The sequence below is a fragment of the Eulemur rufifrons genome, chromosome 14 (assembly GCF_041146395.1).
Source record: "Eulemur rufifrons isolate Redbay chromosome 14, OSU_ERuf_1, whole genome shotgun sequence".
In the NCBI taxonomy this organism is placed as follows: Eukaryota; Metazoa; Chordata; class Mammalia; order Primates; family Lemuridae; genus Eulemur; species Eulemur rufifrons.
In genome coordinates, this window is record NC_090996.1 from 2,519,446 (window position 1) to 2,658,924 (window position 139,479).

Consider the following 139,479-nt stretch of genomic DNA (forward strand, 5'->3'; position numbering starts at 1 on the left):
ACTCGAACACTTGTAAAACCCTAAGATCTAAGATCTAGTTTCTCAAGGGGCCTCCTTCCCCACGCCGCCGGCCCAGTGACTCCTCTCTCCCGCAGGCTTTTCGGCCTCCGCCGCCCAGTCGCCCAGCAGCCCGAGGCCTGGGCGGCACCGAAGGGCAGTGTCGCCCTTGGGCTACTGCTAGTCTGAACCCGGAAGCCGGCATTGAGGAAAAGATCGGGAAACGCCGGCTTCTCCGCGGCTCCAGCGCGCCCCAGCATCAGCCCAGAGGCCGCCCTCCTCACTTGGCCCTCCGGCGCTAAGGCCGCGCCCACCCAGCTCGGCCTCTTTGAACCCGCCGGCACCCTCCCTCACGTGCCGAAGGCCCCGGAAGTGACGCACGCGCGTGCGTGACGTACGTGCGCCGGCGGCGCCGGGGGCGGGGCGTGAGAGGGAGGGCGGGCGTGAGGGCGGGCGTGAGGGCGGGAGTGGACTGGCCAAGCCCAGACCTACTCGAGCGACGCGGGGAGGTCGGCGGTCCCGACGCCGGGGGAGCGGCAGGCGAGGTACGGAGCAGACGGACGGGGGCCGAGGGCGGCGCGGTTCTCAGCTCCGAGGGCGGGGCGGCGTCGGCGTCTGGGCGGGGGGCTGCGGGGTAGCAGTCCGTGCCGTCCAGCCGGCCGGGGCCGTTTCGCGTCGGTGCCTCCTGCGCTCCCCTGTCCCACTCCCCGGCCCCGGCAGCGCGGCCCTGCCGGCCCTAGGCCGTCGCCGGCTCCCTTAATCCTCTTAGTGCTCAGCCTCCCCGTTTTAGACACTCGTTGCCAAGTTCTCCACGGCCCGGCCGAACTCCGACGGGCTGACGCTTGTCATTTCCTGGCCGCCTCCTGCCACCCGTCCACCCTCCCGGGATGGTTCCCCTCTGCCCGCTCCCACCTCGCCGTCCAGTGCACGGAGTCCGAAGGGACACCTGTGGTTGCGGCCGGTCAGGTCGTGCCCAGGGCCCCTCCGAGGACCCCACCAGAACGCGTCTGGACTGGAGGCTCCGACCCAATCCAGCTGTCCGTGGCGGGGGCGCCGGGACTTCACAATCTCGCGTCTTCGGTCTTGGGGGACAGAAACGTCCTGGAGTTGGGAGGTGCTGTCTTTCGTGGCGCGGGGATTAGTAGACTGTGGTCCTAACTTCTACCCCGTGGTTGAGGACGAAGTTGTGGGCTGGGGTTAGGGACAGAAGTCCCTGCTTCCAAGCCGTCTTGGAGGAGAGCCGAGGTGATGCCCATCACGGAAGTTTGGGAGAGAGCGAGGAAAGGACCCAGCCTCTTTGGAGGCTAGGTCATAGACAGCTGGTGGTGTCTCAGCGCTGGTGACCAATCTCTGTGGTTGGGAAATGTGTTAGTGGGCGCCAGTGGGCTCGTTTTGCCTTTTAGATTAGATGTGAAATTTTGCCAGGACAAGTTTACAGCATCACCTGGGGAGTAGGCTTTTTGGCGGAAGAGATTTTTTTTTTTTTTTTGAGGTTAAAAATATAGTGCTGTTTTTCCCCGTGTAAGCCTAACCCCGCTTAAGAAAAAGCTGGTTCATTAAAATTGTACCATGAAAGCTTGCCAGTGATGCAAGAAGATTTGATTATATTGTTAATCCATTTAATGATAAATGACATCTAACTTTTAAGAGTTACCGGTTCTTGTGCCGAGGATTAAGAAGTGCAGGATTTGAATTTTTATTGACCTTCGAAGCAGCCTTTTCCCCCCCTGGCTTCTAGAAGTTAGCTAATTCAGGAGAGGGCGACAGCAAGGTACTTTCAAAACAGTGTGGTAAGTGGTGTGAGCTAAGATAGAGCACTGAGGAGCTGGCCATTTAGGCCATCCTGATGGATGTGGAGGGTGGAGGAAGGGATCAGGGAACACTTTCTGGAAGTGTTTTGAAGAATGAGTTAGCATTCAGACTAACAAGGTTGGGTGGGAATCCAACTAACAAGGTTGGGTGAGAGAGGGAGGAACTGAAGGAGAGCAGGCCAACTACAAGGAGGTGTGTATCCTATTTCCTTTACTTGTGTCAGTCTTTGGTTAGAGACACAGAATTGCAAACTTGACTGTGAGTTTAATTTCTGGTGCACGTTTTTATTGGCTGGAAAGCAAACATCTCTAACAGAGATGACCCATCCCTAAAATGTAGGAGATACCTGTGTAACCTAACACCTGTGATTTCAGAATGCTACCAAGTGGTTTCTTAGCCCATCAATAAAGTTACCACACTAGAAAGAAGAATTTCACAGTAGAGGCCAAACATTTTGATAGTCTTAATAAATGCTCACTTCTATCATAAAGCACTGTAGAAACATTGTTATTTCATATGACTGAAATGCCTTTAAATAATCTAGACTATTGTTAAACTTGGGAAACAACAGTTGACTTCTCATTATTCCACTTAATATTAACTTGTATTTTATATGTTTGGTGTTTGAATAAAGTGCTTTAAGAACAGGTTGTACTTTTATGGTGCTGTTCGGAAGTTCCCTGTGAAATTCTTGTTTTTGATGAAGTTATTGTCAGTGAGGGAGTATAATATTCATTGTATAGTAGAACATTTTCACTTTGTTTCTGGTAACATAGCTCACTTGTTTATGGTCACCATGAGGGCCAAGAACTGTGATTATGATCAATTAATTAGATGTTAAAAGTCAAAAGTTATGAACAGAATAAATATGTGTTCATGAATGGGTAAAATATTACACACTAAAGAAGTCTTTTTTTTTTTTTTTTCTTGAAGGAGTTGTAAGCTTTTTATTTTCCCCAAGTCACGGCAAGGAGATTGCTGAAATCCCAGCAGGAATTTAGCAAGAATTTTGGGGGCCCTAAATTCTATGCTGTCTCACCTTAAGGAATGGTTGGCAGCATCCTCTATTCTAGACACAGAACATCTCGGGAAGGAGTTGTACAAAAATCTTATGAACCACTTTTGAAGCTTGTATATTCAGTTCCCATTTAAAATAAGTATTCAACTGTAACTGCATTTAAGGTGATTTGGTCTATATTTTAAAATTAAAAATGGCTTTTGGGGGATTTTTGCATAGGGATATATTTATAATTTTCTGTGTTCCACAGTTAAAAATATATAATGAAAGTGTTTTATTTTTGTAGTTCCTCTGTTAGAATTTTCTAATTTTAGGCATAGTATTTGCTAAAGCACTTTCAATTTTCCTTTAGAAGGCAATTTCGACCACATAAAAGAAAATGCCTTTAGAAATTGAGCTCATAAAATGTTTATTAATGGAAGAAAAATATCTTCTTATTGTGCTATAATTTTTTAAGTGGAATATATCATTTTCTTATGCCACATCTTGTTCCAGAAAGGATTCATAATGACTTACACAGATACATGCAACATACTGTTGGTAACATACAGAGATAAGTGGGTGATGAATTCAGAACTGAAGATGAAAAATTAAGATGGAAACGGGAATGCGCTCTGTACACAAAATACTTGGACTGAAGTCTTAAGTATTTGCTAGAGAGCCACAAATTTGGCTTTGCTTTTTTGGTAGCCAATTCAGAGAGAAATAGTATCAGTTACATGGTTCAGTGACCATATGATAAAAGATATCAATTTCTTCTTTGGATTCCTAAAGACTGCTTGTAGTGAGAGACTCCTCAGCTATTTCCTTGGGTAAATACAGCATGCATTTCAAAGGGCTATGTGTTGAGTTTTACTTTATGTTTTAGTTAAACTCCTCCTTGCCTCATTGTGTAGGTTGGTGACATAACGTCAAAACATAATTCAGTAAAAGCAGTTCTGGTGCCTGCAAAATAATGTGATCCAAGTACTCAGATCTCTAGACTGATTTAATTTAAGGATCTGTTTTAGATTATCTAGATAAGTAGGTAGATTGCACATTCTTCAGGCTACCTTCCATAAATATTTTCTCAGTAGACCTTTTGTAATGAATTTATCAGCAGTGGGGTTTGAGTTTGTGCTTCTCCTCAGGTTCCTCAAGTACATCTATTTTGTGTTGTTGATTAATCACGAAGCCATGTTTTAACAGGCATGCTTTATCATGAGGGGGGAGATATAAAAATGGAAGGATCTGACAAGGGCACATATTTGAATGAAAGCCACCTCACCGCCACACAGAAATGGGCTGAGGGAATACCAAACAACAGACCTAAGATTCATGTCCAGAAGTAGGTTTTGCGAAGTGAACTCCAGCACAGAGAGCATTGGCTTGAAAAGCCCAGGCATATAACTTTGTTTTGTTTTTTGGTGGGGAGACAGGGTAGGGTCTTGCTCTGTTGCCTGGCCTAGAGTGCAATGGCATCATCATAGCTCACTGCAACCTCAAACTCCTGGCCTGAAGCCATCCTCCTGCCTCAGCCTCCCAAGTAGCTGAGATTACAGGCACACGCCACCACACCTGGCTAATTTTTCTGGTTTTTGCAGAGATAAGATCTCTCTGTTTTGCTGAGGATCATCTCCAACTCCTGGCCTCAAGCAATCTTCCCACCTTGGCCTCCCAAAGTACAGAAATTATAGGTGTGAGCCACCACACCCAGCCATATAACTTATTTTTAAGATAGGAACAAATCCACTCATCTTAGGTGAAATGTCCAGCAAGTTTTATCTGTATTTTGCTCAAACTAAAGTTTTCCTTTCAAAAAATAATAGTTCAAATTTATCAAATAGTAGCACAGGCCAGGCACTATGCTTACAGAGGGAGAATATCCTTATTCATCCTTACTCAGTAAACAGTGGGTGGAACTGTCCTTGCCTAAATATAGTTATGTAATGTTGTGGTTCCTTAATTGCATTTCCATAAAGCTTTTGACATTGTTTTTTTTAAATGTGTTCCTGAAAAATGAGTTGGGCTAGTGACCAAAGTTTTGAATAGGATATTATAAGAAGAACACAAATAAGAAGTGTAAAAACACAAAACAGAGCCAGATGCCTGTAGTCCCAGCTACTCTGGAGGCTGAGGTGGAAGTATTGCTTGAGGGCAGGAGTTCAAGGCTGCACTGAGCTGTGATTGCACCACTGCATTCCAGCCTGGGCTACATAGCAGGACCCCATCTTTAAAAAATTTGTGAAATACAAAACTGTAGCCTAATGAAATAAAATGTCTAAAATTCATCATAATTGGTGTCTCAGGAATTAATATGCCTGGCTCCTGTTTAGCAAATTGGATTACATTTTATTTGAGTAAATTTATTAACCATTGCAATTGGGGTTGTAGTGTGATAAGCATGTAGATTTTGTTTGTCTGGAGTTTTAAATGTATGGTCATGAATGAGCACATTTTAATTCCATTTATGAGAAATAATCAGTTGGCAAAGTGCTTTCATACCCATATGTTAACTGCTGATGCTTTTACAAAACTTCATTGTGATGTTACCAGCCGCAGGATGTAGAATGTCTTGTGACAGAGACAATATTGAAGTTCAATGTTTAAGTCCTTCAAATATCAGCTATATTAAGTAGACTCTAACCGCTTTCTCCCAAGAGCCTGCTTTTGATTTTAGACATTTTTGGAAGAAATTAGGGACACAGCTTTTTTGTCACCTATAAGAGCACTTTTAGGTTGTAGGCTATTTTCTTAAGAATTTTTGCCTTTTCAGTACTTCAGTCTAGTAACTGAACAAGTTAAAAAATAGATACACATATGTTTTTCAAGCACTATTATGTATATAAATATATTGGTATATTTGTATAAATACACGTAAAATGGTGCTTGAGAAATAAGTTGAGAGTCTTTTGAATTTAGGGTTCGTAGATTCTCACAGAATCACTGATCAGCTGGTTGGATTCCAGGTCCAACCAGTTCCAGTCCCAAACATAGCCAATAATGGTTATGATAGTGATTCTGCCATTTAGGTCAGTGGAGTGCAAAGATTTCAGTTTCATTCTTCAGTGAATGCTTTACCTGTGTTTGAAGAAGGAGAATATGAGTACTAGAATATACTTTTAAAAGAGACTGAGACAGGAGGATGGCTTGAGTTTAGGAGTTACTAATTCTTAGGTTTACTAAATAGAATTGGTTACAGCCAGTGTTTTGCATTGAACTTCAAGGCTATTTAGCAAAAGTATTCTTAGCTCCCAGTGATGGCTAATTTCTAACCACTTGGTTCACTTGGAGTTTTTATATCCTTCTGGTGGATTAACGCTACTACCCTCTTTACTCTCTAGTAATACTTTCTGCCTTAAAGTCTGCTTTGTGTATTAGTATATCTTTGCTAGCTTTCTTTTGGTAAATGTTGTATGTTGTATATCTTTTTCCTTCCTTAAACTTTCAAACTTTATTTGTCCTAGAAAGCATCATGAAATTGTATTTAGCTTCCAGGAAAATAAGTTTTCTTTTTGATTTACCTGGGGTTTTTTTGGATTTTTTTTTTTTTTTTTTGCCTTTTTTTGAATGAATAATTATTATTATTCAGTATTTTCTCTCTAGTAACTTTTTAGTTATACATTCTTTTATTATTATTTCAATGGTTATAATAGAGATTATAACATACATCTTTGATGTATTACAGTCTGATACAAATTATAATTTTTACCACTTCCCCAATAATGCTAGAACTTTAGAAAGTAATCCATTTGTGTTCTGCTTTCTTATTAGTTTCACCCATATATATTTTAAGCTCTCTAAGAAATTATTGTTTTGTATAATCACTACTTATATTTACTTACATTTTTATTCTTTCCATTGCTCTTCTTCCCTTTCTGCATTTCTTTTCTTGTTTTTAAGAGATGAAGTCTCACTATGTTGCCCAGGCTGGAGTGTGGTGGCTGTTTGCAGGCAAGATAGTAACGCACTGTAGCCTTTAACTCAAGCAGTCCTCCCATGACAGCCTCCCACGTTGCTGGGACTCCAGGCACACACTGCTGCCCTTGGCTCGGCTCCCCCTTCTGCATTTCTGTGTTTCAGTTTGGGGTAGGATAATTTTCCTTTCAGTTTGAAGAGCTAGCTCCCCCTGCTATTTCTTCCAGTGCAAGTCCGCCCATAGTGAATTCTTTAATTGTTTTTGTTCATCTGAAAATGCCTTTATTTTTCCTTCATTTTTTAAAGGAAATACTCACTGAGCAGTGCTTTCTAGGTGGGCAGTTATTTCTTTCAGTACTTTCAAGTTATCTTCTGGTTTTATTATTTCTGTTGAGAATTTAGCTGTTAGTGTTGTTTCTCCTTAGAAAGGTGTCTTTTTTTTCCTTTGGTTGCTTTTGACAGTTTCCCTTTGTTTGTTTGTTTGGTTTTTGTACCATTCCTTCAAATTTCTTTTTGCAGGAATGGTACAAATGAAAGAACTTAAGTGGATGTTTTGGTAGAACTTACAGAAAAGGTAAAGGAAACCCCCACAGGTATGCACTGCCTGGGTGACCATGGAAGTCACCCCGGGGCTATGGGGAAGTTAGCCTAAGGCTTAGCTCTTATTGTCACTGTCTCCCAGGGTGTGCTTATCAAAGAGATACTCCGCCATGCCAGATTTGGGGGCCCTCATCTTTCGCAGGTTGGTTACATGGTCACCCAATTCTTTGATGGATTTCACCTGCTCGTTCAGGTAATATGTTTCAATGAAGTCTCACAAGTAGGGGTCATTTTTGTTAGTGGCCAGTTTGTGCAGTTCCAGTAGTGAGTGATTCGCACTTTTTTCCAAGTGTAATGCATACTCCGTCACATACAGCCTGCTCTCCCAGTAATCATGGTATAGTTTCTGGATATCCTGAAGGAAGAGTCACTCTTTGTTTCTGGCAATCAATATTTAATTATAATATATCTTTGTGTAGTTTTCTTATGTTTATTTTGCTTGGTGTTCATAGAGCTTCTTGAATTTGTGGGTTAATGTCTTTTCCTCAGTTTAAAAAATTCATTTTTCCCTCTCAGTATTGCTTCTGCCCCCATTCACTCTCTTCGCTCCTTTTGAGACTCCGGTTGCGTACTTGTTAGACCCTTTCACAGTGTTTAACATTCTCTTTGTACTTTTTCCCCTGTATTTTCTATTATTTTTTTCTCTGTGTGCTTCTGTTTGGGTACATTTTACTGACTCAAGTTTCAGCTACCAGTTCTCTCTTCAGTGTTTGTTCTGCTGCTGTTAAATCAACTCTTCAAATTCTTAATTTTAGTTATTATACTTTTAAGATCTAGACTTTCAATTTGATTCTTATAGATTTCATTTCTCACATGTAATCTTTATATATTTTCCCCTATTTAAACATTTTTATTTTTACAGTACTTTGAGTTGCTGTTTTGTTTCCCTATTTGTGAAGACATACTTGTCATCAAATAGATCTTTCTGTTAACATCAATGCGTAGATCATCTGAGCATCTATTTCTATTGTCTGCTTTTCCTTTTGGTTTTTGGTTATATGAATGCTGGGTATCGTGAATGAAGTAAGGCTCTGGATAATGCTATTCTTTCTCAGAGAGGAAATCACCCTTCCTTTTGCTAGGCAGGTAGAGTGGGGGCTGACCGCCTAATACTGGCGGGGACTGAGCTGAGGGTCGAGGTTGTATTGCAGGTTGGATGAGACTTTGTTTCCCTCCGCTTTGCCCTTATTCCTAGCAAGTACCCATCCAAGGCTTCCAACTGATGGTCTTGTGCGTTCACAGGGGTTCTTCCCCAGCAGTGGGTTTTATACTGTAATATTTGTCTCTTGAGAACAGTGAGATTGCTGAAAATTTCACTCTTGATTTTCAGAGGCTTTCAATTTTGATTTGAAGCTCTCACTGTGTAGAATTTGGTAAGTGGCTTCAGGGGAAAACCAGCCTTGTGTTAGGCCCAGGTCTTCAACTCTTCTTTCACTGGGATCTTTTTTTTTTTTTTTTTTTTTTTTTTTTTGAGACAGAGTCTCACTTTGTTGCCCAGGTTAGAGTGAGTGCTGTGGCATCAGCCTAGCTCACAGCAACCTCAAACTCCTGAGCTCAAGGGATCCTGCTGTCTCAGCCTCCCGAGTAGTTGGGACTACAGGCATGCACCACCATGCCCGGCTAATTTTTTCTATATATATATTTAGCTGTCCATATAATTTCTTTTCTATTTTTAGTAGAGATGGGGTCTCGCTCTTGCTCAGGCTGGTCTCGAACTCCTGAGCTCAAACGATCCGCCCACCTCGGTCTCCCAGAGTGCTAGGATTACAGGCGTGAGCCACCGCGCCCGGCCTCACTGGGATCTTATTTAGACTCCTAAAGTCTTGACTTTTATCTCTTCCCAAAGCGCTCTTGTGGTTCCTCTGCCTCAGCGAAGTCTGGCTGCTTCTCCTTTTACCTGAGAATCAGCAAATGTACTTGGGGAAAAAGTGGCTGCAGAATGTCATCTCATTTCTCTACTGTTCTTCTTTTCCAGAATCTAGACCCTTCTAGTGTTGGTTGCTTCAGCAGCTCTCTAACACCTTTAAACAATGATTTTTAAAATGTATCTAGTTTTCCTAGTTCTCAGCAGGAGTGTTGGTCTGCCACAAGCTACTGTATCATATTCAGAAAAGGGAGTCTCCCACTAGGAATGAAGTCATGAGAAGAAATGAATCTTTCCGTAATTGTGGTGCTTTATTTATAGCAGTGGTCCTCAAAGGTGGTTCCCAGCAGTATCACCTGGGAACTTGTTAAATTCAGATTCTTAGCCCTTTCCCCAGACTTACTGAATCAGTAACTCTGGGGAGAAACCCAGTACTCTTGTGTTTTAATAAGTCCCCTGAGTGGTATTGATACATGCTAAAGTTTGAGAACCATTGCTTTATCAATTAGTTGTTTGCTATTTAATTTTTCACTCTTACCTTCACTGGGCTCTGGGGAGTGGTACAAGGGACAAAAGTGAAGAAACTTTGTCTCTGCAGGTACTTTGTCAGTCTTCTGAATGATCATTTGATATGTTTAGAAGACATTAAGTATTCACTCTTCCTGGCACTGTGATTAGTGCCTATGAACATGGAGTGGACATGTAAGCAAGTAATTGTAATAGAACATGAGATTTATAATAGCTGTGTTTATAAAATGCTGTAGGGGCCGGGCGTGGTGGCTCACGCCTATAATCCTAGCTCTCTGGGAGGCTGAGGCGGGAGGATCGTTTGAGCTCAGCAGTTTGAGACCAGCCTGAGCAAGAGCGAGACTCTGTCTCTATTAAAAACAATAGAAAGAAATTAGCTGGACAACTAAAAATATATATATATAAAAAAAATTACCCAAGCCAGGCCTGTAGTCACATGCCTGTAGTCCCAGCTGCTCTGGAGGCTGAGGCAGGAGGATTGCTTGAGCCCAGGAGTTTGAGGTTGCTGTGAGATAGGCTGACACCTCGGCACTCTAGCTCGGGCAACAGAGTGAGACTCTGTCTCAAAAAAATAAAGTAAAATAAAATGCTATAGGAGCTAGAGAGAATTATTCTGTCAATGGGGAAGATGGAGTCAGATATTAATTGATGTTATTTGAACAGAGTAGGATTTGAAAGTAAACAAACAGAAGGGTATTCTAGGTGTGTTCATAAATACAGTGACCATGCAATTCATTATACAAAGGAGATCACTTTTAAGAATCAGAGCGGGGATACTTTTATGCCAGGATGACAGGCATAAGCCAGGACTGTTACTTGCTAACTGGGGTATATAATTGCTCTATTTGTAAAGAACAAATGATGCTTTGAGCCCAGAGTTCTGTGTCAATTTGTGGAAAGCTCATCTCTTTTAATTATTTGTACAGCTTACAACATTCTAACTGGACAGTGTGTTTGTTTCTTAGGGTTGCTGTTACAAATCACAGGCACACCTCAGAGATATTGCAGGCTCAGCTCCAGACCACTTCGATAAAGCAAATCACCTGAATTTTTTGGTTTTCCAGTGGATATAAAAGTTACAGCATTATTTCTAAAAAACAATGTACATACCTTAATTTTAAAATACTTTATTGCTTAAAAAAAATGCTAACAGTGATCTGAACCTTCAGCGAGTTGTAGTCTTTTTGCTGGTGGAGGGTCTTGCCTCAGTTTGATGGCTACAGACTGGATGGTGATTGCTGAAGGCGGGGGTGGCTGTGGCAGTGTCTTAAAAAGCAATGACGTTTGCTGCATCAGTTAACTCTTCCTTTCACAGAAGGTTTCGCAACATGTGATGCTGTTCGATAGCATTTTAGCCTAAGTGGAACTTCTGTCAAAATTGGAGACAGTCCTCTGAAACCTTGCTGCTGCTTTATCAACTAAGTTTATGCTTCAGCAGTGTTCACAGCTTCTTCACCAGGAGTGGATTCCATCTTAAGAAACCACTTTCTTTGCTCATCCATAAGAAGCAATTCCTTATCTGTTCAAGTTGGGTCATGACATTGCAGCAATTTAGTCTCATCTTCAGGCTCCTCTTCTAGTTTTTTGTTTGTCTTTTTGTGTTTTGTTTTTGCTATTTCCACTACATCTGAGGATCCTCCCTCCACTGAAGTCTTGAACCTCTCAAAGTCATCCATGAGGCTTGGAATCATCTTTTTCCAAACTTGTATTAATGTTTATATTTTGGCCGCCTCATGAATTATGAATGTTCTTAATGGCATTTAGAATGGTGAATCCTTTCCAGAAAGGTTTCAATTCACTTTGCCCAGATCTGTCAGAGGAATCACTATCTGTCTCCCTCAGAGCTCTTGGGTGACTAGGCGCATGGTTTATGAGCAGTAACATTTTGAAAGGAAATCTTTTTTCTGGGCAGTAGTTCTCAGCAGTGGGCTTAAAATACTCAGTCAGCCATGCTGTAAGCAGATATGCTGTCATTCAGGTTTTGTTGCTCCATTTCTAGACCATGGGGAGAGTAGATTTAGCATAATTCTGAAGGGCCCTGGATTTTCAGCATGACAAATGAGCATTGGCTTCAACTTAGAGACACCAGTTTTTATAGCCCCTAATGAGAGTCAGCCTGTCCTTTGAAGCTTTGAAACCAGGCAGTAACTTATCTATATGAAAGTCCTAGATGGCACCTGCTTCCAATATTGAAGGCTGTTTTGTCTGCATTGAAAATCTGTTGTTTAGCGTAGCCATCTTCAATAATTTTAGCTAGATCTTCTGAATAATCTGCTATAGCTTTTAGCACTTGCTGCTTCAGTTTGCACTTCTATGTTGCAGAGATTGCCTTTCCTTTTTATTTTTTTATTTTTTGAGACAGTGTCTCTGTTGCCTGGGCTAGAGTGCCATGGCATCAGCCTCGCTCACAGCAACCTCAAACTCCTGGACTCAAGCGATCCTCCTGCCTCAGCCTCCCGAGTAGCTGGGACTACAGGCATGTGCCACCATGCCCGGCTAATTTTTTCTGTATATATTTTTAGTTGTCCAGCTAATTTCTTTCTATTTTTAGTAGAGATGGGGTCTCGCTCTTGCTCAGGCTGGTCTTGAACTCCTGACCTCGAGCGATCCACCTGCCTCGGCCTCCCAGAGTGCTAGGATTACAGGCGGGAGCCACCGCGCCCGGCCTTTTGTTTTTTTTTTGACAGAGTCTTGCTCGGTTGCCCGGGCTAGGGTACTGTGGTATCCAGCAATTTTTTTTTTTTCCTATTTTTTTAGTAGAGACGTGGTCTCACTCTTGCTCAGGCTGGTGCTTCTTTCCTTAAACCCAATAAACCAACGTCTGCTAGCTTCAAACATTTCTTCTGCAGCTTCCTCACCTCTCTCAGTCTTCATGGAATTGAAGAGCGTTAGGGCCTTGCCCTGGATTAGGCTTTGGCTTGAGGGAATGTGGTGGCTGTTGGATCTATCCAGACTATTCACATTTTCTCTACATCAGCTATGTAGCTGTTTCCCTTTCTTAACATTCATCTTTCAGCCTATCTTGGCTTTCAGCCTACCTTCCTCACTAAATCATTTCTAGCTTTTGATTTCAAGTGAGACAGGTGACTCTTCTATTCACTTGAACACTTAGAGGCCATTGTAGGGTTAGTAATTGGCCTAATTTGAGCATTGTGTCTCAGGGATAGGGAGGCCTGATGAGAGGGAGTGAAACCGGGAAAGGCTGGTTGGTGGAACAGGCGGAACACACACCACATCCATGGATTAAGTTCACCCTATTACATAGGTGCTATTTCTGGTGCCCCAAAACAATTACAATAGTTAACGTCAAAGATCACTTATCACAGGTCATCATAACAGATTTAATAATTATAATGGAAAAGTTTGAAATATTGCGAGAATTACCAAAGTGTGACACAGGCACATGTGAGCACATCCTGTTGGAAAATGGCGCTCATAGAACTTGCTTGACACAGTGTTGCCACAAACCTTTGGTTTGTAAAAAATGCAGTATCTGTGAAGTTCAGTGAAGAGGTATGCCTGTACCACAAACTGAATGGCTTAAAACAACAGAAATTAATTTTTTCAAAGATCTAGAGGCCAGAAGTCTAAAATGCAGGTATCATTAGGGCCGAGTTCGCTCTGGAGAAGCTGGTTGCTGGCAGTCCCTGTCATTTCTTGGCTTGCGGCTGCCTCACTTCAGTCTCTGTCTCTCTGGCCACGTGGGCTTCTTCCCTCTGTGTCTGTGTCTGTGTCTGCCTCTCATGGCCTTCTGATACAGACACCTGCCATTAGGTTTAGGGCCTACCCTAATCCAGTATGGACTCAACTAATTTCATCTGCAGAGAGCTTATTTCTAATTAAAATCCCATTCACAGGTAGTGGGGTTAGCACTTCAGCCTATCTTGGGGTGACACAAGGCAAACCACAGCAGATGGGATGGTTTTAGTAGCTGTTGAAAGTTTCTGGAGTTTAATTGGCTTAAATTTTCATTACTTCATACCATTTAAGGAATGTTCGTTTTTATTGAAAGCTGGAGTTCATACAGTGATTTATCTCATCTTATGAATATATTTAATATTCAGAAAAATATGTTTCTCTACCAGTAACCACAGTTTCAGTGTGCCGTACAGATTACTTTTTAATTTTTGCTATTTTTTATTGTTTCATTTTGTTTTGACATTTTCAGATTTCAGTTTTTCTGTTCATTTTTTCTTTTATTTCTTTCTCTTTCTTTCTTTCGTCTCACTGTGTCACCCAGGCTGGAGTGCAGTGGCGCAGTCAAAGCTCACTGCAACCTTGAACTCCTGGGCTCAAGCTATCCTCCTGCCTTAGCCTCCCAAAGCGCTGGCACTACAGGTACAAGCCACCACACCCAGTTAATATTTTTCCTAATTTTTGTAGCAGCAAGATCTCCATATGTTGCCCAGGCTGTTCTCAAACTCCTGCCTTGGCCTCCCAAAGCGCTGGGATTACAGGCCTAAGCCTCCACACCCGGCCAGTTTTTAAAATAGCATATGAGCCTTAGTTTTGTTTTGTTTGTTTGTTTGTTTTTTGAGACAGTGTCTCACTTTGTTGCCTGGGCTAGAGTGCCGTGGCGTGAGCCTAGCTCACAGCAACCTCGAACTCCTGGGTTTAAGCAATCCTCCTGCCTCAGCCTCCCAGGTAGCTGAGACTACAGGCATGCAGTACCATGCCCAGCTAATTTTTTCTATTTTTAGTAGAAACGGGGTCTTGCTCTTGCTCAGGCTGGTCTCGAACTCCGGAGCTCAAGTGATCCACCCACCTTGGCTTCCCAGAGTGCTAGGATTACAGGTGTGAGCCACCGCGCCTGGCCTGAGCCTTAGTTTTTTACGTCTAGCAATTAGTCAAATGTTCATAAGTGATGTGGTTGATGTGGATTTTAATTTTGTTTTAGTTTTGTGGTAGCCCTTTTTCAGTATAATTGCCAGTCCAGCTCAGCTAAATATCATTTAATCTTATGTTTTAGATACAAGGCACTTCTCAAAAGCTTAAAACATAATACAAATATTTATTTGATTGTTCCATCTAACAAATCTGAATAAATACATTTTTATCCAGGCAATTGCCTTTTGTAGTTCTGTCTTTATGTATGTGTGCGTGCATGTAACGGCAAATGGTTAAGGGTAAAACGGCTGCAGCAAAGCTAAAACTAAAATGTAACTTTGGGGAAAAAACCTTTAATGGTAGAGACCACTTTATGCATTGCAATTTGCTGTTATTTTCGATGGAGTTAGAGAAATGATTTTTGATCAGTTACTTATCAAATAAATTAACTATTTGGGGAACTGGCTGCTTCCCTGGAAGAAGGTTAGAGAATGGGACAAAATAGACTAGACTAGCCAGATTATCTTGTCTGTAATTTTGAGCTATTGGCCTGGGGAATGGCATGCTAGTATTTGAGTCATAATTTTGCTCAACTGAAGAGGGTGTGAGTTAGTACAATAGAAGATTGTTGTCTAGACCTCATTCCTTAAGAATGTTGCTCTGCTAGCTCTGTTCATTCCAGCAGCTAGAAACTCTACATTATATTCCACTGGGTTGATTGTCATTTGGAATTATTTGGGCAGGCTAGTGTTTGGATACTTTGTTTTGTTATATTTAATATTGAAACTCTGACATTGATTCTCTCTATGACATTCACATTCATTTTGGAAGCAGTATATTTAATCATACGAAAGTTGGTAAAACTTTAATTACAGATTGCAAGTGCTGAGTCTTTAACTATGTTGTTTTCATCACATAAAGTTGAGGACTAAGATAATATAAAAAGTATATCTATGAATCAAAAGAAAAATATTAATGATGTAGAAAAATGAAGAAATAACATGAACAGGTAATTTCTTCAAAGGAACTATACTAGTGCCAATAAATATATATAAAGATGATTGACCTTATTAGGAGAATGCGCATTAAAACAAAAAATGGTTTCTTTTTACCTGTCAGATTGGCAAAAATTAAAGGTTTATAATGCTGTGTTTTTGAGGATGTGGGAAAGTAGCTTCTCTCATGCATGTTAGGTGGGCACATAAATAGGTACAACCTTTATGTCAGGTCAGTTTGGTAATATATGCCAGAATTTTAAATGCACATACTCTTTGGCATCCCATTTCTGTTTCTTGGAAACGAGTCACCTTTTGTGAATGCTCTGCTCATGTTCTTGTCCTGCATAGCTATCAAAGATTTACACATTCTTTTTGTTAGTATTATTTCTAGATATAATAAAATACTTCATTGTTCTGTTTACTTTAAATTTTTTTTTCTAGTCTTTTATTTGCCCTGTTATTTTGGCTACAGCTGGGCCTTTAAAAAATTAGTTATTTCAATTTATAGATTCAAATTTGGATTTTCTTGATTTTCCCTGTAGCTTGTAAGCTTAGATAACCCTCACCTCGTTAGAAGTTTTATAAATATTTAATTTTAATTCTTTCCACTTTTCTGTTTATCTTTAAAAACTTAACTTGTTTAGGATACTTATAATTAATTTTGGTGCTATCAGATTAGTGACCAGTTATTCCAATACTGTTTATCAAAAATTTCCCCTTCTCCTTCTAATATTAAATTATTTTTATGTATTATATTAGAGTTCTTTTTTGAAGTCTGGCTATCCTGTAGTGATTTACCAGGTTTGTTCCTAAATTCACACTTTTTTTTTTTTTTTTGAGACAGGCTTTCACTTTGTAGCCTGTGCTGGAGTGCAGTGGTGTCATCATAGCTCACTGGAACCTCAGACTCCTGGGTTCAAGTGATTCTTCCTCATTGGCCTCCCAAAGTGTTAGGATTACAGGCGTGAGCTATGTACCTGGTCCACACTCTTTTAACTAGTTTGCAAATAAAAATTCAGAAAATTAAATTAATTTAGGAAATTAAAAAAAAAACTAGGCTGTTTATTATTGCTGATGAAATATGGAATCATTTTGTTGAGTTCCAGAAAGTCTTGTGGGATTCTTATTGTCATTTGTAGTAAACTTATAAATTTTGGAATGTTTGCCATTTTTATAATATTTTATTTTCTCATACTGTGTTACGGTATGTCCTACCATTTTTTCAAGCCTTCTTTCTCTCTCTCAATATTTTTATGTAGATCATATAATTTTCTCATTAAAATATTTCCTAGGTGGTTTTATATATTGATACCATTACTCTTTTTATATTTTCTAAGTTGTTATTCTTTGGCTATTGTAAGGGTTCCAGTGGCTGGGCTCAGTGGCTCACACCTATAATCCTGCACTTTGGGAGGCCAAGGCAGGAGGATTGCTTGAGGCCAGGAGTTTGAGACCAGCCTGGGCAACATAGCAAGACCCTGTCTCTAAAAAAATAAAAATTAGCCAAGTGTAGTAGAGCACTCCTATAGTCCCAGCTACTCAGGAGGCTGAGGCAGGAGGCTGACTTGAGCCAAGGAGTTTGAGGCTACAATGAGCTGTGATCACAGCACTGCATTCTAGCCTGGGTGACAGTGAGACCATGTCTCTTAAAAAAAAAAAAAAAAGAAAGAAACAATGATCTGAGTAGTATGTTTAACTGTCTGTTGGTATACATCTGTCCAATTATAGATGTTTATGAAAAATTTTAGGTGGGATTTTTTAAAAAAAACTTGGGATAATTACAGATTCATAGGAAGTAACAAAGATAGTACAAAGAGGTCCTGTGTATTCTTCACCTAGCTTGCCTGAGTGGTTACATCTTACGTAACTACAATACAACATCAAAACCAAGAAGTTAATATTTGTGCAATGTATACATATAGTTTTATTCATATTTTATCACATATGTCGATTCCTGTAAGCATCACCATAGTCAAGATACTGAACTATTCCATTACCACAAAGACCTCCCTCATGTCAATCTTTTATGGTCACACCCTGTGTTGGTAGTCCCCAGGATTCCCCAGGTTTGGAGATTGAAGGTCTCACAGGATTTATATACTCCTGGCTGTGGCTTATTACAGTGACAGGATGCAAAGCAGGATCAATAAAAGATACTTGTGCATTGAGCAGAGTCTGGAAGGCACCAGCATGAGATTTGAAGAGTCATCTCCCAATGGAGCTGCGCAGGATGCACTTAATCCCCCCACAGTAAACTGCAACAAGACTTGAAGTGTTTTTGGTTAGGGGAGCTCACTGAACCCTAAGAATCTAGGATTTTTTTTACTGGAGGATGATCACATAGTGCCTTCATGAATGACTGACCACCATTAATACAACTTCAGACCTCCAGAAGGAAAGCAGGTGTTCACCATAAGTCACCCTGTTTGCACAAAATATCTAAACAGGCTGGAACAGTGTGGTTCGATACTCCAACTGTACAAACACTTATATCAGCATGTGGGGGTATTACAAGATGTTAGTTCCTAGAAGCCGGCCAAGGGCCAGTGACACAAGTAGGCCCTCCTGAAAATGTGCATGGTTTGAGCAACTCAGGCCTGCTGGGTTAACTCTTTCCCTGCACCCCTGTTTTTCCCCACTACTTCCGTACCTCCTACCATTGTTAACACCTTAAAAGTACTAATTTGTTCTTCATATTTACAGTTTTGTCATTCAAGAATGTTGTACAAATCAGTATATGACCTTTTGAGATTGGCTTTTTTTTTCATTCAGCATAATGCTCTTGATCATCCAAGTTGTTTATGTGTTAATAATTTTTGTTCTTTTTTACTGCCAAGTATTCTATTGTATGGTTGTACCACAATTTATTTAACCACCCAGTAGATACTTATTTTTCCTTGTAAAGTTATTCACATATATAATTTTAAAATAGTGGTTGATCAATCATGGAAGGGAAGAGATTTTTTGTATTTATTAAGCCTTTAGTATGTATCCTTGCTTTATAGTCATTTTTTTTTTTTTTTTTGGGGGGGGGGCGGACAGAGTCTCACTCTGTTGCCCAGGCTAGAATGCCGTGGCATCAGCCTAGCTCACAGCAACCTCAAACTCCTGGACTCAAGCAATCCTCCTGCCTCAGCCTCCAGAGTAGCTGGGACTACAGACATGTGCCACCATGCCCAGCTAATTTTTCCTATATATTTTTAGTTGTCCAGCTAATTTCTTTCTATTTTTAGTAGAGACGGGTTCTCGCTCTTGCTCAGGCTGGTCTCGAACTCCTGAGTTCAAGCAATCCTCCAGCCTCGGCCTCCCAGAGTGCTAGGATTATAGGCGTGAACCACCACGCCCGGCTGCTTTATAGTCATTTTAATATTTGATCTCTACAACAACCTTATTCATTCAGTTATTCATTTTTCTTTCAGTGACTATTTGAGCACCTATGACATGCAGGTACTATTTGAATCACTAGCAAGATAGCAGTAAAGGAAAACAAGGTCTCTGTCCTCATCAAATAGCATTCTAGCAGTGAAGGAGACAGACCAACAGATAAGTAAATATTTATTAGAAGTAGGACATGGAGAAACAATGCTGGACCCAGGGCAGAGGTGAGGGTTGGGTAGATTGGGGTAGGTGGGACTTCAGATAGCGAGGCTAGGGAAGCCCTTTTCTTTTTTTTTTCCTCTTTTTCTTTTTTCATTTACAATCAGTCTTTTCCTGAAAAGGGAAGTCCTTTTTGAAAGTATGACATGAAAGCTGAGACCTAAATGATGAGAAAGAAACCACCATATGCACAGCAAGGGGCACAGCATTCTACGCTTTGGGCCAGCATGTGCAAAGGCCCCCAAAAAAGAGAGGAATGGAAAGGAAGCCTGTATTAGTTTTCTATTGCTACTATAACAAATCACCACAAAATTAAGCAGCTTAAAACAACACTTATTTATTATCTCAAAGTTCTGCAGATTAGAAGTCCAGGCAGGCTCAGCTGGATATTCTGCTTAGGACCCCACGAGGTCAAAATTTAAGTGTCAGCCAGCCTGGGTTCTTATTTGTATTAATAGGTGATAGAGAGAATCTGCTTCCAGACATATTCATGTTGGCAGAATTCAATTCCATGAGGTGTAGGACTGAGGTCCTCATTTCTTTGCTGGCCTTCATCTTCTAGAAACCGCTCACATTTCTTGGCTTATAGTCCCCTCCAGCTTCAAACCCAACAATGTGCTTTGACTCTCTCTGACTTTACATTCTGTCCTCCTCTTCTGCTTTTATTTATTTATTTATTTATTTATTTATTTATTTTGAGACAGAGTCTCACTCTGTTGCCCGGGCTAGAGTGAGTGCCGTGGCGTCAGTCTAGCTCACAGCAACCTCAAACTCCTGGGCTCAAGCGATCCTTCTGCCTCAGCCTCCCGAGTAGCTGGGACTACAGGCATGTGCCACCATGCCTGGCTAATTTTTTCCATATGTATTTTTAGTTGGCCAGATCATTTCTTTCTATTTTTAGTAGAGACGGGGTCTTGCTCTTACTCAGTCTGGTCTCGAACTCCTGACCTCCAGCGATCCACCCGCCTCGGCCTCCCAGAGTGCTAGGATTACAGGCGTGAGCCACCTCACCCAGCCTCTCTTCTGCTTTTTAAAAAGACAACTTTTGAGGTTTAATTCACCTACCATACAATTCACCCTTTTAAAGTGCACAATTCAGTGGCAACCATTACCACAGCCAACTTTGGAACATTTTTATCACCTCAAAAAGAAACCCCATGCCCTTTGCTATCCCCTTCTCATTCTCTCCCCTCTGCACAGAGTAACCACTAATCTATTTTCTGTCCTTATAGATGTTCCTGTTGTGGATGTTTGTATGAATGGATTTATATAATATGTAGTCTTTTATGACTGGCTTCTTTCACTTAGCATAATGTTTTCAAGGTTCATCACGTATAATTACTTTTTTCCTTTATATGACCAAGTAACAGTCCATTTTATGGATTTCTCCCATTGTGTTTATCTGTTTGTCAGTTGATGGACATTTGGGTTGTTTCCACTCTTTGATTCTTATGGATAATGCTGCTGTAAACATCCACGTTGAAGGTTCTGTGTGGGCATATATATATATACATATATATATATTTCTCTTGGGTATATGTCTGGGAATAGAATTGCTGGGTTAAAAGCTCACTCTGTTTAATCACTTGAGGAACTGCCAGACTTTTCCACAATGGCCCTACCATTCTACATTCCTATCAGCAGTGTATGAGGCTTCCGGTTTCTCCAGCTTCTTGCCAACACTTGTTAGTTTCTGACTTCTTTTTCTTTTTAGAAACAGGGTCTCACTCTGTCACCAGCAGTGGTATCATGATAGCTCACTGCAACCTCGAACTCCTGGGCTCCTGCCTCAGCCTCCTAAGTAGCTAGGACTGCAGGTGTGTACCGCCACACCTGGGCTCTTTTTTTTTTTTTTTTTATTATTAGTGGAGATGGTGTTGGGGTTTCACTGTGTTGTCAAGGATGGTCTTGAACTCCTCCCCTCAAGCAATCCTCCCACCTCGGCCTCTTAAAGTGCTGGGATTTTAGGGATGAGCCACTGCTCTTGGTTATTTTCTGACTTTTTGATCCTAGTTACCCCAGTGAATGTGAAGTAGCATCTTAGTGAGCGTGTGTTTGTTTTGCATTTCCCTGGTGACTAATGATGTTTAACCATCTTTTCATGTACTTTTTGACCATTTGTATATCTTTCTTAGAGATATGTCTACTCAGATCTTTTGCCCATTTAAAAAATTTGTATCTGTCATTTTATTATTGAGTTGTAACAGTTCTTTAAAATCTGGTCACAAGTTCCTTATTACATAAATGACTTGAAAATACTTTCTCTCTTCCATGGCTTGTCTTTTCATTTTGTGTATGTGTGTGTGTGTGAGTGAGTGAAAGGGAGAGGGGGGAAGAGAGAGAGACAGACAGCCAGCCAGCCAGACAGGGACAGGGTCTTGCTCTCTCGCCCAGACTGGAATGCAGTGGTGTGATCATAGCTCACTGCAACTTCCAACTCCCAGGCTCAAGTAATCCTCTTGCTTCAGCCTCCAGAGTAGGTGGGACTACAGGTGTGCACCACTGTGCCTGGCTAATTTTTATTTTTTGTAGAGGGGGGTTGTTGTGTTGCCCAGGCTGGTCTCAAACACTTAGCCTCAAGTAATCCTCCTGCCTTGGCCTCCCAAAGTACTGGGATTGCAGGCCTGAGCCACTGCACCAGGCCTTTTTTCACTTTCTTCATGAGGTCCTTTGAAGCATAAACATTTAAAATCTTTTTTTTTTTTTTTTTTTTTTTTTTTTTTTTTGGAGAGACAGAGTTTGCTCTGTTGCCCAGGCTGGAGTGCAGTAACATGGTCATACCTCACTGTAACCTTGAACTCCTGGGCTGATGTGATCCTCTAGCCTCAGCTTCCTTCAGTAGCTGGTTCTATAAGCATGTGCCACCATACCTGGCCTAAATTTTCATAGAGCACAATTTATGTCCCTTATTTTGTTGCTCATATTGGTGCCATATCTAAGAATCTTTTGCCAAGTCAAAGATTATGAAAATTTACCTCTTTGCTTTCTTCTGAGAGTTTTAGTCTTACGTTTAGGTCTTTGATCCATTTTGAGTTAATTTTTATATATGGTGAGAGGTAAGCATCGAGTTTCATTCTTTGCATGTGGCTATCCAATTGTCCCAGCACGATTTGTTGAAAAGATTCTCCTTCTCTCTCTCTTTTTTTTTTTTTAATTTTATTTTTTTGTGTGTGTGGGGGGGTCTTCCAGCAAGGACCGGAAAACCTGCTAGACAAATTCTAAAAGAGCTGTAACACTATTTTTTTCCCCTATGTCTCCCACCCCCACCCTCCTTTCTCCATTGAAGGGTTTTGGCACCTTGTGGGAAATCATTAGACCATAGATGTGTCGGTTTATTTCTGGACTCTCAGTTTTATTCCATTGATCCATATGACTGTCCTTGTGCCAGTACCACACTGTCTTAATTACCATTGCTTTGTAGTACATTTTGAAATCAGGAAATATCTTACATTCCTTTTTAAAATTGTTTTGGCTATTCTGGGTCCTTGGCCTCTTCTGCATCTGAGGGCTCATGTGCTTATATTGGGCACACCCAGATAATCTAGGATAACTTCCTTATTTTTGTGTCAAATAATCAGTAACCTTAATTATGTCTGTCAAGTTGTTTTTGCTATGTAAGGTAACATAACCAGGGAGTGAAAGTTATGGGGGCACAAGGTCCATGAGGCTTTGGTTTGGTGAAAAGGCAGAAGATAGGAGCAGAAGTTTGAGAGAGGGAGGGATGAGTGGAAGTGTCAGAAGTATGAAATAATTTGCCTAAAGTCACATTTCAAGTAAGTGGCAGAGCAGGGGTTTGATTGATCTCCGTGATCTCATGGTCCATGCCAAGTCAGTCTTTTTCAACTTGTAGCTATTATTATTGTTTTTATTCTAACATATTGAGCTTTTAGTATATGCCAGTAATCCTCAAAGCACTCCCGTTGTGTTTTTCTAACTCTTGAAGATCACCTGTACAAGTATTTGGGTCCAGATAATAGGCTCTGGAATTAGCCTAAGAATAAAAGAAAAGAGTGGTAGGAGATTGATTGAGAGTTGTGTCTCAGAATCTGAGGGTAAGCATGCTGCTAACTCTTATCCAGGGATTGTAACTGGGACACTGAAACCTCTCAGGATCTACAGAGTATTTTTCTTCTGCCATTTTTCTCTGCTTTCTTGATGTGTATCTATTTCACTTGGCAGACTGGCTGTCCTGATACTCAGACCACTTGATGAAAGATGGTCATGCCACACACCTCATCTGTCATTCAAGAGAACAGCCCAGACTTAGTCCCATTTTTAATACTCCAAATAAGAGACTCTGAGCTACTTAGGGTCAGGTGTCCACCTCTGGTTCAATCAGCTGTGGCCCCGAAGTGGGGTCCATTCATATACAAACATGGCTGCTGGCAGCTTATCTTTGTGGATTAAGGGAACAGATTCCCGATACAAGGGAAGTATTGGCATGTGTGCCAGGCAGTCTCCCCCAAAGACGTCCATTTTAGTTGCATAGACCTGTGCTATAATATTTATAGTATAAAATTTTTAAAACTTAATTGATCTAAGGAAAAAAATTGATATTTCCTTTTGCCCATTCCTCTTGGAAGGAAAGAAAGGGACCATAGGATGATATGGTGAGATGAGCTCAGATTCTCAAAATTTTTTTTTTGAGACAGTCTCACTCTTTTGCCTGTGCTAGAATGTCGTGGCGTCAGCTTAGCTCGTAGCAATGTCAAACTCCTGGCTCAAGTGATCCTCCTGCTCCAGGCTTTCAAGTAGCTGGGCCTATGGGCACAAGCCACCACACCTGGCTAATTCTTTTTTCTATTTTTAGTTGTCCGGCTAATTTTTTTCTATATTTAGTAGAGACAGCGCTTTGCTCTTGCTCAGGCTGGTCTTGAACTCCTGACCTCAAGCTGTCCTCCCGCCTCAGCCTCCCAAAGTGCTCGGACTACAGGCATGAGCCACCCACGCCTGGCCTCTCAAAATATATTGATGGAACCCAGGACTTAGTATATTAAGTGTAGGATTTAGTGATGTCTCTGCCACTTACACCTTTTTGATTGAATAAGCGATAACTTCTATGTCTCAGCGTCTTTCTCTGTAGGATAAAGTAGATGGTCTTTAAAGTTTCTTCAGCTTCAACATTCTAGGGCTGTATTACTCTTTTCTTCTCTTTTCTTCCTTTCTACCTATTATTCTTTTCTTCCCTTCTGTCTCAACTTTATCTACTATTTATAAATGGCTAGTGCCTTAGATCTAAATCCTGTCCTTGCAGGGCTTTAACCTTGTAGAGGACGTAAAGAGTATTTGTAAACTTGAAAGTTTTTTCTAATTAGATTTCCCTCTCCCTGCCATGTCTCATTAACTCTTACAGATCCTACTTGTAAAATGGATTCCCATCCCTCCTCTTTCCATTCCCTCTATATTATTTCTATTACTTTAATAACCTTTTATTGTAGTTGTTTTTTTGGTCAGTGTCCCTGTCTTCTGTTCTGCACTTCCTCCCAATCCAACATAGAAATTACCTCTCAAGTTTTCTTTTTTTAATAATCAGAGTGAATTTGATTTGGAAGGAGTATACAGTCCTGTGAATTTTGAAATTTTAGTAGATTTATGTAAATGTGTCCACAATCAGAATACAGATTAGCTCTATCACCCCTAACCTCCAAGGTAATGATATTAGGGGGTGGCACCTTTGAGAGGTGATTAGGTCATAAGGGTGGAGCCCTTATGATTAGGTTTAGTGCCCTTACAAAAGAGACCCCAGAGAGTTGGTCTCCCCCTTCCACCATGTAAGGACACAGTAAGAAGGCACTTTCAGTGAACCAGAGAAAGGAGGTCCTCACCAGACACCAAATCTGTCGACATCTTGGTCTTGGACTTCCCAGCCTCCAAAACTGTGATAAATAAATTTCTGTTGTTTATAACCTACCCAATTTATGGCATTTTGTTACAGCAGCCTGAAGGGACTAAGATACTGGCTTCTTTCACTCAGCGTAAAGCCTTTCAGATTCATCCAAGTTGTTCAGTGTATTAATACTTTGTTCCTTTTTTTTTTTTTTTTGGTAGCATTCTATTGTATGGATGTACTGTAGTTTATCTGTTTACCCATTGAAGGATGTTTTGGTTGTTTCCATTTTTTGATGATCGTGAATAAACATTTATGTACAGAATTTTGAGTAAGCATCAGTTTTTATTTCTCTAGAGGAAATACCCAGGAGTGGGATTGCTGGATCATATGATATTGTATCTTTAACTTTTTAAAAAACTGTCAAACTGTTTCCACAGTGGCTGTACTATTTTGCATTCCACTAGGAATGTATGAGAAGTATAGTTGTTCTGCATCTTTGCTACCACTTGGTATCATCAGTGTTTTTTATTTTAGCCATTCTAATAGGTGTGAGTGATATCTCATGGTGGTTTTAATTTGCATTTCTCTAGTGACTCATGGTGTTAAATACTTTTCATGTGCTTATTTACCACTGTGTCGTCAAGAACTGAGAAGGACCTGAGTTTTTATCCTACTTAGAAGTAGCGATTAGTCTACCGTAGTTTCATAGATACTGGCCAAAGACATGAGACTCGACTGGAGACAAAAGACTTTATTATTCAGAGGACATCAGCAGAACAAGCTTCATGTTCACATGGACTACCTTTGCCCCACAAATCCCACGCGGGCAATGTCGATCCAAGGAATCCAAGTTCACAGAACTCAAATATAATGGGTGGCAAACAACCCTGCCAGGCCTTTGATGTGGACGGAAACATACTTATTGTACTAGACAGTAAACAAACTTGTTCTCTGCTCTGGAAGGAGATAACATCTTTGTCTTGTAAGGATGTTCAATATACAAATATACTTGAGGAGACAGTCTGTAGCAAAGGCCTCTCTTACAGAAGTATGAACTACCAATGTGTATATCTTCTTTGGTAAAGTATCTGTTCAAGTTGTTTGCCCATTTTTTAATTGGGTGGTTTGTTTTCTTAAAGTTGAGTTTTGAGAGTTCTTTACATTCTGGATATGTAAGTTCTTTGACAAAGATGTGATTTGCAAGTATTTTCTCCTCGTCTGTACCTTGTCCATTCATTTTCTTAATGGTGTCATAACAGGAACAGTTTTTTGTTTTGTTGTCAAGTTCAGGATGCAAGTTCTATGGGCTGTGATTCCAACGTCAGTTCATTTTTCAAAGCTTTTGCAGTGCTGTTCCCGCCTGTTTCATGCTTGTGCATGCGCTGGTCTGAGAGCTGCACAGTGGTCTCTCAGTTTCAGTTTAAAAATCTTTAGTACCGTATAGCATCAGATCCATGCATGCACAGCTTAGGGTTGAGCCCAGAAATTGCTTTCTTGAGTTCTTAGAAATTTCTCTTTTCTTTCCCTAGAGGCTCATCTTTTCTTTCCTGTGTCCGGAAAACTGTGGATTTAGTTACCTCACTCTGCGCTGTATTAATATTTCCATCACTGTACAATTGAGGCCGAGCGGTGGGAGGATAGCGAGTGGGGAAAATCAATAGTTCTCCTTTCTCAGAGTTTGGCACCTGCGATCTCTCACTCAGCCTTTGGTGTAGACACACCACATGCTTGCTTGGGCACTGCGTCTCAAGAGAAGGGGGAAGGACAGTAAAATGGAAGAATCTCCATATTCTCTCCGACTGTTAGGAATTCCTTTTCTCATGCCTTGAGCCCAAACTAGAGGAACTCTCTCTGTTCCCTGGTGCCCATTTCTGGGTTGATCTGGTGATACTGGAGGGAAAAAAATAATCTCAGTGAGGGTTCAGTGATGCTTTGAATTCTGGTCTTCTTCCCCAGTTCTCCTTGTTGCTTTTCAGGATCCTCAAAAGTGGTGCTCAATGCATACTGTCCAGGTTTTATATTAGCTGGACGAAATCTGTAAAGTTTCTCTCCCTGGCAACTGCAGCCACTGATATCTCTGCTCAATTTTTCTTCCTTTTTATGCCTAACTTCCTTCTAGGGGTCACCGCTGTGTCTGCATGCCTTAATGTTCAGCCAGAGATTATTGCTTACTCAAAGATCCAGATTGTCCTCAAACACCTCTAGCCAGTTAGGCTTCCACTCTGACCAGGAGAGCCTATTCTAGACACAGAGGAGACATGAGAGACCCCTGCAAAAAATGGAGGTGGGTGGGGACGCTGAAGTTTGAGTGGGTTCATTGGCAGGAACGTAAATCCATCAGAAGAAAGTAGAAGTTTTGTCCATCATTATAGTTGCTTTTGGAGGAAAGGATTTATTGTCCTCCTCCCTTTGTCATGCTAGAAGACAGAACTCCATCTGTCAAGTTTTATGGCTTAAAATAGAGATCTTATCATGCTTTCCTCCTTTCAGGAGCATTCAATGGGGCTTCAATCCAGTTTACCTCCTATTTATACCACATCATTCATGTTCTACATTTGATTTCCTGTCTCATAGTTTTTTGTGAAAGATGTGCTTCTTGTCCAGAATGTCCTCCCTCTCCATGTTGTCTTTCTGAGACCTGGGTTCAACTCAAGGCTCTTTAATGTCTACCATCACCACCCCCGGCTGGTTTCTCCATACTCCCTGAGTCAGCTGACCATGCCTTCTCTCCTCCCCAGCCTCTTAAGCACTTTCCCTTTTTCTTCATTTTTCAGTCTGCCTGTATTTTTGGTTATGAGCTTCATGAGGGCAAGAACATTTTCTATCAGTTGTATCACCAGTGGCATTAGCTCAATTCTGTGCACACAGTTGGCACTTAGTAAATGTTCAGGTTGAATTAATGTTAGGATCCCCGAGATGTAGGGCTTAATTCTGTCTGCACATTGGAGTTTTTTGAATGATCACTGTAGAGTGCCACTTGTTTCTGTGCTTGTTTGGCAGTTTATGTGGAAAAGAATGAGGATCATGTGGTTTCAGTTTGAATGGAAATTGTTGCATAGCAATTTACTGTACCATTGTGATGCTATGAACAAATAGGTTTAAATATGATACAGTAGAAAATAAAACTGATTTTGGAACTTGTTAAGATATGAATTCAAATTTTAACTCCAACATATGTAATCTTAGACACAAACCTGACCTCTTCGTGTTTTTTTCCCCTCAACTTTGAAATGGGGATACTAATTCACTAGTTTTTTTTTTTTTTTTTTTTTTTTAAAGAGGCAGAGTCTTGCTCTGTCACCCAGGCTGGAGTGCAGTGGTTCAATCATAGCTCACTGCAGCCTCAAACTCCTGGGCTCAAGCCATCCTCCTGCCTCAGCCTCTCAAGTGGCTGGGATTATAGGTGCAAACCACTGGGCCCAGCTCATTGAGTATCTTTTCATATGTTTGTTGGCCATTTGTAGGTCTTTGGAGAATTATTTATTCAAGTCCTTTGCCCATCTTTAAATTGGTTTATTTGGGTTTTGTAGTTTTTTATAGTTTTTGGTGTTACATTTAGGTCTTCAATATTGGCCCTTTAAAAAAGTGTTTTTTGTATTTTAAGCAGGGAATAAATTTTTTTCTTTAATATGACTATGTCAGGAATTTGCTATATTTGTCTTTTCTTTTTTCTTCTTTCTTCCTTCTCTCTCCTTCCTTCTTTTCCTCCTTCCCTCTCCTTCATTCTTCTCTCCCTTATTAGCTTGAAGATAATGGGCTCACTCATTTTTTAGTTCATAATTATTATGCTTTTAGAGAATGATAGTGAATTCATTTTCAAGAACACTTTCTTGTTTGTTTCTTGGTTAGCAGGAAGAAGATGAGCCTTAAGTCTGAACGCCGAGGAATTCATGTGGACCAATCGGAGCTCCTGTGCAAGAAAGGATGTGGTTACTATGGCAACCCTGCGTGGCAGGGTTTCTGCTCCAAGTGCTGGAGGGAGGAGTACCACAAAGCCAGGCAGAAGCAGATTCAAGAGGATTGGGAACTGGCAGAGCGGTAAAAGGACTTAACTAGGGGTGGTTTAACAGTGGCATAATTGAATAAATAGTCCTGTCGTTGTCCAGATACATTTTTCTTTTCTGTTTTGAGCTGTCAGCAAATCAGTTTAATATTAAGGATTTTTTTTCTCTTCTTCTCAGTCAACATTTAATGAATACTTTTCAGTGATTTTCTCATTTTGTGTTTATCTTACTTCTGATTATTTATGTTTGGGTTATGTTAGTCTTAGTTCTCAAATTTAGATAATAAGCTCCTTGGAGTAGAAGAATGGAGGAGGTAAGCATACTTCATGGTGAAGATTAAATGAGGTAGTATATATGATATAGCTAGTTCAGGCCTTGCATATGCCTCTAATCAAGCATTATTTCCCTCATTCTTTTTCGTTTTTGACAGTTATAGTTGGAGACTATATCATTAATTAATTAATTAATTAAATGAGGTTTCACTCTGTTGCCCAGTGCAGTGGCTGCTCACAGGTGCAGCTATAGTGCACCCCAGCCTCAAACTCTTGGCTTCAAGCCATCCTCCTATCCCAGAATCTTTTTTTTTTTTTTTTTTTTTTTGAGACAGAGTCTTACTCTGTTGCCCCAGCTAGAGTGCTGTAGCATCAGCCTAGCTCACAGCAACCTCAAACTCCTGGGCTCAAGCGATCCTCCTGCCTCAGCCTCCCGAGTAGTTGGGACTACAGGCACACGCCACCATGCCCGGCTAATTTTTTCTGTATGTTTTTAGTTGTCCAGCTAATTTCTTTCTATTTTTAGTAGAGATGGGGGTCTCGCTCTTGCTCAGGCTGGTCTCGAACTCCTGAGCTCAAACGATCTACCCTCCTGGCCTCCCAGAGTGCTAGGATTACAGGCGTGAGCCACCAGGCCCGGCCCTATCCCAGAATCTTAAGTAGCTGGGACTATAGGCACATGCCACTGTGACCAGCTTAACACCTCCACCTGTGATTTTTGTTTCTATTTCTTACTGCTTCCAATTGTGAGCTCACTTAAGATTTCCTACATCAGTATTTCCCACGTTTGAACAGGCATCAGAATCACCTGGAAAGCTCAAAAAAACAGTGATTGCTGGACCTCACCCTCAGAGTCTCTGATTTTAGTAGCTTGAGAGTGGGACCAGAAATTTGCATTTCTACCAAGTTCCCAGGTGATGCTGATGCTGCTGTCTGGGAAATCACACTTTAAGAGCCATTATTTTATAGGCAGTGCTTAAGATTTATTATAGATACTTCAAATGCAGTTGATCTGAAGCCAAATTTATTGCTTTTATTTATTCTTTCCACTCCCAACATTGTCCTCCTAACCCTCCTCCTATATCAATTAGTGACATCACTGTTTATCGAGTTAGCTAAAAAACCTTGGACTCACTCCTAATTTCACCTCTACCTCTCTTGTCACCTAAACTATTTGACCAAGTTCTACTTACTCTAGCTTAGAAATGTCTTTTGAATTTCATCCTTTCTACTTCTATTTTCCAGGTACTTACTTTCTTTCACTTAAACCTTTATAGTATACTCTTAATTATGTTCTGTGTCTCTCGTCTCTCTGTCCCTCAAGTTGTTCACACAGCTACCTGCATTACCTTTCTGAAGCACAGAACCCATAAGGGTAACTGCTTGTATCCAGAGTCTTTCTTGTTTCCCCACCACGTGATGAAATTCAGAATAGCGGGCTTAGTGGTCAGGGTCCTTCCGGTGCCTCCTTGTATATCCAGTTCGTCACACCGTCAGTGCTCTGGCTGCACTGAACTTGTTCTAGGACAAACCACATGCTTTCACATTTGTAGTTCCCTCTTCCTGGAATATCCTTTCACTTAGTCGAATCCTAGTCATCTTCTAAAACCCGATCCAAACGTCACCATTGCAAAGCCTTCTCAGACTCCTGCAGCAGATTTAGTTGTTCTTTCCTGTGTTCTCATAGCACTTGATTTTTACTCTCTGCTATAGGAACTGTCCCATTATGTGTTACCTACTTGTCTCCCTCTCCGTTCCAACCTTGAGCTTATTAGGGAAAAGGGCTAGACTTTATTTCTTTCATGTAGCCCTAATGTGATTGCTGAGTGAGCGTGATCTATGGAGAGGGTCCTCTTTGGAGTCTGTCGTAGCACATAGAACAGTTTGATGCTGTAGTTACCCATCAGAAACCTCGGTCCTACTTGATATATTTAACCTCTAGTTCTAAAATTTTAGATCCTCCTCAATTAATTAATAACCTTTACGTACAATGAAACCTTGGATCATCCTTATTCTTTCTTAAATTATAGGCTTCAGCGGGAGGAGGAGGAAGCCTTTGCCAGCAGTCAGAGCAACCAAGGGGCCCAATCCCTCACATTTTCCAAGTTTGAAGAAAAGAAAACCAATGAGAAGACCCGCAAGGTTACCACAGTGAAGAAGTTCTTCAGTGCTTCCTCCAGGGTTGGATCAAAGAAGGGTAATTTTCTGATACTCTTTTTTTCTTCTGTGTCTGAGTGAGATACAGAGTAGATCCATAGTGGATGTGGGCTCAGCTGTCTAGTTTCTGTAAGCTTTTAGAGAATACCAACCCAGATTTGAGACTAAAATTAGATTTGAAGGTCAGACGGTATACGAAACCAGTACTCTCTCTGGTTGAAGGACGTTGTGTTTTAGAGACATTCGTTTACTCTATAGGAGGAATGAAGAGAGTTGAAATACGTAGTTTTATTTATAAAATTCATTCCCATCCAAATGATCGTCTCTTTGGGAGTTTTTTGTGCCTTTATTTTTTTGGATCCTGGTTTGTTCTCCTTTGTATAATACCTTCCCTGTCCACAGCTTATCAGAAATGGCTGTTTCCAGACTTGAAAGTCATCTGAAAGAGAGTTTCTCTCTGAGCTTATTTCAGAGACAGCTCGTGTCTTGAGGAAATATATAGAGAACATATAGATCTATGTAGTAAATTTGAAATGGCAAGAGATACTTGGAACCAACGCCGATGCTTTCAGAAGTCCTGTTCTCTTGGAGCCATCTCTCTTACCCACCCTGGGGTAATTGTGATGAGGTTTTAGGTCTGCCTAAAGACAGGGGAATGAATAATAATACAGTATTACCCCTTAAGATCCTTGCTGGTCTTCTAGATTTAGTGACTTTTGCTGTTTTCTTTTGTTTTATTGAAAGGAAAGGTTGCTTATTACCCAACACACAACACTTCTCTTTAAGAAATGCATTCTTTTAAAGAAAAAAACACAAGATTTGTCTTTAAGAAATGCACACCTTTAAATCTTTTTGTTCACTGCATATTTTAAAATTGTTTCTTGGTTGGCTTTCAGTTGTAGCAGTTTGTCTCTACTAAATAAGAAGGGGAATAATCAGTACCTGCCAGAGATAAAATAAGAATGTATTTGGTGCCTGATTTATGTATTTATTAGGAGGTAGTGTGGCAGGGTGTTTAGTAGGGTATCTTTGGAGTCACTCCTGGTTTGAGTCCCAGCTTTGTCATTTCCAGTTGTGTGACCTTGGGCAAGCTAATTTCTCTGAGCCCTATCTACGCAGAGGGACAAGTAATATCTATCAAAGGCATGTAATGAGGATTACATGAGTTGATGTGTGTGAAGAGCTCAGCACAGTGCCTGACACACATAAAGTGCTAGCTATTTTAAAATGTGCGTTATGGCTGGGTGCAGCGGCTATACCTGTAATCCTAGCACTCTGGGAGGCTGAGGCAGGAGGATCGCTTGAGCTCAGGAGGTCAAGACCAGCCTGAGCAAGAGTGAGACCCCATCTCTACTAAAAATAGAAAAATTATCCGGATGTCTTGGCAGGCACCTGTAGTCCCAGGTACTTGGGAGGCTGAGGCAGGAGGATCACTTGAGCCCAGGAGTTTGAGGTTGCTGTGAGCTATGATGATGCCACTGCACTCTACCCAGGGCAACAGAGCAAGACTCTGTCTCAAAAAGAAAAAAATAATTAAAACAAAATAAAATGCAGGTTATTCTTCCAATAGAATAATCTCTGCTGGCAAAAGAGCTCAAGGGCATTGGTCAAGGCCATTCATTCCTATTTAGCTTAAATTCTGTTTCCTGCTTTGGGAAAGTCACCATTAACCTTATGAATTTATGATGTATAATGAAATGTTACATGGTTATGCCAACAGATGAAATAATAAAGAAATTATAAAATTAGCTGCTCTAAATGCCTCATTTTGTGGATGACAATATGAAAGTCTGTAAAGGTTGACTGATTTACCCAAGGTCATATAATGAGTTGGTATATTAGAACTCAGGTCTCTTAACTCCTGGTTCAGTTTTTTTCCATTATATCCCTTTACCTTAAATATGTATATACCTCACAAACCCAGTTTATTTATGTATAAGTGTATATATAATAAATATTAAATATATGTATACTAAATGAGGTTTCTATTACTTAAGTACTTAATAGTCATGTACATTCTCTGATTCTCTTTAGTGGTTTTTAAAAGCCATGTCCTAAAAGCTTCTGTACAATGTGGATTATATATATTATGGAAAAGATTTATAATCCAGTGCAGATTTATTAATACAAATAGGGAAATGGTAACTATCAAATGGCAGGGAGAGGATGGACATCATGTGCCCCCAGATATGATGCTTTGAGAACACAGCATCATTTATGAAATATTGAAGCTGAAAATTTATCACCTGAAGCTAGTCATGAGGAAACAGCAGGGAAATCCAGATTGAGGGGTATTTAATAAAATAACCAGCCTGAATTCAAAATGTCATGTCATTGAAAAAAATGAAAGGCTGGGGGACATTTCCAAGTTACAGGAGACCAAACATTTATAACACTAAAGGCAACGTGTGACCCTGACTTGGATCCTATACCAGAAAAACAACCCCAACCGTTTTTGAACAATTAACGAAATTGGAATATGGACTTTAAATTAAGTAAAAGTATTGTGTCAATGTAAAGTTCCTGAATTTGATAACTATGCAGTAGTTATATAAAAGAGTATCCTTGTTATTAGGAAATATTGATATTAAGGGATAAAGAGCATGCTATATGCAATCTACTCTGAAAAGGTATAGCAAAAATAATACAGATGTGTAAAAAAATGTTAAAATTTTGTGAATCTGGATTAAGGGTATAAAGGAACTCTGTAATAATCTTGCAGCTTTTCTATAAGTTTGAAGTTACTTCAAAATAAAATTTAAAAATCAAAACTATAATCTTTAACATTCAGTGCTATCCTCAAGAGCTAAATTTCAGATATTAATTAAATAGAAGCATGGTGTTAGTTATGTCCTTTGAAAAATTGATAATGAATTACTACTTTAATCGTTAGAGCCTCTGGCACTTACATAAACTGAGGTAATTTACAATTTCCCAAGCTGATTTTGGAACTGATTTCATACCCATCCCTGTTTTTGCAATTGTTTCTTCAGTCAGCTCTGCTTGGTTGTCATTTTTGTTTTTACTCTGAACCTTATCTCATAAAATCACCTTTTATGATGTCTCCAATACAGTGTACTTGGAACAAGATCTGTTTCTGACCCTCATTGCCTCAGACTATGAGAGACTTTTTCCCTGACACCAAATACGTGGGGTCTTTTCCAACACCAACTGGATGTCCACCAATTCAATCCTGTCCTGACACTGTCAGGACCTACAGGTTAAGGGCTCAGTGTCACAAGACTGCCCCCACCGGTGGCACCCCATGGGGGGAGCACCTGCACTTGTTACTCACTGGCTGGAGACTGGGGGTTCCCGCACCCCCTTTCCTCACATTTGGTAATTTGCTACAATGACTCACAGAACTCAGGAAAACACTTTACTTACCGTTGCTGGTTTACTAGAAAGGATACACTCAGGAACAGCCAAATGAAGGGATGCATAGGACAAGCAAAGTAGGAGGGGGGCCCTGGAGCTTCCACACCCTCTCTAGGCAGGCCATCCTCACACCTCAGTGTGTTCACCACCCTGGAAGCTCCCTGAGCCTTGTCATTGTGGGTTTTTATGGATGTTTCATGGTGCATGATTGATAGTTCATTAGCTATTGGTGGTTGACAGTCTCTCAGCCTCACCCCTTCCTTAGGATCGAGGGGGCAGAGCTGAAAGTTCCAACCCTCTGATTCCATGGTTGGTTCCTCTGGCAGCCGATCCATATCCTCAAGGGTCCACCAGAGCCACCTCGTTAGCATTAGGTCAGGTATGACTTGAAGGGGCTCATTATGAATAACAAAAGGCACTCCTATCACTCAGGAAATTCCAAGGGTTTTAGGAGCTCTGTGCCAGGAACCTAGGGGCAAAGACCAAATATGTCTTTCTGAATTGAGAAAGTCAGAACTATAATATTCTATCACGCTGCCCCCTTTTTTGTTTGGATGGTCTGAGAAATGTGTGGAGTTTTTGGTAAACTTTTTAAAATTGAGATAAGTGGTTTTACTAGACTAGAAATGGTGTTAATCATCTTTACTGTTCTTTTTTAATATTGATATTTGATCCTGTTCTTTTTTTAATACTGACCTTTCAGGTTATCTTGACTCTTTCTCAAGCTATTTTTCAAATAAACTTGTGAAGCTTTTGCTTTCTCAGACTTAATTTGAATATGAAAGATTTAACGTGATTTAATATGTGATCAGCCTTTCAGACAGCCTTACATAGTAGGTGCTCAATTGATACTCATTGGTTGATTTAAATAGGAATAATTAGATGCCGTAATAGTAAGTGGACATTATGATGTGGTTGTGAAGAACTTTTTGGCTTGGGAATCAAACAGATCTAGATTCAAATCCCAGCTCTTCCTCTTACTAGCATGTGATTTTGGGCATATAAGTGACTTAACCTCTCCAACCTGTTTATTAATGTGTACGATGATACCACCTACTTAACCAAATAGTTAAGGATTGATGAGAATGTATAGTAAAGCACAGGGTCTGGCATGTAGAAAATTCTCATTGAATGATAGCTGTAAATATTATTATAATTCAAGAGCATATTTTGTTCTGCTGACACTACTTTTTAAATTGAGTGTTTAGATTGAGGAATGGAAAACTTGATGGTCATGGTTGACTGGCTATACTTGAAATACAAGCTTTGTTTCTGTAAACACAAAGTGATTTTAAATTGAAGAGCAAGCAGTTGCTATTTGGGCCCTAGCCAAAACTGTAACTAATGTGGGTGAAGTTGTTCTTTTCCATCTTTCTTCTTTACTTTTTCATCTTACACATTGAATACTCGTTTCAAAACTAACTCACCCTTCCTGAGTACCAAACACCTGAACTGTGTTTCACTTTCCACTCTCTAAGCCGAACTTCTGTTCTCTTAGTGGGGGTTGATTTTTAGGAAGTTTGGAGAAAACCGACCAAGCCTTGATCTTAGTAACTTGTGGTAATTCATAACTAGCTAATAGAATTCATCTTTATTTACATTTATTACATCTTTATTTACATCTTTATTTACATTTTAAAAGGTTTGTATTTTAAAATCAAAAGTATCTCTTTCAAAAAATATCTGTGAGAGGGGAGTGTACACAAGCAAAGCAATAAAGGGAATGGTTAGGGTTTTCCTTCCACTTATGTTCAAGTGGAAAGTGAAACACAGTTCAGGTGTTTGGTACTCAGGAAGGGTGAGTTAGTTTTGAAACGAGTATTCAATGTGTAAGATGAAAAAGTAAAGAAGAAAGATGGAAAAGAACAACTTCACCCACATTAGTTACAGTTTTGGCTGGGGCCCAAATAGCAACTGCTTGCTCTTCAATTTAATGCTTGCAAACCTCCAAAGTCTGGGGGATTAGTGTTCCTTTTGAAAAGTTTTCAGGCCTATCCTTGATGTGTGGAGGCAGGTGTAGCATAGTTAAGAGCTCAATCTTTGGAGTTAATGCATGCAGACCCGGGTTCAGATTCCAGCTTTGCTACTTAAATAACTGCAACATTATTCAAGTTACTTAATGTCTTCAAACCTCAGCTTCCTTATTTGTAAAAATCACCAGTACTACTTGAAGACTTGTGAGGATTATACAAAATTGCATTGTAAAGGTGCTTGGCACATAATAGGCATTCACTACATGTAAGTTATTACCATTATTATTTTGTCAGATGGAATGTATATTCTGTTTTTATTGGGTAGAGTGTTCTGGAAATGTCACATAGGTCGAGCTGGTTGATAGCATTGTTCAAGTGTTCTTTCTTTACTGACTTTCTTTATCACTTGTTCTATCAGCTACTGAGAGAGGAATATTGGAATCTACCAACTGTGGATTTGTTTATCCTTTCGGTTCTATCAAATTTTGCTGTGCATATTTTGAAGCTATGTTAATAGGTACATACACATTTAGGATTGCCGTGTTTTCCTGAAGAATTAATCCCTTTTTCATTATGATGAAATGTCCCTCTTTATCGTTGGTAATATGGTCCATTTCCTGAAATTTACTTTGTCTGATGTTGATGTAACCACTTAAGCTCTTTTTGATTGTTTGAGTGATACGTCCTTTTCCTTTCATTAGTTTCTAACATATCTCTATGTTTATATTTAAAGTGGATTTCTTACAGATAGCATATAGTGTGGTCTTTCTTTTCATCGAATCTGATGATCTCTTTTAATTGGACTATTTAGACCACTTATGTTTAATGTGATTTTTTTTTTTTTTTTTTATAAGGCAGGGTTTAAACCCACCACCTTGCTCTTTGTTTTCTTTTATCCTGTCTGGTTTTCGTTCCTTCTCTTGGTTTTTCTTGCCTTCTTTATGACTATATCTTCATCTCCACGATTGGCTTATTAGCTATACCTCTTTGTTTTGTTTTTGTTAGTGGTTGTTCTGGGGTTTACAGACTACATCTTTAACTTAACCTACCTTCAAATGGCATTATATACCACTTTACATATAAGAATCTTACAACAGGATTCTTAACATTTCTTCCTCCCACCCTTTGTGCTATTGTTCTGTATTTTACTTGGGTAGTTCTTTCTCTAATCTGGGGTAATTTCCTCACATGCATGAGTGATACTCAAAGACTCAAGGGAACCCCTCTGGGGATACCTGGAGCTTTTCTGCGCAGCCTCCTCCTCCCAATAGAATGCATGGTAAATTTACCATGGTGTTTTACCAAAATTACCGTGGAATTTTACCATGCAAATTATAGCTACATTGACCTCCCTGAACTCTCAATGCTGTTTGCACAATTCAGCAAGTGTGCTGGGCTGGAGTGGTCTCTCCCCACGTCATGGCCTAAAAACTTTCCCAGCAGTGAGCTATGAATCTCCTGGACTTACCATGTTTGTTTCCCTTCTTGCAGGGGTTAATCTGCCATCTGCCTGTTGTCCAATGTCTGAAAACCATTATTTCATATATTTGTCTGACCTTCTAGTTGTTAAGGTAGTGGGGTCAACCTGCTCCCTGGTATTTCATCATGACTAGAATTGAAATTGTAAGATTGAGTGAAGGACTAAATTCCAAGTATTAAAGAATTTTTTCCTAGTCATACAGATGTCAACATATTTCAGAAAAGGTACTGCCACTTTTGTTTTGAGTTAGATTGTGCCTGATTTATTTAGTCATGTGCTTAAAAAATAGGTAGTACCTCCAAATATTAATAGCTTGAAAATAAAAAGTGTACAGACAAAAGTTTCCTTTCCTCTTTTTGTCCCTCACCCATCTAGTTCCTAAGCGCTTACCACCATCCTTCCTCCATGTTCAGACAAGCTTTGTTACTAGTTTTTTGTGTATCCTTTTGTGCTTTTTGTGCTATTTATAGATACATGTATTCTTATTTCAGCCCCCGCCATTTTACATAAATGATAGTACAAAATACACACCCTACTTTTTTAGCAATACATTTATGAGCTATTTCCATATCAGTACACAAAACACTTTTATATATTTTATAACTATATGGTATTTCATTTTATGGATTAAACCATAATTTAGTCCATCAGTGGTGGCCAGTTATTTCCAGTCTTTTGCTATTACAAGTAATGCTAAAGTGAGTAGCTTTGTACTTATGTCCTTTAATATATGTGCAATTATATCAGTATAAAATTCCTGAAAAATAGAAATGTTGGGCCGTAGAAATAATGTTTTTAATTTTGATGATTATTGCCAAATTGCCCTCCATTGAAGTTATATTATTTTATGTTCCACCCGAATAGTATGAGAGTGCCTGTTTTCCCATATCCTTATCAAAATCAAACTTCAGATTTTTGTGCATAAAATTTTTAAAATGGCATCTTATAGTAGTTTTAATTTGCATATTTGTTATGAATGAGATCGAACATCTTTTTTATGTAAAGATCATCTACGTTTCCTTTCTGTGTGCTGTTGGTGTTCTTTACACGTTTTTCCATTGGACTATTGGATTTTTTCCCCCTTCTCTATCAGAACCCTTAGGGAGAGTTGCCCTTTATGATTCACTTGCAAACTTTTTTTCCATTGTATTGTCAACTTTTGACTTAGAGTGTGTGCCATACATACAGTGAGTTTTTGCGTGCTTTTTTCTTTTTGTTTGTTTGTTTGTTTCTTTTATTCCCTTTTTTTTTTTTTTTTGGAGACAGAGTCTCACTTTGTTGCTTGGGGCTAGAGTGCAGTGGCATGATCATAGCTCACTACAACCTTAACTCCTTAGCTCAAGTGATCTTCCTGGCTTAGCCTCTTGGGTAGCTGGGACTACAGGTGTGTGCCACCATACCTGGCTAATTTTTAAAATTTTTGTAGAGACTGGCTCCCACCATGTTGCCCAGGCTGGTCTCAAACTCCTGGCCTAAAGCGATCCTCTCATCTTGGCCTCTCAAAGTGCTAGGATTACAGGCGTGAGCCACCGAACCCAGCCTGCTTTTTTCTTTTTTCTTATGATGTGATTGAATTCTTTTCTTTTAGGATTTCTAGATTTTGAATCATATTTAGGAAGTCCTGATGATTTAAAAGATAGGCAAATGCTTGATTTGGAGAGATAACTATAAAATGTAACTTTGTTATGCTAACTAGTATTTTTAGTACAGTTTAGGAGAAAAATTGTGCTTTCGCTTTTATTTGAACGTTTAAGTCAAATATAAATATCACATTAGTTTAATAACCAGTTATGTAATAATAAGTGAGAAATGAACTCTTTAGTTTGGCATAGTTAATATCATAGTATATTCTTTTAGGTAATTTACATGTTTTTGTCCCACTTGAATGAACCAGTCACTCTAATAGAAATATTACTTTTATCTTAGAACTTTACTACAACCTCATCATTACAATATGTTATATCTCTGGAATAAAATCGAGTTCAAGTCCTCAAGTTCAAAAAATAAGATTAATAAGGTTATAGGAAATTACTCTGAAAAAGCATGGAATAGGTTGACGTTTAATATCTTTAAAAGATACTTTTAAAATTATCTTTATTTTTATATATAAAAGGAAATCATGGGAGTGTGAGGTACTTTAATTCCTTATAAATAGTCAGAGAGCATGGTTCAAAATCAGGAGGCTTAGAATGTGATCAGAGACCCAGTGATAGTTCATACTTCCAGAAAGTACTTACTGTCTTACGACACCCATTTTCCTTTCGGTGTATTTATTTGAAGAGGGGAAAGAGCTGTACGTCCAACTGATTGGATGGTGTATTATTTGCTTCCATCGTCTCCCTGATGTATACTCTGTCATGTCCCTTGCTACTTTGGATGCATTCTTTTACTTTGACCAGTGTGACTTACAGACTGAATGGTGGGTAAATAACTGTGAGTCTCCACACAAACAAATTAGCCTTTGCCTTTTTGGCAAGTAAAATGGAATTTGGAAAGGTGGTCTAAAATTTTTTTTTAAGTCATCTAACGTTTTGTGCTTTTACTGATTGTTATTTTATTTGTGGCTATTTTTATAAACTCAGGCAATCTTTGAGAAAGTTGTTCAAGATAGCAGTGCCATTTCAGTACTAATGATTAAATACATAGATCAAAGCATGGTATATTTTGGCTAAGAAAATAGTAATAGAGCAACTTCTGTTTGAATAGGAGTATCCTTTAGGGCAATGTAGTTTTTGTCTACTTGTAAAATACATTTAGCTTACTTTTAGGAAAGTTGTCCAAACATTTAAACATAAAATGATTTAAATTTAAGTTTAACTTTGATTAAACATAATTTAAATAATCTTAAGTTAGATACTTAAAGTAATTCCATGCATGAATCTTTTATATGATGAAACTTATTATGTTTAATTTTCTCAGCAGAAATTCAGGAAGCAAAAGCTCCCAGTCCTTCCATAAACCGGCAAACCAGCATTGAAACGGATAGAGTGTCTAAGGAGTTCATAGAATTTCTCAAGACCTTCCACAAGACAGGCCAAGAAATCTATAAACAGACCAAGCTGTTTTTGGAAGCAATGCATTACAAAAGGGTAGGTTGAGAATAATCACTTAGACACAGAGTTTTGGTTTTAGGAAAGGTTATACATGTAATATGGTGCAACTGTGTCATTTTACACCTAAGAAAATTGAGACCAAGAGATGTGAATGAAGTTCACTAAGAAAAGCCTCTGAACCAAGTTTAAACCTGACTCCCAAGCTAGTACTTTTCCACTGCAACTCAGTGGTGTTTGGATCATCTTTACGTGGAAATTCTGACACCAAAGCCACTTGAATTATGTACTTTAGTAATGAGCCTTATTTTTTTTTTTCAAGTTTTGCATTAAGCTTGAAGTAATGAGCCTTTCTAACTTGTGACCTTGTAAATAGTACAAACTGCCATAGTAGACCTTTAACTCTATATAACAGTTGTTAGACCAGCAGCAATAATTTTAGGGTTTTGTTGTTGTTGTTGTTGTTTTCTGTCTTGTTTTTTATATTTTGATTTTAAAATTTCCTCTTGTTCAGTCAGAGAAGGGACAGATAGAATTAAGACATTGAAAGGGACCTTAGTTAGCAACCACCATGTTTGTCTCTTTATTTTGTAGAAGAGGAAGTTCAGAACGAAAGAGGGTAAGTGACTTGTCCAAGGTTACACAGCTAGATTTTTGCCAGTGTCAGAACTAGAAATTGTGACTTCCACCTGTGTCTTTAATCCATAATTTCTGTGGTGATAATTTACAAGACTGCCTATAAAGGAATTCATTTTGTAAATCAGGCTTCTTTTGTTCAATTTCGTTTTTTTGAAGACAGAGTCTCAGAATCTGTACTCTCAGGTACAGTGCAGTGGTATTATTGTAGCACACTGCAACCTCAAACTCCTGGGCTTAAGCAATCCTCCTGCCTCAGCCTCCCGAAGTAGCTGGGCCTACAGGTGTGTGCCACCACACCCGGCTAATTTTTTCTATTTCTAGTAAAGATGGGGTCTCGGTCTTGCTCAGGCTAGTTTGGAACTCCTGAGCTCAAGCCATCCTCCCGCCCCAGCTTCCCGGAGTGCTAGGATTACAGGTGTGAGCTACCATACCTGGCCTCTTTTCATAACAAGAAATATTTCCATTCCAAGTGAGACAGGCAGCTTTGTCATTAACGTAAAATCCATTTATGTTGAACATACAGTTGTCATCAGCTATTTTTGTCTTAAAAATCAACATGGCAAGAATTTAAATTTTTTATTAATTTTTGTTTCAAAATATTAATTAAGGGGGTAGTGTTTTTGTTACAAGAATATCTTGCACAATGCTTGAGTCAGGGCTTTTGGTGTGCCCTCCACCAGAATAGTGTTCATCATACCCAGTAGGTAAGTTTTTATCTTCCACACACCCTCTTGCACTCCTCTTTTTTGGTTTCTCATGTCCTTTATGTTGCTTTGGGCCCATGTGTGTCCATCAATTAGCTCCTACTTATTAGTGAGAACATACGGTGTTTGGTTTTCCACTCCTGGGTTAGGATAATGGTCTCCAGTTCCTTCCACGTTGTTGCAGATGACATCATTTCATTCATTTTTATGGCTGAATAGTACTCCATGGTGTGTATGTGTGTATATATATTGTGTGTGTATGTATATATACACATACCACATTTTCTTAATGTACTCATCAATTGAAGGGTACTTTGGTTAATTCTACATCTTTGTAATTGTGAATTGTGCTGTGATAGACATTTGAGTACAAGTGTCTTTTTGATAAAATGACTTCATTTCGTTTGGGTAGATATTCAGCAGTGGGCTTGCTGGAACAAATGCCTAGGCAAAGAATTTATGACTGAGACCCCAAAGGAAAATATAGCAACAACAAAAATAAATAAGTGGGACTTAACTAAATTAAAAAGCTTCTGCACAGCAAAGGAAATAATCAACAGAGTGAATAAACACCCTACAGAATGAGAGAAAATGTTCTCAAACTATACATCTGACAAAGGACTAATATCCAGAATCTACAAAGAACTTAAACAAATCCCCCAAAAAGCTAGACAACCCCATCAAAAAGTGGACAAAAGAAATAAACAGAAGTTTTTTGAAAGAAGATAGACAAATGGCCAAAAAACATGAAAAAATACTGAACATCGCGAATTGTCAGGGAAATGTAAATTAAAAGAATTTAAATTTTATTGAGAAAATGGGAGAGGGGTTGTTGCAAGAGAAGCTAAGCAGAATTCACAAGTTTAGTCGCCCCCCCCCCAGCCCCCAACCCTGAAGGCATGGGATTATACCCAGCAATACAAGTTAAGTTTTTAAAACTTTTTATCTTTACAAATTAACTTGAATTTAAGAATCCCACTATAGGAACCAAGCTTCAGGCCGGGCGCAGTGGCTCACGCCTGTAATCCTAGCACTCTGGGAGGCCAAGGCGGGTGGATCGCTCAAGGTCAGGAGTTCGAGACCAGCCTGAGCAAGAGCGAGACCCCGTCTCTACTAAAAATAGAAAGAAATTATCTGGCCAACTAAAATATATATAGAAAAAATTAGCCGGGCATGGTGGCGCATGCCTGTAGTCCCAGCTACTCGGGAGGCTGAGGCAGTAGGATTGCTTAAGCCCAGGCGTTTGAGGTTGCTGTGAGCTAGGCTGACGCCACGGCACTCACTGTAGCCAGGGCAACAAAGCGACACTCTGTCTCAAAAAAAAAAAAAAAAAAAAAAAGAAGCAAGCTTCAGATAGATCTGAGAGTGACCATGGATTCAGGAACGTATGTGTGTGGTCACTCATGAATGAAGGATGTATAAATTTCCTTTGTCATCTGCACAAAGCCTTATGTGCCCAGGGTAATTTTGAAGCATATAGACCCAATTGGGTGTTAAATGTTCCCATTATAACTAGAAAACCCTATTTTCTAACTTGATGAGGTCTCTGGCTTGGTGAAGAACTTTTTTTCTGGGTATTTATTTATATGAAAACATTTTCAAAACACATAATTAGACTGCAGTTAAATAAGACTTCTGGGGAAGTTCTTTTGCTGCCCAAACTATTTAAATTACTCAAAATACAGGCCCTTTATCTGTTGGCTTTTGCATTAAAGCTTTTTAATAAACTAATTTTCTGGGTTTCTTCGTTACATTTTTAAAACAAGATTTCTTTACTAGCGGTCATTCTGATAAGCTCCTTTTACTTAGAAAGCTGTCGAGCACAACATAGGAACTTTTGCTCATTTCATTGTTTTTTTCCTGGACAGTCATTCTCTAAAAATCTGGTATTGTATTATACAGACTTAAAACTTTTTCTGGTATTAACACTTGTGAAAAAACTTTTTCCATACCTGAATGAGGAGAAAAAAATATCATAGATTAAGATATGGCTCTATCTTAATTCACCGTCTGTTCCCCAGAATGAATAGAAAGTTAAATGCCCTTCTTTACTTTGAAATGACTCCCTTATTCTAAACTATATGTTTATGCAAGGAGTAGTTTGCCTTGCTGTGTAATTACTATTAGAAGAACAGAGGTATGTATCCAAAACAGAGAAACTTTAATTAGCACAATAGGCTTTAATTAAGGTGAGAAAAATCGGGGGAGAAAGTAACCCAGGACCCAATTTTAAAATTAGAAGCAGCAAGGATGAGAAGTGAGACAGCGAGAACAGTGGGAAACCCTCTGAGCTGGCGGAGTGTGTAACTCACAGGAAACAAAAGTAGATGAAAGACTGGTTTGATAACTATGTTGAGTGTGATGAGTGAATAAAAATAATAAAAAGCGTGTCATAGAAGAATGTACTAATATGAAAGAAAACTTAAAACACTCCTGAGGGGCAGCCCTGACGGCTCAGTGTGTGAGGCTGGTGCGATGCGGCCTCCTGGCTCTGATGTTATCTCTCAGGCCCTCTCCTTGGTTGTTTTGTGCTTGACAACAAAACAAAAGAACAATTGCCAGAACTTGGAACAGGACATGGATCAAAATGAAACAGAAGACAGATACTCCCCGTACAGACAAGATACTCATGGAAGTAGCCAGGTTAGAAAAGCAGCCAAAAAGGCAATGGGAAAATATGAGTGCACTTTGGCAGATCCTGAGAGCTTGCAGTAGAGCAGCCAAAAGTTGGTGGAGAAGGAAAATTTATGTGGCATTCAGGGCTTCTGCAGGGACTCTTAGAGGGTGCAGACATTTTGGAGAAGGCAGCACAGTGTGTTCCCAAAGAAGAAGTTAAAGGCAATAACCCTCACCCAAAGAACCTCTATAAGAGTCTTATAATGAGTGAAGTCCAGAAGATATTCAGAAAGCACAGCCAAGCTGAACCCTATCAAAGCCAAGTTCGACCCTTCTGAGCACGAAATCTTGTTGCACATGCTGGTTTAGGGGGAAGAGCTGGCACAATGATTCCAGCCAACAAGGTGAGGTACTAGCTGCATGGGTGCCCTCTGAAACCCACCTGGTGAGGATGGTAAAGGAAGCTTAGCTGCCTCTTAACAAGATTTTTATTTTTTTCTTAAATCACTTGCTTATCTTTTCTCATTTATGAATACTTTGGACCTTTCCCCAAATCTTGTTGGAAAGCTTAAGTAACCAACCAGTGGCTAAATAGAAAATTAAGTCCGTTACATAGTTGCATTAATGAACTCTTAAACTCAGGAGTCTGTTCCCTGATTTTTGGTACCACATGTTTAACAGTTCCATATACTTAGGCAAGAGGGCCAACTGGGCACTGTGGGACCTCTAGAGTATCATGAATAATGCTCCATCTGCTTAAAGTCTAGTGACATCAAAATATTTTAAATGAATTAAAGAACTTCAGAGGCCAGGCACGGTGTCTCACGCCTATAATCCTAGCACTCTGGGAGGCCAAGGCGGGAGGATCATTTGAGCTCAGAAGTTCAAGACCAGCCTGAGCAAGGGCGAGACCCCGTCTCTGCTAAAAATAGAAAGAAATTAGCCAAACAACTAAAAATATATAGAAAAAAGTAGCCGGGCATGGTGGCGCATGCCTGTAGTCCAAGGTACTCGGGAGGCTGAGGCAGGAGGATTGCTTGAGCCCAGGAGTTTGAGGTTGCTGTGAGCTAGGCTGACACCAGGGCACTCTAGCCTGGGCCAACAGAGTGAGACTCTGTCTCAAAAAACAAAAACAAACAAGAAAACTTCAGAAATTCTGCTGCATGGCTACCTGGTTGCTCCAGCCTGCACTGTGTGTCTCTTGTGCTGCACACTGTAGCATGCAAATCATTGGAATACCTAGTCCACCACACATTTTATTCAATAAAGGAAAGGCAAGAGCTGAAACATTTTTCTTGCTAAAACATTTTTATGATTTTTATGATGAGCTTTGTGAAGAACATGGGAGTTCATTAGTCACAAAAATGCTAAAAATGATTGACGTCTGGCTTTTCTTTGGAGATATAAAATGAATCTGTGTACCTTAACAATTCTCAACACCTTTATTTTGCCAGTGATTGAATTTAATAGGAATCAATTATCTTTGCCCTGTTTAAATCTATATTTAACTAGTTGCTAGTGACCTCAAGGTATATTCCATGGTGAGATGGACTTTCTCAAATATGAGGACTGCATGCTTGGTGTACTTCAAATGTTAATGTTTAAATTTTAGTTAAGAGGATTAAAGCCCTAACACATTTGTTTTCCTAAAAAAATTATTGAAGGCAGCAGAAATTAGGAATACAAAAAAAAATGGACATCAAAGCTAAAACCTAAATAGATTAAACAGTTAAGAGCAGTACAAACAAAACTTAATGACAGCCCTAACCCTAGCACCCTAAAAACAACTACAAAAAACTTAATGAACCCAGAAAATAGATCATGAAGATCTAAATGCTAATGATGAGAGGCCAGGTGAAATACACAGAAAACATAGTTAAAGAAATAGTCAAAAGTTTTTTTAAATTGGAGGTGGGAAAAAAGACTTCGGCCAGTCAAGAAAGTGTACAGGGTACCTCTCAGCATCAATATTCATTCAAAGAAAGACACTTACCAGTGTTTTAAACTACAAAGAAAAATTTTTTAGAAAGAGTAAAATGGACATTATAGAAAAGAAGATCCCAGACAATTATTAGAGAATACTTGAGGAAAAAGGTTCATTTACACTGCTGGACTATGTTTTTTTCTTGGAAAACTTTGAAAAACCTTTTGGAATTTTGTAGAACCTAAAAGAACTTACCAACACGAACCTGCTATCACTTAGCTCCTTTGGGAAGAACTGGGAAGGGCCTGAGAGTTACCTTACGTGCAAGCTAACAAGTTAACCTGTCAAGTTTCATGAATATCGGCAGAAGACATTAGTGTCCTGGATCAGAGACAAAGGGCAGTTTATGACAGCATTAGCAAGAGCCAGAGGATCAGCATTTGCACTCGTTCCCTGAGTATCAGCTTCCACGGAGCAGTGCAGAGAATAGCATGTAATGCCTGTGCAAGCAGTGAGTTTTGTTAGGGGAGAGAAACTGAGCTTAGGACCCCTTATTATACTGGACAGTAAACAGTCTACCCTTTCCTTTTGAGGAAGGCACTGTCTTCTAAGGCTGTTTGCTATACAAATATCCTTGAAAAGATGGTACAAAACAAAGATGGTCGTTGCCTCTGCTCACAAGATGTGTAGAAGAAATTTAAGAGATCTATAGAGAATTGTCTCCCAACAAATTTATAATATCACACAGGGAGAAACAATAATAAATGACCACATTTATTCATTTGACTAATACTGGGCACTAACCATATGCCTGGCTCTGTTACAGGCATGAGGCAGTGAACAGTGCCATCGTGGAGCTAACGTTTTAGTGGGGGAAATGGACAATAAGCAGGTCTGTAACATAGTGGTAAAGTCCTACGAGAATTTAAAGCAGGATATGAGGACAAAGTGGCGGGGAAGTTATTTTACATTATAAAATAAACTCTGCACTGGAGTGTAAACTGTCCAATAGAAATAAAAAAAGGGAGGCCAGGAGTGGTGGCTCACACCCGTGGTCCCAGTGCTTTGGGAGGTTGAGGGGGGAGGATCGCTTGAGGCCAGGAGTTTAAGACCAGCCTGGGCAACGTGGACAATAAATACAAAAATTTGCCAGGCATGGTGGCACATGCCTGTAGTCCCAGCTACTTGGGCAGCGGAGGCAGCAGAATCACTTGAGCCCAGGAGTTCAAGCCTGCAGTGAGCTATGATCACACCACTACACTCCAGCCTGGGCGACAGAGTGAGACCCTGTCTCCTAAAAAACGAAAAAAAGAAACAGAAAAAGGAGTTTCCTGAATTGTAACATGAAGTTTCAGTGATTATGCTGAGCTGGGGGAGAAGATGATCCAGTGCTACTAGTAAAATAGACCTTTTAGGCCTATTTTACTAGTAGCCGAGTGTTTAAATGGAGGCCAAGTGTTCTTATTTAGAAGGGAATACTACAAGTTGAATATCCCTTATCCAAAAAGCTTGTGACCAAAAGTGTTTTTGAATTTTGGATTTTTTTAGATTTTGGAATATTTGCACGTAGACAATAAGATATTTTGGGAGTGAGACCCAAGTCTAAACACAAAAATTCATTTGTTTCATATATACCTTATACACACAGCCTGAAGATAATTTTATACAATATTTTTAATAATTTTACATATGAAACAAAGTTTTGACTACAACCCATCACATGAGGTTAGGTGTGGAATTTTCCACTTGTGGTGTTGTGTCAGCACTCAAAAAATTTCGAATTTTGGATTTTCAGATTAGGGATGCTCGAACCTGTACTTATTAATAATCATAAGAATGAATACAGCTTGTTCTAAGTTAAGTGTTAAAATTTGGTGCAGATGAAAGGTGACCATGTTTAAACTACTTAAGCAGATAAAATGAATAGATAATGTATTGTAGAAAGTACTAAAAGAATGGGGCCAGGCACCATAGCGCACTCCTGTAGTCCCAGCCAGTCGGGAGGGTAAGGCAGGAGGATCACTTACATCAAGGAGTTCAAGGCTATAGTGCACTCTGATTGCATAAAACAGCCATTGCACTTCAGCCTGGGCAACACAGTGAGACCTGTCTCTAAACACATAAAATGAAATAAAAAGAAAGGGAAGTAAGTTAAATGATAGCAAAATTCAAGTAGTTAAAATGTTAAGTCAAGTCCCCTATATTAAAAATAAAATTAGACTTGTGAGTTTAATAGTAAAAAATCTCGAGTTCTCCACAACTTCTTCCCATGGAGTCTCCTGTAGTTTCAGACACCCATCCTTCCGGGCCTCATCTGATCTATGTTTGTCTGCCTGTTTATTTTTTTCCACTTTCTTCTAAAATCTATCCTTGTAGAGATACTCTGGCTGGCAGTTTTTCTCGATCACCATGTTTATAGCAGCACAATTCACAATTGCAAAGATGTGAAAACAACCCAAGTGCCCACCAATACATGAGTAGATTAATAAAATGTGGTATATGTATACCATGGAGTTCTACTCAGCCACAAAAAACAATGGTGATCTAGCACCTCTTGTATTATCCTGGGTAGAGCTGGAGCCCATTCTACTAAGTGAAGTATCACAAGAATGGAAAAACAAGCACCACATGTACTCACCATCAAATTGGTATTAACTGATCAACACTTAAGTGCACATATAGTAGCAACATTCATTGAGTAGTATCAGGCAGATGGGAGCGGGGAGGAGGGGATGGGTATATTCACACCTAATGGGTGCAGTGCACACCGTCTGAGGGATGAACACGCTTGAAGCTCTGACTCGGGTGGGGCAAAGACAATATACGTAACCTAAACATTTATACCCCTGTAATGTGCTGAAATACAAAAATATCTCAACATACCAAAGATGGTAGTCCATCTTTTGTTTATTTAAGCCCATTCTGCTTATCATAAGGATTTTAAATCATTACAAAATAATTTAAAATAAGAGCAGGGTATTAATTTGATGATATTTAGAGTTTATAAACATGTTCCTATGGACATGTTCTTCATGTAGCTGCTGCTGTGATTACCTGCATAAAAGTCCAGGCATAATATTGCAACTAATTCTCTGAAGAAATATTTCCAGCAGACCTAAAGTTCAGTCCATGGCTCTATTTGTCCGGTGATCTACTTTAGTGCAGAGAGGAGGCTTAGAGAATTTACAGTATAACTTTCCCTTGTCAATTCATAGGTACGTGGTAGATAGGAAACAAAAGATTGAAGTCCCATTGGAGAATTGGAAATACGGGTGTTGGGTGGTGGTAGTTGAAAGCCCTGTACGTCCTGGGATCGAGGCCCATCCTGCCTCCACACAGAAGCGGCCAAGCAGGGTGAGTCGGATCAGGACTTCTCTTACAGAGTGGCTACAGGTCTCCTTGGGTTCACACCACAGAGCAGGAAGGAGACGACCTTTCTCACGAGCATCACTAGAAACATCTCATCACCACCGTTTCATGTTAGCATTAGTATGAAAAAAAGCACACTTAACTGCTGCTGCAGCGATACCTGTTTGGAGATGACTGATGGAGACAGCGGGAAGAAGTGAGAGATTTATGATATGCCCGTCGCACTTTGTTCTTCTTGCTCATAATTGTAGATGATTGTAGTTATTTGCATTCAGTCTTCCCATTTAAACCAAAAGTCCTCTGAGCATTTTATTAGCCTGTTTATATCATTGGTACAGTGGCTGGCAGTTCTAGTCATGTAATGAGTGTTTTTAGAATGGATAGAAACATAATTTTTAGAAATCCAAGAAAAAAATGTTATCAGGAAAATCCAAGGGAAAATAGAACAGTAATAGAGGTATAAATGCAGCAGCATGGCAAGATAAATCCACAATATTCAGTTATAGTGCATATGCTAGTGATTTTAAAAATTTTTTGTTGAGACAGGGTCTTGCTAGGTTGCCCAGGCTGGTCTCAAACTCCTGGCCTCAAGTGATCCTTCCACCTCAGCCTCCCAAAGTGCTGGGGTTACACGCATGACCTAGCACACCTGGCTGAGGGATCAATTTTAATTTAACTAAATGGCACAAATATTAATGGATAGGCAATTAAGACAGTTGTGAGAGCTTCAGTCAAGGTGATCACAAAGTACCGTAAGTGCTTAGAGACCTACAAGGTGTTTTGACTAAGACAATGAATGACAGCTTCTCAGAGGTTGTACAGTGTGAACTGAGCTTTAAAGGAGATGCTGTGGAGACTTCATGGATGGCTGTTGGAGGATTGGAAAGCAGTAAAGGTAATCTGGACAGAGAAAATAATTTAACAGGGTTAGAGAGGTGGGAACACGAAAAGCAGATTCTCAGAAGAGTAGGAAAACCAGCAGGTCAGTGGGAAGGGAGGGGACTGTTTGCACTGAGTGTACCTTCAGCAGACAGTTGACAGAAAACCATTGCAGGTTTGAGGCACAGTGTGACCAGATCATCGTCTAAGACGACCAGTTTGACCGTGGTATGTGAAATGGATTTAAAAGGGAGAAAGATCAAAGGTTGGGCGAGTAGCGAACTCCAGGTGAGAGGTGAAAGGGTAAGTGGGCAAGACACTGTGGAGGCCGAGAGGTGTGGCTTGGGGATGCCACGAGTCCCGCCTGTGCCGCCACACTTTCAGAATTAAGCCGGAGTGTCAGACCGCTGCACGCTTCAACAGGGCTTTCTGACCCTTGGTGGGGGGTGTCATTGCCTGTGTTGACAAAGTCTGTAAGAAACAGTCCTGTGGAATCTGTCTTGGGCCATGTTCATACCCTTCTACCATGACATCTTTATGAGAACCCTTGGGAGAAATGTCTGATTTTGGTGTCAAAATTTCACTTGAAAAATTAGTTTCCTTTTATCTTTGAACACTGAATTATGTAGCTATTTTTGTTTTTTGGTTTTTTGGTTTTTGGTTTTGTCTGTTTGTTTGTTTGTTTTTGAGACAGAGTCTCACTCTGTTGCCCAGGCTAGAGTGCTGTGGCGTCAGCCTAGCTCACAGCAACCTCAAACTCCTGGGCTCAAACAATCCTCCTGCCTCAGCCTCCCGATAGCTGGGACTACAGGCATGCACCACCATGCCCGGCTAATTTTGTCTATTTTTAGGAGAGACAGGATCTCATTCTTGCTCAGGCTGGTCTCGAACTCCTGACCTCAAGCAATTCTGCCTCAGCCTCCCAGAGTGATGGGATTACAGGCGTGAGCCACCGCAGCTGGCCCTCTCACCATGTTTTGTTTTTCTTTTTGCTTATTTGTTCTTTTTATTTTCTAGTCTGTTCTGCTGAACTGTATTTATCTTTTATAGAGACTTTAAATATTCTTTGGAAGAAAGTGGGGAATAAATATATATATTATACCTAATAAAATCTGTAAAACCAAATAAAAATTATAAAGCCCAATGTGGTAGGAGCCATGGAGAAATAAATAAGCATACACATGGCTAATGCCAGTGTCCACTGGAGTTTCTGAGGATTGTGTCTAGCAATAGATACTTAGAACTATAAAGTTGTTCATAATTATTAAACTGTCAATGACACTTTTGGAAATGTAACAAAAAGAAATAACCCAAAAGAAAACAGTCTTCACAAAATTGTTATAGCTGCAGTACATAATAGTGAAAAAAAGGAACCAATCCAAATGCACAGTGGTAGAGGGTAGTTAAATAAATTGGTTAATATTATATAATGGAATATTATAAAACCACCAAAAATGATTAAGATGATTAGATAAATGGAAATGTATGTAAGCTATGTAAATTATCACAAATGCATCATATCTCTGTAAGACTATATATATAGTGAATGAATTACAAGGTCATGAGATGTTGTAAATAATATTAGTGGATAGGTTTTTCTCTCCTGCAGGATTAATATAATTTATAAGTGTTTTTAGCCTTACCACCAAGGGAAAGAGTGGATTTTGGAAACTTCTCAAAATTTAGACTATACTTATGAACTTTCTTCAGCTACCAAGTGGCCTTTTTGTCTGTTTCAGGATTTAAGCATTGAGGAACAGTCAGAGTGTACTCAGGATTTTTACCAGAATGTGGCTGAAAAAATGCAGACTCGTGGAAAAGGTAACACCTTGTTAGCCAGCTGTTGAGAGATGGCAGGTAGTTGCACAGGGACTGCCTGGTCTGTCTCCTAGCAGTTTCTCTCTTTCTCCGACGGCCTGGCCGGTCTGTCTACTCCGACCTATAAACTACTCACTGACATTCCCATACCTGGTCTTACACTCAGCAGTGCCTTTGTATACGACCATGTGTACCTTTCCAAGAGCAGTTGGATAATTTATTGAGTAATATTCAGTAACTCCACTAGGGGTAGGGGTCAAGCAGATTAAAACGTTTTGGGAGACTTTTCTAAATGAATTCCCCCTCTTGGAATCACTATCTTGGTGAGTCATTGCAGTAAAAATATTGACATCGAGCTTTAGGTTTTTAGGGATTCGTCTTGAGTTCGACCCCCGGTGGTGTTGGACTTTAGGATGTACTTAGCTCCTGTGTACATCTTAGAACTCTGCCCCAGGTGTGTACCTCAGAGCGCTCTCTAGGGTTTTACGGCAAACCTCAGAAAAATGAAAGGGTTAGTCTTGCCCGCATTTGTCAGTCTTGGGAATTTCTGGCGCGTTTCTAGTGTAGCGTCAGGGAGTGACACGTGCTGAGGTCTCCCGCCTGGCAGGGGTGGCCTGTGCGGTGCTGCCCCAGCAGCTCGAGGTAGAAGTGGGGTCCTGAAAAGGGCCAAAAGTGGAGGTAATTTTTTAAATTGTATTTTTTAATGTGACATTTTATGCTTTTGTTTCTGTGTGTGTTTGATGTATTTCTAGTAAATTTAGGTTTTTTGCTGTGTAGAAAGTACTATGAAAACATACTCTTAATTTAAAATGTCCATCCTTCTCTTGAGCTTCTATGCCCATTTGGTATTTCAGTGCCTCCAGAACGAGTTGAGAAGATAATGGATCAGATCGAAAAGTACATCATGACTCGTCTCTATAAATATGTGTTCTGTCCAGAAACCACTGACGATGAGAAGAAAGATCTTGCCATTCAAAAGAGAATCAGGTAGTTGTTTTGCTTTGTCTTACATTTATTACCTACTAATGGAAGAACACGTTTCGGAAAAATAAGGCACTTGAGTTTCAAACCTTAGGAGAAAGTAACAGCTAACGTACCTGCCTTCCCTGGCATATAAGCGTCTCTGTGGTGTCAGAAAGAAAAGGAATGTGGTAATCTTGCTTATCCATCTGCCAACTCAGGCAGCTTTAGATAAGAGTTATGTTTGGTGTTTGAGATTGTTTCAAATCTCCAAAATGTCCAAGGAACAGGAGGACTAGTTTTTTGGTTCATTGCACAGTGGTGTCAGGCAGGAAGCTGTGGGTATCCATGCCAAGGCGGCGGGTGTCATCCTTCCTCATCCCTGCCAGGGGTGCGCGTCATTCGGCCGTTCCTCCCGTCAGGGCTCTCCCTGGCACAGGGTTCACGGCACTGCCCACGGCGCCCAGGCTCCCCGGACTAGCGGAGTGAGCCCGGTACCGTGTGCCTCAGTGGCCGCGGGATGCTGGGGAAGAGGCCTCCGTGTGGGGCCAGGTCCGTGGCTGAACATGAGGAGGCATCGGGCCTGCGAATCCCAGTGGACTCCCAGGAAAGGGGCTGGCAGTTAGGGGGTCAGTACTTGGAGGTGTCACACCAGAAGGGAGGAGTTGATACCCGGAAGATGGAAGACTGAGCCTGAGGTCAGAAGCCAGAAGTAGCTAGATGGGCCCTGGACCAAGAGGCAGAGTAGGCAGAGTCTTTGGAGTGAAGTTAGAGTGTGACCAGGAAACACACTGAGAGTCAGACTGAGGGGACACATGCTTGGTGGCCTCTTACACGGGGTCCAGTGTGCCTCAGAAGGACAACAATGGCAATAGACGGTGAGGACAGAGAATAGCAAATTTCTTCTCAAATCTTCACTCTCAAATATCTGGTTTTTAGTCTTAGTTGTGCTATAATCTCATTGCAACCAGTAAAATTGTCCTCTCTTTTTTTTTTTTTTTTTTTTGAGACAGAGTCTCTGTTGTCCAGGCTAGAGTCAGCCTAGCTCACAGCAACCTCAAACTCCTGGCCTCAAGCATTCCCTCTGCCTCAGCCTCAGCTGGGACTACAGGTGTGGGCCCCCACGCCTGGCTAATTTTTCTATTTTTAGTACAGACGGGGACTCACTATTGCTCAGGCTGGTCTCGAACTCCTGAGCTGAAATGATCCACCTGCTTCAGCCTCCCGGAGTGCTAGGATTACAGGCGTGAACCACCGCGCCCAGCCCTGTCCTCTGTTCTTCTGATAAGTGCAGAACAAAGGTCTCATTTTAGAATTCTAGTTACTTTGTCACACCAGTCGAGCTCCTAACGTGGGCGGGGTGATGTGCTTGGGCCCAGGATTGCCTGGTTAGTCAGTGGCACCCCACGTTTTCCCTTAACTAAAGGAAATGGCAAGATGAAGGACCACAGTCCATTCTCAGAACTCTTTATTTCTCTCTCTCTTTGTAGAGCCCTGCACTGGGTTACACCTCAGATGCTCTGTGTCCCTGTTAATGAAGAAATTCCAGAAGTATCTGATATGGTGGTGAAAGCAATTACAGGTCAGTGAAACTGAGAGCTTTTCAATGTGGATGATTTTCCTTGAGGTTAACGTTTTGCTATAATATTACTCCATACTTTTTTCAGTGAGCAAAAAGTCATTAAAATATCTCTAAAATGCAGACTGCCAAAGATACATTGGAATCTAGTAAGAATGATTTTGCAAGAGTGTTAGTTTTAGGAAGTTGATGTATTCAGAATAGCATGTTAACTCCTTTCCCCCTTCATTTTCAATGATCAAGGTCTCATTTCTTAGACATTGAACTAGACTAAGATCAAATACAGCTAGAGTAAATTTCTTAAGACTCAATTGCATTTATATATTCCAAATAATTTTGGATGGAGGAAGGGAATTGGTGAGGCAAGGTAATCCTCAGGCTAGACTAACATATTACAATGTTACCTCTGATTGGTTACTTAGATGCTTTGAATTATGTTTCTGGTTTGATCACAAAGTAAATGAAGTACCCAAATGGACGTGGCTCTGCCATTTGGGCAGGTCCAGACTCCTAATAAGGTTGCTGTTTCTTATAGGAATAACCTAGCAGAATTACAGCACAAAAGTTTAGGTTTAAAAAAAAAATCGTAATGGAGAGGATGTCCAACTTTGGCCAGCCTCTCCTTCATTAGGGAGAGAAGCTTGAAAGACTTGCTCGTTTAGAAGTTACTGATGAAATTCTGCTGGGAAGGAAAATGGGTCAACTGAAAGCAGCAGTGTCGGAGGCAGGCCATTAGGTGGGCTGCTGTGGGTATAAAAACCAGGGCGTCACCCAAGCTGCAAGAAGAAATGAGGGTTTGCTGAAGCTATTATCAGGGTTGCACAGGAGGCAGGGCACTCACCGGAACTTAGCGCCAGGCCCCTCTAGGGACTGGGTCATCCTACCACCTCTACTACAGCAAGAGGGGCTTTACTCCAACTGATTCTTCTGCCTTCTCTGGTTCCACTTCTCTTTGTACATCTTTGCATTTCAGCCCCTGTAATTAAGTAAATTATTCTCTGTAATATACTGTGTAAGTTAATGTAGGTAGAATGTAAGTGGCCTAGCCCAATATTATCATGTTTGTTTTTCTAGACTTTTCTGCCAGGCTATGACATTAAGCCCCATGAATTGACTCCTTTGGGGCAAGGCCCATGCCACCCCGCCTTTTGCTCAGGCGACCTTATAATATGAGATCGAAGATGGAGGCCTTCTAAAAGCCTGAATGTGGGCCCTGTACTTGCATTTTCTCCAAAAATTCTTCCTAGAAAGTTCAAGATCAACTGGTTTATGTTTCAAGTATTCCACAGGGGTTTTGAGGACCCTTTTCTGAAAGCTATAGGACAGACCTCGTGAAACTAGAAATGACAAGCACTAGACCATTGTTTACCTAAAAATAGAACTAAAAAAGAGGATTTCAATGCATTAGGAGTTTATTAATAGAACTTGAGAGGTGAAACTTTTCTCTGAAGGTAGCTGAGAGAAGTTTCAAGAGATCTTTTGATAGTAGAAATTCAGCGACAAAATTTTAAAAGCCTTCTTCCTGTCTCTCTCCCATCTTAGCCCCCACGTCTTGTCAGTCAAAGCATAGACACGTCTGGCTCTGTAAGGAGTGCCGGTTACACGATCACTGTCTTCCTAATCCTAGAGCGTCAGCCTAAGTACAAGGGTAATGAGAAAAGATACTCGCCTATAGCAGTGGTCTTAAATGTGCAGCTGCCGGTTAAATATTTCCACATCATCCCCTGTGCCACTAATCAGCACTATCAGTTTTGTTTATAAATGGACTGAAGGAGGCGTTTCTATTTCAGTTGACATCTGTCTCCAGAGGAAAGACCTACAGGAAAAGAGTCATCCTGTTCCTCTTGGTTCCACGAGGAGGGGCCCCAGTCTTGGCATTTGGGGTTTCATAAATGATCATCTCTATTATGGGAGACATAAAATGAATAAGGATTTAGAGACATTTAAGCTGACACAGAGCAAGCTGGAGGACATGGCCACATGGATCAAAGCAGATCACATGTCGCATACACAGGCTGGAGTCAAAACCTGAAGAAACAAATTCCCGCTGGAGGAGGGAGGGGGACCCCTGAAGTCACAGACAAATGGCCAATCTACCCCTGTAGTTTTTCTCTGATACCAGAGGAAAGAAAGTCTAAAACCATGAATGTACAAAAATATATTTTTCTTTTCTTTAAATACATTTTTTTTAAAGGGCAGTGCCTGCCCCTGAAGGATTTTCGTCCCTGATGGGCTGTTGAAGCAGAAAGACCCTGAAGTGTTCCTTCAAATAAAAAAAATATATTTTTCAAACATAGTTTTACAAATGTGACCTTAAAAATCCTTGAGAGATGCTAAAACAATAAAGCTTACTTTTTAGTCAGATTCAAGGAGAAAAATCTTACTTATTGTAAGACCCTTCCCAAGGAAGCTACCAGATCTAGAAGCCACCAAACTTGAGTCTAAAAAACTAATTTCCTTCCAGCCAAGATAGCCTTCAGGGCCAGTTCTTGGTAACAGGGAGTCTCCGCTGTGTGGACTCTGGCCTGTGTAGGGCACGGTTTGCTGGGGCATCCGCTGATGGCAAGTGTTTGCGTGGCCGTCGTGGTGAGAGTGGGGTGGGCAGTGAGCACTGGCAGCCCAGGGGATCAGGGAAATGTAGCTGTGTGCAGTAACTAGTGGGACTGGGTAGGAGATGCTGCCAGACAGTTGTGCAGCGTGGGGCAGTGGACTCATTTTCTAGGCTGACAAGTAAACACGAGGTCTATTGAAGAGAACTGCATAAAATTGCGAGAATCACTGAAGCCTCTGGCCTGAGGTTTGAAGAGGCTACCCTTCAGGGCTTCCAAAAGAGACAGGGGATCAGAGAGTTCTGTCATTAGCTTCTCTTAGCTCCAAGAGTTTAGGCACAGGAGGCCTGTGGTCAGTGGTGAAGGTTTCCCTTTCTCATGTGGCTCTGCCCACACAATTTCTGTCTGGCTACTGGAGCCATCTACCTAGAGCAGTGCTTCTCAGCCAGGCACTAGTTGTCCCCCGGCGAAAATTTGGCAACAGCTAGAAACATTTTTTATTTTATTTTTTTGAGCCAGAGTCTCACTCTGTTGCCCAGGCTAGAGTGCCGTGGTGTCAGCCTAGCTCACAGCAACCTCAAACTCCTGGGCTCAAGCAATCCTCCTGCCTCAGCCTCCCTGGTAGCTGGGACTACAGGCATGCGCCACCATGCCCGGCTAATTTTTTTCTATATATTTTTAGTTGTCCAGCTAATTTCTTTCTATTTTTTTTAGTAGAAAAGACCACTCTTGCTCAGTCTGGTCTCGAACTCCTGAGCTCATGCAGTCCTCCTGCCTCAGCCTCCCAGAGTGCTAGGATTACAGGTGTGAGCCACTGTGCCTGGCCTGGAGACATTTTTAAATGTCACACCTATGGGGGTGCTACTGGCATCTAGTGGGGAGAGGTCAGGGATGCTGGTGAATGTCCTGCAACACAGAGAACAGGCCCCTACACCAGAGAATGATCCAGCCCAAAATGTCAATAGTGTCGATGCTGAGAACCCATGACTTAGAGGTAAAGCCTGTTTTGTTTTCAAAACTCCATTAAAGATAAGTTTAGACCTCTGTATCCAGCTAAGATAGAGTACACATACTGAACCTACACACCTACATCTTTCCTACTGCTTATAAGTAAAAGCCCTGGACAGAAGACATAAAGCAATTATCTAGGGCTCTGAGAAGTAGATGGTAACAGGCAGATTAGGGAGGGAAATTATTACTGGAAGAACAACTAATACAGCAGTGAGTTTCCTGTTTTTTGCTTTTTTCCTCTCATATTGCCTAGTTTAGACTTTGGGGTGGTGCTAGTCACAGGACTGCACATCAAAGTGGAGGTCTGAAAGAGTTCCAGGAAGCTTCCTTCAGGCCGAAGGCTATAAGCAAGGGGGGCTCTGCAGGAGAAAGAGTGTAGGAGAAATCCTGGGACTTTTTTCTTCCTTTATTCTACATTTCCTTCCCTTTTCTCCCTTTTTACCCTCCAGCCTTGAGTCTGAAACATTTATTCCTGCTAGTGATGAGAATTTGCTGTCAAATTAAGCTGCCTCAGCTATTTTCTTTCACGATGTTCCCGACTGCAAGCTGATACGTGCGCCCAGGGGCACACTGCCTCCTCCCGTGTCGTCCTAGCAGTGCTGACAGTCTGTACTTAACCGCCCTGCACTATCTCCTGGTCTTTGGGACAAAGGTGTGCATTTACTAGAGCCCTCTAGTTGGACTGAAGTGATGGTCAAGGGCAGCGAAACAGTTTTTCTCTGAGAGATAAAATATTATTTTGACATTAAATTTATACCTTGCTGTATCCCCTTGCTAATCAGCAGGTTATAAGTGTAATAAAGATTCTGTAGATGTTGGTAGCTAGTGGAGATTTACATGCCATGAGGATTGGCCACTGCGGACCTAAGTGTTGGATTTCAGTGGCTATTTTCCGATACCCAATATAAAGATGCTTTGTGTAACGTAGCCACATTTCTAAAAAGCAGTATACAGATTAAGACTTTCTAATGACCCTCAGTTTCTTCATCTATAAAATGGGTAATAATAGTATGCATTGCATAATCCGAGGATGAAGAGAAATATGCTTGCAAGACATACCGTGTAGTGCCAGGCTCATGGCCACCTGTCTGAGGATGAGCTGGCATTTACTGTTTTGGGAGTCTCAGTTTTTCTCGCACTACGTTAACTACTGGGAAAGTGGTTAGTGAGAGTTCCTCTGTAACCTAATGGATAAAACATGATTATCCTATTGTTTCTCTTCTGTGGTTATTTTCTCATGGGAAGCATTATCTTTTCTGCTTTGTAGATATCATTGAAATGGATTCGAAGCGTGTGCCTCGAGATAAGTTGGCCTGCATCACCAGGTGCAGCAAGCACATCTTCAATGCCATCAAGATCACCAAGAACGAGCCGGCTTCAGCAGATGACTTCCTGCCCACCCTCATCTACATCGTTCTGAAGGGCAACCCCCCGCGCCTCCAGTCCAACATCCAGTACATCACCCGCTTCTGCAATCCGAGCCGCCTGATGACGGGCGAGGATGGCTACTATTTCACCAATCTGGTGAGTACCGGAGTTCTTGGTGCTGTGGAGAAGAACCGGGAAGGTATTTATTTTAGGGATGTGACGGGTCTCTCAGGCCTGTGACAGGTTAATGCTCCTGAGGGGTGAGTCCTGGCTGAAGGTGCTGCTTTGGGTCGAAGAGCCCATGTGACCAGGCTGTGCAAACGCTCCACCTCCAGTACTTGACCAGAGATTGCGGTACTCTTACAGGAAACAGGTGCCATGTCTCTGTGGCTGCTGGGAAGTGCTGCTCGGGCTCCCGGCTGTAAGAGTCATTCGCCCACCTGGGCCATTTCAACCACGAACGAGTCAAATCTTGGACTTTTGATTCATTTTTAAAAGACTGAAGATTGTTTTGTTTGTTTTATTTCTACAAGTTACTTTTTAGAACTAAATGCTGAGATATTTTAAGAAAGGGTCAGTGTGGCGGATGTGCAATGATTTTCAACCATTGTTTTGTTTACAGTGGTAACTGAAGGCCAGATAATTCCCTTTTCCGACTGCTGAACTCTGATTGTTTGCTGTAGACCAGATTCCCTCTGGAGCTAATGAATTTTGAGCCCCAGGGCACCTTATGTGCTTGGTTTTCTGCCCTCCTTCAGGTACCAGTAACAAGTCCAGGCGAACTTCTGAGCAGCCAGCTTCAAGTTGGGGTCCCTACAACCTCCTCTTTGGGTTTAATTTGCTGGAGTGGCTCACAGAACTCAGGGAAACACATTTGCCAGTTTACTGTAAAACATATTACAAAGGACACACATGAAGAGATGCCTGGGACGAGGTGTGGGAAAGGAGTGTGGTGCTTTCATGCCCTCCCCAGGGCGCCACCCTCCAGGAACCTCCGTGTGTTCAGCTATCTGGAAGCTTTCTGAACCCTGTCTTTGTAGGTTTTTATGGAAGCTTCATTGCATAGGCATGATTGATTATACCATTGGCCATTGGTGGTGAACTTGGCCTTCAGCCCCCTCTCCACTCCCCAGAGGGTTGGGAAAGTCCCAACCCTCTAATCATGCCTTTGTGAACAGCCCCGTTCTGAAGCTCTCAGCCACCATTGGCATCCAAAAAAACATGGATTTTAGGAGTTGTATGCCAAGAAACAGGGGGATGAAGACCAAGTATACATTTCATAATATCACAAACATGCACTTACTAGGGAAGAGCCTTTTGGATTCAGTTTTTTATCCAGGGAGGGTCAGACAACCTGGAAGTCCCTGAGAAGCGTGGAGATGGAGACATGGCCGGGAATGGGCAAAATGAAGGGGGACAGGAAGTGTCAGAGGGTAGCCGGAGTTGTTGACAGTGGAGGCAGCTAGTTCACCTAAACTTGGCAGCCTCCCGGCACCTTTGACCTACAGCCTTAACTACATTTGTGCCTTCATTCTTCATTCTCTCCTTGCCTGACTCGGGGTCTGGCTTCTGCTCCTATCACTCCGATGAAACTATTCTGGCAAAAGTAAAAAAAGATCTGCCAGTTGCCAAATGCCATGGGAACTCTCAGTGTTCATCTTACTTCACTTCTCTTAACACTCTTGATTATTCCTTTGTTCTGGAACATCATTTGCTCTTGGCTTCCACAGTTCCACTTCTTCCTTGTCCCTTTGTAAACTCTCTACTTCCCCCTTGAGTTGGGTCATTCCCAGGGGTTCTGTCCTCTGTGTTTCTCTCTCCCTGCACTGGCTCCTCTGGTCACAGAGCTCTGTTAGTCACCCGCACAGTGTTCACACACAGATCTGTGTCCCTGTCTTGACCTCACGCCTTTATTACACATATTTATTGCATCTCAAATACAATTTATTCAAAACCGAAACTGCTTCTCCATCATATGTTTGTTTCTTTTCTAATATTCCCTCTTCCTGTTAGTGGCGATGCCATATACGCACTCACTGTGCCAGGAGTGTTGGAGTCGTCTCCTCTCTCCAGGCAGCACAGGCCACAGCGATCCCACGCGCACCGCGGGGGCCAAATGGGCATGCTCTTCTCTTTTCCTCAAACAAAGTAATTGTAGTACGTTCGCTAAATATTCCTTAGAGAGATGATTTGTTGTGTTTTTTTAATGAGTAATAAGGTAGGATACTGTGAATGAGTTTCTCAGAAGAAATTCTGAGAGCTACCTGTTTTCCCAATTATCTTGCATGTTTTTCTTGTGAAAATAGTTTTCTTTTTTAATGTCAAAATGATATGTGCTCCTTGTAGAAAAATTTAGTCAATATAAGAAAGTGTAATTAGCAGGTATGTATTTAATTGGGCATTTGCCCTAGCATTTCTATACTAATAAGTGCTACCATTTATTCATTGCTAACTACAGACCTATCAGCTAAATGTGTTACATATGTTATGTTGCTTAATTCTCACAATCCATTTGGGTGGTATTTCCCCCAATTTCCAGATGCAGAAACCTCGGAGAGCTTAAGTGACTTTCCCAGAGTCTCAGCACTGTTGCTGTTAAGTAGCAGAGGTGATAGATAGCTCAGGTTGTCTGATTTCAAAGCTTTTCTTTTAAATACTTGATATTAAAATATCTCTTTGAGAACCAGAGGTATGTGTGCCACCAGTACCTAGAGGAGGGCCCACACCCACTGTCTGGCCGTGTCCTGAGTAGGGAAGTGTGTCTGGCAAGACCTCTGCAGGGAGGGTCTTTGAGGTGCTCCTGAGGAGGCTGCACCCAGACGTGGCCCTGGGCTCCTGGGAGTATAAAGGAAACACGACTGGCAGTGAGTTGCTGATTTTTGAGGCCGAAGTACATGGCAGTTCATTAGCCTGTTCTGTTTACTTCTGCTTCTGTTTTAAATTGTACATAATAAAAAGATTTTTTTAAATCTACTTGAATATTTGTAGCTTTCCTAATACGACTATATTAACATTCTCTTTTGTAGTGCTGCGCTGTGGCCTTCATTGAGAAATTAGATGCCCAGTCTTTGAATTTAAGTCAGGAGGATTTTGACCGCTACATGTCTGGCCAGACCTCTCCCAGGAAGCAAGAGTCCGAGAGTTGGTCTCCTGATGCTTGCGTAGGTGTTAAGCAAATGTACAAGAACTTGGATCTCCTGTCTCAGTTGAATGAGCGACAGGAAAGGATCATGAATGAAGCCAAGAAACTTGAAAAAGACCTCATAGATTGGACAGATGGAATTGCAAAAGAAGTTCAAGACATTGTTGAGAAATACCCACTTGAAATTAAGCCCCCAAATCAACCATTAGCAGCAATTGACTCTGAAAATGTTGAAAATGATAAACTTCCTCCACCATTGCAACCTCAAGTTTATGCAGGATGATAAAAATTTACAGGGATAGTATTTATTTGAGCCTAAATTGTAGGTAGCCCTTACTACAGTCCACTGATTGGGATCTAGAATATAACTTAATTGCTTACAGATGTCAGATCATTTTTAAAGGTACAGTTTGTGGGGATTGTTTTGTTTGTTTTATTATTCCTGACAGGGGAAGCTTAGTTAATAATAAAATACTATTTATTTGAGTTACTGAAATAGATTCATTTAAGGCTTGTGTGAAAATTTGTTTAAATCTTTTTTTCCTCCATGATTTTCCTATGTGCTTCCTCTGTGGCATTGACTATGGTTTGGTTTTGGGTAAATAATTGCCTTTTAAAGGATAAAACGAATGAATGCTACAAAGTATATGTTTAAGGGAATTCAATGGTACCACTGTCCAACAGTTTGAATTAATTTTATAATTGTAAAGATAGAAGATATATTGATAAGTAAATATGTAAAATTGTAAATATGTAAAAAAAAAAAAAAGGAATGGTGTCTGCTGTGCATGGCATTTATTTTATTTTATTTTTAGTTTAAAATGAAGTATATTGAATATTTGCCTTTAGCACCATTTTGTTTGGTTTGCCCCATTAAATGAATCTAAAGTGTTTAGACACACTGTCTTTAAAATGTGGGCTCCATTATTAACAGTATAGTAGCCCTAACTTTGAGGTCCTGTATAGTCAGAGACTGCAGCACAGTGAAGGTTTGGAATAATTTTTAGGTCACTTAAAGTTGCTGTCCAGTAAAGTCAGTGGAAGACTTTGAAGCCATGCTTCTGGCATGTCGTTCCCGCCCTGATTCCGGGAGTCTTTGTGGAGTTCTTTGATGAGAAGAAACTGGCCCTGGGTCTGGGACGGAAGACGGGAATGAACGGGACTCTGGCGGTCAGAGTGGCTGGGGAATCCCTCAGAGCGGTGACGTGCAGGACATGGCGCACGGCCTCCGCCGGCTTCGCTGACTGCGGACAGCCCAGGCGCATGTTACATAAACCTCTTTCAGGGTTTTCCAATCTCGGTACTATCGACATCAGTGGCCTGAGAATGTTTGTTGTGGGGACTGCCCCGTGCGCTGTAGGACGTTTAGCAGCGCTCCTGCCCTTCGCACCCGCTAGATGCCAGTAGCTCCCCCCACAGCTGTGAAAAATGATCTCCAGACATTGCCAAACGTCTCCTGGGGGCAAAATCACCCCCAGTGAAGAACCACTGATGTCTTTTGTAAGACAGGGAGTTATCCTTCTAGTGGTTCATATGATGTAACCAAAGAATATTGCATCAAATGCACGGTATAATGTTAACTTCTGAGTAAAATATCTCGTTCAGTGAGACTCTGTGGCTACCTGCCTCGTAGAACCTCTTCTAATCCTAATGGATCCTCTCACAACCTAAATACACCATTGATGATGATTCTTCCAATCAGTGACTTCTACAGATCGTGCAAGTGTACTTGTGAAATTGTGAGTGATTCCCCAGGGCACCGTTTGTGAACAGTGTCACTTCACACAAGCAGTTGAGAAAGGTTCTCTTCTTTTTCCAATAATCTTTTATTTAAATTTACATATAAAATCTATCAAGTTTGACACATCTAATACCATAAAGCACTGACGACACAAAGCAGTTAACAGAGTCGGCTGGTCACCAAGCTCACATGGAAGGTAATGAGTTACCATCAAACGCTGGTGAGAATCTCCTCTTAGAATAACCTAGGCCCAAATGATTTTAATAGAGAGCTTTCCCCTGTTTTATTTTCTACATATCTTTCTAGGTGCTAATCCAGGTATACATAGTCTTAATTTTCCTGGGAATACACAATTCTGTTAATTGTACATTATGTTTGTTAAATAAAATGTGCACATTAGTCTCCCACAAAAGCTAACTTCCTTGGGCTTCTTACATATCTTTAAGGGAGGTTGTTGAATGGCTTTTTTGTAGTTATCTCTTATTGGTCGAATTCTTCAGATATGGACTCTTGCCTTATGTAGAGGCTTCTATTTAAGTCAGCATCAATACAATGGCTAGAGTTTCTGTATTCTTAACAAGAAAGTGTTGGTATTTTATGTACTGTAAATGTGATTGGAATAAACCTTTGGAATAGAAGTCCTTAATAAAGTTTCACAATCCATCCCTTTTCCAAATAGATTGATTTTTGGTTCTTTATTAAAAGAATGTACATTACTACCAATATTCTCAGGTGACAAAGCTTTCCTTTATAATGTGTAGCCATAATCATACTTAAAAATGAAGCATTAGAGACAATTTCCAGTTAAAATTAAGAACAAGACAAGAATATTTGCTATCACCACAATTAACATTGTCCCAGAAGTTCTATCTAAGGTACTAAGTCTTCAAACAGAAATAAAGGCAGAGAAAAAAGGAGTTAATCTAATCAATATAGAGAGAGTCTGGTGGTGAGGACATGAATTCTGGAGCTAGAAGGCTTGGACTTGGTTTTGAATTTTGAGTCCGCCTGTTACTTACGAGCTCTTTGGCCTTGGGCAGGTCTCGTGTTTGGATACCTCTACTGTGAAACAGGGATATTACTTTCTTCAGGGGGTTGTCTGGATTAACTGACTTAGAACAAGTGATAGCCATTATTTGTAGATAATTTTATTATGTGCAAAACCTAAGAGAATTGATACTAAAACTATTAAATTTTAGCATTTCATCTCACTAAAATGATGAGAGATGAAATGCTAAGAAAGCCATAAAAAGTAACTATACAAAGTGACTCTTACATGTACCATTACTGACCAGTTACCAAATTGTAATGGAAAACAAAAATCTCAGGACCACCCTCCCCAGCTCCAGATACAAAAGGGAAGGTCAAGCCTGGTAGCTGAGTCACGCAACACCCCCTTCCAAATGAATAGCTCTTGCCAGCTTTATGCACCAGCCAGATCCCTCTAGGAATCTCCAAGGCTATCCCCAGGGATCTTTCATGAGGAAATTCCTTGTGCCCCCGCCCCAAACAAGGACGTGCACATTGTAACTTTGGGCCTGCAGGCTAAAGTCTGTTCAGTTCCACACTAATAATGTGGATTACAAGTTTATCTTCTCAGGTGCAAAGCAGAGACAAGATCAACCAGGCTTCCACTTACCCAGGAACATCTGTGTAATTGATTCTTCCTTCACTGCCCTTTTCTCTTTAAACATTCACCATATCTCATGTAAAATGTAGATTTCCTGGGCCTGGTAAGCATGTAACCATTTGTCTCACTGCCCACCCCTTCCTCCTTTTTCTTTCTGTGTACCCTCTCCCTGTTTCCAAATCCGTCTTTGGAAAAAACTGCCACAGATGCGTCTGTGCTTTGTGTTTTTGCTGGGTGCGTCCTCAAACTTTGGCTTAATAAACCTCCATTGATTGAGATCTTTGCCTTAGTCACTTATTCTGGGTTGTCAAAATTTAATGGGGAAAATTTTCATTTACAATAGAAACAAATCACTTAGAAATAATAAGAGCTTTTGGGATTTATATGAATAAAACCACAAAATTGAATGAGAAACATAAAAGCGTGGTTGCACAGGGCCCTGTACTTGGACTTTAATCTTCTTTGAGTTAGTGTTTTGTCAGTGAAGTAAGATGGGACAATGGGGCATGACTGGGGGACTGGGGACTTGGAGCCTTGGTTCAGGCACAGTGCTGCCTCCTGCCGCCTCCCCAGGACAGGTTCTTGGTCTTCCTGCTTGTACCCTGTGAACAGCCAGAGCCTGGGCACTCGGGAATGGCTAGGCGTGCCTGCCTGTGGTGCCTGTGGTGTCTTGGGGCAGGGTGTGATGTTGGCCGCCCCTTTCCCGGGCAGGTGGCCCCGTGGCTCATCTGGTGGGAGGCTGGCTGTGAGCTGCTCATCAACTGGGTGTCAACTATAGGAAGCCAGAGGTGGGGCTGAAAGTCCAATCCTCCAATCACTTGGTCTTTCTGGTGACCAGCCCCATCCTGAGACTATCTAAGGCCCCACCCTAAGTCACCTCATTAGCATAAACTCAGGTGTGATCTAAAGGAGGTTGTTATGAATAACAAAAAGACTATCCGGAAATTCCAAGAGTTTTAGGAATTCCATCAAGAACTGGGGACTAAGACCAAATATATTTATTATACCACAGACTAGAATAGACATTTCTCCAAAGAAGATATACAAGTGGCCAATAATCACATGAAAAGATGTTCAACATCACTGGCCATTAGAGAAACACAAATCAAAACCACAATGAGATACCACTTCATACCCGCTAAAAAGACTGGAACCCTTGTGCACTGTTGGTGAGAAGGTAAGATAGTACAGCCACTATGGGAAACAGTGTGGCCATTCCTTAAAGAACTAAAAATAGAATTACCATATGCTTCAGCAATCCCACTTCTGGATAGATACCAAAAAGAACTGAAAGCAGGGTCTCGAAGAGATACGTGCACACCCATGTTCATAGCAGCTCTATTCACAGCAGCCAAGAGGTGGAGCAACCCACATGTCCATCACGGATCGTGTTGAAGCAAAACGTGGTATATGCATACAACGGAATATTCAGCCTTAAAATGAAGGAAATCATGACAGGCTGTAACGGGCTCCATAAGCAAAAATGCCTTTTTATAGTCCTCCTATGTTTCAAGTTCCCAGTAGGATTTGCTGACCAGAACTTGTAACTTTCTGTTGCACTAATGCACTCCCTTTTGAGTTTTCCTCCCCAGAAATGGCAGAAACTCTTTGCAGCCACGAAATAACTACAAAGCCTTACACCACCTGTTTGTCCAGAGAAGACTAGTGACACCCACCACAGATGCCCAGGGACTGGCTGAGCAACCTACGGCCCGCATCCCTCCTGTGCACAAGGCTGAAAGAATGACCCATATCAACCCCTAGCTCATTATAAGACTATTAATAAAATCCCACGCTGGGACGGATGTACCTGCCAGGTTTTGATCACGTGATGCATGTACCAGCGTGACGTCCCACTGCGCTTGGGCGCCCTGCGCTCTGCCCCAAGCGTAACACAGCCCACTCATGGCATGCAGCACTCCTTGCACCTCCAGAAAGACCCCCGAGGGAGGGGTCAGGGAGGCAGATTGAGGCAGTCCATCCCTCCTACCTCCCAGTTGACCTCCTCCGCAATAAATCTGCTTTCTTCCTTGACAGTCCTCATTGTCTCAGTAAGTAGCTTTCCGTGCAGCCAGCGACAGAGCACCCCACGGGGGTGCATGAGCGAGGCTGCAGCATGGCTGAGGCCTGCAGAGCACATTTCGTCAGGTGAAATAAGTGAGTCACAAAAAGACAAATACTGTGTGATTGCACTTGTACGAGGCACCTAGAATAATGACATTTATAGAGACAGAAAGCGCGATGGTGGTTGCCAGGGGCTGGAGGGAGGCGGAGATAAGGAGTTACTGTTTAATGGGCATAGACTTTCCGCTGGGGAGATGAAGAGTTCTGAGATGGTGATGATTGCACAACATGAATGTACTCAGTGCCACTGAACGGCACTCTTAAAAATGGTTACAATGGTACATTTTATTTATGTGTATTTTACTAAAATAAAAAAATTTTTTTTTTTTTTTTTTTTTTTGAGACAGAGTCTTACTCTGTCACCCGGCTAGAGTGCTGTGGCATCAGCCTAGCTCACAGCAACCTCAAACTCCTGGGCTCAAGCAATCCTACTGCCTCGGCCTCCAGAGTAGCTGGGACTACAGGCATGTGCCACCATGCCCGGCTAATTTTTTCTATATATTTTTAGTTGTCCAGCTAATTTCTTTCTATTTTTAGTAGAGACGGGGTCTCGCTCTTGCTCAGGCTGGTCTCGAACTCCTGACCTCGAGCGATCCTCCCGCCTCAGCCTCCCAGAGTGCTAGGATTACAGGCGTGAGCCACCGCGCCCGGCCTAAAATAAAATTTTTTAAAGAATCAGGAGGTGGGAGAGGCTTACAGGTTATATGTGGGTTTAAAGATTCTTTGACTTGTAATTGGTTAAAGACATGAAGCTTTGTCTGAAAGCTTGGAATGTTTTAAGATAAGGACGTCTGTTAACGGAGACAAGCAACTGGACATTATTTGCTGTGTAAATTGAGGACCCACAGGTGTGTCCTGCACAGCCTCAGGCCTGTTCATGGGTTACAGAGGCTGTCGCCAAGAACGGAGGCAGCATGATGAGGCAGGGCTGACCTCCCTTCCCATGGCAGGCAACTTAGTTTTAGGATAGCCCCTCGGCCAGGAGGGGGTCCACTCAGTCAGCCGGTTAGGGGGAGACTTAAGATTTTTCTAGTTCACAGCATGATGGTGATTTTACACAATATTTTTACAAATGCAAATTTGTAATTTGTGCATGAAACAAAGTCTGTGTACATTGAACCATCAGAAAGCAAAGGTGTCAGGAGTGGAATTTTCCACTTGTGGCATCATGGCAGTCAAAAAGTTTCAGATTTGGAGCATTTCGAATTTTTGGATTTGGGATGTTCAGCCTGTATCGCAAATAGCAAGACGGACATCCCACGTCTCCTGATGTAACGCAGCCTGAGATCCACAGCACCTCCTGTGACACATTCTCACCACTGATTTTTAGCTGGGATCTAAGCAAGTCTTATACTCTAACTTCCAGTTTACAGGAAATACAGGCGTGAAGAAAATGTGGACACAAATCCAAAATATGGGACATTTCCTAAGATAATTGGCCTGGTCTCTTCAAAAAGTCTATGTCCTGGGGAAAAGAAAGGGAATGATCTAGAAATGATAAGACTAATGAGACATAACCAAAGAGAGGGGAAAAGGTACAAAAGACAGTTAAGGAACAATCTCATAAGTTGGAATATAAATTGTATATTAGATGATATTAGAACATCACTTTTACTGTTTTTAGGTGTAGTAATGGTCTCACTGACGGCGTATATCGTTTTGTTTTGTTTTCCTATGGTGCTTGGAGGAACGTGGGTTTGACAAATGTTTTCTGACTTGGTAGACCATCCTCTTCCCTTCCCTTTGGCTGGAGTGCGAGCTTGCTTTGGGGGGCTGTTTGTTGTCCCTGTTGGCATTTCTGGGTTGGGGGTGTCTTCCACACACAGTCTGGAAGGTGTAGGAGCCTGGACTTCCACACCTGGGGGTCAGGAGGCCCCTCCCCTCCCCGTGGTGTTAATGAAGGCTGGTCGAGAGCCTGGTGCCCAGCCCTGCCCGGTGGGACGCGGGCCACGCCTCTCCCTCCACAGCGTCGGTGCCAGTGAGCAGACTGCACTGCCAGCCCTGCCTGCTGAGAACAGCGTGTTCCTCCTCCCCCTCGGGACAGTGCTGGTGGCAGCTGAGTGGGAGCCTGGGCTTCCGCCTCTACCTGGTGGTCACCAGGTAGCACCTCTCTTTCCCCACCAGAGTGTTGTTAGCAGAGTTCTGCTAAAAACAATATTTAGATCAGACCGAGAGTCTCATAACACCTCAAGTGTTCACGAGACAATAAAAAATCACTCGTCATATCTGAACCCAAATGACACATACATTAGAATTATCTGACAAGGAATCCAGACAGGTACTAAGGATCTGACAAGGATATTAAAGAAGCCGTCATAAAAAACGCACCAATGAGCAAAGACAAACATACTTGAAACAAATGAAAAAGTCTAAGAAAAACCATTGAAGATAGAACCAAAGGGAAATTTTAGAACTGAAAACTAAACTGGGCAGGTGGCGCATGCCTGTGGTCCCAGCTACTTGGGAGGCTGAGGCAGGAGGATCGCTTGAGCCCAGGACTTGCAGATTGCAGTAAGCTATGATGATGCCACTGCACTCTAGCCCAGGCGACAGAGTGAGAACCCAGCTAAAAAAAAAAAAAAAAAAGTCCTGGAAAGAACTGAAAACTACAATAACTGAATTGAAAAAAAAAAAGAACTCCTTGATGTGCTCCGTATCAGAACGGAGACAGTGAGGGATGGATCCGAGAACTGGGAGATAGAGCAATACTATTTAAATTTAAAAATTTTAAATTTAGGTTCAGGGACCTGTAGGACAATTTAAAAAGCTCCAGCATTTTTGTCACTGGAGTCCCAGAAAGAGAGGAGAAAAAGCATATGGCTAGAAAAATATTAAACAGCAGCTGAAAAATCTCCCAAATTTGTCCAAATGCAGAAAGCTACAGATTGAAGAAGCTGAGCGAATCACAAACAGGCTAAAATCAAATCCGTGTCAGGACACGTTAGGAACCTCTCCAAATTAAAGACAAAGGGTTGTGGAGGCGGTTAGATGGCAAATGACACATCACCTGCAGTGGAACAATGACGTGCACGACAGTGGATGTCTCTTCACGGAGACAAGAAGAAAGTGGAATAACATTTTCTCAAGTGCTTAACAAAACAACCAAAAATAGCCTTCAGGGATGAAAATGAAAGGAAGACATTCTCAGGGAGGGAAAAACCAAGAGCGTCTGTCGCCAGCAGACCTGCCCTGAGAGCATGGCTGCGGGCAGTTCTTCAAACAGAAAGGAAATGACACATGAAGGAAACGTGGACATTCACAATGAAAAAATAACGAGGGAAAGGGGACAAATTTGGGTAACTATAACAAACTACCCTCTTCTCTTCAGTTTTTAAATCATGCTTGACAGGCAAAGCAAAACCTATGACATGATCGATGTGGTGATCTACGTAACTGGAGCCGGTTTCCCGCCTCGCCAGTCCTGCCACTCTGCCAGGTGACCACGAGTCACGTGCGTGGGGCGGGTGTCCTGTGAACTGTAGGACACTAAGCAGCATCCCTCGCCTTTACCAACTAAACAGCAATAACACGGCCCCTTCCCCCAGCTGTGACAATCAAAAATATCTCCAGACAAACGCTGACAAGAGAATGTGGGTCATTCCTGGCAGGATCCCGACAGCACAGCTCCCTGCAAAATCGCTCAGCAGTTTCTCATGAAAATAAACGTGCGGTCACCACACAGCCTGGAAATTGCATTCTTGGGTATTTATCCCAGAGATGTGAAAACTTATGTACACGAATATTCATAGCACCTTTATTCATAACAGCCCCAAACTGGAAACAACCCAAATGTCCTTCAACCAGTGAATGAACTGTGGTACACTCATAGTGGGATACTATTCATGAACTTTTTTCTTTTTTGAGACAGAGTCTCACTCTGTTACCCTGGGTAGAGTGCCGTGGCGTCAGCCTAGCTCACAGCAACCTCAAACTCCTGAGCTCAAGCGATCCTCCTGTCTCAGCCTCCCGAGCAGCTGGGACTACAGGCATGCGCCACCATGCCCGGCTAATTTTTTCTCTATATATTTTTAGCTGTCCATATAATTTCTTTCTATTTTTAGTAGAGATGGGGTCTCGCTCTTGCTCAGGCTGGTCTCGAACTCCTGAGCTCAAACGATCCGCCCACCTCGGCCTCCCAGAGTGCTAGGATTACAGGCGTGAGCCACCGCGCCGGCCCAGCCTTTTTCTTTTCCTCCTCATGCGGGGCCTTGTCGCCGCGACCTGTCCCCCGCCCGGCGCCGGCGCCCTGCTCCCCCAGCCCGGCAGATCCTGCCCCGGCGACACGAGAGGCTCCCGCTCGTTCTTCCGTCACAGACTCCCTCGCTCCGGGTCTCCGATTCCCCGCGTGTCGGCTGCCTCTCCCAAGACGCTGCACCAGCCGGCCTCTCTTGCCGTGTGGGCTGCTGACACGTGTAAGAAGCTGGCTTCCAGACTATGCATTTAATTGTTTAACTATCAATGAGCCTTATAAGGAGACCTGGAGCCTGTTCGTAAGCACAGAACCAGGTCGGTCACCCGTGGCCCGGGGACTGCCCGTGTGCACATATACACTGTGACACGGATAAAACTTCAAAACATCACGCTAGGTGAAAACGTGCTAAGCCTGACGCCAAGTGCTGCAGATTATACGATTCCGCTTATATGAAATTTCCAGAATAGGGAAGGCTGTAGGGACAGAGAGCAGATCACTGGGCGCCAGGAGGGGAGGGGAGGGGAACGAGGCGTGACTGCAGGGGGGTACCAGCTTTCTTTTTGTGCTGGTGAAAATGTTCCGGGATTGCATAGTGGTGATGGTTTCACAACTTTGTGAATATACTCAAAAGACTCAATTGTACACTTAAAAAAGGTGAATTTCATGGTGAGTTATATTTCAATGAGGCTTCACAAAATCAGAACAGCAGCAGTGAAACTCATTTTTAACTTCTAAAGTTTTTCAGGCAAATCCTTCAGGTCAAATTGTGGCATTTGCTTTAAGATTTTTGTCTTTATTAAGATACTGTTGTTTAAAGTTGATTTGCTTTACCGTATATAATTGAATAGATTTCCTTTTGTTTTAGTTAGGTTCCCCTGGTAATTTTGCTAAGATGTATATAGGAGTAAATGTTTGCAAAAAAAGAGAAAAAAGAAACATGTATAGCAAAGAATACAAATATAAATGGGAAATAAACAGGCACTGTGCAGTAAGGGTTTCCAAACATTTGCTGCTCTTTTGCTTAAATCAATGGTGAAATCAAAATAAAATTATTTAGATACAAAAAAATTCATTGCATATCTATATAACAGCAATTAACAGTCAAAAACCAAATGTAAAATGTAATGCCATTTACAAATGCTCAAAAATAATACATGAAGATATAAATATGACCTGCGTGTACTGGATGTCTATTCTGAAAACTACAAAATGCTTTTGAAGAAATCAAGGAAGAGCTAAACAAGGGGAGACACATAATTGTGTTCATAGATGGAAAGACTTAACATGGTAAAGATAATTCTCCCTAAACTGATCTAGGTTTAATGAAATTCCTATCAAAACCCCCACAAGAGGCTTGCGGGAGCCCGGAGTCCGAGGCTGCAGCGAGCTATGATTGCATCCCAGCCACCATGCACTGCAGCCTGGTGACAGAGCAAGACCCCGTCTCTTAAAAAAAAAAAATCCCCACAAGATTTTTTTGTCGCTCTAGATGAGCATATTCTAAAATTCATATGCAAAGGCAAATGAACTAGGCAAAGGAGACCTAAAATAATTTTGAAAAAGCATACAGTGAAAGGAATCACTCTACCTACCCAATTTTAAGATTGATGGTATAGGTAATAGTGATCAAGACAGTGCAGTGTCGTGGACAGATAGACATATAGGTCAATGGAACAGAATAAAGAACCCAAAATGGACATGTACATGTATAACTAACTCCATTTTTTTTCCCAACTGAGTTTTGACAAAGGTGCAATGGAAGAAGGAAAGATTTTCAACAAATGGTGCTGTAACAATTAGACATCCATAGGCAAAAAAAAAAAAAAAAAAAAAAAAAGAACCTCCTCTTAATTATAAGTGTTAGAATTTTTATAATACTTTTAGAAGAAAACAGAAAAAAGTCTTTGGGACCTAGGACTAGGTCAAGAATTTTTTTTATTTTTTTTTTTTACTTTTCTTTCTGGCAGGATCAACCAAGTATTTCTTTTCTTTTCTTTTCTTTTTTTTTTTTTTGAGACAGAGTCTCTCTCTGTAGCCCTGGCTACAGTGCAGTGGTGTCATCATAGCTCACAGCAACATCAAACTCCTGTGCGCAAGTGATCTTCCTGCCTCAGCTTCCCAAGTAGCTGGGACTACAGATGCGTGCAACTATGCCTGGCTAATTTTTTCTATTTTTAGTAGAGACGGGTCTGGCTATGTTGCCCAGGCTGGTCTCGAACTCCTGGCTCAAGTGATCCTCCCACTTTGGCCTCCTAGAGTGCTGGAATTATAGGCATGAGCCACTACACCAGGCCAGGAAGAACTCTGGGTATGTACAGCAATTTGGATGGATTTCAGGGGAATTAGGATGAGTGAAAAAAAATCTAATATCAAAAAGTGACATATGGTATGATTCTCTTTATGTAACATTGTTGAAATGGCAAGATTAGGGTGACGGAGAAAAGAATAGTGGTTGCCAGAGGTTAGCGGCAGGGCGGAGGGTAGCATGAGTTGCTTTGTGGTGGTGCATCTTGATTTTGTTCTGTATCTTGATTTTGGTGATGGTTACACACGTCTATGTATGTGATAAAATTGCACAGAACACACACGTGTGTATGCACAAATGAGTGCATGTAACAATGGTGAAATCTGAATAAGGTCCGTAGATTGCACCTACACTTATTTTTCTGGTTATGATGTTGTTCTCTATGGACGACATTCCCACTGGAGGAAGGTGTGCACAGGAAACCTCTCAACTACTTTTTAGCAACTTCCCATGAATCTTTATTCCAAAATTGAAAGTTTTTAAAAATCATGTTAAATATTATTTCAATGATTCTCAAGCTTCTTTTCCATGTGACAAGTGCCCACTTACACAGAGCCGGTTTCCATGGCAGCGTGTGCCAAGGGTGGTGGTGGCACCTGTAGTCCCACTACCGGGGAGCCTGAGGCAGGAGGATCGCTTGAGCCCGAGATTTCAGGTGAGTGTGGGTCACATAGTGAGATCGTCTCTAAAATAAATCAACAAAATAACAAAAATGAAAAAACAGTGGCAGGATGCTTTAATGGTAGAACGGAGTCTAGATGAGAGTGACTAGCAGGGACGGTGTACAATCCCAGCCTGCTCATTGGCACTTACTCTCTGTCACCAGTGAGTGTGACCCACTCACCAATTGTATACCACTGAAGTACTCATTTCTGGAAAATAAAGGCAGAACTTCATCTCACACTACCATGAATTCAATTCCAGGTGGATTAAACAGACAAGTCTTAAAACATGAAGTGGTGAAAGAACTAGAGTAAAATACATGAAAATATTCCCTTTTGGCCGGGCGCGGTGGCTCACGCCTGTAATCCTAGCACTCTGGGAGGCCGAGGTGGGCGGATCGTTTGAGCTCAGGAGTTCGAGACCAGCCTGAGCAAGAGCGAGACCCCATCTCTACTAAAAATAGAAAGAAATTATATGGACAGCTAAAAATATATATAGAAAAAATTAGCCGGGCATGGTGGCGCATGCCTGTAGTCCCAGCTACTCGGGAGGCTGAGACAGGAGGATCGCTTAAGCCCAGGAGTTTGAGGTTGCTGTGAGCTAGGCTGACGCCACGGCACTCACTCTAGCCTGGGCAACAGAGTGAGACTCTGTCTCAAAAAAAAAAAAAAAAAAAAAAAAAAAAAGATTCCCTTTACCTTTTGTTGGACTTAAAGGTTTCCTTTACCTTGCACTGGTGGAATGGATGTTCCAAAGAGGACAAATGTAAATGTTCCCTTTACCTTGTGTTGGTGGACAGCTGTTCCATGCATGACACCAAAGGCAGATAAAACGGAAACCTGCATTTGGCTCGGCTGTGGGAGGCATGACCACGGCCGTCCCCATGTCCGGGGCCCAGTGCTTGGGATTGGTGAGTGTGTCAGGCTACATGGCAAAGGGGAATTAAGGCTAGAATCAAGGTTTCTGATCAGTTGACCTTACGATAGGGAAATTATCCTGGACTGTCCAGGGGAGCCGCAGGCCCTTAAGAGAGGAAGAGGAGGGGGCAGGAAGAGCCAGAGAGGGCAGCAGGAAGGGATGAGGCCTGATGTCACTGAAAACGGAGGAAGGGGCCACCAGCCGCAGAAAGTGGTGACCTCTGGGAGGGGGAAGGCGAGGGACGGGCTTCTCACCTAGAACCTCGGAAAGGGCTCCCCTAGAACCTCGGAAAGGGCTTCTCCCCTAGAACCTCGGAAAGGACCTGATGTCGGCCCACTGACTCCCATTTTGGACTCTGGCCTCCAGAACCGTAAGGTACTAAATTTATGTTTTTTAAAGCCACTGTTTGTGGAAATTTGTCTGCTGAGTACATAAAAATAAAGCACTTCTGCACATCAAAGTAGCGCCAAGTAAAAGGCAAACGGGTGGCCCAGCACTGCAGCCTGTGGGCCCATGGGGGACCTCGCCCCTGGCCACCGGTGGCTACCTGTGGGTCGTTGGCAGGGGCAGCCACGGAGGTGATGCTTGTGTGGCACCCTTGGGACAGCGGGCCGTGTGGCGTCAAAAACTGAACCTCCAGGATCCCTCCTGCTGAATGGGAAGCTCGGCTCTTGTCCCGTCTGAGGCACTGACACTGCCACAGAAGTCGCAGCAGGGAGGGGACGCTCTGCTCTCCATTGGCCTCAGCTTTGACGAAGGAGGTGGCGGTACCAAAAGCTCCAGGAGCAGAAGTAGAGTCAGAGGGCGGAGAGGTTTGTTCAGGTCGCCGTGGCTGAGCCCTGCATACCCGGAAAACACGACTCCCACCGAGATCGGAAAGGTCCAACAGCGAACTGGTTTTAGAGCAGGTGTATGACCTCTCGAGAAAGGAGGGTGAATTGGAGAGAGAGGTACTTCTGTGGGCCACGCGGGTAAAACCATACAACAGCGGTGTGAGAGCTGGTCAGCTGAATTTTTTTGAAGGAAATGTGAATTTTTGAGACTTTGTTCTCATCTGCTGCCAGAACTAACGACCTATTTTCAAAGGTTTTTTTGGCTTAAAAAAAAAACAAACCCATAAGAATGGCTTGGAGGCCATTCATCATCATTATACTTTTTTGCAGATTTCTTAGTGGAAAAACATTGAACAGAATAGAGTAATATGAAGCGAGCTCACAAAAGAAAGAAAAGGAAAAACCTTTGCCTATCACAGTCTCCTAATGAGGAAAAATCTGTTATAAGGTGTTTGCTTGGTCACTGTTTACTGAGCCTTAAACCACCAACTTTGTACCTAGAACTTTATTTTTTTAAGGTACCATTAATAGCTTGAAAATAGGGCCACAAAATATTGGATTGGAAATTTTATATTGTACTATAGAGATAAAAGATAGAGGCAAATGATGTAATATGTTCAGCAATAATATTGTTATTGTTAGTAACAATAGTAGCTTATAAATTATAAAAAATGAATATGAAGTTGTACCTAGCACTTGAACAATTAATTCCCTTTACACACACCCATGGGCATTTAACATTTTTAACTTCATTTAGGGTATACAATAAAAGAGACTAAAATATTTTTTGACTTTGTAAATCAATGTTTTTACATACTGGTTTTGTTAGACTTGTTTTTCATCAGCCAAAGCATTTCTTAAACATTAATTCCTTTTCCAACTAAGCAATCTGTAAGTAAATTCCAGATCCTTTTAGTTATGTTGAATGCATTTAACATTTCCTCCTGGAGTTTGTCTTCATGTACATCAAGACACTGGTTGTCTTTCCATGTTTTAAATGTGTGATTGTATTTCACATATTTTATTAGTTGTTTAATAATGGGTAATGTCATCTAGGAATAAATAGTTTTTATAAAATAAAAAACAAATAAAAACAAAATAAAAACATACAAATGACAAACTGCACATGGCAGGTAAAGGGTTAAAAACCTCCACATGTAAAGAACTTTTTCAAATACGTAAATAAAAACATCTAAAACATTAAAAAATGAACAAAGGACACAAACAATTCACTGTTTAGACATACAAAGGGCCAACAACAGATGAAAAATATTCTACCTCATTAGTAATCAAAGAAATGTAAAATAATTCAATAACAAAATATAATTTTTCCCTTATCAAATTGGCAAAAATGAAAATTTAGGATAGTATTTTATGCCTATGATTGTACAGAAAAATGTACCTCATTGATAGAATAAATTATAACATTTCCAGAGAACAATTCAGTACAATGTGTCATGACCTTAAAAATCTTGTTACTTTTTGGCATAGCAATGTCATTTTTAGAAATGTACCCTAAGAAAATAATCAGAAACACAGTAAAATTGTATATAAAAAATACTGAGTACAGAAGTGAAAAAAAAATCAGTGTTTAAATTGTTGGCCGGGCGTGGTGGCTCACGCCTGTAATCCTAGCACTCTGGGAGGCCGAGGCGGGTGGATCACTCGAGGTCAGGAGTTCGAGACCAGCCTGAGCAAGAGTGAGACCCCGTCTCTACTAAAAATAGAAAGAAATTATATGGACAACTAAAATATATATATACAAAAAATTAGCCGGGCATGGTGGCGCATGCCTGTAGTCCCAGCTACTCGGGAGGCTGAGGCAGGAGGATCGCTTGAGCCCAGGAGTTTGAGGTTGCTGTGAGCTAGGCTGAAGCCACGGCACTCACTCTAGCCCGGGCAACAGAGTAAGACTCTGTCTCAAAAAAAAAATAAATAAATAAAAATAAATTGTTGTGTAGGGGAATGTTTAAATTATGGCACACCTATTAATGTTATTCATTTTTTAAAGTTTTTAAAGAATAATTATGTAGAAAACTATCGTAGCATAACGTTAAACATGGTTCCAAATTTGTTTTAAAGTCCCATGCAATGTACACAGAAAAAAAGAAAGGAAGGAAAGGAGGGAGAGAGAGAGAGAGAGAAAGAGAGAAAAAACAAATCCTAGCAGTAGTTACCATTGGGTCTGAGGATTACAGGTGGTTTTAATTTTCCTTTTTAAATATTCTCTCCATATTCCTAACTTTATACAATATCATAGTTGCTTTAGAATCAGAAAATGGAAAAATTATTCTGAGTATAAAAACCAAGCTCTCCAAACCGTGGCACAACACAGAATTGTAACAGTACATATTGGCACTTAGAGAAGTTTGTTTTAAAAGTGACTCAGCTGTCCCCGAATAGGGTTTCCCAGGCAACCTCTCCGTGGTTGCCAATACAGAATGCTACCTATAGGGGTAGAATCACCCTCTTGGAAGGTTCTGAGACCTGCCCCTCTTTAAAAGAATAATGAGTTGTCTGCAGGGGTAGGTGTCTGGTTTGAATTTCCTTGACGGCCTACATACCTGCTGGGCGGTTTCACTGCCAGAGGAAAATTGCTCCCTCCCTTAATGAAAAGTCAACGAAGCTGAAAGAAATCTAGTTTCTTGCATTCGGGGTGGCAGCCGCAAGACAGGTAAGCGTCCTTAAATAGGAGGAAACTCACCTACGCACTGAGCGAGGGGCCAGAAATTCTCATGGCACCTGCTATGGGGGGCGGTCGACAGGGGCTCTGGTCACTGTCTCTTAATTTGAGATCAGAGGGGTGAGTGCGAGAACGTGACCGCTACCTTAAATGGGAAATTTCTCTTATCACTTTGTAAATAATAGCAACTCATCCTGAAACCCCGCCTTTTTGTGTGTTTAGAACCACTCCTTGGTGGGGGCTGGGCCAGGTGGTCTCCTGAAGGTTCTTTCTTTAAAACGACATTAATTCTGCTCCGTAAATACATGTGGGGCCCAGGCTACATGTAAGGAACAGCGCTGGAGAGCCTGCAGGCACGCACAGGTGCTTACAACCCAGTAGCAATGGGAAGCTCTAAAAATATGAAAAGTTCAATAGCTCAAGACTTAGATGACTGTAAGATACAAAAAAAGTGGCAGGCGCTACGTGCATATTGAACCGCTGGGTACAATAATGACAGCACCTTACACTTATTTAGCCCTTATGTGCCAGGTAAGGGGAGAAAAAATTGCTTAATATTTTGCCACATTGGCTTTTTTATCTGTCTCTCTCTTTCTCTCTCCACACACACACATACTAATCTGGCTGCAGTATTTGAGTTAGATAAAAATATAACTCAATATCCCTAAATACATCAGTATAAATCTCCAGTTCATAAGGACATTTTTCTACATAACAACATTGATGCAATAAGCAGATCATACCCGAATTTTCCGAATTTCCCCAATAACATCTTCTGTAGATTTTTTTCAAGTCCAGGGTCTGGTGCAGGAGCACTCCCTGCATTTGGTGGTCGTGCCTCTTCAGTCTCCAATGTGGAATGGTTGCCCAGCCTTATTTGTTTGTTCTTGGTTTTCATGCCGTTGATACTTTTGAAGAGTGCGGGCTAGACCTTACACGGAAGACCCCTCATCCTGCATTTGTTTGGCCGTTTCCTTATGATTAGATTCAGGCTTTGAGCGTTCTTGGCAGGAATAGGAAAGAGGTGGGGTATCCTTCTAAGTTCAGCCAATGAGCAGACTCACTGATCATTTGCTAGCGCCAACACTGCCCGGTGTGGTGGGGGAACAGGTATGAGTTGCTAAAGACTTCAAATGACAGGACTCCACATGGCAATCCTTACACAGCTACAGTTTATTTCAGGAAATGGAACAAGATAGCAACAGCTCTAATGTAAGGCTGTGGTGTCGCAGCCATGGGCTGTCTCACAGCAAGGGATCTGGAAAGGCCAAGTGCAAGCTCTTGTCATCCTCCTCTCTTGAATCAGGAGCACCACCATGTGCACAGAACACCTGGGAACAGGGACCCCACCCTGTTCATGCAGAGAATCAAAGTGTGCCTGCAGATTCCAAATAGCAAGCGTGAGCTGGTCTCCATTTAAACAGACAGCCGAGCCATCCCGTAATACCAGCACTGACTTGCCAACACTTTACAATTCGTTTCTGTCCCTGATCAATGACCATCTGCACTTTATGGTATCCTTCTGTGGACTGATTAAAAGCCATAATTAATCTATCATTGATTATTTTTGTCCCTCCCAACAAAATCTGCCTTTTTTCTCATATCATATATTATTTTTCATGGGAGTGTAGATTGGACTTGTCTCTGTTATTCCAGGATTCAGACTTCTGAGGACGTAGCCAAACGCCTTTTCTCAGGTCACATGTTTTGACAGATCTTGGTTCCCAGTGAGAGAGAGAAGCGGGCCCATGTCTCCTCCAGGGGAAGCCCTCTGGTCCTGTTGAAAATCCATTTAAAATCCGTTATGGCACCAAAACTGCTAAAGCACCTCGATGGGTTGCATTTTCCAGTAAGGAATCTCACACACTGGGATACGTCTCCCATCAGAGCAGACGGCTTCAGCTGTGAGACCTTCTGGCTATCGTGTTAGGCTCCCTGGACTCGCAGCCCGGCTGTGTTGACCTGCCAGCTGTTCCCATGGCTGGGTGTGGCCGTGCGTCTCAGCGTCTGCTTGAACTGCAGTGCCCTGTTACCATTCCAGGCAACTTGCACCTCCTTGTCTTTTCTCCTGGAATAGGATGCCTTCGAGACAACTCTGTTTGCACTAGGAGGTCTTTTCATCAATGTGTCTTTCCTCATTGAAAGGGCAAATTATGCCTCGCCCAGCTCCTAACTGCCCTTGTTTCGAGTGGGCCGATGCTGTTGGATCCACCAGACATGTTGCCATTGAGTACTGACTGCTTGAGTACTTTTAGGGAATAATTTCAAACCCAAACATGTTGAGTTCTCCAGACTAAAGTTGAGTAGCAGTCCCTCCTAAACGGACTTTGTTTTGGGTAAGTCCTTGCACTTCTCATAACCACTCACTTTGGACTTCTGGCTTTTCCGTCTCAGGAATGTGGGCCCACTGAATCATGCTGAATTCTTTTCCTTTGTCAATGACTCAAGTGTCCCAATTGCCCATCCATGACCTTATGGTTTTCCACCCACAATAAAAGGGGAAATAGCTATTTTTATACATAATATAACAGGTGGGACCTGCAGAGGATAAACTTTTATTATTATACCCCGGTGCCATTCTTAAATCTTCATGATTGCCATTAATGGCGAAGTTTATTTCTTAAAATAAACTTTTAGTTTTGGAACAGTTTGAGGCTTACAGAAGTGACCACATAATTCAGATCATTATTAATGAGTATACTCTGAGTTTGACTGGGTGATGCCACTGGACTCTCTCTACGCAGGGTGACAGAACGAGACTCGGTCTCTAAAAAAAAAAGAAAGAAAGAAAGAAAGAAAGAGAAAAACTCTGTACCATTAAATACATTAAATAATAGCTCTGCATTCCCCCTTCCCCACCAGCCCCTGGTAACCTTTATCCTACTTTCTGTCTTCATGAATTTGCCTATTCTAGGTACCTCATACAAGTGGAATCATATGATATTTGTCTTTTTGTGTCTGGCTTATTTTATTTAGCAAGATGTTTTGAAGGTTAATTGATGTGGCATGTATTGAATTTTATTCCTTTTTAAAGCTGAGTAATATTCCATTGTACATATATACTGTGTGTTATCCTCTCATCTGTTCATGTCCATTTGGGTTTCCACCTTTTGGCCATTGTGAATGGCCGCTATGAACATTTATGTACAAATATCTGTTTTAGTCCCTGCTTTTAATTCTTTTGGGCTTGCTGAACCATATGGTGATTCTATGTTTAACTTTTTGAGGATCTGCCAATCTGTTTTCTGCTGTGGTCAGCTCACTTCTTGGCTCTTCACAAGAGAAGGAGGTTTTGGCAAACAGAGTCCTTTGCCCAAGGGCCTTCTGAGTGAAAGCTAAAAGACTGTATTATTCCCTTGCTCTAAGCTTCTCACAGTATCAAGATTATCTTAGATGTTCCATTTAACAATGATTTATTAACTCCCTTCCCCTCAGCAGCAATCTCACCTTCTTTCACGTGTCATTAATTTTAAACCAACTCTTTCCCTCTAAAGTAGGTCCCTCTGGTTCAGCCGCTGGGCTAGTCCCCATTGCTGGTAGTAACCCGAGACCTGGAAGGGCATCTCCCGGTTCATCGTGAGGGTCTGACTGGCTAAGTGCAGAGAAATACAGCCATCCTGTCCACTAGGCAACAAAACATTGTCAACAGTCAGCTCCAACTTGACGGGCTGTGGGAAAAAGACAATCAGTTCCATCAATCCCTTTAGAATTCTTGCAGTTAGGTGCAAATTAATAGACATGGTGCCTTGTTGTAGAATATTACCAGCTCTGGAGCCCTTCATTGGAGTTCCAGTGCAGAGACCACCAGGTCCAGTGTTGGAAAAGAAAATTGTGGTAAAGCAGAGAAGACTTGTATGTAATTGCCTCTGTCGTCACCCCTCCGGTCCTCCCCAATTCCATCACAAAAGCCTAACAGTGTGTCCAAAGAGAACTTCCGTTAGTCCTTAAACAAGGTGAGTTGCAAAACAGGATGCTGGAAGGTTGCAAGCCAGCTGCCAATCCTTGGTCACATACATACCCCATCTTTTTAAGGAGGCGTTTTAACTGTCCATTCCAATTTTCTATTGACCCAAGACTTTGAGGGTGACAGGAACGTGGTAAGTCCATCGGATGTGCTGGCTCTTTGCCCACTGTTGCACGGCATGGGCTGTGCAGTGTGTGTCTCCATCTGAGGACACGTGACCGAGAGGGCCAAGCTGGTGTGATCTTCTGTTGGCAGTGTGAGTGGCTGGTTTAGCACACAGGCTTCAGCCATCGTCAAAGCCAGACCCGGAGCATGAGTCAAGCCCTGCCAGTGTCCATTTGAATTTCCTCGGAGAAATAGGCAAATGGCCAATATAACCTACTGCCGGCTGTGGGCGGGACCTCCTCCCCGGGAAATACCTCCCAGAACTAATAGCAAACGTTGCCTTTTCTGTTGGCCAACAGGACAATTTTAGTAACAGTTTGGGCTTGAGCAGGGCCGGCAGTGTATGTTGTTTGGACCCTCACTGTTTGGCTTGAGTGCCCCAGGAATAAGTTATTGTGACTCATTTTGTGGACCCAAATTGTCACTCCGTGAGATTGAACTGGGGCATCAGCTTGACGATGCTGGCCCCCTTCGGACCCTGGCATAATTTTTTTGGTGCATGTCAACACGCACTGCTTTGATTTGCCTTTTAAATCCCCACAGAGGTTTCCCGAGAGCAACAGTCCGCATGGGAGCCCTGTTAGTGTCCAGTTACCCAAGAGCTCGCTTACGCCAAATTGCGCGTCCACTGGCAGCGGTGGGCACGCAGCCACCGAGTGGGTCTGCCCGTGTCTAGCGCTCTGTCACCGTCAGGAACGCAGTCTGCAGGGCCGGCTGGTCCATCTCTTCTTCCCTCAGGGCCTTGCCAATCCGCTGGCCTCCAGGCAGCTGCTTTCCATGCTGAGTCCTGGCCTTTGCCTCTGGAACCGTCATCCGTGAGCCAGGCCGACTGCCCGGAATCCCTGGGCAGTGGCTGAAAGGAGGGGTCCGCACAGCATGGCGAGGCCCGGGCAGCTCCACAGCAGGTGCCAGGAGGAAAGCGGCTACTTGCTTCCGAGCTCAGTGAGCATCACTGGCGGCTGCTCCCATATGACCATTTCCACGTTCTCCTGGGACTACTTTGGGCATCTCTGTCCTTACTGGAAGGCTTTTCTTGACATCACCCATGACATGATGGGTATTTCAGGTCTCAATAGAATGTTGTGTCCTTCGGGTATTTAGATCGGTATGTGCCCAATAACAAGACAGTAACTGTTTTTCAAACAGAGTATGAAGGAAAGCAGGATCTAGTAGTTTAGTCCAAAAGCTCAGAGGTTGCCACTGGACAGCAGCTATAGGATGGGTGTGGGTGGCCAACACTTGTAATGTTATTTCAGTGGTGGGATCACATGGTCCTAATGGAGTAAATTGATCTATAGCCTTCTATAGGTCAAAGATATGTGTTGCTGTTCAGGCCAAAGATGGTCTCTTAGCCGGGCATGGTGGCGCACACGTACAGCCCCAGCTACTCAGGAGGCTAAGGTGGGAGGATCGCTTGAGCCCAGGAATACGAGGCTGCAGTGAGCTGTGATTGCACCACTGCACTCCAGCCTGGGTGACAGAGCGAAAATCCATCTCCATTAAAACAAATATCTATCTATCTATGTATAAAATAAAAGAACAAAAGTAATAAAAACAAGATGGTCTCTTTTCTGGATGATTTTATGGATTGAGGCTAATAGTATTCCTAAGCGAGGGATATAATTTCTCCAAAAGCCAAATAGGCCCACTAGGCATTGAGCTTCTCATTTAGCGTGAGGAGCGAGGAGTGACAATAACTTATTCCTAGTGGTCTGCATGCAGTAGGTCATAGGTCGCTGCAATCCATGTAATTCCCCTGAATCTAGTCTGTGTGGGCCCTGGGTTTTTGCAGTTAATCAACCATTCCTAATCAGTTTTATGATTTAAGACCTTAATATGGTTGCTTTTAGCTTGACCCTCAGTCTCACAGATAAACATAACATCGACATAGCATATTTAGAACAATGTCCAGTTTATTAGCTCTAGGTCCCACCTTACCAGGTTGTGACATTACTCAAGAGAGTTCAAATATCGTTCAAGGAATACAGTATATGTACATTGTAGACTGTTCCACATAAATGCAGATTATTCTTGGCTCTCCCTAGCAACTGACAGTGAGAAAAATTGATTAGCTAGATCAATTATAGAATACCAGTCTCTTGGCCGGGCGTGGTGGCTCACGCCTGTAATCCTAGCACTCTGGGAGGGCGAGGTGGGTAGATCACTCAAGGTCAGGAGTTCGAGACCAGCCTGAGCAAGAGCGAGACTCCGTCTCTACTAAAAATAGAAAGAAATTATCTAGCCAACTAAAATATATATAGAAAAAATTAACCGGGCATGGTGGCACATGCCTGTAGTCCCAGCTACTTGGGAGGCTGAGGCGGTAGGATTGCTTAAGCCCAGGAGTTTGAGGTTGCTGTGAGCTAGGCTGACGCCATGGCACTCACTCTAGCCCAGGCAACAAAGCAAGACTCTGTCTCAAAAAAAAAAAAAAAAAAAAAAGAATACCAGTCTCTTGTAGTTAGAATAGTCTGCACCATATTGGGCACTTCTGAGGCTTTTGGGGGTGCTGTTCTGTTGAGCCCCGTGTAGCCCACTGTGAGTATCTGTGGTCTGCCAGCCTTTCCCACTGGCCACACCCGGGTGTCACACAGTGGATTTGTGAGTATAATAAACCCGCATCTATTGTTTCCTTAATTAGAGCAACAATTTGTTGTTGCTCTTCAGGTCTCTGATATTGTTTCAAATTTACTCTTTGAATTGGTTTGGGTAGCTCTGAGGGCTCCCATTTTGCACGTTCAACTGGACAAAAATACACATATTATTCCTTATTTCATTTTATCCAGCAGGGGGAGGAATTTCCATTCAGACTTTACCTCTCTCTGTACCCACTAAGCATTCAGGTAAGGGAGACACCATCACAATATACATTTTAGAAAATCACAAATTCCAACTTTTAACCAGACTTTAACTTTGGTCCCTTCTGCAGTAGCATCTCCATATGCCTCTGAATTAATTCTGCTGCCCTGAAAGGGCTCATTAGCAGGCCTGGCAGGACTGCACACTGTGTTCTTGTACCCAGTGAACTTAAAAGAATTCCTTCTCAACCTCGGACCGCTTCACTCACACGTCTGTGAAAGGCCTTGGGAACCCCACTGGGAGTGGGATCAAGAGAGCCGGCCTTCGTGTCAATCTTCTTCCTTCATTACCAACTTTGATTTTTTTTTTAAAATAAGGAATGTTGCTTTATTTTTAAATTTTGAAACAATCTCACTGTTAAGGCAAATTTGCAGGTATAAGACAAAGAACCCCTGCATTAATGTCAAAAGTGGGTTTTTTGGCTTCTGATGCTGTAGGCTTATTGGAACCTTTTTCCTTCTGAAATTTTTCTAAGCCTTGGAATTTTACATCCTAGGGAGTTTGAGAAGACTTAGTTGTGGGAATCCCAGATTCCTATAAAATGCTATTAAGGTTTTAGTAGCACTTTGTCAATTGCCTCCTTTTTCATGCCATTTAAAAATTAACTGTCTAAAGATTTCCACATAAGAGCCTGAATTTTACCCCGTCTTGGTTTGATTTTCTTTCTTATGGAAAATTCTGACCTTTTTAAAAAACAGTTTCATTTAGATATAATTCACATACCGTATAATTTGCCAAATTAAAGTATACGCTTCAATGGTTTTTAGTATATTCACAGAGTTGTGCAACCATCATCATAATGTTTTTCTGAGAGTGGATCTCAAAATTTTTTGTTTTTGAGAGTAGATCTCAACACAATCAATTTTTGAACATTTCTTTAGGCATTGAGCTTCTTGTTTAGTGTGAGGAGTGAGGAATGACAATAACTTATTCCTAGTGGTCTGCATGCAGTAGGTCATAGGTTGCTGCAATCCATGTAATTCCCCCTATGTAGTCTGTGCGGGCCCTGCTTCCCAAGGAAACCCTGCTCGACTTCAGTCACCATCTCCTGACCGATTTCCCGATTGCTTCCCCCTACCCTGGGCAACCCAACCACTAATCTACTCTCTGTCTCCATGGATTTGTCTATCCCGGTATTTCACAGAAATGTAATCACATATGATCTTTTCTGACTGGCTTCTTCTGCTTGGCATAATATTTTCAATGTTCACCCATGCTGTAGCACAGGTCAGTTCTTCATACCCTTTTATTGCTGAATTATATTCCATCGTACGGATTTACCACATCTTGTTTATCCATTTATCAGCTGATGAATATTTGAGTTGTTTCCACTTTTTGGCTATTATGATGCTGCTATGAACATTTGTGTAACAGGTATTTGTTTGGGTATGTTTTAAATTTTCTTGGGCCTCTAGGAGTAGAATTGCGAGGTCAAATGGTAACTCTATGTTTAACTTTTTGAGAAACTGCCAGACTGTTTTCTAAAGTGGCTATATCATCTAACCTCTATTTGTTTTTTTTTTAAATTTTGAAGTCCCCTATAAGGTAGCTAGGATAAAAGATTTGAGGCTGCCTCTTTGACATTCTCCTGAGGTCTCAATAGCTAGGACACATATGGTGCCCATGCTGGTGGGACACCTTTGATTACAGTATCAGTCATAGCCTGGGTGAGGGACATTCCATTAGGGAGCTTGGTTCTGTCATCATATAGACAGTTCAATACTGCCTGCATCTGCAGTGTGTCTGCAGCTTCAGATGTGTTTACCATTTTTATGACAAGGAAGAAGCTGTGAAATTACCCTTCTCTGGGCGTGTATGATGGACCTTTCTGTTAATCCGCTCTGATAATCCAGGGGCTTCCCCAGGAACCAGCCCCACAAAGGAAGCGGCCAATAGAGGACACAGCATGGGTCCAAATATTCCCTGTCTACTCAGCAGTGTTCAAAGCCAGAGATACTGCTCCTTATTCTAAAATTCTCAGGACCCATTTTAATAAAAGTTTATCGCAGTGATGCCTGTAATGATCTACATTATGGTTCAATTCCTTCAATGAATAACCCCTTATTTCCATGATTTCCTGCCCTCCCTTGTCATCTTACCCCACTTGAATTATCTTCTTTGTTGTCATGGGTCTCACAGGTTTAGCTGATTCATCAAAAATTATAATGAGAACCAGAGCGGACATAGGTCAACTGAAAGAGATTTTGAACTTACTTTCACTTTCCTAATGCTGAAAGCAGCAACCATGGAACTGGAATTTTAGCAGACCTGACTGACCTCAGTTTGTAGTTCCCTTCTGATCCATTTTTCTAGCTCCTGAGGTTCAGATTTCTTTCATTTCCAGATTTTGCTGGAAAATTTCATTGTTAGTGTCTGATTTCAAAGTCTGTCCTGCTTCAAACAAAAATAGCTTGTTGATTTTCATCCCTTTTATCAGAGACATCCTTTTTCTCTCTAAATAATGCCTTAACTATATTTTCAGTCAAGAATGAATCAGAGGTTGCCCAATAAATCCCACTTGTGACACCAATGGCACTAATGGTGGCAATTAAATAGAGTTTAACAAGAGTTTGGCTAGTAAAGAAGTATCACAGGACCCCAAACGCTGGTGCTAACAAATCCAGTTTATTACAGAAAAAAATACAATATAGCAGCAACATTAAACATATATATTACAGCCAAAGGCTGTTTCACAGCAACAGGTCTGGAATGGCCAGGGGCAAGCTCCTATTACTCTCCTTCTGTAACAGGTAAGACAAAACCCATTTCCCTCTTGTATCAGGAACCATCAAAACGCTCATGGAGCACCTTGAAACAGCTCAAAATGGAGTCTATGCTGTCTTTGTTTTTTAATAGATTTAGGGGATTGGAATTTTACATAATGGAAATATGCTGCCATGTATCGTTTTGTGATTTGCTCCCCTCAATATTATATACTGAGATTGATGCCCATTATTGTGCAAGCCGTATTCAATAATCTTCACTGCTGTTTGTATTTGATTATACATTACTGTATCAAACTCTGTTTTTATTTTACAGTTGACTGTTTGGATATCTGCTTCCTCCCCCAGTTTTTAGTGACTACACATAGAGTTGCTGTAAACATGATTTTGTCTACTTGTGCGCATGTGCATTTATTTCTCCAGGGTAATATATTCTCAAGAGAAAATATGTGTATCTTTAAGTGTACTGGATAATGCCAAATTATTTTACAAAGTGATTGCACACAGTTATACTTTTATCGGCAGTGATTAACATACGCGCACACACAGCACACACGTGAGCCGGTAAACACTGCATGCACCAACACATGCGTGCGCACTCCATACACACCTACCATGCACACACCCCATACGCTCACACCCATCACCACACCACACACGCGAACAGAAGGTCACGCAGATCTACATGTGCACTGCACACACCATTGTACACGATGCATCCTGACCCACGCAGATACACATATACGCGCCACGCATGCACGCACGCAACGCCAGACTCACACAGATCCACGAACGTAGATCACGTACTCCACGCACATCCGCACACACGTGACTCAACCAGGAGGCGTAGTCTCCGCCGCCCGCGTCCGAGGAATCTTGTCCCGGCCGCGCCGCCGTCGGAAGCCAGGTGTCGGAGGTCACGGCAGCGTTGGCGGTGGCGTTTTTTTCTTTCTTTCTTTCTTTCTTTCTTTCTTTTTTTTTTTTTTTTTTTTACCCGGAAACCACGGCTGCCGGAGCCCAAGTCTACCCGTGTTGCCGCGGCGGGAGTCCTGCTGGCTTCTGATCCTCGCGTGGGCCCCGCTGAGCCGGACGCTGCCGCCGGCGCGGCGGGGAGGATGGTGCCGAGCGGCCCCGGGCCCGCCGCGCGCCGCCGAGAGTGAGCCCTGCGCGGCCGCGGGCGTCCGCCGAGCAGCTGGCCCGACCGGGCCCCGGGTGCGCCGCTGCCCACCGGGGCGGGGTGAGCCGGGCAGGCGGGCGGGCGGGGGGGCGGGGGTCGGGCTCGGCCCGGTTGCCCGCGGGGCCGGGACGGGCCCGGGAGGGAGCCGTGCTGGTCCGAGCGGTCCTGCCGCCGGCTGCCTTCGTCACCCCTCCGGGCTGCAGCCCCCGCCCCAGCCCCAGCCGCCGGTGGGGGTTGCCCGGCATTAGCCGGCCTCGGCCTGGTCCTCCGCACTGAGGTTTGCCCACTCCCGTCCCCTGAACAAGGGTTCCCTGCCCACCCTCGAGACGGTGGGACTTCCTACGTATGGAGCGGAGGCCTGGATAATTTGGATAATTTGGCACGAGGCACATTTTGGTCGTTTGCCATTTTTGACTTTGGATTGTGTTTGCGTTACTTCTCCGTTTGCAAATTGGATACATCTCAGAAAGAAGGTGGGAGGGAGACGTATGTGCAGAAACTTGAAATAGAGGCATTCTATTGGCAAGCTTGGTAGATACTTAGAATGGAGTGGATTCTTATCTTTACTCATGTGTTAATAAAATGAGGAGTGATTGCAAGGTAATCTAGAGGCATGTAGTTCCAGTTCCCTTGATGGGCACTATCAAGAATAAAATTAGGCTTGTTTTGCTGTTTTGAATTGTCTCAACGCGGTAACCGTTGGACAGCTGGTGAGGGGGCCTTTGTTGAAAAATGTCATGTCTGAGTTTAGTCTCAACTAGTAGATTACAGCCCTCACTGGGTGATGAATGGCGAGCTTCTTTGGAGCCTGCTTTGGTAAGATTGTGGCCACTATGGGAGGTAACGGTAAGAAAAACTTCAAGGCTGCTGATGAATATTTGATAAATTGGTTTGTCCCTATAGCGCCCTTTTGGATCAGCTTGGGTGCTTGGGGTCTGAGCATCTGTATCCCATTAGTAGATGAATGCTCCATCAGTGCTTAGCAGGTAAGAGTGTCTTCCTGCTTCCTTATTTCATCTAAGGATTCTGAAAGGAAACGGACCTGTTGTGCACCTAAGGCTCCAAGTGCATTTACTCTCTGGGAGTAAGGAGGCGGTGTGGTGACTGTACCAAAGGTGCTGGAAGAATTTCCGTGAGTTGGTTGAGGTGGACTGGAATCAGGGCTGGCACTGGAGTCGATACTGAGATCGCCACATGCTGATTGAGCACACCTTCTGTGTTTGGGCTCTAGCTGCAGCTGTTGGAGAGGAGAGGTAGAGTTAAGTGCAAACTTAGTCTCTGCTTGCAAGAAGCTTACTTAGAGAAAGCAATAGGCTAGAAAATGTGTCAGGACCGAATTGCCTAGGAATATACCAGCTGTTAGGGATTTTGTTATGGTTAGGCTCAGAAAAGCTTCATAAAGGAAGTGACTTTCCAAGTGGACCTAGAAAGATCAGGAGAGTTTGAGCCATTCAGAATTAGGTGGGAAATGAAAAAGCTAGGGCCAGTTTGTGAAAGAGCACCCAGGCTGGGTAGCTGGACGGTAGGTCGCTAGAAGTACTGGCTGAGGCAGCTGGTTAGGTTAGGGTTAAATCTGTATAGCTTCTGGTAGATTTCTGGGTTCTAACGCATTGTTTTCATTTGATGAGTTTGTCTTGTTCTGTTTAACAGCCAGTGGCATAAAGCTGTGCTTAACTTGTTTTAAGGACAATGAAAATGATGCTGATTGTTATTCCTGTCTGGTATTAACAATGAGGAAATTAAATTTGGTGTTTGCAAGTTGTTTCAATGCCTGTGTTTAATTTGCAGGAGCACAGCTCTAATATGGTTTCTGCAGCTCTGGCTACAGCCAAATAATAAGTGACAAGCCCTTTAGTCATCTCCAGAGTGTTTTTAATAATATCTAGTCCACTTCACGGAGATGGTGTTTGTTTCCCTTGCCCAGTATTGTTGAAGAACCTTTGAAGCTATTCAGACAGGATGCCATGTAATTGCTCTGGAACATTGTGACTAATCTTAGGACCTCACTGGCTTCAATGTTAGTTTTTATTTTGTTTTATTTGTTAATTTTTAAAACCATTTGTAGTTTTGAAATGTACAATGTTATTAACTATATTCACCACACTGTGTAACAAAAGATATGTTTCTCTTGTCTGAGAAAAAAAAACAAAAGATATGTTTCTCTTGTCTGAGATTTTGTACTCTTTGACCGTCATCTCCCCATTTTCCCAAACCTCCAGCCTCTGTAACCACCATTCTGTTCTCTGCTTGAGGTTGTTGGTTTTTTTTTTTTTTTTTTTTTTTTTTGCTTTGAGGTAAGAGTCTCACTCTCTCCTAGAGTGCCATCGTGTCAGCCTAGCTCACAGCAACCTCAAACTCCTGGGCTCAAGCAATCCTCCTGCCTCAGCCTCCCGAGTAGCTGGGACTAGAGGTGTGTACCACCATGCCTGGCTAATTTTTTCTGTTTTCAATAGAGACAGAGTCTCGCTCATGCTGAGGCTGGTCTCGAACTCCTGACCTCAAATGATCCTCCCACCTCCGCTTCTCAGAGTGCTAGGATTACAGGCGTGAGCAACCGCACCCGGCCTCGGCTTGACTTTGATTTAGATTCTATATTTAAGTGGAATCATATATTGTCTTTCTGTGCCTGACTTATTTCACTAAGCATAATGTTCACCAGTTCTGTGTTGTTGCAAATGATAGAATTTCTGTCTTTTTAAAGGCTGAATAGTATTCCATTGTGTATATATCACATTTTTGTCATCCATGCATCTGTTTATGGACACTTAGGTTGATTCTGCAACTTGGCTATTGTGAATAGTGCTGCAGTGAAACTCCAAGTGCAGACATCTCTTTGACAAACTGATTTCAAATCTTTTGGGTAAGCATCCAGAAGTGGGATTGCTGGATCAAATGGCATTAATAGTGCCACTTTTAGTTTTGTGAGAAACCTCCATACTGTTTTCCATCATGGCTGTACTAATTTATTAATACATTCCCATCAACAGTGTGCAAGGGTTCCGTTTTTCTGCATCCTTGCCGCATTTGTTATTTTTCATCTTTTTGGTAAAAGCCATTCCACAGGTGTGAGATGATGTCTCATTGTGATTTTAGTTTACATTTCCCTAATGATTAGTGATGTTGAGCATTTTTAAAAATATCTGTTGGACAAATATATGTCTTCTTTTGAGGAATGTCTATCCAGGTCCCTTCCCCATTTTTTAATTTCTACAGATTGTGAGAAAATATTTGCAAGCCATACATCCAATAAGGGGTTAATATTCAAAATATATAAGGAGCTCAAACAACTCAATAGCAGGGAAACAAAAAAATCTAACTGACAGTTGGGTGGAGGACCTTATCCTTTCTTTAAAATGATGAACGTGGAAATGGAGGAAAGAATTTTTAGCAAGTTGAATTTAGGTTTATTTTCATAAATATGGAAATCTTTATTTTCCCGAGTACAAATCAAACAAATTTGACAAAAGGTCTATAGTGTTCCTTCTGTGTATAATTACATACCTAAGTATAATCCTGGGGACCCACAGGACATAGTCTGCAAAGTGCTGTCATTTGTCATTTGGACTTTTGTGCTGTTTGATTATCAGTAGAAGTGCTGTTTCCAAAACGTGTCCCAGTCTTTACACTGAGTTTGGGTGTTACAAGATTTCATATTGAACCTTTAGCTTTCGTTTGATCATGGCATCTCTCATGACTTGCTTTCTTAAATTTCTGTTAAACCTCAAATTATTATATTTTAATATGGGAGTCCTTTTAATTTTAGTTTTTAAGGTGGTCAGCAGTTGAAAAAATCTAAAGAACAAAGATAAATTGTTTTCAGTCTTGGGACTATGGTGAATTTAGTTTTTAAAAAAGAGAGGGGGCATGTTGGAAGTTACCATGGTTTTATGTCATTTTGAAAATGGGACAGTTCATTCATTAATTGTAATTGAGTAGAAATACAGGAGTCTGAATTTTAGAAATAAGTCTGGTTACAGACATGTAATTACATCAGCTTAAATTGTTCTTTTCCTTTTTTTGGTCTTTATGAGTGTACTGGTGTTGCCTAAACTGGACATTTAGCAGACAAAACTATGCTTTCTGTTGTAATTTCTATAAATTCTAACTGATGAAAGATTGCTGAGAGGAGTTGCCTTACTAAGGAAGTGGGAAATAAGTTTAGCATTTTAAACTTAAAAAAAAATGTTTTCTTAATTGTGCTTTTATTGAAGCCAGTGACTGAAATATACTTTATGTATCCATGGCATGTGAGATATATATTTTTTAAATTTGGCATTTGACTTGAAACTCTCTTATCAACCCTGGCATGTGATTGATGGCATGGCTTTTAGGGTCAGATGAATTAAGTCAGAATCTATTTCTGCTGTTTATTTGCAGTGTAATCTTTTACAAATGACTTAACCTCTTTTGACTCAGTTTCCTCTTCTGTAAAATGGGGATAATAATATGTACCTAGCAATGTTGAGAGGATTAAAATATATGATGTATGTAAAGCACTTGGCATGTGTTTTAAGTGGATTACGAGTGCTGCTTTCTCTCTCTTTAGCCCTTTGTACTCTGGTTTCTGCCTCGATCACCCCAGTGAAAGGAGTTTTGCTTACATCACTGTCGACGTCTTGATTGCAAAATCGTATGGATGCTTTTCAGTCCTTATCTCATTTGATGGGGTTGACCATTCAAACCTGTATCATTCATTGAACAGCAGTAGAACTTAATGCATGGGCTCTTGGAGGCCAACTGGATTTGAATCCAGGTTTACTTAATGTATACTATCTTGGGCAAGTTAGCTAACTTCCTGAAGCCTCAATTTCCCCATCTGTAAAATACAGATGTTGTCGGGATTATATATAATATGTGCAAAACTCTTAGAGTAGTGTCTCTCTCAGAAAGTAGGCAATAATGTTACCTGTTGTTACGCACCTCCTAGGTGTCAGGCCAGGTCTGAGGTAGGAGGAGTGCGGAAACAACGTGTGGAAATTGTGGAAATGCCCAAGCACGTGAGCAGGAGACATTTGGAGTTTAGTTGGCTGAGGAAGGCAGTGTCAGTGGGGAGGGAGCAAGAGCTGCTTTTGAGAGACGTTTAAAAGGTAGAAATGACAGGACTGGGGAACAGGTTGCAGGAGTGTGAGAGAGTCAGGAACAGCCAGTAGGGATCACTGGGTGGGTAGATGGCCAGTGTCCATGGCTTTCATTGTGAGGAGCCGGTCTGGTGATTTGCAGTGAGATTTGGTACTGTTGGTTTGAGGTGCCTCAGGTTCACCTAAGTAGAGCACTCTAGTAGGTGGGTATTTGGATCTGGAGCACATAAAATGGGCGCGAAGCCAGGAAGGACTGTGTCCCCCTTGAACGGAGGCCTCAGCCAGAACTCAGGGGAACAGCACTTTCGAAGGTGATCGAGAAGGGGGGGGTGGCCAGATGAATGTAAGGAAAACGAGGAGTGGGAACCTGAAGAGGGTGTGACCCTCACTCTTTGTCACTGCTGCAGTGAGGTAAGTTAAGGACTGGAAGTCAGACTTTGAATTTAGCATCCTAGAGATTTCTGGAGACCTTGAAGTCTTCCTCTGTCCTCATTGCTTTGTTGTCTGTCTGACGGTTTATTCTGTCTACACTGGCTGCTTCACGGTAGGGGAGGCAGGTGGTTTCTACTCAGTGCTCAGGATAGCTGGGTGCAGGAGCTTGCATCAGGGTTCCTTTGATACTAGCAAGTGTCCTCATCTCTGCAAAGTCATGAATAATCTAACATCTCGTGGATGACTTTTCTTTAAGTTCAGGGCTTGCAATCCTGGCCTCAGAGCCCTTCAAATGTCTCCAGCATCACAGGATATTTGAGCAATGCTACTTGAATTTTTCTGTCAAAATGGGCCTTTCTCCCACGTCAAGGTGAGTCTCTGCCGTTCCCTCTTAGCCCAAGACAGGTGTGTTTCCTGAGGTGAGCACAGAGCAGGCTGGCCTCTCTCATCCCCCTGTGGCCACCTTCCCTCCCCCCAACTCCCAGCCTCTCCTAGGCATGACTTAATAGGAGAGCTGTCAAGAATTTCCCATCTAACCTAAAGTAGAAAATGTAGCTTAGGGTGAATGGTGGTTTTGTTGCTCATATGAAGTGAAGTTTTTGGTCTGGGTCACAAGTAGTGGTTTACTGCACCTTAAAGGAAAATAAGTTAGGTAAAATAGTGAAACTATTTAGGAAATATTGTCTGGGAATATAGAATCGCTCTCCAAAGACTCTAACTTAAAACTAGAATAAATCTAGTTTAAAAACTGCAGTAGCCGGTCGAGGTTGCTCAAGCCTGTAATGCTAGCACTTTGGGAGGCCAAGATGGGAAGATTGCTTGAGGCCAGGAATTTGTGACCAGTCTGAGCAAGAGCTAGACTCTGTCTCTACAAAAAATAGAAAAATCAGCCAGGCATGGTGGTGCACACCTGTAGTCCCAGCTACTTGGGAGGCTGAGGCAGGAGGATGGCTTGAGCCCAAGAGTTTGAGGTTGCAGTGAGCTATGATGAGGCCACTGCAGTCTAGCCCAGGTGACAAAGCGAGACCCTGTCCCCAGCCCAAAAAAAAAACCCGAACTACAATAAAGCTAGTTTAAAACTAGATTAAAACTAATTTAGAACTTGAACAAGTAGCCATGTGGTACACTTTAAAGTATGTGGGCTTTGCGAGAGGGAGAGCTGTGAAAGGCCTCGTGCCTGGCATCATGAACGTTAATCTGTTTTCTTCTAAATAAAATGTTATAATCAAGTTGCCACATCACATATTTCCGCCTTCACTGGCCCTTTGGTAGGCTTTCCTCTTTCACTAGCACCTTTCCTCCTCTTAAAATTGTGTTTGTGTCTCCTCACTCAATAAGAAGCCAGTGCCCTCAGCCTCCATGCCTTTCACCTGAACCAGTAGGGTTCACCTGTTGCCTCAGTGTCCTCATCCCTGTTCTTATCTCCTTGCCTTTTGATTTCCTCCCTGCCAGAGTACAGTTTCAGAGGTCACTGTGATCTTGCCAGGTAGAGGATTATGCAGAGCATAATTTCCCCTGAGTATTTTTTAAAGAGCAGAGAGGCATAGGATCGTTTCTTCTCTTGCTTTTAAAACTTGTTCACCTCTCAGCAAATTTGGCTGATAATTTCTTCCTTCTTGAATCTCTTCTCTCCTGCCAATTGCAAGACACTTCCCCATCCTGGGCACCCTTTTGGCTCATGGTCACTCCTAACCCCCCACGGATATCCTCTGCTGGCCTCATCCTCTGCCCTAGTGGGGGAGCCCACGCGCGTCTGGAGAAGGCCGTGCACCAGCCGGCCCAGGGCGTGCAGCGCCCAGTCGCCGGGAAAAGCCACCTTGGTGTGCTTTCTCATTTCGCTCTCGGGTTTCTCCCAGAGCCTCTCCGTGCAGATCGCTGCAAACTGAGGATTACCTTCCTTGGCGCCGGAACAGGTTAGAGGACAGTCCTGTTTTCTACGTTGGTTTAAGAAATCACTCTTAAGTTCATTTTTTTTCTTCTGCTTATCATCTTTATTAATAAAGAAAATGAATGGAATTAAAACTTAATGAAGTTTTAATTTGACCACTAGACCAGCAGGATCAATTGAAGATTATTTATATCTATAAATTTTATTGTTAAAAATTATTAGGAAATTCATATTCATCAAAATAAAACAGAAGAAGAAATGTATATATAATCTCACTGGCTAGAGAGAACCACAACTGTTCACATTTGAGGGTATGTTGTCTTTTTTTCCCATGTGGGTGCTTGGGCAGACACACACATTCTCTCTTACTTAGCCTGAACTGGTCTCATTCTGTATGTGTTATTTTAGATCCTGTGTTTTAATGGCTACGTTGTGTTCCTACTGGGGAGGAATCAGACGTTATTTAACTGGTACCCTGCTATTGTTGGACATCTAGTTTTCTATTGTTTACTATTTTAAACTTTTAATTTTTTTTGTTTTTGAGAACAGGATCTCGCTTTGTCACCCAGGCTGAAATGCAGTGGCGTCATCTTAGCTCACTGCAACCTCAAACTCCTAGGCTGGAGCCTCCCGAGTAGCTGGGACGACTGACCATACATGTGGCTAATTTTTGTGGGGGTGTTTTTTTTTTTTTGTAAAGATGGGTGTCTTGTTATTTTGCCTAATCTGGTGGTCTCAAACTCTTGGGCTCAGGCAATCCTCCTGCCTTGGCCTCCCAAAGTGCTAGGATTACAGTGTAAGCCCAGCCTATTTTAAACTATTTTATCTGCTAAAAAAGGATCTTGCAGCAGTGGGTGTTTCCTCAGGTTAAGTTCTTAGAAGTAGAATGGCAGAGGTAAGGTGTGCTAGGTTTTAACAGTATTGCTATGTGCGGCCACGTTGGTCTCCAGAAAGTTTGTAACACAGGCCTCTCCTGCCCCCTTTTAAGTAACATGTGTTCTCATAACTTGTGGGTTGCTTGAGATATCTGTACGGTAATCTTGGTGTTGCCTTTTGCTTGCTTAAATTGCCATCTGATGTTTAGCGTTGTCATTAAATAGTCTCAGAGCTCTAGGTACTGTGTTGGTGGACTTTAATCACATGCTTATCACGTGCTTGTGAAATTGCCTTTTGGCTGCGTTCTGTGTACCTTAAATCCCTGGACTTTTCAGAGAGGCAGCTTCCCAGCCATGGTCATTTCTCTCTTTATTCTGGTGTTTACCAGGACTTTCTAATTGGAGTTGGAATGAATTTAGGGGAGAGGGGTCAGGTAGTGTGCTTTTTTTTCCACCCTCGCTTTTTCTTTTCCCTAAATGGAGCTTAATTTATTCATTAATTAAAAGTAACCCTATTAGGAAGATTACAGAAACTTTATTACTTTTTTCAGAGGAAATAAATTTATTTAGCTTTTATTAATTTCTTATTTGAAAACTTGTGAACGGTAGAGAGGAATTTTAAGTTTGTGAAATATTTGAACTCTCAATAGTTTTATTCAGAAATGCTTTCGCTTTTTTAGTGACTATAATTGGCCTACTCAGAAAGTTTCCCTAAATTAAATTGGCTTGTGTTGGCAATATTTGCTAATTTGAGGATATTTTTGTTGATATAATTAAGTGTTTAAATTCTGGTATGATACAGTTTTAATGACTATTCTCCTTGAAGTAAATTTTTTTTTTTTTTTTCTTTTTTTTGTTGAGACAGAGTCTCACTTTGTTGCCCAGGCTAGGGTGAGTGCCGTGGCGTCAGCTTAGCTCACAGCAACCTCAGACTCCTGGGCTTAAGCGATCCTCCTGCCTCAGCCTCCCGAGTAGCTGGGACTACAGGCATGCGCCACTATGCCCGGCTAATTTTTTCTATATAGATTTTTAGTTGTTCATATAATGTCTTTCTATTTTTAGTAGAGACGGGGTCTCGCTCTTGCTCAGGCTGGTCTCGAACTCCTGACCTCGAGCGATCCACCCGCCTCGGCCTCCCAGAGTGCTAGGATTACAGGCGTGAGCCACCGCGCCCGGCCTGAAGTCAATTTTAATTCAGATTTTTCTGTTGTTTTTCTTAATGTTTCATAATTTTATTAATAGTTTCCAGATGGTGAGTGGATCCTGTTTATTTTTATATACGATTAAGGTTTTGTTCTTGCATAATAAATCGAACTCTAATTTACTGTTGATTTTTTTTTTTCTGAATCCTATTAATTTTAACCTAGCTAGTGTTGTTTCTAGATTATTTTTTAGTTTATGGCTTAAGTCTAGACTCATTTGATTCATTCATTTAGTGAACTTGAGTTTTTTATTACCTATTTTGTGTCTAGATAGATACTGGGTATACAGAGACAAGTAAGGTGATGTATCTCTGCCCTTGGGAGGCTTGGTTGGGAAGATAGATCTGTACACAGGCAGCTGCATTAAGGTGTTTCAGGCTGTGTGAGAAATTTGCACATAGTATAATGGGGGCATAAAAGTGAAAGTCGTCACCTCCTTAACCGGTTTAGGGGAGGGGCCTGGAGAAGTTTCATAGAGGAGCTGACCCTTGAGCTGAGTCTTGGAAGAGCGGTGGGTGAAGTAGTAGGATGTGGTTTGTGAAAGTCAGGAGGACCAGTGGACGCACAGGCTCGAAGCTATGACATTGTCTAATATGTTGTGGGCATTGCAAGCAGATGGAGTAGGGGTGTTGGGGCAAGCTCACTGAGAAGCAGACAAGACCCAGCTCGTGATGGGCTGCCATGCTGAGGAGGCTGGCCTTTATCCTTTGCTTGTTTGGAGCTGTGAGAGATTTAAGCAGTAACATGATTAGATTCACATTTGGGAAAATAACTGTGACCGTTGCGTGGAGGGTGGATTATTTGACTGGTAGCAGGAAGTTCTCATTGAGACTCTTAGCAGTGGTCCCCAAAGAGAAGATGAGTAGCAGAGGGGTATGGAAAGAAAGAGGCAGAAGTAAGTGATGTTAAAGTAGAATCTTTAGCACTTAGTACTTGCTTGGATGTGGTGAGTAAGGCAGAAGTCTAGGATGTTTCCCAAAGTTCTGGATTGAGATGGGGAATACAGGAGGGAGAGCCAGGTTGGACAGGACAGCAGCTGAGTACAGTGTTGGATGTGCTTCGGGACATAGAGGTACAGAGACGTATTCAGTGCACCCTTGGATGTGAGGTCTCAGGGCTGCAGAGGGCTGATACAGTTATCAGATTCTGTCATCTTAGCAAGAAGGTGGGCAGAGGTTGGATCGAGATATGTTTTGGAAAGAGAATCACCAGGATTTGCTGATGGGTTAGATTGGTGGTAGTGGTGAGGGAAGGGAATGCAACTAAAGGAGGAGTGTGTTGAAGGAAATTTATGTTCTGAAATGCTTACATTAGAAAAGAAATTTAAAAACATGAGCTAATGTTACACCTGACATAGAAAAACTGAACTGAATAAAAAAAATAAAAAATAATAATAATAAAAAAATAACCCAAAGAAAGCAGATGGAGGGAAAAAATTTTTTATTTATTTATTTTTTGAGACAGTGTCTCATTTTGTTGCCTGGGCATGAGGGCAGTGGTGTGATTGTAGCTCACAGCAACCTCAAACTCCTGGGCTCAAGCCATCCTCCTGTCTCAGCTCCTGGAGTAGCCGGGACTACAGGTGTACACCACCACGCCTGGCTAGATGGAGGAAAATTTTTTTTTAAAAAATGTAGAAATTACTGAAATTGGAAAACAAAGAAATGGTCTAGATATAGTCTACAAAACCAAATACTGGTTCTTTGAAAACATGAATAAAGCTCCCGGCAAGATTGAGTAAAACGAGAAGGGAAACACACAGAAAAACATTTGTAATGCAAAAGAACATAACAACAAGTAGATTAAAAATTGAACAAATTATGAAATAGTACTGTGTCAGAAAGTTAAAAAACCAATGCAAAATGTATAATTTCCTAAAATAATACATCTTATCAAAACTGACTCAATAGAAATAGGAAATATAGACTTGTAGCCATTAAAAAACATGAGTAAGTAGTGAAGACAACCCACCAAAATATAAAAACCACAGAAAAACTTGGCAGATCCAGATGGTTTTCTGGCCACAGTCTGTCAAACTTCCAAGAAATAGAAAAAGTGCACGTTTTTCACATTGTTCTAGAAAATGGCTAGGAATGAACAAATTTAATTTTTACAACACTGGTATGACCTCGTCATGTTAGTCAAGGAATGAATATATGCAGCTGTTCCTATCTGGGGGATTGGTTCCAGGACACATGCCCCCATACCAAAATTTGGGCATGCTCAAGTCCCTGATATAAAGTGGCATAGTATTTGCATACAGTCTACATGCATCCCCCTGTATACTTTAAATCAGCTATAGATTACTTATAATATTTAATACAGTGTAAGTGTTATGTAAATAGTTGTCACACTGTATTTTTTATTTGTATTTTTTATTATCATTATTTTTGAAATATTTTAAATTTGTGTTTGGTTGAATCAGAAAATGCCAATACAGAGAGCTGACTATACATTCATGGAGCGTATGATAGTGGCCTGTAATTTTCTTATCTCATTTATGAATAGATGTGAAAATTCAGAATAAAATATAGCATACATATCAGCAGCACAGTTTTAAAAAATCATGATCATATAAAACTTATCTAAGGAGTATGAGTATGAATCAGCTTGAAAAAAATTAGTTGACATAGTTTATGTTAACAGATTGAAGGAGAAAAATTGTAGTATTTATAATGAAAATACCTTTGCAAACTTGGAATAGAAGGGTACTTCTTTAACCTAGTGAGCGATTTCTGTCAGAAACCTTATGATATATTGGACCTGATTAGTACTTGGATGGGAGAATGCCTGGGAATACCAGGTGCTGTAGGCTGTTTTTTTTAAATAATAATAATAGTAAAAAAGAAACATATGAAATATACTGTATTTAATAGTGAAGCATTAAAAACATTTCCTTTAAAGTCAGGAATGGAGCAAGAATTCCTATTGTTGCTACTTCTAATCATTTCATTGAAGGTTCTAGTCAAAGTAGTAAAAAAAAAAAAGAGAGAGAGAAAAATGATACAAGGATTGGAAAGGAAGATATTCTTACTGTTTGCATACAATGTGATTGTCTACACAGAAAATCCAAGCAAAGCTACAAACAGGCTAATTAGAATTTAAAATATTTCAGCAAAGTGTCTGGAATCAAGAGTATGCAGAAGTGTTTCTTTTGTACAAACTAGTAACAATAGAAAATATTTTTAGAAGATACCATCCATGATAGCTGCCTAAATTAGTATGTCGTTTGAATCTGATAAAATGTATAAGATCTTCATAGAAAATTTTTTTTAAACTATTGAAAAAGAAGCGTAGACCCAAATAAATGGAGGATACCACATTCATAAATTAGGAAACACAAAGTTGTAAAGATGTCATTACTTCCCCAAATTAGCATATTTGGTGTTATTCCAGTTTAAATCCAAGCAAGATTTTTCTGGGAACTTGACAATTACAACCTAAAATTCATATGGAAGATTAAGGGGCCAAGAATAGGTAAGACAATTTTGAATAATAACAGTGAAATGGTAGACAACTTGCAGTAGATGGCAAGGTTTAAAGCAGCTTGGTATTGAGGTAGGGAGAGACAGATACAGCGATGGAACAGAGTAAGAAGCCCAGAAACAAGCCCATCAGTATATGGGAGCTTGCTGTGTGAGAGACGGCATTACAAATCCGTGGGGAAAGGATGAGCTATTCAGTAAAGGATACTGGACAGTTAGCCACCCATATAGAAAAAGGTTAGACTTTTTGTAAACTTCCCAGATCAATTCCAAGTAGATGAGAGACTAAAGGTAAAAAGGAAAACTAAAAAACTTGTAAAAGAAAATAATGTAAAAAATCTTTGACATATAAGGATAGGGAAGGAATTCTTAAATAATTCCCACATACATAGTCATAAAAGGAAAAGGTTGATAAATGTAAATGCATTCAAATCAAGAACTTCTAGCTGTCAAGAAAATGCAAATTAAAACCTTAATGAGATACCACCTCATACCCACTAAGATGGCTATAAAAAAAAAAGTGTTGGTGAGGTTGTGGAGAAACCGGAACACTCATACACTGCTGGTGGGAATGGAAAATGGTTCAGGTACTTTGGAAGACAGTCTAGCAGCTCCTCAAAAGGTTAAACATACAGTTAGTATATGACCCAGCTGTGCCACGCATAGGTATATAGCCAAGAGAAATGAAAACCTATGTCCACACAAAGATTTACACATATGTTGATAGCAGGATTGTTCACAATAGCTACAAAGTGGAAACCCAAATGTCCATCAACTGATGAATGGATAAGCAAAATGTTTATGAATAAATGAAATATTTTGTACATCGGAATATATTTGGAAATTAAAAGGAGTGCAGTACTGATATGTGTGCTACAGCGTGGATGAACCTTGAAAACATTATGCTCAATGAAAGAACTCAGTCACAAAAGACCACATATTATTAATATATGGTGCCATTTATTTGAAATGTGCAGAACGGGCAAATCTGTACAGACAGGGAAAGTATATTAGTGGTTGCCTTAGGGCTGAGGGAAATGAGTTACTGCTAGAGGGTATGAAATTCTTTATGGAATAATGGAAATGCTTGAAAATAAATTGTAGTGATTATTGGCCAAGTCTGTGAATACACTAAAAATCATTGACTTGTATACTTTAAATGGATGAATTGTATAGTATGTGAATTATATCTCAGTAAAGCTGTTAAAAATATCAAGAACCTTTCATATGGCAAAAGATACCATAAACTCTGTTAAAGAAAATCCATAGGCTTGGAGTTGTTACATGTAACATAAAATTGCTAAAGGGTCAGTATCCAGAACATAAAAAATTCCTAAATATTATTAATAAGAAATAGGCTAACATCCTGCTAGGAAATGGCCAAAGGATTCAGATAATTCACTTAAGAATAACCTAAATGGGCCAGGCGCGGTGGCTCACACCTATAATCCTAGCACTCTGGGAGGCCAAGGTGGGTGGATTGTTTGAGCTCAGGAGTTCCAGACCAGCCTGAGCGAGAGCCAGACCCCCGTCTCTACTAAAAATAGAAAGAAATTAGCTGGACAACTGAAAATACATATATAGAAAAAATTAGCCGGGCATGGTGGCGCATGCCTGTAGTCTCAGCTACTCTGGAGGCTGAGGCAGGAGGATTGCTTGAGTCCAGGAGTTTGAGGCTGCTGTGAACTAGGCTGACACCACGGCATTCTAGGCCGGGCAGCAGAGTAAGACTCTGTCTCAAAAATAATAATAATAATAATAACCTAAATGGCTGATAGAAAATGAAAAGATACTTGGTTTCAGGGGGATGCAGTTTAAAATAATAGTGAGATACCATTTCGCATCTATCTTGTTGGCCCAAATCAGTATGCCTTAGAATATCAAGTGGTGGCATGAATATTGGGAAATGGAGCAAGCCCATCATTCTGGGGGACATGTAAACTGGTATGATCTCCTTGGCGTGCGGTCTGACAATATTAAGTCAAGTTGAAGATGGACCCTGCTCTGTGACCTTGTGCTACAAACCACTCTTGCACCTGTTGCAGTGCCCTTTGTGGGTGAAACAGTGGGAAGAACTGAGCTAGGCTTCTCAGTCTGGGATAGGTAACTCTGGGATAATGGAACAATTACACACACGGTTAAATTCAGTGGATTAACAGATAAATCTCAGAAACAGAATGTTGAGTGAAAATAGCACAAGGAGGTATATATATATATAGATATATATATATATAGATATATAATATCTACATCATTTACCCCAGATTTTTAAATACAGTATCAGTAATGTATCTGTTTGTATATACACATGTGTAGTAAAAGTTCAAAAAACATGCACGGATAATGGTACTTGCCAATTTAAAGTCTGAGTTTGCCTCTGGGGAGAAGAGAAAAGACATTATTTTCCATCTTAAAGCACCTGGCTTATTGCAGGTGGTTGCTGTTTGTTCTTAGGGGCTGTTGATGTATCTTTTTGTCTCTAAAACTTAAAAGCTGGTATAGACTTTAAAAAAATTGTTTTTTGTTAATGTTGTACTCTGCTCATATTTATAAATGCTCATTGTGTGCCAACTACTGTTGTAAGGGGCTGTTAGCCATAAATAAGACAGGCAAAAAATCTCTGCTCTCATCGAGCTCACAAATGAGGGATGGCAGATAATAAACAAGTAGAAAAATAATTGTACCCTTGACTGATGCTGAAGAGTCTGAAAGAAAGAAAGGGGGATGCTGAGAGACTGGGGACTGAGAGTGGTCCGAGAAGGCCTGCTCTGAGGGGCTGTTTTCAGAAGAGCATGCATGCAAAATGTTTAGGAAAAGCATCCCAGGCAGAGGTAAAAGCCTGCAGATAGATCATATCCAAAAATTGCAACAATAAAATACTTAGGAATAAACTTTGCAAGGGAAGTACTTACACTTTGACAACAGAAAACACTGTTAAAATAAAACCTAACTAAATGGAAAGGCATCCCAGATACCCAGGCTAGAAGACAACATTGTTAAGATGGCAATATTCCCTAGACCCACAGATTTGGTGTATCCCTGTCAAAGTCCCAGCTGACTTCCTTGCAGAAATTGACAGGCTGATCCTAGAGACTAGCAAGGCCAGTGTGGCCAAAGCCCAGTTAGGGAGTTGGGAGAGTTGACAGCGATGCGGTTGGAGAGGTTGGCAGGACTCTGGGTCATGAAACCCCGGGGGCTGCGATGGGGAGATGTTGCTTATCTCATCCCAGGGTTGGTGGGAAGCCTCAGGGGTGTTCCAGGCCGAGGAGTGGTAACATGCAGTCAGTATTTATTCAGCCTTCTCTGTGCCAGGTGCTGGGATGGGCATGAGCCATATGGCCGTGAACGGGACAGAATGTTGAATAAATAGAACTCACCGTTCAATGGTAGGAAATGAGAGCATCCTGTTTCTGTCCATGTTGGCATGTGTTTATGTCTCATCACTAACCTGCTTAAACATTTTCTTAAGTAATGTGCAAGTAGCAATATTCATTGTAGAATATTTAGGAGATTCAAACTGAAAGAGAATACATCTCTTTCAAGATCCTCCCATTTTAAGGTAATGACAGTTAACATTTAGTGGTTTTTTTCTAGTCTTTTGAATGAATTTGTGGTCAGACATTTCTCAAATTCAGTAAGGAGTGTCACCCGCCAACACTACTAAAGGAGACAAAAGTGAGAATCTTCGCTTTTCTTTTGGTAAATCCGTCCATGATTAATCAGTCTTCTGATTAATTTCTTTTAGGTGGAGCTGATCAGAATAATGTTCAACATCAACCCCCTGGAGAACCTGAAGGTGTACATCAGCAGTCGGCCTCCCCTGGTGGTCTTTATGATCAGTGTGAGTGCCATGGCAATAGCTTTCTTGACCCTGGGCTATTTCTTCAAAATCAAGGAGATTAAATCACCAGAAATGGCAGAGGTATAGTATATTCTAATTTCTGTCAGGCTGGCTGGACCTTGTAGAGTGGGGAAACACCTTGCGGCTCTCCTTACACCTTTGTTTGGTTGTGAATTTTTTCACCTAGTTAGATCAGAATTTATTCAGAATTTTCCGTCTTCCCTTGACTTGCTTTTTTAGGAAATGCCTAGTTAGATATAATAGATATAGTGCTACCAGTTTCAGTTAGACTGTTTTGGCAATGAAACAGATGCATTTTGGAGAGTATATTTATGAAATGATTTGTGTCAAGAAGCTAGAGAACTCACTTGTTTGATATTTGTATTAAATTAGCTCATTGCAGTTTTAGAAAACTGAACGTTTGATATTTTAAAGCCACTTATCATGAAGTTTTATCAGCTGTATTGATGACTTTTTCATTGGATAAGAAGGGGTCCTAAAGAAATTCAAAAGCAGGATCGATTTCCGAATATATTTGTTGTTTTTAATCAAGGAAAACGTCAGTTATCTATAAACTTGCCTTCTAGAGTTTACATTTTAGGAAATTGAAATAAATTATTGGGGCATTGATCTTTAGTCTTTAATTCAGGCATAGTTTGAACACTTACAATGTAGATTTTAAAAGATATGTAATTTGCATATTAGAAAACAGCATGTAATAATTCTTGTTTAATAGAGGTGAATGGTAATATACCTATTCACAAATTTATTTTACATATTAGAAATTGTACAGAATTAATGATATGATGAATTTACTGATAGATAAGGTTTCTTTTAGGACAAATTAGTTCTTAATAGATTCCTCCAGTGCCTTCTCTTTCACCTTTTTTCTTCTTGGGTTTGTTTGTTGGTGGGGGTGGGAGTTGGGATCGTGTTGTTGCTACACTGTATGTGCCTTGCTCTGGTGAGAGGAGAGTTCTCTACTCTGTGTAATTGGGACCATGGCTTTCTCTTGTGTTCCACGGCTGCCCCACCCCTGGGCTGTGGACCAGCGTTGGGCTAGCGTGCGAAGCCCTGCGTCTGTATTTACAGCCACTCCCCATCGCTAGCATCACCGCATAAGCCCTGCCTCCTGTCAGATCAGCGGTGGCATTAGATTCTCACAGAAGCGCGCAAACCATACTGTAAACTGCATTTGAGGGCTGTAGGTTGCACGCTCCCTACGAGAATCTAATGCCTGATGATCTGAGGTGGACCTGAGGCGGTGATGCTCGTGCTGGGGAGCGACTGGAAATGGGCTCTCATTAGCAGAGAGTTTGACTGCACAGTAAATGTAATGCGCTTGAATCATCCTGAAGCCATGCCCTGCCACCCTCCAGTCCGTGGAAGAATTGTCTTCCATAAAACTGGTCCCTGGTGCCAAAAGGTTGGGGACTGTTGTTCTGTGGCATTCTGGATCATAGGTGATCTTGGCAGGAGGGATAACCTTCACACACGAACTCTCTAACACAGTTAAAGTAACGAGTTTTAGCTATTTTTACCATGAAACCCTTTCACAGTGTTTCTTACCAAGAGATGCACTGGGCAGCTTAATTCTCTCTCTTTTCTGACCCTGCGTGAGCCTTCAAAGGTTGCACAAATAGGCTGCACCCACGTTAGGGGTGAAAATGAACATTCTAGTCACAGCGGTAGCTCTGCAGCATCCTGGAATTCCTTTCCCGAATGGCCCAAGTCTGTGTTGAACACTTGACCAAGGCCAGTGGTTAAGATGGAGCCTGGGAGTCTTGCCCACTCTTGGTATGTCCTACTCTTTGCAAGCTAGCCAGTTATGTGTACACTGTGTTGCCATAGCAAAGTTTTTGCCTAGGGGGATATATCTCTAAGCTGTTAATTTTTGTATAGTAATTTATTTTAAGATAAAATGATTAATAAAACTCAAGAGAGGTCGGGCACGGTGGCTCAACGCCTGTAATCCTAGCACTCCAGGAGGCCGAGGCGGGTGGATCGCTCAAGGTCGGGAGTTCGAGACCAGCCTGAGCAAGAGTGAGACCCTGTGTCTACTAAAAATAGAAAGAAATTATCTGGCCAACTAAAATATATATAGAAAAAATCAGCCGGGCCTTGTGGCGCATGCCTGTAGTCCCAGCTACTTGGGAGGCTGAGGCAGGAGGATCCCTTAAGCCCAGGAGTTTGAGGTTGCTGTAAGCTAGGCTGACACCACAGCACTCACTCTAGCCTGGGCAACAAAGCGAGACTGTGTCGCAAAAAAGAAAAGAAAAAGAAAACTCAAGAGAGTCTCAAAGCAGTCTTAACTCTTTGAAAGTATTACATGTACTCAAGTTGGAAAATGTTTTGAGACTACTTAGATTGTTTTTTCTTGATCCTCATGTAAAATTCTGAAAAATGTTACAACTTTGTGTTATTGGAATGCTAAAGATTGGTGTTGAAGGTTTGTTCAGTTTACAGTCAGGTGATATTATGTCAAATTTTATTCTGGGATGTAGGTATTTTGAAAAGATCTAATTAGTTAACATATTGAAACAGGATGTGTTCTACAACTATATTCATAAAATTTAAAGATCTTACGTTGTTCAGTATAACAAGTCTTACTAAAATATTTATGTTTGTTTTCTTGGTAGGTTTTTTAAGTTTAAAAGTAGTAATTAAAACTATATTTTGTTTCCTGGCCTGTGTAGTATATCTAATATTCATAGGCTGTAAAAATGGTTAAAGAAAATAACTTCATAAAAAAAAGACGTGGCCTGGATAACCAGCCCTTAATAATCAAAATGGGGCCTGGTGTCGGCTTTGGCCGGCGATTCAACATGGACTCCAGCTCTGCGGGGTATACGGTGCGGAGATGCTGCAGAACTTGGGTTATGATTAATTTAGCAATTTTATTTTCAAATGAGGATCCCGAGTTGCACGAAAAGCAGCGGCGTGTGAGAGAAGTTTTGGGCTGTGAATCAGAACTTAATGCTGATTCTGCCTTCAACTAGAATTGGAGGGTGCCTCATTTGCTCCTGGCCTCAATTTCTGGAATATGTAGGGCTGAGACTAGAGTGTTCATTTTCAGCCCTAATGTACTGGAATGATCTGCTACGTTTGTAGGTATTAGGGAAAATGTAATTTGATAGATCCAGCTGCAGTCTTATTAAATGTCACATACTGTTAATACTAATGCTGTTAAGGTGGCCTCGCTTGGCTGCTTGGGGATTGCCTAAATGGCATTTTTAATCAATATTAATGTCAGAGTAACTGGAAGTGTATCTTGGTTTGGCTTCACATTTGGCAACTTTTTTTAAACTAATGTTGCTTGGGAAAAAGAAGTTATATGTAACAGGCTAGGTTAGGTTTGTTGTTGGTACTTTAGCATGAGTTCACCTGTGGGTTTCTGCTAAAATTAAAATAAATGCTGGCAGGTCCTTTACTGTGTTGGCATCTGTAATTACCTGTATGTGTTTTTAAAACTCGCTTATGATTTAAATCATCAGTACAGGTTGTAGGTATTAAAAGAGGGCTGAAAACATCTGTGCCCTTCATTTTGAAATTGTTTCTGCTCTAAGGTGGCATCAAAAGTCCATGCCAAGGGAGAAAAAGTACCAAATGAGTATTGGTATTTACTGCTGTTTTGCATTCTAGAGAGAAAGAGCAAGGTGTATGGAATTGATCTTTTGAGGAATTATTTTAAGGCAGCCTCATTTAAAAAACGAATTGTCACAAGTAAATGAGTTTGGATTAATGCTTTCAGTGTTTTACTACTTTCGTTCAAACTTTCTTTCCAAGTTTGATTCTGAGGCTAGGTCATTTCCTGTAATTATAATATGTTGGTTTTAAAAGGAAAAAACATTTTCTTAAATAACTCGGTTTAATCTCACAGTTTATGTAAAATCTCATGCCAACGAAGAGTTTATGTTTTAGATTATGAATATGAAAATGAAAGGAAAGTCACACTGTTCTACCAATGCAAGAGGATGATGGCTGTGTTGTCACTATTTTAAATGACCGAGTCTGAATTATAGTTTACTGTTGCGATGTGGTGCCACACCGAGGCTCCTGACTGCACTCCTGCCGTGGGAGACGTTGGGACTGCTCACACTTGTTTCTCTCTATTTCACTTCACTGAAGGATTGGAATACTTTTCTGCTACGATTTAATGATTTGGACTTGTGTGTATCAGAGAATGAAACATTAAAGCATCTCACGAATGACACCACTACTCCGGAAAGCACCATGACCAGCGGGCAGGCCAGAGCATCCACACAGTCCCCTCAGGCCCTGGAGGATTCAGGCCCAGTTAACATCTCAGTTGCAATCACCCTGACCCTGGATCCACTGAAACCCTTCGGAGGGTACTCTCGCAATGTCACTCATCTGTACTCAACCATTTTAGGGCATCAGATTGGACTCTCAGGTACGTGAGCGGTAGCTGTGTTCTTTTCAGACTTCTCAGGCGACGACTATTACAAGGCAGCCAGAAGATTAGCCATGTATGATTTTACTCATCATATTATAGTTTATTTTTGCACCTGTGTCTTCTTTTGCTGAGTTTGAACCACATAAAGTCAAGAAGGAATCATTTCTGCATCTTCACTTAGTAAAGTGCCTGGCTTGCAGTACTCTCTCAATAAGAGCTTGTAAGTGCAAGAACCTGAAAAAACTGTGAGGCCTATTTCCAGCCTTAATATTTACAAATACAAAATTTTTATCCTGTCTTAGCCTAATGCAGTTTTCAGTACTTACTACAAATATTACATGGCTATTAGTTTACAAATTTTTGAATGCTCGTCATTAGCTCAGCACTGTGCTAGCTGCTGAGAAGAACTAGAAAAAGCCTAAAAATTTGGTCTCTTCCCTTTGGAATTTTGGGATTATGGAAGAGACAGTGAGTTAATGTTTATCAAGACTTACAGCAGTTCCTAGTACAAAGAAAATGTTATTTAAGTGCTTATTAAGTAATATGAAAAATAAACACCTATAAAACATGGAGCACTGTTCTTAGACCAGTACTAAATGAGTGGCAAGCTGGGTGTGGTGGTTAACGCTTGTAATCCCAGCACTTTGGGAGGCCGAAGCGGGAAAATCACTGGAGGCCAGGAGTTCGAAGCCAGCCTGGGCAACAGCAAAACCCTGTCTCTATAAAAGATTAGTAAAATTAGCTGGGCGTGGGGGTACGTGCCTATACCCCTGGCTACTCGAGAGGCTGTGGCAGGAGTGTCACTTCACTTGAGCCCGGGAGTTTAAGGCTGCTGTAGGGTATAATCGTGCACTCCAGCCTGGGCAACACAGGAAGACCTTGTCTCAAAAAAATTTTTAAAAATGCAAAAAACCAGCGGCAAACTATAAGTGATGCAGGAGAAGGATGAGAAAGCAGTAGAAGCTAGAATAATTAGGAACATCTTCAAATGGGAGGCCTGGGCCTTGGAAGATTAACCTTTGGTTCTTTGGTTATCAAAAGTGTTTCTTAAAAGTCCTTAAAGGATGTCTGGGCGCGGTGGCTCATTCCTGTAATCCTAGCACTCTGGGAGGCCGAGGTGGGAGGATCGGTTGAGACCAGCCTGAGCAACATAGTGAGACCGCATTCCTACAAAAAATAGAAAATTTAGCCGGGCATGGTAGTGCACGCCTGTAGTCCCAGCTACTCAGGAGGCTGAGGCAGGAGGATCGATCGAGCCCAGGAGTTTGAGGCTGCTGTGAGCTATGATGATGCCACTATACTCTAGCTTGGGCAACAGAGCAGGACCCTGTCTCAAATAATTAAATAAAGTCCTTAAAAGAATTTGTGAGTGCCTGCCAGCCTCCTATTGGCTATTAGAGGTGACAGTATTCCCTTGGTAATCAAGGTATGGGTGACTTCTGGGTTTTCCATGTAGCAAGTGGATCTTTTTCTTCTGTTGTGGCTTTAGAACACCTTGGTTTTAGTTTAAGCTTCATCACTTACCAGTGCCATCTTAAGTCTGTTAGACCCTCTGATCCTCAGTTTGTTCATGTGCAAAAGAAAACAGTAACATCTTTGGTCATGCATGGCCTGGTGGTAAATTTTAAGTGAAGTAATACATAGAAAAGATGTGTGAAAATGGTAAGTGTGCTGTACAAAGGCAGCAACAGTGGTGCCAGTTCTCCCAGCCCAAGCTGTCCGGCTCGGGAACTGCCGGCTCTTGCCTGGCGTCTCCAGGCCCTGGCTGCAGAGCGGCCCCTCTCTGCCTCGCAGTCCGGATCAGGGCGTCTCTCCTTCCTGAAATCCCACAAAGGCAGCTCTCTGGGCTGGTAGGTGATTCCCGGGTGGGTTTGACTTCAGAACTTATTCAAATGCTAGAGAATAAGAAATATTATTTTATTTACCAAAAAAACGATTTCTCTTTGGCAGGCCGAGAAGCCCACGAGGAGATAAACATCACCTTTACCCTGCCTACAGCCTGGAGCTCGGATGACTGTGCTCTCCATGGGCACTGTGAGCAGGTGGTGTTCACGGCCTGTATGACCCTCACGGCCACCCCTGCTGTGTTCCCTGTCACCGTGTAAGTGTTTCCGGCACCCAGGGGACGTGTGCGAGGAGGTACATTTGCCGCGAGTGTGGCTGGGCGGCTTCAGCAGCAAATTCTCAGGACGGCTCGCATGGCATTTCTTTGTAGAATCATCGCTGCTCAGACCTCTCTAAAGGATTAAGTTTAATTTGGAATTCTAAAGCTAGAACTTCTGCATACAAATCCTCGAAAGTTAGTGCTTCAGCAAGGCAGTAAAAGCACCTGGTTGCCGTTGGGTGCTCTTGGGCTGCCTTTCCGGCAGGAGCAGAGCAGAAGCAGCAGGTGGTAGACAGGGTGAACACCAGCGGCCTGACCGCCAGAGCGACCCTTGATTGGCTTCTCTACAGATAAAGGTTTTGTTCACCTCCATTGTCCAGAGAGAGTTTGTATTAAAATCAGGACTATAAATTGAACCTTATTTTCCATTAGACAATTACTGTTTCTGAAACTTCTGCTTTAGTTTTTTTAGTGGCAGTCAATGTTACTGCTTTGCCTGTACAGATTTTTTTCCCTTTCCTCTCCTTTGTCTGTAAAAGGGATAGTGATCTATACATAAATATGTGAAATACATAAGATACAGCCTATCTAAAAGAATCCTGTGGTGAATCCTGTTTTAATAAGAATTATCCTGGGATTTATCTGTTTTTAGACATTTGGAGGTTTGTAGGGCAAGAACAGATAAGTTAAACATTATTTGGTGTGATAATACCTGATGCAGACATTGGTATGTAAAGCTTCCATTTGTAACTAAAAGGTTAGGTAATTTGAGGATATAGGCTTAAAAGGAGCAGGGTCCCCTTTGGCCTTATCATATGTGAGAGGACGTGGGTTGAATTCTGAAGGCAAAAATCCAACACCCAAACTCCTAAATGTCAGATGCCTATTTCTTCTACTGTTATGTGTGTGTGTGTGTGTGTGTGTGTGTGTGTTTAAAGACTCCTGAACTAAAAATATAATGGCGTTTATCTCAAAGAAACATATTGTCAGAGACATGTACATCTCATGTTATTTCTCCTTTCCACACGTGTCGCTGTGTTCAGTGTTGTGCCAGGTGCTGTGAGGGTGACACAGGAAAGTGGCCCTGAGCACGTGTCTTTCCCTCTCTTCCCTCGCAGGCAGCCACCACACTGTGTTCCCGACACGTACAGCAACGCCACGCTCTGGTACAAGATCTTCACAACTGCCAGAGATGCCAACACAAAATATGCTCAAGATTACAATCCTTTCTGGTGTTACAAAGGGGCCATTGGAAAAGTCTATCATGCTTTAAATCCCAAGCTTACAGTTATTGTTCCGGACGTAAGTGAGACAGACGGTGCGTGTACGTGTGTGTGCACGCGTGTGTGCACTTGTGTGTACACGTGTGCATGCATGCGTGCCTGTGTGTGTTAGAACTGCCAGCGTGAGCCCTGTTTACTCCCTTGGCTTAGCGCAGACCCTGCCACTCTAGGTTTCCGGCTGGGTCGGGAGACGAGGCGGAGTGGTGGAAACTTGGAAAAACGCACCACTCTTGGTTAACAAAAATGTTCTTTTCTTCATTTTCTGTTTTGTTCAGCAGCAGTTATTTATTGAGCAACTGCTGTGTGCCTACCCCATGGGGGTTGTAAGAGATGCTTGCACAGTCTTAGACTCACGCACCCAGCCACGGAAGAATAATTGGTTAGTGTCAAGGTGAGCAGTAAGCAGTGCCGTGTGGAGTTCAGAAAGGTAGCAGTGAGTAGCGGAGGGAGACGAGTCTTTGTCTAGATTCTGAGGCCCGAATAGGATTTAACTTAACACAGAGGAAAGGAGAAAAGCCTTATCGAGTCTAGCAGGCGATATGCTGGTTTAGCCTCCTGCTTAGACTCGAGCCCACTTTTAAGAGGCTGCTGTGGTATTTTGTAAATGCCCTATGTTTCTTCCTGTCCGGATATGTTAGTTGCATTTGTCCTCCTTGGGCTGGGCCCTTTTCCCTTTTCCATGGTTCATTTTTATCAAGTGGAGGCCGTTGTTAGGCTAGAGGCCCGAAGAAGTGAGCACTGAGATCAGGCTGGGTGGCAGAGGCCGGGTTCCAGGGGCCCTTCGCCCAGCTAAGGCATTTGGCCTTTCTCCTTGGCGGGGCCATCACTGCTGGTGTTGGGGCTGCAGGGGTTGGTCAAGCAGTGTGTCAGGAAGACCGGGCTCCCCTGGATGTGTAGGTGGGAGGGGCCCAGGGCTGGTGCTGTGAGGCCTGGAGACGGAGAAGGAACAGGAATGGAAGCGCATCTGGGCTCCCTAAGGACTGACAGGGCCTGGGGATGGATTGCACATGGGAGGTCAAAGAGGCGTGAATCGAGGATGACCTCAGCATTCCCAGCCAGGGACTTAGAGAAGTAGGGAAAAGCAGACGGAAGGAAGCTGCCCCTGGGGGGGATGTGCTGAGGGCTTCGTGCTGGGCGTGTAGCCCGGAGTGAGGAATGCAGGCTGGGGCTGGCCAGGGCCAGCCGGGGCCAGCCGCGCGCCGTGGGCAGGTGGAGGGCAGTCAGAGCAAGAAGACACAAGTCCAGAAACGAGTTGGGGTTAGAGACGCCTGGGGTGGGGTGGAGGGTTGGGGCAGTGTGGGAGGGCGGACAGCTTTAGGAAGGAGTGGGTGGTCTCCACAGGGCTGGCTCAGGAACACCGTGTCCTCACTTAATGAGATCCAGCTTTGGTAGTTTAGGAGGCAAAAGGAGAAACCTCCTCTCTGAGTTTAAGAGTGAAAGTTAAAGCAAGTCTGGAGGTTGTGAATCCCGTGTCCAAAAACCAAGCTTTAAAATCTTTCAACAACTTAGTGCAGATATTGTTTCAGGTTTCTTTCTCCTCTCCATTTAGGATGACCGTTCATTAATAAACTTGCATCTCATGCACACCAGTTACTTCCTCTTCGTGATGGTGATAACAATGTTTTGCTATGCTGTTATCAAAGGCAGACCCAGCAAACTGCGTCAGAGCAATCCTGAATTTTGTCCTGAGAAGGTGAGCAGTGGACGGGGTCTGGCCCAGCATTTTGCTAGAGGTCTCTGTATACAGAAAGTCCCAGTTAGTCCTTATTCCATTTATTGTGGTGGCACCTTCCCTCCAGAGAAATTACAGTGGCGCAGGAGATTGGTTTCGGGACCCCCTCGGATACCAAACTCTAATAGTGCTCAAATCCCTTATATAAAATGGCGTAATATTTGCATATAACTTATACACATCCTCTTTTATACTTTAAATCATCTCTAGATTTCTTATAATACTTAGTACAGTGTAAATGCTATGTAAATATTTGTTATGCTGTACTTTTATTTGTATTATTTTAAATTCTTGTATTATTTTTTATTGGCTTTTTTCTTTTGAGTGTTTTCAGTGCACGATTGGTTGAATCCGTGGATGCAGAAACTGCAGATGCGGAAGAGCAGCTGTGGTTCCTGTCTTTTCATTAGAAGTGGCCTTCACCCTGGGCCTGAGTTGCAGTGCTGGGTTTGCAGTCGGATGCCCAGGCCTTCTTAGCTATGAGAAGGGACTGACTGTAGCAGTTGTCCTCAGAACCTGCAGGAGTCCCACTGCCCCTCCACCCCTGTCAGCAGGAGAGATCTTCCAGCAGAATGCTGATCGGGGTTTATTTATCTATTTATTTTTGAGACAAGGTCTGTCACCCTGGCCAGAGTGTAGCGGTGCAATCATAGCTCACTGCAGCCTCAAACTCCTGGGCTTGACCGCTTAGCCTCCTGAATAGTTAGGACTCTAGGCATGTGCCCCCATGCCCAGCTAATTAAAAAAAAAGTTTTTTTTTTTTATGGAGATAGGGTCTCACTGTGTTGCCCAGGCTGGTCTCAAACTCCTGGCCTCAAGTGATCCTCCCACCTTGGCCTCTTAAAGTGCTGGGATCATAGGCATGAGTCACCACGTCTGGTTTGATCAGGGTTTAAAACCAGTTAACTCCGTATCTCAGTACAGTGGTTGCACACACCAACTGCATCTTGCAGAAGACTTTTAGGTCTCTATTCATTTCTTCCTATGTGAGATTTTTTTTTCCGTAGGAATTTAATACCTCCCTTGCCTAATGGATGCATGCAGTCAGTATGGCTCCTTGGTCTTCGGGCGGGGGCCAGAACCTCTCATGGGTGCCATTGGGGTTGAGTTACCTGGGCTTGCCTGTCTGACTGGATCACTTGTCTTGCCCTCTTGTAGGTGGCTTTGGCTGAAGCCTAATCCCACAGCTCCTTGTGTTCTGAGAGAGACTGAGAGGACCGTAATCATTGCCTGCTGAACCCAGCCCGGGCCCGGACACTCTGTGAATAGATTATCTTGCAACGTTGGGTTATTCCAGCCAAAGACATTTCAAGTGCCTGTAACTGATTTGTACATATTTATAAAAATCTATTCAGAAATTGGTCCAATGATGCACGTGCTTTGCACTGGGTGCAGCCAGAACCCTTCAACCTCACCTGTGGACTCGTGGACCTGGGGGGATGTTTCCGTGTAGTGCTAGAGAGAATTCGTGGATCTTGCTGCATCGAAGCAGGGCATGATGTTGTTACCAAGGTCACAGGTGCGTGTCATTGCTGGCGGGGGTGAGGTTTGGTTTGGTTCTCGTTTCAGCCTGATGTGTATAGAATGTTTGAAACAGCCTGCACCTTTGGTATATGCATTTCCAAAGCCACCGACCCATTCTGTGGATTTTATGTGTCTGTGGCTTAATCATAGTAACAACAATAATACCTTTTTCTCAAATTTGCTTGCAAGGAAACATACCTAAGTTTTTTTTTCTTTTTTCTTTTTGAAGAAAAAATAAAATAGCACATTTTAATACTACTCTAGTTAGGACAGACTTGTGCTTTTATCCTGAGTAAAAAAGTAAAATATTTAAAAGTCACCTACATGATAAAGATCTAAGTTTCATTTTCCTCATGGATGCGAGGAACCTGGTCTTGTTTGAGTTGGCACAAAATGTTCTACTGTCCTTGTCCTCTGTTGCCCCTTGCCTCTCTCATAAAAGTCAAAGCAGTTCCCTCACTCAAAAGGGCTTGAAAATGAACTAAATGGCTCCAGAGTAGAGTAACAATTAGCTGCTATTCTACTTTTGGGAAGGCAGATAACAGTATGGAAAGAGAGAATGATGATTTGGTCTAATAGTCATGAAAGGGTTTCTCGGTTTTTTTAAAGAGTGAGTGTATTTTCTTCTTTTTGGATTTATTTTTATGCAACTAGCATATCTTCAGAAGGAAGATGGCAGCTAGTAGATCAGTAACATTATGAAAATGATGCCTGTGAAATTTGAAGGAATACAATTCCCATTGGCCATTTTTTAGGGAAAACCAAAAACATTTTTCTTACAACATTTTGATCATCCAGTACCTCTGTCCCTTGTTCCTTATAATCCTTTTTAAAGAAATTGTGCGTTGTCTTCCCCAATGTTTTCTTGTTACTTGTATTCTTACTGTTTTTCTTAGTAACTTTTTGCCTTAATAAGTTATTGTCGTTACTGACTTTTCCCAGCCAGCGTTACGGCGGAAGGGCGATTGAATCCCTGGGCGCGCCTGTGAGCACTTCTTTTCCTTAACTCTAGGTCTGTAGTCTGTTCTAAATCAGAACTACTTCCTGCAGTCTGAAATACAGTGGCCTAGAACATTTTATCCCAGGCATTCTTGAATGGAAAACAATCGTGGGCTTTTACTGAAGCTTGTTAAAGTAATCACTGTAGTAACTTGATACGTTTGTATTCCTTTCAGTATATTTCAAGTGCAGTAATCATACCTGTCTATCCAGTTTTTTTTTTTTTTAATGATACGAGTTGCTTACATCATGCATGGCAATCTTGTTAATTTAGTTTTCTTTTTAGAGACTTTGAGACCCTTATGAGACAAGGTTGAGAAAGAGCCATTTGGCTTGGCCATTAGAAACATCAGTGTCATCAGGCCCATCAGATTTTAGATTAAGCTGCTACTGAATTAATCAAATCTCAAGTGGAGCTATAGGGATAGATTTATGACTGGCAGAGTAATATAAAATGAAAAAAGACAAGTGAAGAAAGTCAGTTTCACTGGTTTGTTCAATCCAGCTTGTTGCTAATATTAATTACCCTAGTTTTAATTACAGGGAATGGCTGGAATCTGTAGCCAGGGAAAGAGGGACACTGTTAGGCTTGAGGAAAGGAAGTGCCAAAAATACCTGGACAATATTACTTGTCCCGAGGCCAGGACACACCACACACACTTTAAAATCCAGCATTCACCTAGCAGGTAATTCTCAGAGATCTTTTAGAAACACAGAGTCAATCATGGAGGAAGGCTGGGGGGAAGAGGCGGCCACGGGACCTGGGTGAACAGGCCTGCTACCCGGAGAGACTTCGTGGAACCTCAGGAGGTCCAGGGGACCCCGGTCCTCACCTGTAGCTTGCTGGTGGACCTCAGGATTAGAAGAGTGTCCCAGATGGGCCCGTTTGCCATTCGGGTGACCCCACACAGGAGCACCGGCTCGTCCTCAGGCATCTTGGACTGGAGCTCCAATCAAAGGTCAGCAACTTACTATTAAAATGGTTGTTTCAGATCATATTGATCTCTTTCCTTTTTCCTTTTGTCCTTTCACTGTATGACTTGAATCAGTTTTGATTCTATTTGTAAGTTTTTCTCATCGTTAGGAACCTGCCATTTCTTTTGCACTTTCTCTGGCAGTGCGTAGGGATTCAGTATCCTGGTGTTTGAACCCTCCTGCGGGCACTGTGGGGTTACGAGGGCCAGTGGATCCATTTCACTTACCTTGCTGCATGATGGTCAGTAGCTGATCTGTTATGGCATTCACTCCCAGATTAATTTTCTGTGTTTGAAATATGTGCATATGTGCTTTACAGAATAAAACATCTGAATTTATTTACTGTGTCTCCTCTTCCTCCAGTCTGATGGGTGTTTCCTAAGGGAATAACACACACAGTAAGCAGTTGTGGGTTTTGTGTCAGCTGCTCTTTTGAAGTGTCACTGTCGTAAGGATGAGGGGTAGGCAGTGCTTCCTGCAAAGATGCCCTCAACCAGGCACATGGGCCTTCTCCCTGACAGTGCAAAACCGCTTGCAGTTTACTTGACCAACAAGTGCTCGAAGGCCTGACCCTAATCCTGCCCCGAGGAAGTTAGTAATAAATGCAGACCAGGAGGGAGCATCCAATAGACGTGGGCGTTTCAAGACACCCTTCTCGGTTGCACACACCCCTAGTGTGCACTCGGCCTGCTCCACACTGGGCCGCTTTTGCCAGGACAGCGCACCCTCTGCAGTCTCTGTAGCACAGGGAGATGGCGTTCACTGGTGTCAGTCCTTCCCATCTCCAACGGGCAGGGGGCTCCATGTCCCTCCCCTCCCTCCTTAGCAGGTGCCGGGGTCAGGAGGTCAGCCTGCAGGCACTCCGTGGGACAGGACAGCGTTGAGGAAGGTAATGCGTCAACGGGCTCTTTATTTCTACCTCCGTCTCCTCTTCCTACCCTCTGCTTGTAATGGGTGGGGCGCTCTGCTCGCGTTGCCTGGTGCTGTCAGCTGCTCTCTCCTTGTGCTTAGGTTTCTGTGCGTGGCGATTCAGCCCCTTCACAGCACAGAGTAAGCCTGGAGAGAGAAGCTCACGGCTCCTTTCTGTATTCCACAGCCTGTGTAAAATCCGACACGTACTGAGTTCTCATGTCAAGTTAGAGGTCTGCTTTGGGACCGTTGCGTTTTCCTGGTGGGCTCAGATGTGCGAGGATTGCAGGGAAAGTGGCCCGAGTGCACAGGCCGCAGGGCGTGGTGGCGCCTCGCCCAGCTCCTTGTGAACGGGCTTCTGTCTCAAACAGACCTCTCTGCCCATTCGTGAGAGTCCTCCTCCTTTCACTTCCAAAGATCCCGAACTCCTTTTGTTTCTCTAGTTTTTGATTATGGGTGGGCTAAAGTGGTTTGAAAACTACAAGAATAGAAGACAGCAGATTGTGCTTTGTCCGAGGGGAAAGCAGGGGTTGCGTTGTGCTTTTGATACTCAGCCTCTTTCCTCCAAACTCCTTTGCTCATTCAATAACAAATACTTCCTGGGCTCCTCTTACGTGCCAGCCACTGTTCTAGGAGTTGCCCTCTGGGCACGTACCCTCTCGTCAGGGAGACCGCCCATCTAGTGGCAGGTCGTGGTGGGAGAAAGATTCCCAGGGCAGAGAATGGTGGACATGACGCCTCAGTTGGGTCGGTCGCAGAAGGCATTTTGGAGGAGGTGCAGTTTGAAGACACACAAATGGGGCTATTCTGATGGAGGCTGCGAATGGGCCACGCAAGTCCTGTGACAGCTGCTGGAGACGGGATTTCTGTTGGTGAGTTTCCTAACAAAGAGTATGTGCTTCCCTCAATTTAGTTGCGTTGGTGAAAAATACAATGTGTGTTAAAACTGTGCAAAATAACCTTGTGCAAAGTAGAGTTAGGTTGCAGGCTCAAATGATGGTCAGCGTTTTTCATTTCTAAGTGAATGTTGGATAAGATGCTGGAAGCCACGTGGAACATGTGACAGATCTTTACACAGTTGATGTCTGCATCCCAGGAGCAGGCTGCTATCGTGGTGACCAGAAAAACCCCAGGTTTCCAGAGTGACCCCTGGGGGTGGCATCACACTGTTGCAAACCAAGGCTCCAGCATCCTGCCCGAGACTGAGAGGTTCCTGCTCACCTCAGCTTTTGACTTTAAACTGACCTTGGGCACTTAGAGCAGCTGTCATCTCCTGGCCTCTGCAGGCCAGGCCCACCAGCCTGTGGTCTGTGCCCCTTCCACCCTGGCTTCCTGACTGGCCCATACCTCAAGATGATGCTGAGGGCTGAGGAGGTCCTGCCCTGCTCCTAGCCCCCCGGAGGACAGACCTGCCCCATAGATGTCCACCTGGCACTCAGGGAAGCCCGGGTTCCACGCGGGCAGGCACTGAAGCTGGGAGACAAGTGTATACTTCTTATGCCCATTGCTTTTTCTGCCTGCACCTTTCCCCCACCCACACAGACAACACACGAGCAATGCACAGAGTGCTGTGGGAACTAGAGGAGGGAGTAACTGATTTTATAGATTGTCATGTACATTGTTGCCATACCCAGATACAAAAATAATAGCCTATACTCCAGGGCTTAACCAATTCTACCTACAAAGTTGCTGGTGCCAGAGAAACGTGCCGTCGATTGGACGAGGTGGTGGCCTGTGTTGGATGATTCGTGGGTGCTCGTGGTATGAATGAGCCAGAAGTACACAGTGGAAAAACAAGAAGTTGGCCAGAAGTGTGCCATACCTAAGAGAATGTGGGATATTTAACTTTTAATGACAGCGACATTAGAGATTTGGGCTTGGGTTGGACTCTGGAAAAATGAGAGATGTCAAGGCCAGCAAGGCAAATCCTTGAGGTGGTCTGCCCAGAATCTGAAAGTGTTGGCAACAAATGGATAAAGCAAGAGTGTGTGCTTGCACGTGTGGGTGTGTGGGTGTGGTTTTCAGATGGGGACCCTCGAGAGTACATATTTGCATATCTTAAGCCCCAACTCCTGCCAGCCTGCAACATGCACATCTCATTTAGAGCAAATGGTGGCGCTTTTCTACCCAGTAGCCAGTTCTGATTCCTGGTAATTACTAGTGACCAGGTCATGGGGGGAGGCAGAGAACACAGTGGTTAGGAGGTTGAGTTTAGGATCAGGAGCTGGTTTGCTGGATTCAAAATCTGGCACTGACACTTTTGGGTAACCTTGGAAAAATTTCCTTTGAATTCTCTACCCCTCCATTTCCTCATCTGTAAAAATAGCATAACAATAGCACTTCCTAGAGTTCTTGTGAAGGTTAAATGAACTAACCTGTGTGAAGCCTGTAGGTAACAAATGTTTGTTGTAATTGGAGGGGCCCGGAGTCAGCCTGCGCACCTTGCGCTTGGTCTGTGCAGGGCAGGTGGCGGGGGCGCGGGATGGTTCCTGCGGGTCGGTTGGCAGAGACACGAACAGAGCTGGGCTCACGAGCGCTGCCTGCTGTCCTGTGCAGGCCCTCCCTGCTCCGGTCCCTGGAGAAGTTAAAGGCGACTGATGCGGTTCCCTCAGTGATCTGCTCTGCTGTATGGGCCAAACACTGTGAAAGATGGCACTTCTCATGACCTCCCTGCTCGGGGATGTGGAAGGCCAGGTGACGCGCCTGCATCTTCAGCCCCATTGCTACTGCTGGCAGTTTGGAGGTGGGGCAAGGTGGTGAGGTCACAGCTGCCCAACCCTGCCGGAGGGTGCGGGGAGCATCCTGCTAGGTAAGTATTGAGTTCTGTGAGGCCAGCCCCAAATCTGTATGACACCTGGCTAGAGCTGGGGATAGAGGGTGCTTGGGACTTCCCAGCCCCACGGATATGAACATGGGATCCCAACACAAGAACGCCCTTGAGACCAGTGGGCTTTTATCTCACACCTTAATGCACACAACAGGTATAAATATGCTTAGAGTATTATGTGCGTGCACTGTATAATGTGCCTAATGAAATGTATATAAAAATAGAAACTTAAAATGCAGGAGCTTAAAATGCCCTGGCAATTGTGATGGCATCGTCGTTAGCTAATATTTCAAGGCACACGAAGGGTGTAGGGTGAGGTTCATCACTCGAGAGAATTTGTCAATCTGTATTTCAAATTGTGGTCTCGTTAATGTGGCATGATTTTCTGGATTCCTTCTTGTCGTGTCTGATGGAAACACTGCTGTATTTACCTCCCAACAGGACTGAGGAAGACTTAGGAGGGGGAGAAGGGTCAGCTCTGCCATTGTTTTGCTATTTGCTTGTACTTGAGTATTATTGTCAATCAGATTTATTTGAAGGAGTCTTTTAAACTCATTTGTCCTTGTTGTGGGATTAGTTTCAAACCAGATACTGTAAGTCGTGACTCCCCTTATTTGAGTCCATGTAAACTTGATACCTCGCGATACGCTGCAAGTGGACAGAAGTGGGAGAGCACTTCCCTGGTGACAACTGCGAGGGGACTGTCCACTCCTGCAGGAGGGTGTGCCCCGCACATGACACAGGACCGTCCCACTGGGAGTCCAAGCGAGGTGACGATGTCAGTTTGTGTGCTAAATCTGGGTGAAGTCTGATTTTTGTATGCAAGTTTCCACACCCTTAGGGATTGACGGGCATCATCCCAGCTGCTGGGTTAAGTGTACACCACTCTGGATACCGCTGCCTAGACTGTCGGGGCCTGTCCGCAGGCAAACCTAACTTCCTGCGCCTTCCTGCACCAGCCGAGGGAAGTGTCATTTAAAGAAGGACTCGTCCTGGGACCCTAGCTGTGAGAGCTGGGTGCTGATCCCAGCTGGGTCCCAAGCTGTGTCCGGCGCAGAAGGGTTCAGTCATGTCTGAGTATTTCTGGCGAAGTGTTCCAGCCATAAAACTGGACAAAATGGCCGGGCGCGGTGGCTCATGCCTGTGATCCCAGCACTCTGGGAGGCCGAGGTGGGAGGATCGCTTGAGCTCAGGAGTTTGAGGTTGCTGTGAGCTATGATGATACCACTGCACTCTACTGGGGGCACCGGAGCAAGACTCTGCCTCAAAACAAACAAACAAACAGCAACAATAACAACAACAAAAACTAGACAAAATGGTCAAAACTAAGCATTTCAGGGCTCTGGAAGTTGACGAAAAGCAAACAAAAATAACTGAGCAACATTTACTTATGGAAAAACCGCTGACCTTCAGGAAAGGACAGTGGGAGTCGGTGGTGGTCTTGCCAGGAGCTGCTTCCACTCCCTCCCCACCCCAAGGCCAGTGCTCCCAGGGTGGGACTGTCTGCAAACCAGCAGCTTCACCGTTGGACTCACTTTGGAGGGGAGGGTGAGACACTCATGCTTAGTGTCATTGTCAGTAAAAACAGTAAACTTGGTAGGGAATGAAAGGAGAAACCCAGTGAGTCTGCTAGCCTGAGATTGTACTTCCTCTTGGGGCAGGGGTGGACCAGTGGACTAAACAAATTTAGGGGGGAAATCCTGGAAAAGAGAACCAAGGATGGTGAGTCAAGCTTCACACACATCCCTGGTTGACCGGGAGGCTCTGTGCACCCGGAGAGACCCAGGAAGGCTCAAGCTCTGTGGTAGAAAGTGAAAGCTGTGACAGACCTGAAACTGACTAAATTTTGAATAGGCTCCGCCTGCCCACCCAGCCGAGCCTTTGGCAAAGGGCGAAGGCCTAACTGGCTCAAGGTGTTTGAGCACAAGAACCTCTGACCAGTCATTGGCTGATCGCTATGCTCTGCAGACCCAGGGGCAATCTCTAGGGAGATTTTTATTTTATAAAACATTAAAATATAAATTTTAAAAACCAAGCAGAGACATCATGGGCCACATACCATGGAGGGAACAGATTCTATGGATTGAGTCTAGGCAATTTACTTAAAAACAAACAACAACAACAACAACAACAAACAAACCATCACCATCATTAGGGGGAGAATTCAAAATCCAAAATTGCTACAACATATTGTCTAAAATGTCTAGTTTTCAACAAAAATGGAAACCAACATTAAAAATACAATATCATTTATAATTGTTTAAAAATAGGTATACTATACACCTGACAAAGGATATACAGAGCTTGTATGCCGAATACTACAAAACACTGATGAAAAATATCAGAGAAGATCTAAATAAGTGGAGAGACACATTGTATTCATGGATTGGAAGATTCAACATAATAAAGATGTCAAGTCTTGCCAAATTGACTTACAGGTTTAATGCAATTCCTATCAAAATTCCAGCAAGGGTATTTTTTGTAGACACAGACAAACTTATTCTGAAATTTATAAGGAAAGGCACAGGTCCTAGAATAGCTAACACCGCCTTGGAAAAGAAGAAGAAAGTGTGAGGAATCAGCGTACCTGACATCAAAGCTCGCTGATAGCTACAGTCATGAAGACAGTAAGGCACTGGTGGAAGGACACGTAGATCAACAAAGCAGAATAGAGAGCCCAGAAATAGACCTGCACGAATATGCCCATCTGATTTTTGACAAAGGTGCAAAAGCAGCTCAGAGGAGAAAGGTTAGTCATTTCAGCAATTCACACTGGAGCATTTATTTGGACATTCATAGACCAAAAAACCAAACCAACGTAAAACCAAAAACCCTTGACCTAAGTCTCACGCAGTATGCAAAAATTAACTCAAAATGGATCATGGACTTACATGTAAAATGTAAAATAGGAAACTTTTAGAATCTGCTGAGAAACCCTCTATTAGTAGAAATTTTTTTTAAACTTTAGAAAAAATATGAACATCTTCAGGATCTAGGGCTAGGCAAAGAATCCTTAGAGTTGCCACCAAAAACACAAAAAGAAAAATTGACAAATTGGACCTCATCAAAATGTAAAATTCTTGCTCTGCAAAGACACTCTTAAGACAATAAAAAACAAGCTATAAGGTTGGAGAAAGTACTTGCAAACTACATATCCAGCAAAGGACTATTATCTAGGTATATAAACTCAATAGTAAAAAAACTCAAATAGTAAAAAACTCTCAAAACTTAATAGTAAAAAAAAGTCCCATTAGAAAATGAGCAAAAGACATAAACAGACTTCCATGGAAGTGGATATACAGATCACAAAATAAGCATACAAAAGATGTTCAACATCTTTATCCATGAGGGAAATGTAAACTAAAATCGCTGTGAGATATGACTACACATCTACCAGAATAGCTAAAATAAAAATTAGTAATAATACCAAATGCTGGTGTGAACACAGAGAAATTGAATTACTCATACATTGCTGGTGGGAATGGAAAACATAATAGTACAACCATTCTGGAAAATAGTGTGGCATTTCTTATAAAACTAAGCATGCAACTGCCATTTAATCCAGAAATTGTACTTCTGGGCATTTATCCCAGAGAAATGAAAATGTATGTTTTTTCTACCTATACATGAATGTTCATAGTTGCTTTATTCATATTAGCCCAAAACTGGGAATAACCCGAGATATTTTCAGTGGGTGAATGATTAAACTGTGGTACATTCATACCATGGGAAATCACTCAGCAATAAAAATGAACATGCTATTGATATATGCAACAATTTGGACGAATCTCAAAGGCATTATGCTAAGTAAAAGAAGCCAGTTTTAAATGGTCATGTACTATATGATTCCACTTATATAACTTTCTTGAAATGACAAAATTATAGAATTGGAGCACATTTCTCAATGGTTGTCAGGGGTTAGAGATGGGGATGGGTAGGTGTGGCTACGAAAGGACAACAGGAGGGATCCTTGTGGTGATGGAACCGTTCCATGTTTTGCTGTCAACATCCATATTCTGGTTGTGATGTTATACTGTGGTTGTGTAAGACGTTACCAGGGGGAAAACTGAGTAAAGTGACATGGCATCTTTCTGTATGATTTCTTAAAAGTGCATGTGAATCTAAAATTATCTCAAAATAAAAATTTCAATTAAAGCTGAGAAGTATCAGTGAACTTGTATATAGATCATAAAAATTATTCAGTCCTAAAGACTGCAGAGAAAAAGAATTGGGAAAAAAAAAAAAAAAACAGATTCTCAGAGACCTGTGGGCAACATTAAAGTATGGCAACATAGGGAAATGGCAGTCACCAAAAAGAAAGAAGATGAAGAAATGGGCAGAAAAAATATTTGAAAATATAATGGCCAAAACCATTCAAATTTGATAAATATCATTAATCTACGGATCCAAGAATCTCAGTGATCCCCAAATAGGACTAAATAGGACAAAGAAATCCCCACCTAGACATATGATAAGCTTCAAACACAAAGAAAATCTTCAAAGCAGCAAGAGAAAAGTAACTCAGGGAAACCATATCCAGGGAAACAACAACATGATTAACAACTGACTTCTCAGAAACATTGGAGACAGATTTTTTTTTTATTTTATTTTTTACAGATAATTTCTTTCTATATTTTTAGTAGAGACAGGGTCTTGCTCTTGCTCAGGCTGGTCTCGAACTCCTGACCTCGAGCGATCCTCCCGCCTCGGCCTCCCAGAGTGCTAGGATTACAGGCATGAGCCACCGTGCCCGGCCAAGATTTTGGAATGACATATTCATATTGCTAAAAGGAAAAAACTATCAACCAAGAATTCTATATGTAGAAAAATCTTTCAAAAGTGAAGTTGAAATAAAGACATTCCCAGGTAAACAGAGACTGAGAGAATTAATTGCTAGCAGATTTGCCTTCCAAGAAGGACTAAAGAAAGTTCTTCAGGATGAAATAAAATAACATGACATGGCAACTCAAGTCAACAGGAAGAAATGAAGAGCACCAGATAACGGTGAATAAGTAGGTAAGGAGAAATAGTGTATGAATATGTTTTTCTCTTTTCTACATTCCTTTAAATGACATATAATCACTTAAAGCAATAATGACAACACTGCATTTTTGGTTTTGTAATATATGGATGAGATACATCTGCTGATAATAGATCGAAGGAGAGGAGAATGGAACTACCTGCACGCAGAGTTGCTGTGTTTTACCATAATCAAGCCGACACTACCCTGAAGTAGACTGTGATAAGTTAAGGTTTATATGGCGATCCCTAGAGCAACCACTACAGAAATGACTAAAATAAATAAATAAATAAAGTTGAAAAATCAAGACAAGTTAAAATGATACACTAAAAATATTTTTAATACAAAAGAAGGCAGTAAAGGAACACCAGGGGGCACACACACATACACACACACACACACACACACACACACACACAGCATAATGGCATGTATAAACCCTTTACATGTGGATGAACTAAAAACTCTAATCAAAAGACAAAGATTATCAGACCAGATACAAAAGCAAGATCCAACTATAGACTATCTACAGGAGACACATTTCAAATTCAAAGCCACAATTAGAGTAAAAAAAGAATGGGAAAATATATACTACATAAATAGTAACCATAGGAGCTGGAGTGGCTAGATTAGTATCATAATAGATTGAACCAGGCCGGGCGCGGTGGCTCACGCCTGTAATCCTAGCACTCTGGGAGGCCGAGGCGGGTGGATCGCTCAAGGTCAGGAGTTCGAGACCAGCCTGAGCAAGAGCGAGACCCCGTCTCTACTAAAAATAGAAAGAAATTATATGGACAACTAAAATATATATATATATATATAGAAAAATTAGCCGGGCATAGTGGCGCATGCCTGTAGTCCCAGCTACTCGGGAGGCTGAGGCAGGAGGATCGCTTGAGCCCAGGAGTTTGAGGTTGCTGTGAGCTAGGCTGACGCCATGGCACTCACTCTAGCCTGGGCAACAAAGTGAGACTCTGTCTAAAAAAAAAAAAAAAAAAAAAAAAAAAAAAAAAAAAAAAAAAAATAGATTGAACCAAAAATATTACTAGGGATAAAGAAGGACATTTTGAAATGATCAAAAAGGGCCGGGCGCGGTGGCTCACGCCTGTAATCCTAGCACTCTGGGAGGCCGAGGTGGGCGGATCGTTTGAGCTCAGGAGTTCGAGACCAGCCTGAGCAAGAGCGAGACCCCATCTCTACTAAAAATAGAAAGAAATTATATGGACAGCTAAAAATATATATAGAAAAAATTAGCTGGGCATGGTGGTGCATGCCTGTAGTCCCAGCTACTCGGGAGGCTGAGGCAGTAGGATCGCTTAAGCCCAGGAGTTTGAGGTTGCTGTGAGCTAAACTGACGCCACGGCACTCAATCTAGCCCGGGCAACAGAGCGAGACTCTGTCTCAAAAAAAAAAAAAAAAAGAAATGATCAAAAGTTTAATGTATCAGAAATATAAAGCATATATAAATGTATACACAACTAGCAATAGAGCCCTAAAATACACGAAACAAAAACTGACACACATGTACGGAGAAACAGACAATTCAACAATTACAGTTAGAGATTTCCATACCATATTCTCAACAATTGATAGAACAACCAGATATAAAATCAACCAGAAGATAGAAGATTTGAATAACACTATCAACCAGTTTAACCTGACAGTTAGTTAACTCCACTCAACAGCAGCAAAATATATTCTTTTCAAGTGCACTTGAAACATCCTAAAGATGTTAGGCCATACATTAGGCCATAACATTGGAATAATTTAAAATATGTTTTCTGACCAAATTTAATTAAATACAAAAATAAATTTGGAAAATCTCCAAATATTTGGAAGCTAAACAATACCCTTCTAAGTAATACACACATCAAAGAAGAAATCACAAGGAAAATTTTAAATGGAATGAAAATGAAAACATGCTATATCCAAATTTATGGGATGTGGCTAAAGTAGGCTTTAGAGGGGATTATTTATTAGGGTACATGAGGAACATTTTGAGCTGAGGAAATGTTCTAAAACTGGATTGTGGTGATGGATGCACGACTCTATAAATTTACTAAAAAAATCAAATTGCACACTTACAATGGATGAATTTTATGTGTGTAAATTATACCTCAGTGAAGCTGTTTGTTGAGGCTTGGGGGAGGGGAGAGTGATTGCAAAGGGCTTTGCAGGTGGGGTGACCAGTTTGTACTGGTTTGCCAGAAACTTTCTGGTTTCAAGACAGAAAGTCCTACATCTTGGGGACCTCCCTCAGTCTCAGGTAAACCTGCATAGCTGGTCACACTACATAGGGGAAGTTTTAGGGTGAGGGAACTATTTTGTATGGTACTGGGTTGGTGTACATATAACCATGCATTTGTCAAAACCCCCACAGAGTAAACTTTGCTGTATGCAAATTTTTACAATTTGGTGAAGATGTCAAGGGATTTCAGGATGGAATGCAGACTGTGACAAATTAACTATATTGCATAAGTGTGCACTTCCTCAGTGAAGAGGGAGGGGAGAAAAGGAGCTGATCTAACTCTGGAAAATGATATTTTGACTGGATACTATAAGGCTAAGGAAAAAGAAAATTGTACATAAACTCTGTAGGTGGTAAATTTGTTTCTCACAACGTATAGGTTAGACATTCTGAAACTACTTTATATGTGTCCTAGGATTGAACAAATAAATAAATTGTAGATAATGGGAGCTGATTTGCAAATAAGCAAGAGGAAAAGCTATAATAAACCAGTGGTGCTGGATTAGAGTCAGAGATATTGGTATGACCTCATATTTATTTAATATATACAGATAGATACAGAAAGAACTATAAATATGTATATTCATATGGGTCAGTATACCTACATATATTTCTAAACTCTGCTCACAGAGAGGGCCTTAAAGCAGTGACACTCAAGTAAAACAAGCACACCTAGTGCCCAGATCTTGGTTTCTTAATACCATTCTCCAATAAAAGAAACCAGGGCTCCTTAAAAAAATTGCTAATTCTAGGCCTGGAGCAGGGAACATAAAATAACCCTGTGCATCTTGTGCCAGAAAGTAATCCTGACGAGGGGTTAATAACCAGAATATATAAGAAACTCAGCCGCCAGAAGTGACGCCATGTTGAGGGCGGCCTGGCCGGGGTCAGTCTGCAGGGCTCGCCGGGGCCCCCCTCCTTAAAAAAAATAAAAGAAAAAAATTTTTTAATAAAAAATTAAAAACACTCAAGTAACTCAATAGCAAAAACCAAATAATTAGATTAAAAAATGGGCAATGGCAGGGCATGGTGACTCATGCCTGTAATCCCAGCACTTTGGGTGGCCGAGGTGGGAGAATTGCTTGAGGCCAGGAGTTTGAGAAGCCTGGATCACATAATGAGACCTTGTCTCTACAAAAAATAAAAAATTAGCCAGCCATGGTGGTGCACACCTGTAGTCACAGCTACTCAGGAGGCTGAGGCAGGAGGATCACTTAAGCCCAGTAGTTTGAGGTTGCAGTGAGCAGTGATTACACCACTGCACTCTAGCCTGGGCAACAGAGTGTGACCCTGTCTCTAAACATAATAATACAAATGTTTTTAAATGGGCAAGGCTGGGTATGGTGATATGCACTTGGAGTCTCAGCTACTAGGGAAGCTGAAGTGGGAGGACTGTTGAGGCCAGGAGTTCAAGGCTGTAGTACACTATGATCATGCCTATAAATAGCTACACATTCCATCCAGCTTGGGCAACATAGTGAGACTCCATCTCTAAAAAAATTAAAATAAATTAAAAATGGGCAAAAGATCTAAATAGACATTTCTTTTCTTTCTTTTTTTTTTTTTTTGGAGACAGAGTCTCGCTCTGTTGCCCAGGCTAGAGTGCCGTGGCATCAGCCTAGCTCACAGCAACCTCAAACTCCTGGGCTCAAGCAATCCTCCTGCCTCAGCCTCCTGAGTCACTGGGACCACAGGCATGTGCCACCATGCCCGGCTAATTTTTTCTACATATTTTTAGTTGTCTGGCTAATTTCTTTCTATTTTTAGTAGAGACGGGGTCTCGGCTCTTACTCAGGCTGGTCTCGAACTCCTGATCCCGAGCAATCCTCCCGCCTCGGCCTCCCAGAGTGCTGGGATTACAGGCGTGAGCCACAGCGCCCGACTTTAAATAGACATTTCTTGAAAGAAGACATACAAATGGCCAACAGATATATGAAAAAAATGCTCAACATCTCTAATCATCATAGAAATGCTAATTAAAACCACAATGATATCTCACCCCTGTTAGAATGGCTATTATGAAAAAGACAAAAAATAGGCCAAGTGCAGTGGCTCACGCCTGTAATCCCAGCACTTTGGGAGGCTGAGGTATGAGGATTGCTTGAGGCCAGGAGTTTGAGACCAGCTTGGGCAACGTTGTAAGACCCTGTCTCTACAAAAAGTAGAAAAATCAGCCAGGTGTGGTGCAGGCCTGTATTCCCACCTACTTGGGAGGCTGAGGCAGGAGGATCACTTGAACACAAGAGTTTGAGAATGCAGTGAGCTATAATGATGCCATGGCATCCCAGCCTGAGCAATAGAGTGAGATCCTGTCTCAAAGAAAGAAAAAAAAAGAACAAATGCTGGCAAGGTTATAAACAAAGGGGTATATTCATACACTGTTGGTGGAAATGTAAAGTGGTACAGCCACTGTGAGAAACCGTATGGAGGTTCCTTAAAAAACTAAAACTAGGCCGGGCGCGGTGGCTCACGCCTGTAATCCTAGCACTCTGGGAGGCCGAGGCAGGTGGATCACTCAAGGTCAGGAGTTCGAGACCAGCCTGAGCAAGAGCGAGACCCCGTCTCTACTAAAAATAGAAAAAAATTATATGGACAACTAAAAATATATATATAGAAAAATTAGCCGGGCATAGTGGTACATGCCTGTAGTCCCAGCTACTCGGGAGGCTGAGGCAGGAGGATCGCTTGAGCCCAGGAGTTGGAGGTTGCTGTGAGCTAGGCTGACGCCACGGCACTCACTCTAGCCTGGGCAACAAAGTGAGACTCTGTCTCAAAAAAAAATAAATAAATAAAAAAAGAAAAAAAAAAAACAAAAAAAAAACCTAAAACTAGAACTACCATATATCCCACAATCCCATTTCTGTGTATACATCTAAAAGAAAGAAAATCAGTGTATCAAAGAGATATCCGCATTGCCATGTTTATTGCAGCACTGCTCACAGTATCCACGTTATGGAATCAACCTAAGCATCTATCAGTGGATGAGTGGATGAAGAAAATGTGGTATATACACAATGGAATATTACTCAGCCATAAAAAGAATGAAATCATGTCACTTGTAGCAATTTGGAGGGAACTGGAGGTCGTTATGTTAAGTGAAATAAGCCAGATGCAGAAAGACAAATATTGCATGTTCTCTCACTCATATGTGGGAGCCAAAATAGTGGATCTTACGGAGGGAGAGAGTAGCGTGATGGTTACTGGAAGCTTGGAAGGGAACAGGTAGGGAGATGAGGAGAAGTCGGTTAATGGGTACAGAAATACGGTTAGATAGAAGGAATAAGTTCTAGTATTCTATAGTACAGCAGGGAAATTATAGTCAACGATAATCTATTGCATATTTCAAAATAGCTAGAAGAGAAGAATAGTAACCTTCCAAACACAAAGAAAAGGTAAATATTTGAGGGGATACGTATCCCAATTACCCTGATTTGATCATTACACATTGTATACATGTATCAAAACATCACCATGTACACTCAAAATACATACAACTTAATATATCAATTAAAAAAAAACAGACAAAAATGACAGTGCTGGGTTATAATGCTTGAGTCTATGCTAATGTAAATAAATGATTGAAAAAAAATGAATAAATGGGAGGGAGAAGGGACATATCTTCCATACAGAAGATTTCCAAATAATACGTGTAGATATCACTTGCCCCTTTCTGGGAGGCGGAGCTTAATTCCCTTCCCCGTGGGTGTGGCCTGGGCTGAGTGATTCACTTGCAAAGGATAGAGTAGGATCAATACTAACTCGACCGTGGCAGAACCTGGCAGATGCAGTCTTGACTGAGTGATTAAGGGACCATCACCAGAATGTCCCTAGTATGATGCGTGGAGAAGGGCACTACACCCTGTGGCATTCTGCCCCCAAGCCTATAACCCCATTCTAATAATAACAAAACATCAGGAAAAAACCCAATTGAGGGACAATCTACAAAATATTTGTCCAGTACTCTTCAAAAGTGTCAAGGTCGTAAAAGACAAAGAAAGACTGCGAAACTGTCACATATTAGAAGACACGAAGGGGACGTGGTGACCAAGTGTTATGGGTATCTTGGGTTGGGTTCTGAAGCAGTGGAATATCAGTGGAAAAGCTGGTGAAATCAGAATAAATTCTGAAGTTTAGTTAATAGTATTACATCAAGGTTAATTTCTTAATTTTGATAAACGTACTGTGGTTGTATAAGATATCAGTATTAGGAGAAGCTGAGTGAAGAGTATACAGGAACTCTGTACTGTTTTTGCAATTTTCTGTAAAACTCAATTATTCCAAAACAAACAACTTTAAACATGAGGAAGATGTCTGTGCAGTGATCTGGAGAAATCACCGAGGTGTAAGTGGAAGAAAGCAAGGTGCAGGACCATACGTATAGTTTACTATTGCTTAGTTGCAAGTGCTAAGACCGTTTCTGGAAAGACACCCCAAAAATTGGTAAAAGGGTTCCCTCAAGGGAGAATAATTGAGTGGATGGAGACAGGGTTCGGAGGGAGACTTTCTGCTTTGGAAATTTTGAACCCGTTGAATTTTGTGCCACATGCAAAAGAATAAATTAAAAAGTGGGTAAGATAAAATTGCTTTTGGTCCCCACACAAATCCCTTAAATTACCCAGGATTAGGAAAAAATCATTAAAAATTGGCTGAGCTCCCAGAAGAAGCAGTTGGCTTGAACTTAGGAGCCACGATGTAAGAGCTCTCTGCACGTGGGCCAGTGAGAAGGGGCCGTGAGCCCGAGGCAAGCTGGGCACAGCGGCTCACACCCCCTGGGCACCTCGAGGCACAGGTCACTGGGAACACTTCCTTCTCTGTCCTTCATTCTTGCTTGCTTTTTTCTTCCTTGACAGATTTGGTTGAATTCACTTCATCTGTCACTTTCATGGCGAGCACTCTCCCTTTGCCTTTGTTTAGAACACTTACATCATACAACACTGACATTACACTATGTATTGTTGTTCGCATTATATTTGCTGCATAACAAACTGTCTTAGTCCATTCAGGCTGCTATAACCAAAATTCCATACACTGGGTGGCTTAAACCACAGAAATCTGTTTCTCACATTTCCAGAGGCTGGGAACTCCAAGATCAAGATGTCAGCAGATTGGGGTTCTCATGAGAGCCCCCGTCTTGGTTTGCAGATGATGTCGTTGTATCCTCACATGGCAGAGAGTAGGGGCTGGGGGAGAAGAGAGAAAATGAGTGAGACAGAGAGATTGAGAGTGAGAGAGATCACACTCTCTTGTCTCTTCTTTTTTTTTTTTTTTGTTTGTTTTTGTTTTTTGGTGTTTGTTTGTTTGTTTGTTGAGACAGAATCTTGCTTTGTTGCCTGGGCTAGAGTGAGTGCCGTGGCGTCAGCCTAGCTCACAGCAACCTCAGACTCCTGGGTTCAAGCGATCCTTCTGCCTCAGCCTCCTGAGTAGCTGGGACTACAGGCATGCGCCACCATGCCCAGCTAATTTTTTCTCTCTATGTATATTTTTAGTTGTCCAGCTAATTTCTTTCTATTTTTAGTAGAGACGGGGTCTCGCTCTTGCTCAGGCTGTCTCGAACTCCTGACCTCGAGCGATCCACCCGCCTCGGCCTCCCAGAGTGCTAGGATTACAGGTGTGAGCCACCGCGCCCGGCCTGTGGTTGTTTTTGAGACAGTCTTGCTCTGTTGCCCAGGCTAGAGTGCTGTGGTGTCAGCCTAGCTCACAGCAACCTCAAACTCCTGGGCTTAAGGGATCCTTCTGCCTCAGCCTCCCGAGTTACTGGGACTACAGGCATGCGCCACCATGCCCAGCTAATTTTTTCTATATGTTTTTAGTTGTCCAGATAATTTCTTTCTATTTTTGATAGAGACGGGGTCTCCGCTCTTGCTCAGGCTGATCTCGAACTCCTGACCTCGAGCGATCCACCCGCCTCGGCCTCCCAGAGTGCTAGGATTACAGCCGTGAGCTACCACACCTGGCCTCCGCTCTCTTAATGATGTAGTTTGATAAGCAGAAGTTTGTAATACCAATGTCATTTAACATATCAATTGTTGTGTTTTTTTTTTTTTAAGGTTGCAGTATTTGTGTTCTGTTTAAGGAATCTTTTCCTACCCCCAAGCTCAGAAAGATATTCTTTTAGATTTCTTTCTAGAAATCTTACTGTTTTACCTTTCACAAGTGTATTCTTTACACAGATAGTTAATGACTTTGGACCATTTACCAAAAAGACTCTTTCCCCGCTGAACTGCGGCGTCATCTCTGTTATAAACTCTCTAGTCTGTTCCATTGATCTCTTTCTTCATCTATCCTTGTGCTGATTTCACATTTGTCTTAATTTTTGTAGCTTTATCATAAATCTTGATGTCAGTAGATTCAGTCAGCCCAGTTTGATCTTCTTTGTCATGATCATCCTGGTCATTCTCAGGCTTTGCATTTCTATAGAAATTTTAGAATCATCTTGACAATACACACTGCAATTCTGATGGAATTTTGATTAGAATTGCATTAAATAAATCAATTTGTAGAGAATTGATATCCATACAGTATTAAGACTTGAGTCTGCTTCCCCTACTCCAACCCCTACAGACAATTTATCTGCTTTCTGCCATGGCTGTTTTGGCCTTTTCTAGACTTTCATAGAAACAGAATCATATAGTCCGTTGTCTTTTGTGTCTGGCTTCGTTCAGCCAGCACAGTGCTTTCCGGATCCAGTCATACTGTTGCGTGTGGGCTGTTCCTTCGTAAAGCCGAGCAGTATTTCATTGTACGGATGTTCCAGTTTACTTGTCTATTTACCAGTTCGTGGGTGCTTGGATTGTTTCTCAGGCTTTTGTTATTACGAATAAAG

The 139,479-nt window shown here is 41.9% G+C and overlaps 2 protein-coding genes and 1 non-coding gene across 6 annotated transcripts; 2 read left to right on the forward strand and 1 right to left on the reverse strand.

Moving 5' to 3' along the window:
- The first annotated feature begins 527 nt into the window (after window positions 1–527).
- On the forward strand, window positions 528–64,267 carry RABGEF1 (RAB guanine nucleotide exchange factor 1). Of its 2 annotated transcripts, none has more exons than XM_069485726.1 (9): window positions 528–542; window positions 28,818–29,006; window positions 31,275–31,441; window positions 41,152–41,321; window positions 53,153–53,234; window positions 54,086–54,218; window positions 55,682–55,773; window positions 60,598–60,854; window positions 63,725–64,267. In XM_069485726.1, the coding sequence occupies exons 2-9, from the start codon at window positions 28,828–28,830 to the stop codon at window positions 64,121–64,123; spliced, it is 1,479 nt and encodes a 492-aa protein (XP_069341827.1). In that variant the 5' UTR covers window positions 528–542; window positions 28,818–28,827; the 3' UTR covers window positions 64,124–64,267. The 2 variants fall into 2 exon arrangements, with proteins under 2 accessions (XP_069341827.1, XP_069341828.1); XM_069485727.1 differs by having other exon boundaries at window positions 41,155–41,321.
- On the reverse strand, window positions 22,315–22,376 carry LOC138394933 (U7 small nuclear RNA). The gene has a single exon (XR_011235444.1). It is a non-coding gene; the product is annotated as a U7 small nuclear RNA (small nuclear RNA).
- A 27,350-nt stretch (window positions 64,268–91,617) lies between the features above and the next one.
- TMEM248 (transmembrane protein 248) lies at window positions 91,618–121,973 on the forward strand. Of its 3 annotated transcripts, XM_069485636.1 has the most exons (8): window positions 91,618–91,877; window positions 108,090–108,163; window positions 108,523–108,699; window positions 112,747–113,032; window positions 114,986–115,136; window positions 116,258–116,441; window positions 117,972–118,115; window positions 119,313–121,973. In XM_069485636.1, exons 2-8 carry the CDS (start codon window positions 108,161–108,163, stop codon window positions 119,331–119,333), a joined length of 966 nt encoding a protein of 321 aa, XP_069341737.1. In that variant the 5' UTR covers window positions 91,618–91,877; window positions 108,090–108,160; the 3' UTR covers window positions 119,334–121,973. The 3 variants fall into 3 exon arrangements, with proteins under 3 accessions (XP_069341737.1, XP_069341738.1, XP_069341736.1); XM_069485637.1 differs by lacking the exon at window positions 108,090–108,163 and having other exon boundaries at window positions 91,619–91,877; XM_069485635.1 differs by lacking the exon at window positions 91,618–91,877 and having other exon boundaries at window positions 107,852–108,163.
- Window positions 121,974–139,479: the final 17,506 nt, after the last annotated feature.

Bases quoted from the DNA above. Each gene is read 5' to 3' on its own strand.
- TMEM248 (XM_069485636.1), top strand. The intron at 108,700-112,746 runs GTATAGTATATT...ACTTCACTGAAG, and splicing joins AATCACCAGAAATGGCAGAG to GATTGGAATACTTTTCTGCT. The intron at 118,116-119,312 runs GTGAGCAGTGGA...GCCCTCTTGTAG, and splicing joins CTGAATTTTGTCCTGAGAAG to GTGGCTTTGGCTGAAGCCTA.
- RABGEF1 (XM_069485726.1), top strand. From the start codon at position 28,828: ATGAGCCTTAAGTCTGAACGCCGAGGAATTCATGTGGACCAATCGGAG. The intron at 54,219-55,681 runs GTAGTTGTTTTG...CTCTCTTTGTAG, and splicing joins GCCATTCAAAAGAGAATCAG to AGCCCTGCACTGGGTTACAC. The intron at 60,855-63,724 runs GTGAGTACCGGA...TCTCTTTTGTAG, and splicing joins GCTACTATTTCACCAATCTG to TGCTGCGCTGTGGCCTTCAT.